Source organism: Cololabis saira, chromosome 15 (assembly GCF_033807715.1).
Source record: "Cololabis saira isolate AMF1-May2022 chromosome 15, fColSai1.1, whole genome shotgun sequence".
NCBI classification, from domain to species: Eukaryota; Metazoa; Chordata; class Actinopteri; order Beloniformes; family Belonidae; genus Cololabis; species Cololabis saira.
Genome location: NC_084601.1, coordinates 26395127 through 26509628, shown reverse-complemented (window position 1 = coordinate 26509628; position 114502 = coordinate 26395127). Strand labels below are relative to the sequence as shown.

Sequence of the window (114502 nt, the reverse complement as noted above, 5' to 3'; positions counted from 1 at the left end):
AAGGGGGATTTCTCGGCAGGTAGCAAGGATTGGCAGAACACCTGCTCCTCAGCACCGCGGACAGCGACCATGACGCGCCTGCGCAGGAAGGCTCTCGTCGCACTTTTCCTCTTCACGCTCTTCATCTTCGGGACCATGATGGGCCTCCGGACGCTGAAGCCCAGCGACGGCTTCTCGGACCTGGCCCCCGGCATGGACCTGACCGGGGGGAGGTCCGAGCGCAGGCGGGCGGATGTGAGGGACGTGCTGGCGTCGCCAGGGCAACCGCCTCACATGGACGCCAGCTACACCAAGGTGGTCTTCACCAAATCCGACAGAGATTTCAGCATCTTCTACGACGTTCACATCTTCTACTATCTGTGGTACGGCTCTCCCAGCGTGGATAACAAGTACATCCACTGGGACCACGTGCTGGTGCCGCACTGGGACCCTAAGATCGCGGCCAGCCATGCCCAGGGCAGGCACACCCCCCCGGAGGACATCGCCTCCAGCTTCTACCCGGAGCTGGGGCCCTACAGCTCCAGGGACCCCAAGGTGCTGGAGTCACACATGGCCCAGATAGAGGCGGCTGGAGCAGGTGAAACATTACACTACACTAACGTTTTAACAAGTTATAAAGGAGAACATTTTCAGATTATGAACCATATCCAAACTTTTAATGTAAAATTGTAAAGTTTGAAAGTATAAAGTTGCGCAACAGTTGATTTTGATTTGATTTGAAGATTTATTTCGAACATGCATGTTAAAAAAAAGAATACAAAATACAAAAAAGTAAAAAAATAAAATACAAATATATATATATATATATATATATATATATATATATATATATATATATATATATATATATATATATATATATATATATATATATTGAATTGAATACTTTATTATTACAGACTCAAAAGGTTCCATATAAAATGCATAAAAATACATAAAAATTACAGGTCACACATTAAAATACATGCAAACATCTGTTCCAATGTTTCCATAGTCCAGATGTGTATACCTTGTATCACTCCGTTTGATGTTAGTGGGTGCAGTTATTAGACAATTTTCTGACTCATGGAGTCAACACATAAATTTAAACATAAAATTCCTCAGCAGAGCATGGAAGGTGGGGACATAAGAATTAACAAATAAAGTGCTTGCACTTGTCCATCTTGGAAGTTTAAGGAGGATCCTGAACGCATCATTATATGCTACCTGCAGCTTCTTTATCTTTGGCGGTGGTATAATTACACCAAAGGTGAGCTGTGTAAAGATGTGTACAATAGGCTCTGAATAGATTTACTTTAACATCAGCTGTGCACATATGGAATCTAAATATATATGTATATACATATATATATATATATATATATATATATATATATATATATATATATATATATATATATATATATATATATATATATATATACGACCTATAGATATGTGGTTAGAAAAACAAACTACAGGTACAACTGAGTAAGATTTAACAACCACCATTTCTTCTCAAAAAAACAGAATACATATATATATATATATATATATATATATATATATATATATATATATATATATATATATATATATATATATATATATATATATATATATATATACTGTATATATGTGTGTGTGTGTGTGTGTGTGTGTGTGTGTGTGTGTGTGTGTGTGTGTGTGTGTCCACATGTTTTTGTTCATTTCACATCAGTGTGGCCTCAGCCCAACAACTGATGCGGACCTTGCTAATCGGGGAGAAGTCCAAGCCTACTATCCTTTTTCGTCTCTTACAACTGCATGATGCTTGCACATCAAAACAATGCATTTAGTTCATAGAACTACAGAAGAAATTATGGCAAGTGCAATTAAGAGACTCAAGAAAGTAATGATAGAAGAAGAAATGAGGGTAACCCAGTAAGAGACCAAATAAGAGTAAACCTTGGTAGTGACACAAAAATGCACCTGAATCTCCTCACCTAGAATTCCACTGAGCTAAAAATGACAAAAGGTCCTTTAAAGTCCAGGACAGCACAGTTAGAAGAAGAGTGAACAAGTACAGTTTGATTGGAAGGGTTTGCTATAATCAACCACCTTATGAACATAAAGGCACAACTGAGGTTCACAAAACTGCATCTGAATATATCAAAAGACTTCTGGAACAATTTCCAGTGGACAGCTGTCTGGCCTTGATGCCCAGTTCCATGTTTGGTCAAACTCAAATACAACACTGCAGTAGAAACCACCTCACACCCACTGTAAAGCTTGGCAGTGGAGGAGTGATGATTTGGGCTTGTTTTGCAGCCGTAGTGCCTGAACAGTTTTTCTGTAGACGATGAGCTCCTGTGGGTACCAGAAAGTTTGAGTCGGCATTGTAAGGCCACCTGTTCAACGGCTAAAACCAGGCAGAAACTGGGTCATGCAACAGGACAGTGATCCGAAGTACACCAGTCTGCAGTTTACCCCTGAACTGATATGCACACGGAGCGAGATGCGCTCTAATGAAACCTGTCACACCCATTCATACTTTCAAACTTCATTGTTGCCTGTAACGGTAACAGTGTCTGGTAATGGTCTCCCTACTGTTGCCCCCCGTGTGGTTCTGTAGGGGTACTGGTGTTGTCATGGTACCCTCCTGGGGTGGCGGATGACCATGGGGAGCCCTCCGAGGATCTGGTTCCTGCTGTCATGGATGCCGCCCACAAGCACAGCATCAAGGTAACTGGTGAGACAGCTGGTATGTTTTTCCCTTTATCCTGATCTGTAGAATGAATGAATAAATGACATAGCAGTGATACGTTAAAGGGGACCTATTATGGCATCTAATACCTATTTTAAACAGGCCTTGAATGTCTTAAAAACAAGCTTTTGATTGTTTTTGCTAAATAAATTAGAAATTCAGCCACTAAACCATATCTTTATCTTCCCAGTCTCTAACCTCATTATCTATGTGGGTTCTGAGTGGGCGGGGCTATGATAATGAGGCTCTGTGCTGATTGGCTGCCTGAATGACACGATACACCGCTACGAAAAAATGGCGGAAGCTCCGGCCGGCGGAGTTAGTTGTGGGCGTGGTTTCATGCATCGGAGGCCAACCGATGTAAATAAGTGTGATGTGGCTTTTACGTTCATCTGAACGTAGAAGTCACATGACACTGGATGGCTCATCCGGGCGGCTGTACAGACACTGCAGAATTTGGTTGCTTTCCTCCTTCTCTGAGTTGGCAGGCTGAGGGGAGACCACTTTATATATGTTAAAGCAAGAGAAAATGTGTTTTTCATAGTAGGTCCCCTTTAAGTAAAAATATGAATCTAAAACTTTTATATAACGTCCTGTGACCCACATTTCATCTGAAAACATACTTCTCTGAATTTATTTTGCCCATCTTAACAAAAAGGTCTGGCATATAATTTGTATTTATGTATAGCCATCTGCAAAGGTTTGTACCTGCTCTTTTACTCTTGCATTTCTTTTTATTAAAACGTCATTAAAAAAATCTGATCATTGTGGGCCTTAGCATTAGACGAAAACAACCTCAGACTACAGTATCACTTTTTTTCTTCTTTTTTTACCATTTCATTATTTATGAAACCAAAATGAAGCCAAAAGGAAAAAATTATAATGTGGGCAGTACAAAGTAAACCTATGAATCCATAGCGTGTACATCCCTCTTTAGCAGCAAGTTATGGCTGCTAAAGAGGGATCACAGAGCACAGCTCACCTAAGGTCCCACCTTAACATGTCAATTGAGTTGAGGTCCGGACTTCTACCTGCTCATTCCAAAACTTTGATTCTGCTCATTTTAGCCATTCTGAGCTAGATACTGTATGCTAGCATCCCTCTGATCTTTGTCCTGTTGCTAGACCCAAGCTTTATCTGTCAGACTAGAATATTCTGGTATACAGAGTTCATCGTCAACTCGGTGACTGCAAAGTGCCCAGGTCTTGCAGCAGCAAAACAAACCCAGATCCAAAACTCCACCAATGTGGTTGACAGTGGGTGTGAGCTGTTTCTGCTAAAATCGTGTTTTTGGTTTTTGTCAAACATGATGCTGGACATTAAACTCATATAACTACCCTTTGGTCTCATCTGTCCATATGACAGTATTTCAGGAGTCTGCTGGTTTGTCAGATGTGTTTTGTGAACTGGTCCGACCATGGGGTAAATTTGTTGGGACGTCCTTTCCTGAGTAATACCGAGAAAAATGCTTCTCACTTGTGAATAATCTTTGTCACTGTAGAACATTAAACTCAAAATTGTATGGAAATAATTTTATAAGTCTTTCAAGATTGATGTGCAGCAAGAAGTGCTTCATGATTCCACTGCGTATGTCTTTCTCTCTTAGCGATGTATGAACACACAACTGAATATCTACCAAAATGCCAAAATGTAATTTTATAAACGTTTGCACATCAACTGATTATCAACTATCAAGAGCCTGAGGTTAGCAGCACCTGGCTACAACTAACCATCGTAAACCCCATGGAAGCAGAAAGGGGGTACTTAATATCAATCCCCAGTGTAGTTTTTTTATTCATGCTACATTCTTTTTTGTTAAATAAATAACAAAAAAAATTAACAGTGAAATAAGGTTGTCTGGGGTTCAGTTAAATTCAGTTCAATGTTATTTATACAGCATCTATCATAATACAAGTTGTCTCAAGGTGGTTTCTAGAGACCCAGAACATGACCTCTGAATAATTATTGAATAAACAAAGACAGGTAAAAAAAAAAAAAAAAGGGTACAAAACAGGTAAAAACTCCCCGAGTGCGAGAAAAACTTTAGGTTGTGATATTGTATTTGTTTAATACAATGGCCCACTGTGATCGGATTATTTTTATTATTTTACTCAAACAAAACCCAATTCTGACTGTTTTTAACTGACTAACTTTCGTAAATGACTGTACACTCTTATAAGCAAAAATCCTGCTCTGAAAATGTCGTCTAACTAAAAATATACAATTTTCTCTCACTCCAGATTGTCTAACAAAATTTTTCCACAATTTTATTTGTTGTGCTGTATGGCGCAAGTCCACTTGTGACTGGTTCTTTTTTTTCTTAGATGTGCTCTTCTGTTATTCAAAAGTCGTCGTTGAATGCAGCTGCATTGCTCTGGCTGGATTTACCAAACCTTCAGCTGTGGTTGTACAGATTTTCCTCTGTAATGCACAACTCCATCTTACAAAGTCACGCTACATCATCAGTGAAAGCTTTCCATACAGCAGTGAGAGCCACAGAACAGGTTGAACTGGGTCGTTCTGTGCCTCAGCCAGTCTTACACAACACTGTGTATCTCACAGCTGACCTTAGGGCTAATGCTGCACTGTTTCAGTGGTGACAAAATACAAGCTGAAGTGCCCTGGTTCGGCAAAACGTCATGAGCTTGTCCACTTTTTGGACATTTAACATGAAATAGGGTTTCGAGCACTACATCAGGTAATCTGTCATTTATTGCAATTGCAGATATGAGGACAGAGGGAATGTAATCCTCTTAAATAAAAAACCCATAGCAAAAAAAAAACTGGAACAATATGAAAAATTAGGGACGGACCAACTGATTGGCCGACCGATAGCATCGTTCCAAATGGAAGTCTGTTTCTTTTTCTTGGCTCAGAGGCATGTTTCACGGTTAGCATTTGTAATTGGTAATCTTTGTAGAAGTCGCATGCTGGTTATGGTTTTTAACCAGGCTTCTTTTGATGCAAATGATGCATCCACACACCTATGGTGTTGAATGTAAATGTGCCGTTTTGTAAGCATCACGTTATACAGACACATCTGAGCAAACAAAGCAATTCTCATCTGTTTATTCAACCAAACAGGAACAGATTGAACAGTGTTTACTTCACTGCCTTTTCATGAGTCCAACCAGCCGAGACTGCTGACAAGCCGGAGCACAGGCAGCCAACGCTGCTGCGTTGCCATGGAAACTGTTTATAAAGACCTTGCAGCCCCTTTTGAAAGATGGAGTGGGCATCAAGTGTTTACTGTATCTGTTCCTCAGTTCTGTCAGTTCTTCCTCATTTGCCACGGAGCTTGAGTCTACCATTTCTGCCCTATACGACTGAAGCAAACAGGCCCCTCATAGTTGGGCCCGTCCGTCAGAATGACAGGCGACATCCATCAGTCAGCATTAAGCTCCAGCAGAAGAATGCAGCAGTGTTTACAGACAGTTTGTGCAAATGCGCTCTAAAGTTTTCATGTTTAATCAGAAGCAAGTATGAAAGGACAGAGTCAGTGGACTGGATGACACACAGACTACGTTTACATGCAGTCAAAATTCGGGTTAAGATCAATATTCCAGTTACTGAAACATTCGGAATAATCTGTTTCCATGCGTGAGCAAACAGGGTTATCCCTGTATACTGTACATGGTAATTGTAATCATTTGGGATATCTGGATCAAACCAGCGACGCATGGAGAACGTCATGACGCAATTCCCCTCATTGCCGCTTCTTCTTCCTGTATCCAAATCCGAAACAATAACAGCAGCACAGCGGATAATGAACAGCCCAGTAGAAGTCGTCTATTTCAGCGTCTTCCAGCGGTGCTTGATCTGGTCTGGCGTTTGTACAAATCCTGCTTCGCGCAACTTTTCGCTCACCTTCTTGTAAATCTGGCTATCCCGGTACTTTCTACCGTCTACAAATGGCAAAATGTTCATGTCTTTCATTACATTTATGAAGTAATTAGTCTCCTCCTGGTCTTGCGTTTTTCCATGTTTATAAGAACTTCTTGGACTCAAAAGACCAAGATTCCTTGAAAAAAGAACATGGGCAGAAAACAAATTCCTGGGGGGGGGGGTCACTGCCGTGCAGCAGCCTCTCTTCTTCCAACATCGGTTCATCTTCTGAGGAGGTCAGCTGCTGGAGATCTGAGAGAACAATGTTGTCCTGTTTCTGTATGATCTGAGGTTGGAGATGCTCCACTGTCCTGGGGCCTCATTTATAAAAGAGTGCGTAGGATTCATACTAAAAGTGTATGTGCGCTCAAAAGCCAAAAATGGTGTGCGCACAAAAAAATGATTTATAAAACCGTGTGCACGCACATCTGCAGGCAATGTTCGCTTTATAAATCACAGTCCAGCTGGAAGGTTGCGCACGTGAATTCGCCTCATATCCCGCCCTCTACAGGCCCACTTCATACCATAAATGGTCAATGCAAAATACTTGATGACTGTATTTGCATATAAATGAGCCTGCTGAGCATGCGCATGAGACATATGTCGAGCCGGTGTTCTGCCGAGGTGTCCTACCTCGGCGAGGTGTCCTACCTCGGCAGAAAATACTACCGTCCGATCCCTGTTTCTTTTATCTCTTTATTTTCAAAGGCTTTTTCATGCAAATAGACGATTTAACAGCAGGAAGTCAGAATGTGCTTCTACATAGATCTATGTGTACGACGCTTCGGCGGAAGAAAAAAAACCCGTCAAATAACGCTTCCACATAGATATTGGCAGGTAGGATGATTTGACAGATGAAAATACCCTGAAAATACCCTGTCAGATCACTCTTCCACATAGATAAATGCAGGTAGGATGATTTGACAGAAGAATGGAGCTCCTCGTCGGAGCTGCACTCTTTAGAAAGGATTTACTGCCACAGTTCTGCAGAACCACCGTCTCCGGCTACCTTGTTTAGGAGTGTTTGGCAGCTGCTTTGGTAAATGTTTGACTCGCCATGTGTTTCAATAAATTTGTATAATAGTACAACATACAGTACATGTTTTGTATCCCTCTTACTTCTCTTTTCTTTTTTTTTTACTGCTATATTATGGTGAAGAGGCTCCGAGGCGTGAGCAATATTTTTGTTTTCCTCGTGAGATTATTTTTTTCCTCTGCAGCTACAAATAAGAGTTAATATTTTTTCCTCAACCAACTAGTTTTATCTGAAGATTTGGGTTAATTGCACCGCAGAGAGCTGGCCAGCAACTGCGTTTAGCTGGCGAAGTGGGGAATAAAACCCGTGTTTTGATCCGACCCGGTCTGTGTGAGTGTTTGTGGTTTAAGGCTGATTTATGGTTCTGCGTTAAATCGACGCAGAGCCTACGGCGTAGGGTACGCGGCGACACGCACCGTACGTTGCACGTCTCCACATACCCTACGCCGTAGGTCTGCGTCGGTTTAACGCAGAACCATAATTCAGGCTTTACTGTGTGAAAGATTTGGTCATTACAGCCGCGATCCAAGCAAGCCGACGACTCTTTCACTCTTTTACTCTGTTATATCAGATACTTGGCCGGCCTCCGTGGTTCTGCCTCCGAGCAGGAAACCGGTGAAAAGTTAAACCATTAGCGATCTTTTCCCCACGTCTGTTGTGTGGAGCTGCTGCAGCCACAACACAGCAACGGGTTACCAGCTTCTGCTGAGCTCTGCGCTCCACGCCCCGCCCATTTTCGTCTCGACTGCGAATCGGGAAGGAGGGGGAAGTGACGTATGCCGTAAAGCAGTCAAAGCCGTAAAGATTTGTAGTTTTTTAGTGTGGCAGGGTTCCTACCATGCTCCTCAAAGTTACATAGTGCCAGTGAAGGCGATACAGACCCCCTCAGACCATGACAGAGGTTCATTAAACCTGTTGGAAGTTGATGTTCCATCACAATGACTCTGGAAATATTAGATTAAGGTGGAAAAGTTACATAGTGTCGCTTTAAGGCCTCCACTGTTCATATAATCACATAATCACTTAGTTCACATCGGACTGTGGCCCAACAAAGGCCTCCCACGTCTGGCTTGTTTGGATCATGGAGCTGTAACCTGCATTTGTGGATGCCACTACCAGTTGCGTTCCTAGACAGTGATTTCAGGAAGGTCCCAGAGTCTATCACGGCTGAAGATCACAAGCATCCCGTGCCGATTTCTGGCCTGTGCTCAGACAAATTGAAATCTAAAATTCTTTTTGGGGACCACTCTGGACTAAAAAGAAGAGCATTTCTTGTTTGCTATGTTCTATCATCAATGCAGTGCAAGATTTTCAAATCATTGTATTCTGGATTTTTTCTCTGATGTTATATTACAACCCATAGACTGTTCCAGAAATTTTGCTGCCAAGTAGGTTGGCAGTTAAACCAAAAAAATACACAGAAATGTTGAACAAAAACAAAGCATCATCCTCCAGGTTTACATTTTTAACCTTGTCCATGTGTCTCTGCACAGGTGGCCTTTCACATTCAGCCATACAGGGGACGGACGGATCAGAACGTGCATGACAACATCAAATATATTATTGACAAGTAAGCTGCTGTGTCTCCTTTCACTGTCCAGACGAGTCCAGCTCTGCCGTCTTTGTCAGCTGCTGACATTACGGCACCGAAGATGTGGTGAAACATGAAGCCTGATGAGGAAAGACGAGGAAGAGCTAGTTAAAAATAGATGTTTCCCCAGGGAGCAGGCTGTAATGGAGCACAAGGTAGCTTTTATTCTTAGTTCAACAGGTCTGATGAAGTGCTAATGAAATCAGCTCATACATTATTTCAAGTGCCACATCTCTTTCCAAGACAAATGAGGGCTGCAGCCAGTTACACAGAAGGTCCTGTGGGTAACTGGAAAGATTTCCTTTTTTTCTGTTAGAAATTGTTACAGGACATAAATAAATAACTACGGTAAATAAATAAATAAAACACAGGAACATGTACAAACATTAGCACCCCCTCTTTTAAGCCGATGTTTTACCTTTTGAGTAAAAATATACTGAAATAGATTTCAGTATTTGGTGAATTCAGCCTCAGATGAACACCATAAAACTGATATCAACATTTTTCACTGTGCCATCATTTATTTGATATAAATGAAGTACAAAAGAAAGACGTCCAGTGGCCAATGGTGCCATGACTCAGTAGCTTGTAGTGAAGCTGGAGGCATTTAACAGCACCAACCCTGTCCTGTACCACTTATTCCATCTCGCGAGTGCTGACAGGAATCAGCAAGAGAGACCACGTCTCTCCAGAGTTATCTTCGCTCCATTGGTCCCCGTAAAATTCAGAACCAAATTCAAAATTTTATTACTTGCGTATAAAGCTCAAAACGGCTTAGCTCCTCAATATCTCCAATACTTGAGTATCCAAATGTAGATTTGGAGGGCGGCATTCTACTATCAGGAACCATTACTATGGAACCAACTTCCAGTCTGGGTTAAGGAGGCTGACACCACCTCCACCTTTAAAACCAAACTTAAAACCTTTCTGTTTAGTAAACCTCTAGTTAGTATTTAGTAAACCTGTAGTTAGTGTTAGTAAACCTCTAGTTAGTATTTAGTAAACCTCTAGTTAGTGTTCAGTAAACCTCTAGTTAGTGTTAGTAAACCTCTAGTTGGTGTTAGTAAACCTCTAGTTAGTGTTAGTAAACCTCTAGTTAGTGTTTAGTAAACCTCTAGTTGGTGTTAGTAAACCTCTAGTTAGTGTTAGTAAACCTCTAGTTAGTGTTAGTAAACCTCTAGTTAGTGTTTAGTAAACCTCTAGTTAGTGTAAACTCTAGTGTTTTAGAGTCAGTAGTCATAGCTGCAGCTGTAGAACAAGACTATAATAGTTAGTCTCAAACATAGCTTCGTGGTAGATATGCTGCTATAGGCCTATGCTGCAGGGGGGCAACGACATGATCCACTGGGCGGTGCCCTTCACCCCTCCTTCTCTTCTTCTCTTTCCTTTTTCATTTATTAATTATAAGTATCTCATAACCATCGTTGTCCATTTCTCTTGTAGTTTAAAAGAACAATATATTTAACCGTTTACTTCCACGTGCATAGCAACAGTAACCAATGACTACACATCTGCGATCGGGGCACTCGTCACGTGATCAGGATCTCTGCTCGTCACTCTATGACGTAGAGGGGACACCCAGAGAATTCCCTGAGGTTGACGAAATGGGAGAATGGTTAAAACAATTAATTTAAATATCGCCTGCCTCCACTTCCTGGTTCAAAAGCAATTAAAAATTATATTTTGTGGCTGGACGACGTTCTGGTTAAGTTCTGGCTAGGTTAATGTACCACTTAATATTGGTTAGAAGTAGGAAACGCTTGTGGTTTTTGCTAAAAATAATAATTTCACATCACTTATGCCACCTCCGTCGTCATGGCGACAGCAAACAACATGGTTAAATACTCGAATTTACGTTAAATACTAGAAAATACAGTTAAATACTCGCCGTCAAAATAGTGTTAAAAATCATCAAAACACCATTAAAACACTGTTAAAACAGCGTTAAAAACATGCTTTTACAAACTGACAGTAACAGACAGTAACTTGCGCGTCAAAAACTCATAACTTAGCCACTATAATAAGAATAATATATACATAATAATAATGTAATAATCCGTGTATTTATCACGACAACGGATCCCAATTGACTTTGCATAGTACAATATCCGTGGTGCTCGCACAGAATTTTATCATTTCCGTGCTGGTGCCACGGAAAATAGTGGTGAGAGGTCGTGGGCATTTCACGGATTTTTGTGAGATCAGCTTGTTGTAACTACTAACTGCTTTTTATTATTTTACCTCTTTTCTTATCATTGTATTTGTTATTTACTGTTTAATTGTGTCTTGATGCTTTTAATGTTGATGTAAAGCACTTTAAATTACCTTGTGTTGAATTGTGCTATACAAATAAACTTGCCTCGCCTTGCCAAATGTTATGACACACCTTCTCTTTCAAACAAATGGGGAAGTGTGTCCAAACTTTTGGTCTGTACTGTATATATATATATATATATATATATATATATATATATATATATATATATATATATATATATATATATATATATATATATTTGAGTAATGGCTTTACAGTTCCATACACACCTTTTTGACTTGAGTTTTTGTTCAGCCTGGTTATTAAATGCTTTTTCTTTTTTGTCAGGTATGGAAAACATGGGGCCTTTTACAGATTCAAAACGAGCACAGGGCAAGTGCTGCCCCTCTTCTACATCTATGACTCCTACCTGACACCACCCGAGTCCTGGGCAGAGCTCCTGACACCTAAAGGCTCCCAGAGTATCCGAGGCACACCGTATGATGGGGTTTTTGTTGCCCTCATTGTTGAGGAGCGCCACAAGCATGACATCCTCGCAAGTGGTTTCGACGGAATCTACACCTACTTCGCCTCCAATGGCTTCTCCTTTGGCTCCTCCCACCAGAACTGGAAAGCCATCAAGGCTTTCTGTGATGCCAGTAATCTGCTGTTCATCCCCAGTGTCGGCCCAGGATACATAGACACTGCTGTACGACCCTGGAACAACCACAACACCAGAAACCGGGTCAACGGACGCTACTACGACACGGCACTGCAGGCAGCTCTGTCCGTCAGACCGGACATCGTCACCATTACATCCTTCAACCAATGGCATGAAGGCACACAAATAGAAAGGGCTGTACCCAAGAAAACAGTGACCCGTTTGTATCTAGACTATCAGCCTAACCAACCAGATCACTTTTTGGACCTTACACACCAGTGGGCAGAGAGCTTCCACAGGGAGAAGGACAAGTGGCTCATGTGAACGTAGCATCAGCCGGGACCTTATTGTAACTGGTGGGAGTATCAATTACAATCAGGCTGTTTGAAAACCACACATTGCACCTACGATGCCCATTTCATTGTGGGACAGACTGTGTGAGGCAGAATGGTCAGCTGGATAAGAGAAACGTTTCCAAAAGTCCCACATTATCCAGGCGTACAGCGTACTACTTTTTGGTGAAATCGAGGCCAACTAGTAGTCGTATGAGGTTTTGAAAAAGGCCTAAAGCAGCTCCCTCTGTTGAAAGAAAGGGCTTTTATGTTCAACATGCTTTCTCTAGCTTTAAGCTCTCTGGATTTCCATAAATCGATGGACTGGTGACCTGTCCAGGGTGGACCCCTGCGTCTCGCCTGAAAGATTAGCTGGGATGGGCTCCAGCAGACCCCCATTACCCTGCAAAGGATAAAGCGGGTATAGATAATGGATGGATGGATGGATGGATTTCCATAAATCTCCACCCTGCCCTTTGTATTTTGGGTCACTGACTTTTTTTTAAAAAAAAAGGTTAATAATTTTATTCACTAGTTGAAGCTACAACATCAGTCATGAACAGCCGAATGCTGTGTCCTTAGTATTCCTTTGTAACTTCCAAAAGTCTGGTTATGAAGAGTAACTTCTTAGAGTTGGTGATTTTTTTCATGATGAAGACTGTTCTTTCCTGTATTTCCTTGTTTACCAATTAAAATGTCTCTGTTTACAGTTAGAGAATGAGATTTAATTTTACTTTTTTTAAATTACTGTATTATGTAGTAAGACACAGAGCACAATTTATTGCAAAACATTTATGGTCATGTAAGTAGTTGCAGAACAGAATAGAATTATTGTGAACAAATCTGAAGGAAAAACGTTGACTGAACTTCAACAGTGAGATTTGAGGGATACTCAATCACACACTTTCCACCGAGGGCTATAGTACTGTAATTGTCCTCTTCTTCTGTATAGTTTCAAGCCATTCCTTTTGTTGAGGTGGTTGCCTTTCGCCCTTTTGCCAGCCATGTCTTCACATAAGGCAGTGGATCCCACTGTCTGCATGGTGGTCCCACACAGCTGATGAAGAGGAGATTGGATGCATTCCAATTTGTGAATTTGCAATGATCCTGTTCATTGAGCTGAACCCTCTTTCACAGTCGGCATTGCTTGGGGTCACTGCCATAAGCAGCTTCTTCATCCGATTAGGAATGCTCCTCGCCTCGTCTCCTTCTTAACCTGAGGAGTGAGCAGGCAGTTTCTTTTCACCAGACAGGGTGGGGTTTCTCCAGCCGGACGTAGTGTGTGAGGATCACGTTATTCCGGCCGGATCCTCCCCACCCCATCTGGTGCCCCGGTTGGCCAGAGGGAGCAGTGTAGAGCCCAGGACTGCAGTATGTTTTTGTGAGGGTAGCTCCCATTAGCTAATAAGGGAACACGGGGAGAACATGCAAACTCCACACAGAAAGGCCCTTTCGCCAACCCCACCAACCCCATGGGGGAACTTAAAACAGTAACACACACTCAGCGCCCACAGCGTCCCCAGGACCTTTTTGCTGTGAGATGGCTGCACTACCAGCTGCTACGCTGCTGCTACCTTCCTCTGCTTGGTTGGCACCAACAGTGTGTTGCCCTGGGTAGGTACGGTGGCTTTCAATGCAGTTCACATACATTGTCATGGTGGTATGGGCCTTTGCAAGTGTCATCTTCCTGTTCTGGAGCATTTCAGACAAGTCTTTGAGTTCATTGAGAACATCTGCCATCACTGTGAGGCTCTTCAGGATTTTGATTGAGCACAACTTGGAGAGCAGACCTTTGAATTTAGCCCTATCTCTGCCATCCCTGGTCACATCCTCTGATGCTTTCCCGAAATGTTGTGCCATGACTGGAAAGGACTGCCAAACTGCAGAGACTGCCCTGTATGAAGAAGCTACCCAGCGGACACTGAACACTTTACCGATCCTTTTGAGGGTGGTGTAGAGGTTGTGAGCACATTCTTGCAGCTCCCTAACATTCTTCGATTGAGGCAGTGCCATAACACTATGCCAGGGAAGTCATCCTGGAGCAGCTTTCCAACACCTGAATGGATGAATGAACAAATGATTGAATTAATGAATGGTTTAATCACACATCATGAAATTATTGCATGACAGTACTTCTGGAAAGTATTCACAGCACTTCTCCGTTTCCACATTTTGCTATGTTAGAGCCTTGCTCCAAATGGATTAAATTCATTTTTTTCCCTCAAAAAAACCTTCACACAATTCACATTCACTGTGCATACTTTTTGGAGACTGTACATGTACAATAAACTTAACTTACCTGACTTTACTCCCAACATTACACTGGCCCCATCACTGCAAAATCCAATGAAGATTTCCTGTAGTACCTCGATAATAAAGCCATTCTGTTCAAGTATTTTTTTCCACAGTGCTGTAAGCAATCTGGTACCGTATGGGGCTATCTTTCCCTCAGCCCATTGAATCGCAACATTGACACCACGGGATGCCATGACATCCAGGTTCTTCACATCACGGCATGAGGTAGAGCCAAGCTTTCCATCTTGAGCATACAGCCATACATTTTTACGCCTGAACTCTTCATATTGCTCTTTCTTCCATACAGAAGGGTATGCTGGCCTAGTATCTCCTGAGCTTGAGAATCCTGCCACTTCAGCTTCATCACTGCCTCCTCCTGCCTCATGTCTCACATCCTCAACTGTTTTAAATGAGAAGAAAAATAAAATTATAACTAAGCATACTAAAACTAATCTCTTTTACCTAATTCAGAGTAAGCCTAACTGTAAAAAGGCTATTCCCAAGGTTTAGACATGTAATGTTCTAGATGAGAGCTGCATAAGTTAAGGTTCATGCTAAATCCAGTGTATTTACACTGCTTTTGGTGGCCATCAATATGCATTGTCCCATCTAAATAAATAAAAAAATATATTTTTTAATAATTTCCAGTGTAATTGTTATATGTGTGTGTTTTGAAACAGTAAAGTTTAACATTTTGAAGCTTTATTTACAAACATTATTTAGCTAGTTTTCTGTCATTAGCCTACCCAATCTTTTTGGTTCTGACTTTTTGGTCTCACTGTCTGAAGTTAAATCAGACTAAACTTCTCCTGTTTCAGGTCAGTCAGGATCACCAAAATCATTTCTTTTTGCTAAATGGAACAAAATAAGATGGAGAGAATTTCTTACATAATTTTATATTACTTTCTTTGAGGTCAAAAGTTTCCATATGTTTCCTTAGTATTTGCATTGCCTTTGAACTACATGACTTGGGTCAAACGCTGTCTGTAACCTTCCACACGCTTGTGACAGTACTCAGAGAAACAGAGAAACTGTATGTTTCTCGTCTGGTCTGGGAACCGCTGGGGAGAGGGACGTCTGGGACCCTGCACAGGCTACCGACCTCCCGACCCAACCCCATATAAGGAGAAGATGGATGGATGGATGGATGGATGGATGGATGGATGGATGGATGGATGGATGGATGGATGGATGGATGGATGGATGGATGGATGGATTGATGGACTGTTTAGCATCCTCTCTTCTTGTAAGAACAGTCAGGGCCACTTTCTGGACCTTTATGACTGGAATGTCCACTCATTGTAGTTTGATAAAGGGTTGGAGCATCTCAACAGCACTGGTTCTACTTTTTTATCTATTTATGTTTCATAATGCACAAAATGTTTTCAGTTTGTGACAGGTCTGGACAGCAGGCAGACCAATTCAAGGTTCTTTTACTATGCTTTTTTAAAGGAATGCTTTGTGTCTTAAGCATTATCTTGTTGAAAGATATAAGATATTTGTAGTCGAGGCCGTAGCGCAGATTTGAGTCCTGGCCTGCCGCCTTACTGCAACGTCTCCCCCTCTCTCTCTACCTGTTTCCTGTCTACCTACTTTCTAAATAAAAGCCACTAGTGCCACAAAAACTTTTTAAAAAAAGAAAGAAATACATTTATGTATTGCACTAAATCGTGTATATCCTCTTCAGTATTGACAATGATTCCTTTTTAGATGTGCCAAGTCTAGAAGAACGAATGCAACCATCTAATGCAAGATCTAATGCATAACATGACAAGTGGTACTGCTCTTCTTCAGTCTCTTTAAATTGAATATCCCCCGTATGGAAGATAGCAAATCCATCCATGATTATTATTCCAAGAAAGATCATCATCCACAGAAAAAAACATCTGTGCAGATTTAAACTTTTCTCTTTCTTTATAGACTGAAGGAGTACTTTAAATAACACAATCATCTTGCTTGCTCTGAAAAGATGACATCTGACTCATATACTGATTATTCTTCCTCCGAAGGGAGTTTTGATTAGATGATTAGAAATTCATCCTGGTTCTACTGAAGGGGTACCAGTTGCAGTAGCATCTCACTGAGGTATAAAACATAAAACATTTTAGTTATACAGCTTCTGCAAGAAATGCTAGTCTCATCTAGGTGTAATGTTGCAGCTACAATGCAAGGCAAACAGTCTGGGCTCACCACTGTTGAAGGATGTTCATTTAATTCCTTTACTTCTTAAAACTTCTTAACTTTATTCAACATACCTCAAATTCTTAATAAGTCGGCTGTAATTAATGACAAGTTGATTAGTTAGGGTATCCAGACATTGAAAAGAAATTGCTCATGAGTAAAATACTATGGAATTATCCCAAATAATGAGAATTAATGCTTGACTGAAGATCCCTTTCATCCAGCCATCTACAGTCCACTCCTTTTTAGCCCACTGGAACCTGTTTCCATCTGTTTAGGTGTTAATGATTGTCTTTGGCTCATATACTGTATCTTACAGTGGTTTCATCTTTGGCTCATAATGTTAATACAGCACAAATACAGTTTTAACAAAACAGAATAACAAAAACTGTCCTGCATTTTGTATGGCTCCCATAGGATGGTGTTTCCTCACCTGGCCTATCGGTGCTCAGCCATACTCCATTTTTATCACAAGGGCGGGGGTGGGGGGTTGCCTGGGGTGTATGCATCTGTATAGTATGCTGTGTGTGTGTGTGTGTGTGTGTGTGTGTGTGTGTGTGTGTGTGTGTGTGTGTGTGTGTGTGTGTGTGTGTGTGTGTGTGTGTGTGTGTGTGTGTGTGTGTGTGTGTGTGTGTGTGTATGAATGAGGGTACGGGGAGTGGGGGGGGGTCAAAGGGGATTGTTTCTTTTCTCTTTTTAATGTAAAGCACTTTGTGTTGCATTTTATCTGCATGAAAGGTGCTATATAAATAAATAAAGTTGAAGTTTAAGTTTGATAAGTAACCCTTTCAACTAAAAGGCTCACCGTATAAAGGGGCACAGTGGTGCTAGAGGACTCACAGCGAGAAGGTCCTGGGTTCAACTCCCACCGGAGGACGCTGTGGGCACTGAATGCGTGTAAAGTTCCCCCATGCACCCTGGGTGTTCCCTCGGGTAGCTAATCTGTGAGCTACCCTCACAAAAACATGCAGCAGTCTGCACACTGCCCCCTCTGGCCTGCCAGGGTGCACTGAGTGAAAAAAATTGGGATAAAAAAAAAAGAAAAAGAAAAAGAAAAGCCCGTCATATATTATACTGTGGTGCCGAAGAACGGGAGTCGGAGGCGGAGTATGAATGTTGAAAGCCGGCGCGAGCCGTTTATTAACATCAGCCATTCAAACCACAACAACACAGAACGGGAAGCGTAACGTCCGTCACTGCGCCCTATCCGGGCGGAACCACATTAACCCGCAGAGGGTTCCTAAGTGAATTATGTAACCCACTACACCAGCCCCCCCAGAATTCACCCATAGTCAAAATCCCCCCGCCGCGGGGGAACGACAGCCCGACCCCTACGGGTGCGAAAAACCGGGGTCGAGGGGGGCGGGGTCGAAGGTGCGGCCGCACCAACCGCAGAGCCGGGGGGCCGACGCGCCAACAGCGGCGCGGGCCTCTCAACCGGGGGCAGGGACGAGGGCCCAGGGGGCCGGCCCCTACGAGGGGCTTGTGCCAACTCCAATGGCCGGGAAATGTCCACGTGGGCCGGCTTAACCCTATCCACAGAGACAGTCTCAGGCCTACCGCCCATGTCCACAACCAAGCTCTTAACCCCGTGCTGCAGGACCCTAAACGGCCCGTCGTAGGGAGGGCGCAGGGGGCCGCGGTGGGCATCATGGCGAACGAACACGAAATCCGTCGAGCGCAGACTGGTGGGCACCTTGAAGGTGGGGGAGCCGTGCTGTGATGTAGGGATGGGCGTGAACGCCCCAGCGGCCTCCAGCAGGGCGGCGCGCTGCGTGGCTGGCGACCAGGGGGCAGTGGCGCTCGGGATGAAATCCCCCGGAACCCGCAGGGTCTGCCCGTAGACCAACTCAGCAGAAGAGGACTGCAGGTCTTCCTTGGGGGCGCACCTCAGGCCCAGGAGGACCCATGGGAGTTTATCCACCCAGTTGCCATCCGTTAAGCTCGCGCGGAGGGCTGCCTTCATCGAACGGTGGAACCTCTCCACCAGGCCGTTCGCCTGGGGGTGGTAGGCCGTGGTGCGGTGTAGTTTGACCCCCAAACCGTCCGCGACCGCGTTCCATAGCTCCGCAGTAAACTGCGGGCCGCGGTCCGAGGAGAGGTCGGAAGGGGTCCCGAAACGCGCAACCCACGTCCCGATGAATGCCCGGGCCACGTCGGAAGAGGTTGTCGAGGCGAGGGGAATGGCCTCGGGCCAGCGCGTCGTTCTGTCGACCACCGTGAGGAGATAGGTGAAGCCCTGCGAAGGGGGCAGCGGACCAACCAGGTCGACGTGAACGTGGTCGAACCTCCGCTCCGGAACAGTGAAGGTTTCAAAGGGGGCCCTGGTGTGACGGTGCACCTTAGCCCGCTGGCAGGCCACACACGCGTCGACCCACGCCCTCACGTCCTTCTTCAGCCCCTGCCACACGAACTTCTGAGAAACCAACCTAACGGTCGGCTTTCTGCCAGGGTGGGAGAGATTGTGCACCGCCTCAAACACGCCCCGCCTCCAGTCAGCAGGAACCAGCGGTCGAGGCTGGCCAGTAGAGAGGTCACACCACAGTCTGACACCCGAGTCACCGACCGCGACCTCCTCCAGGCGCAACCCGGTGTCGGAGGCCCTGAGGGCCTGGATCCCGCGGTCCGAGGCCTGGTCCGCGCCCATGCCGGCGTAGTCGACACCCAACTGGACCGCCCCTACAACCGCCCTGGAGAGGCAGTCCGCGACCACGTTGTCCTTACCGGCGACGTGTCGGACGTCGGTGGTGTACTCCGATATAAACGCCAACTGGCGCTGCTGGCGGGCAGACCACGGTTCAGCCACTTTAGACATGGAGAACGTGAGGGGTTTGTGGTCCACGAAAGCCGTAAAATCCCGACCCTCCAGGAGGAAACGGAAGTGGCGGATTGCCAGGAAGAGGGCCAGGAGTTCCCTGTCGAACGCACTGTATTTGCGCTCTCTGGGGGTCAACTGGCGGCTGAAAAAGGCGAGCGGCTGCCAGGCGCCGCCGACCCACTGCTCATGCACTGCGCCGACGGCGTAATCCGACGCGTCGGTCGTGACTGCCACCGGAGCCCCAGGTGCCGGGTGAGCCAGCAGAGCCGCCTGGCTCAGGGCAGCCTTGGTGGCCTCGAACGCGGCCTCCCTCTCGGCCGTCCAGTCGACGGCCTGGTTGGCAGACTTGCCTTTGAGAGCCTCGTACAGCAGGCGCATGGTGTGGGCTGCCCGGCGGATGAACCGGTGATAGAATGTCACCATCCCGAGAAATTCTCGGAGCGCCCCAGCGGTATCCGGGCGGGGAAAAGCAGCAACGGCCTCCACCTTCGACGGAAGGGGGGCGGCCCCGTCCTTGTTGATGAGGTGCCCAAGGAAGTGGATTGAGGGCAACCCGAACTGGCACTTAGCCGGGTTCACGATGAGGCCGTGCTCGCTGAGCCGTGTGAAGAGGCCCCGGAGGTGCGCCAGGTGCTCCCCCTCCGAGGAGCTGGCGACGAGAATGTCGTCCAGGTAGACGAAAACGTAAGGCATGTCCCTGAGCGCCGAGTCCATCAGCCGTTGGAAGGACTGAGCCGCATTCTTAAGTCCAAACGGCATGCGCAGAAACTCGAATAAGCCAAACGGCGTGACTACGGCCGTCTTAGGGACGTCAGCGGGACGCACGGGGACCTGGTGGTAACCACGCACCAGGTCCACCTTAGAAAAAATCAGCTTACCCGCCAGGTGCACGGAGAAGTCCTGGATGTGCGGGACTGGGTAGCGATCGGGAGTAGTGGCGTCATTCAAACGGCGGTAATCGCCGCACGGCCGCCACCCACCCCCTGGCTTGGGGGCGATGTGGAGCGGCGACGCCCACGGGCTGTCCGAACGCCGAACGATGCCAAGGCGCTCCATGTTGGCGAACTCAGACCTGGCGACCTCGAGCCTCTCGGGGTTGAGCCGCCGGGCCCTAGCATGGACCGGGGGGCCCTCGGTCACGATGTGGTGCTCCACACCATGTTTGGTCGTGGCCGCAGAGAAGGTGGGTTCAGTCAGGCTGGGAAACTCACCGAGGAGGATCTGGTAGTTGTCCCCCTCCGAGAGCGAGCCGGAGAGCCCACTGCAGGTCGCCTCCCCAGAAACACACGCGATCGTGGAGAAGGTCAGCGCGTCAACAAGGCGGCCGTTCTTGACGTCCACCAGCAAACCGTGCGCGCACAAAAAATCAGCGCCGACGAGGGGGAAAGAGATGTCAGCAGTGACAAAGTCCCACGTGAATCGCTGACCCCCAAAACACAAGTCCACGGTCCTCGTGCCGTAGGAGCGGATAGGGGTGTTGTCTGCAGACGTCAGTGGCGGCCCCTGGGAACCACCGGCGGTGTCGTCCGCCGTAGCCGGCAGCACACTCCTCTGTGCGCCGGTGTCGCAGAGGAACTTGAGTCCAGAGATGGCGTCTCGGACAAACAACAGCCGGTTCGTCGTGCCTGCGCTCACGGCTGCTACTGAGCGCAGGCTCTGGCGTTTCCCGCCGCGTAGGTACAGGGGGGACGGCACTTGCTCGCCTTAGCGCCAAAGCGTGCATGGTAATAGCACATACCAGAGCCGGCGCCGCCGTCAGCAGCAGTGAGTCCCTTCTTGGTCGGCGTGTCGCCACCCGCAGGTGTATAGCTGCGTGTCAGGGCCAGCACCTCCGGGGTGCAACGCTGAGCAGCCAGGAAAAAACGATCAGCCTCGTCGGCCAGGGCGCGGGGCTCCGTAATAACAGTGTTGGCCAGAGCTGTCTGAACGCGAGGAGGCATGTGGCGGAGGAACAGCTCAACAAAAAGAAAGTTGGGCTCCTCTGCACCCAGCAGGTTCAACATCACCTCCATCAGCTCGGAAGGTTTGCTGTCCCCAAGTCCCTGGATTGCAAACAGCCGTCTGGCCCGTTCTGCCCGCGACAGCTCAAAAGTCTTGAGGAGGTAAGCTTTAAAAGCCTCATATTTATTCCGGGCTGGAGGGGTGGTGATGAAACTCACCGACCTGGTCGCTGTGGAACTCCCCAGCGCCGAGACAACGTGGTAATAGCGCGCATCGTCGTCTGTGACGTTGCGGAGCGCGAACTGCGCCTCGGTCTGGGCGAACCATGCCGCCGCTGATGTCTCCCAAAACTCCGGCAACTTCAGAAAAGTAGCGTTGTTTGCCATGTTCGGTTCAGTCTCTGAGTCTTCAGCGAGACTGACGTCGGGGTCACCAGTGTGGTGCCGAAGAACGGGAGTCGGAGGCGGAGTATGAATGTTGAAAGCCGGCGCGAGCCGTTTATTAACATCAGCCATTCAAACCACAACAACACAGAACGGGAAGCGTAACGTCCATCACTGCGCCCTATCCGGGCGGAACCACATTAACCCGCAGAGGGTTCCTAAGTGAATTATGTAACCCACTACAATACATGTTATACAATTTATTATACAACATCCCAAGCTGTTGCTCTGATGAATTCTCATCACTCATAGAGTCTCAGAGTAATCAACCACCGTGCAATAATAATGATAACAATAATAATAACACAATCATAGCTGTGACAATGCACCTTTCAATAATAATGTCTACCTCATAGGCTACTGCTGCACCTTTCACTTAAAAAAAAAAAATTAGTGTGGGTGAAAAAATATTCATTCAAAGAGTCAAATTCCATGTCTTGTCTGATCTGACCTGGCCAAATAAACATGGTTCTGATTCTTATGTTCAGTTCAGTATTTAAACACAAATATTACCTGTGAACTAATTGGCTTCGTAGTAATTCAATAAAATTGATGATCTGTGAAGTGAAAAAGCAAAGATGTTTCCGCCCGGTTTCGAACCGGGGACCTTTCGCGTGTGAGGCGAACGTGATAACCACTACACTACGGAAACTGTATGAGCAGCGGCGTACTATTAGCCACATACGGGACCTGTGACTAATATTCCTGTGGTTATCGTACTATGACTGTATCGTTTCTTTCGGAAAAAGTTATTTAAGAAATCTAAAAATGAAAAACATCTTAAGCCTCCAAGAAAAACATATTTTCCCACCTCAGGCATAAAATACTAAAATACCTATTTAATTGAGACCCAAGAGTCCCGTTACGGACGTATTTTTTATCTTCGAGCCTGATGGTTACAGCAGTAAAATGTCTTTTTTTTATGAAACTTACTATTACAAACATGTTATCTAATCATTATTTTTATTTCCATATTCTTCATCTTAAAATATGAATTTGACACATAAAGTGCCTCAAAGAATATAAACCCCTTTCAAATTGACCAAAATATCTTACATTCATCTGCTCAATTTATGAAATAAAAGGATTATTCCCAATTATGTGTGAACCATTTAACTCCTTTTGGAGAATTTTAAAAGAAAATTACCCCATTGTTTCTGAAGATCTATTGGTTTTGCTTTATAAAGCTTTTTTTTTTCTTCCACACACACACACACACACACACACACACACACGCACACACACACAAATCTATACAGGGGTTATTTATGATCTCACACACACACACACACACACACACACACACACACACACACACACACACACACACACACACACACACACACACACACACACACACACACACACACACACACACACACACACACACATCTATATGTAACAGAGTTGGAAAATGCACTTTAATAATTTTTGTTTTCAAATCGTATTTTGGGATTTTATCTATCATGTATTCATTTTGTTGAATATTTGTGAATTTTCTCAATTATTAATTTTATTTTATCGTTATTTTTATTTGTGCCTCCTGAGGAAACGACCTTTTTGGCTGTCACCTCTTTCTGTACCTCCTGGGGTTCCGTAGGTCATTGTCAATTACCAACTGTTTCTTGAATGTGCCCCTCCAGATAAAACACATCCTCAGACCAAGTCTGGATTTTTCGTTTCTGATATAAGGTCTACAATTCCACGCAGAACATGAATGAGGCATCTGCGTGTCTCATATCCATAGTGCTAACTACTAGGGTCTAACAATCTTCCCAGTTTTGTGGAAGAAGTCTCCAGTAATAAACACCAGTACAAGAACGCCATCTGGTGGATTTACAAACCACATAGAGCCACAAAACTGGCTTTTGACCACATCTGTCTCAACACCTCAAGTAAATACAGCCTTTCAATCCTCTGTCAGCTGAACAGCCTCCTATTTCACTGTAGGTTGATTATAATCAACTTTTCAAGCAGATTGCGAAGGACCCATCACTTCCGTTTTTTTTTTTTTCAGATGAGGGACTTTGTGCGAAAAGGTCACCATTCTTTTCCCGAATTCCCCCTAGAGACACCCTTAGATGCTCTTCTGACCACAAGGTTAAATCGTAGAGGCTTCATCTCAAGGATCTATGACACCCTAACCAATATAAATCCTCAGCCCACCATCAACATTAGAACTCTCTCTTCGTACACCTCTCTCTGATGAGTTGTGGAAAGCCGTTTTAGAGCAAGTACACTCATCCTCTTCATGTTCCAGATCTGGCCTCATACAGTTTAAAATGTTTCATCGTATCCACTGTACCAAAGTCAAACTGGCCTAGATTTACCCACATATTGATCCTACATGTGATTGGTGCAAGCTTGCTCCGGCTACTTTAATACACATGTTTTGGACATGTCCCACTCTCCACACATTCTGGCTTGCAATATTTAACTCCTTGAACGATGTTTTCAATACGATCACATCCTCTGATAGCTGTATTTGGAGTAAAACCTGAGGACTGTCACTGGCCATTAAACATGTATAATGTGGTGGCCACATTATACAAACTATTGAACTGGAAGAGTTTAAAACCTCCCTCACATATCAGGTGGATTAGAGACATTATGCAATGCAATACAATGCAAATTATGTTTAAAGCAAAAAATAAAACACTACCACAGTGTGCAGAAGTTTTTCATAGCGTCTGAGAGTAAATATGAGTTAAGAGATGGATGCAGATTTTTGTTACCAAAAGCGATAAAAGAAGTTAAAAGAAGATGGATTTCTTTTAAAGGGGTCCAGCTGTGGAATAGTGTTGGTCTCAAACTTAAGCAATGTACTTCCTTTGTTATGTTCAAATCATTATGTGCATTTATATTTGGGAGTTATGGCTGTAATTGAAAAAAGGGGAAAAGAGATATGTATGTGTATGTATATGCATCTATATGTGTACATGTATGTGTGCAAGTGTATGTACAGTATATGTATATATTATATGTTTGGTTTTTTTTTTCTTCACACTTGACAACATGTATTGTGTAGCTTAAGTTGTATAGTAGGCGGACATTAATAAGCTCTGCTTCTGCCTGAGCCTTTTTCAGTCAAATTGTAAAATGTGTCTCTTCCTTGTTGCCTTGAAAGGTATATGACTGAAATAAACTTAAACTAAACTAAATATTATGTTTCATCTCAAGTTGGAGAAGATCAAATTCCCTCTGAGGGGTGATAAGGACAAATTTAAAAAGGTTTGGTTGCCTTTTCTTATATATTTTGACAATCTCACTACTGTCACAAACGGGGACCCCTCCTGATCAGACCCTGGTACAGCCCAGTTCTCTCACTTCTCTGCAATCATAGGACCAGAGTACCTACATCTGCATTCCAGGTAGTGACTCTGACCATTAGGGTTGCCAACTCCCTGAAAAATAAATAAGGGGCACCTTCACCCTTCCTGCCGTGGTGAATTTTTTTAGCCCCTTTTTTTGTGAGTGAAACGATTCAACTGTTTGACTCGAACCTGAATTGAATTAGATGCATATCTTTGAATGCCATGAACACATGGAAAACACATTATCCAGCAATTGACTTTAATACAAAATAACGAAATTAACTGAATAAAATAAGTATCTTTCCTAAACAGAAACCTTTCCTGCTTAACTTAAATACATTTATAAATTTATATAAAACAATAGAAAGAAAGCAGAACATCCATTCTGTAATAGTGCACATTTTTAGTGCAATAACAAACTTGTAAACATATTTTGCCTCAAAGGCCATGACTGTAGGCTACAGTTGTAGTAAAACAGAAAAAAATAACATATGAACTTAACAGCTCAATGCCATTTTCCATTTGCATTTTAGGACTATTTTTTGACTCTCACAGTAATACCGGACAAAGTGCGTCCCTTTTCAGCTCAAATACGGGACGCAGACTTTAGTTTAGAAATATGGGACGATTCTGTTTTTCTTATTTATTTTTTTTCTTCCTTGTCTGCACACATATTAATGATTGATACCATGACGGTAGAAACCAAAAGCATATATAAGTGCATTATTACTATAATTAATATATATACATATATATACGCATACATATGCGTACACATACATAAATATACACATACAAACCCAGTGATTCTTTTTTTTTTTTTTTTTTTTTTGGGGGGGGGGGAGACGACATCCACTGCCAATCCAGGAAGCAGGAACACACGGAAACACACGTCAAGCACTGGAAATCTGCAACAAAAAACCACAAACAAAACACGAAACCGGCACGGAGCCATCCAAAACAATAACAGCAATCGACCTAAATCTTGAGATCTGATCGCAGTCTGAGCTAAGCTATCGCTACCGCTACCTAACCCCAAAAACTAGAGAGCCAGCATGTAGGTGAACGAGCCAGTGTGTATGTGTGTGTGTGTATATATGTATATGATCATGCGTGTGACGATTCTGTTTTTCAAGGGACGGTTGGCAACCCTACCTGACGATAGCTCTTATATGTTGGTACTATTATTTTTTTCTTCTCTTTTTCTTTCCTTCTTAATTCAGTTATTTACTCATTGAACTATTTATTGTTGTCATTCTCTGTATTATATCTTCCCCTTATTTACTTTGTTGCTTTATGATTTGAAGAACGTATTGTGTACTTTCTTATTTTTCTAATTCCTATTTCCTTTAGAGGATCTGGGAACATGGGGTGGTGAGGGTGGGGGCGGCGGGGATTTAACATGTGAAGTTTTCTAATATGTGACTTGTACACAATGTTTTGAACAAAAATAAACAGATTTAAAAAAAAAAATTTAAAAAAAGTTGAATTGTTAACATAGTGCTCAATATAATTGAGTGGATTGCTCCCGAATAACACGAGGGTCAGATAAGATCATTCACTTTGCTCGGTTCCAGCTATCAGTCTGCGGTTGAAATGTCAATGACACGATCAGCATCTTCGTCCAGGTAGCAGTTGGGTCCATGCCGTAACCATAGCAACATCCTTCCACATCAGGCTACCAGCACAGAAAAACTCAAATATGACAAAGAACTGTGACCAAAGCCCTCAATTTATTTCAGTAATCAATGGCTGCAATATTACAAAGTTGTTGAAGAGCAGAATCAAAGGAAGAACATTTCTACTTACAAAAAAAAAGAGACTAACATATGTTTTTAAAAAAAATTGTGAATTTAAAAGAAAGCTTCACAGAAGATGCAACTGTTTGTCTTCTGTCCCTCGGTCGTGTTGTCCGTCTACAGCAAGCCCTGGCGCTTCAGATCCTCGTAGGTCTTCTTGTTGACCACATTTCCACTCGAGTCCTCGTACTCCTCCTGAAAAAGCCCACAAGCCAACAGTTGAACAGAGGAATTTAGAGAGCGTTTCATTGTCTATAGGTTGATCTGGATGTTGACTTGCCTCGGTGTCTGGCTGCCACCGCTCCGATGCCTTCTGGGACTTTAGCTTCCCCCACACTGGAGTTAAACACAAACAGCTTCTTAAAACACACCCCAAAATCCAATCATCATTAACTAGATTGATAAAATGCTGGAGGCAGGACTTACAAGAGACGGCATCTTCAATCTGTGTCACGTTTGCAAAATGAGCTGTGTTGGGGATACCTAGACAACGCATGCCGTGAGCGTGCCGCCATTCCTTCAAAAATGAAACAAAATATATTTTATTTTAACGTTAAGTAACACTCTGCTACAGTGAGATCACCACGAACACAGACACGTACTGCAAAGTGCCTCTGGAAGGCTTTGGGTCCTCTGTACGTGTAGTTTCCACAAATCTCACAGTTGTAGTTGATGTTCAGACCATGGAGCTTATAGAGCCAGTACGGGATCGGCTGGAAGGAATTAAAAAACAAGTCAGCAAATGCATAGACATTGGTCAAATTAGAAAGATTACATGTGTGCAGCCGGTACAGCGAATGCTTCTAATCCAATAACGAGAGAACGCCACTGCTCTCAGTCCAGCTCAGAGTTCAAAAGCACAAACATCTTTTCCTAAAGATCCCGTTTTCAGGACGCGGTGAACTGCTTCCTGGACTGCAGTCCTTCAGTCTAGAGGGCTGCATGGGGATGGGGACCCAACGCAAATCTGGCGGGAGCGGGCGATTTGAACTTTGCTGCGGGCGGCTAAAAAAAACACTGCGGGATCGGGATGTAGTCTAGCAACAAGATGGAAATCAATGACGTGGAAAAGAACCTCAAACAAGGTCTTTACAAAACAAAAGACAAAGCAAGTCAGAAACTGAGTTTAGTGTCTGTGGAGCATCTTGGAAGAGAGATGCAGGGATTGGGACGCAGTCGGTCAGCAACATTCTCTTCCTCCACAGCAATGTAATGGTCAAGTGATTCATTTGTTAAATTAATTTGTTTCATTCGTTAACTTTGTTTATTTTATGTTCGTGTTATTTGAGCCGCTCACAGCTACTCTCGTTGCTAAAACCTCAATCACATAATTGATGCAGCGTGAAAGGCGAAATAGCTTCTGCGTTGATGACCATGATGGATTTGCATCTAACTTTCGGTCAGGTGACCTATGAACTGTCAATTATCCATCAAGCTCCACAATTATCATGTTAACATTAAATCAAGATAAATTTATCTGGGAGAAGTCTCTTGTGAGACGGGAGAAGACACTAAATCAATGTATCTCAATGTATTCCTATCAGGAATTCTCAGAGTGTTGCGGGAGCAGGTGGGAGTGGGATGAAGAAAACAGTTGTGCGCAGGCCCCGTGGACATTAATTGTTTCATCATTAACAGCTGTATCCATCTTGCTAATCAATAATAGTCATTCACATGTTGGTGACATTAATATGAAGTTTTCAAAATCAGGTTGGGTATAATCCAAAACTGCTGAAAGAGTCACATGATGTTGTCCGACCACATAAGTTAGAGGAGGTTGCTGCGCCTGCACTGGATGGAGCAGCATGTCTGATCTTTGCTCTGCACACATCAGGAGGGAACTGGCTAATGTTTAGCCTCTGTTAGCACGCTCACCGCAGGGGCTGTTTTAAACGTTGGATTAAGTTTGTTTTGAGTGTTGTTCTTTTACGATATATTTTCACATTAAAAGGTTGTACAAACTGCTTTCGTTGCCATTCTGAAATAATACGGTAAAAAGTTTAACAAACTTCTCATTATGTAGTTATGATAGAAAAATATATGAATTCCTCAGTATTTTAGGTTTATGTGCTTCCTGTCTGGGGAAAACTGGTGGCAAGAAGCCACAGGTCTTCAAGTATTTCACTCAGTGCAAATGAGTCTGACTTGTACGGAAGAGTATTAGGACCAGGCAGGAGAAAAAATATTTGAGAGGGGAAGATTTTTTTGTTTATTGCGCACTTTTGTGAATAAAATCAAAATTTCAAGAATAAATTTGAAATACATTGACTTTTTTTCTCAAAGTGCATAATGAAAAAAAAAAAAATCTTCCTCCTCTAAAATATTTTTATTTTTCTCCTGCCTGGCCCTAATATTCTTCTGTAGACTGGTGGTTAGTGTTACTTCACTGGTTTTTAAAAGGTCCTTCTGAAGGATCACATTTTCTATGTTGAAAATTGGTCAATAGTGGATTTAAAGCAGCAGCAGCGACACATAAGTGTTACTAGATTGAGTTGGAGCTGGAGTCCCCCCCCCCCCCCAGCTGAAACAGCGTGCCAGCCTCACCTTTCCATCCCAGCCCAGCGGGAGGTTCTTGGGGTTGTAAATTATCTCATTGTCTTCATCTTCGCTCTCGCTCTCACTGAGCTGCTCTTCCTCCTCCTCCTCACGCTCCTCTCCTGTCCGGGCCTGCTTCCTCTGCACGTTCTCATGAGTCAGCTGCCTCTGCTCCTAAAAACAGCCAGAAGAACCCGGAGCTGTCAGAGCTGAGCCTCACAGTGACACACAGCAATTCTGCCGGCAGCGCTGACACGGCGCTCTACACTCACCCCCAGGATCTCCACGTATTCATACACTTGAGATTCCAGGAAGCCGATTTCTTTGTTGCGTTCAGTGTCTCTGGAGGAGAGATGGAGTCAAACATGTTGTGAATTATATAACGAGGGCTATCTTTGGGCTCGATCCGCACTAGAGTGGGATTTCTTTTCCTGCCACCTACTTCTTGGGGCCTTTGGCTTTGGGATTCTTGGCAAACAGAGACGGGTCCAGGGATTCCAGGGACTTTCCTTTGGTGCTGAAGAGTCTCTGAGCTCTCTCCTCCAGAGTCCTGTCCACACAGACGCAGCAACAGCATCAACAGCTGGCCCGACCAAACACACACTGAACTTTTAAATCAGATAAGTGAGATAAGCACATTATTTCTGCAAAAACATAACACGCCATGCTCTGTTAATGCTAGACTCCAACTGTTCCAGTACAAGGTTGTTCATAGATTATACTTCTCCGAGACAAAACTGTATAGAATTTTTCCAAATGTTTCTCCACTTTGTAATAGGTGCAACACGACGGAAGGTTCTCCAGCCCATCTTTTTGGGCCGATGCAGAAGAGGGATGCAGACTCACTGAGGTGGAAGGACACCGAGGTAAAGGAAAATGCCCTGGAGACTTTACAGTTCATTCAGAGGTTTGTCGGTGTAGACAAGCCACGATCTGACTTTTCCCATCAGAATTTATCTGGCTTCCACTGATACCGAACTCAGTTCAGCAAAGCTACTTCTCTTTGCTTAGATACCAAATGAAATACAGAAAAATAAATCTGATTGACTGAGAGCTCTGAAATGTGAAGACGCCCCGACCAAAGGACGATGGAAACAGAATAATGCAGTGGAAAAGCTCATCGCTGGCAGCACAGGCTGAACAAATACTGGACTGGGAGGAAAAGTCAAGCAGAAACAATGGTGTGACGGTGTTTGTCCTGCGCTCTCACCCCCCACACTTCAGTCCCAGCGCCATCAGAGCAGACTTCAGCCTGTCCAGACCCAGAGAGGCCAGCTCCTGTGTGACGACGAGAGAGGAACACACGGGTCAAGTGGGATACGACCAAACGGGATAAGGATGAGCCCTGAATACGTTTGTCCTTTTACCTCCCAGGAGGAGAAGGCAGAGAGATCCAAGTGAGCTCCGGCGTGGGTCAAGGCGCTGCTCGTCTCTTTCTATAGACAGATCAACACAACACAAACGTCAGGAGAACCCTGGCTGACGAACCAGGGACCATGGGCACATGTTAGTCCCTCCAGAACTCACCGGCCAGCCGGGAAAGTTCCCATTATCCCATTTCTTCTCAAAGTCAGACAGCACTTTGCCATAGAGGTCGTTCTGGTCCAGCAGAGGTTTGACTCTGTCTGTGTAGTCCTGCAGGTACTCCAGCAGCATCTCCAAGTACCTGCACAGCCACAGCCACATGCACAGCATTTACATCCACACTTCGGAATATAAATATAACAATAATAGGGCTGTTCGATTTTGCCCAAAAATAAAATCTCGATTTTTTTCTCTCAAAATCCGATTTTCGATTACGATTATTTTGTGAATTGACAAAAGACAAAGAAATGATTTCAAATATGCTGTTTTTTTATTGAACATTTGCCCCATTGGGCTTTAAGTGCAAACTTTGCTCTTATTAAACCAAAAATGAATGAATAAAGTGCAAAACTCTGTAAAATAAGTTGAAAAAAAGTTTTAAAAAATATAATAAAATATAAAGTTTTATCTCTGAAAAAAAATAAATCAGCACTTGCAAACATACAGTAAGTTATATTTCCAATTAAATAAAACAAGACATTTTTTAATTAAACTAAACTGGGTCTTTGCATGCTAAATAATAATGCAACCCATGAAGGAGGTACAGGTGTGTAATGTCAGTCATTACAACGCCCCCTCCTACACTAAAGAGCCTCTCCGATGGGGCACTTGTCGCAGGTATTGAGAGGTATTTCCATCAATCATTAATATGTGTGCAGACAAGGTAAAAAAAAAAAAAAAAAAAAAGTGAAAAATCGATTTTACGATTTTCACGTTTTAACATCGTTCTAATTACATAATCGCGATTACGATTTAAAATCGATTAATCGACCAGCCCTAAACAGTAATATACCTGACAATTGTTTCAAATGCAATGAGGTTCAGGGAACATTTGTGCACTGTGTCTGTATTTGTGACAAAAAAAATAAAAATCTGGAGGAAGGTAATTAATAAAACCATGCTTATCCTGTATGAATATTCCACTGGACCCTATGTTGTTATTGCTGCATCTATATCCAGCAGATCTCAATTTGAAACCCCAAGAACAAATGTATTGATTTTGCTGTATTGCAGGCAAAAAGGATTATTGCTTTTAATTGGAAGAAAACGGATGCACCTACAATCGGTGCTTGGATCAAAGTTATGGCACAATGTATGTCAATGGAGAGAATAACATATATATTAAAAAACAAACTCGGGGAAACGAGGAAATCTACCTAAATATCAAAGTAGTGGTGAACCTCGGAATGGGAAGGGTCTTGGAGGGAGCAAAAGTGTAATTTTTGTTTATCTTTAATTTGCTAGAGGTATCGTTGGACTGTACTACAATATTGTTGTATGTTATTTTTAGTGATGCACCGAAATGAAAATTTGTGGCCGAAACCGAAACCGAAAATAATAATAAACACTTGCCAATTTTTTCACCATTGCATAAATCAAATAAATTTGATTTAGGCATGCTTTTCAAAGAAAAAAATCTTTTACAAAATTACAAAGGTAGAAAATATTTATTGAACATAAAAAACTGAACATTTTTTAATTTCCCAGCATTATGTTGTTTTGGTTCCACCTCCTGGTGAATGTCAGGTAAAATTCTTATGTGGTTACTTTTTGGTTGGCAAACGATTTATGTTTGTGGTGCGCAATCGTTACGGGAGCGGCCAGTCTATTTCCTTAAATTACAACGCCGTTATTAATTGTTCGTTTTTTTCCCCACTTATTCCACCGAACGTGTTTTTTTGCCATTTTCAGCCGAACAATCGGTGCATCACTAGTTATTTTGTACTAATTTTGGATCTTATAAATAGAGAGATGTAAAGAGAGAATGGATGTGGGTTGGTCGCACCAAATAATGGAGTCCAAAGTGTTTGAAAGTGTGATTTAGAGCTGCTGTGCTGCTCTGAGTTTGCTCTTCATAAGAGGCCTCTGCTGATGTGAACAATGTCCGACGAGAACAACAAAATACAGCAACAAACCCCCGACATCAAGAGCAGCGGACCCTTTACAGAGCAGTGAGAAGCCATCTTTACATCATGTTTACACTTTCAAACTCAGGTTCTAGGTTTTCAGCTGACGTGGGATCAACCAGATGGACCTACTTTTTGTATTCAGCATTTTTCCTGTCCTTGGGGATGTCAAAAAGCTGGTCAAAGGAGGACAGGTACGTGATATAGTCCAGTTTCTGCAAAAACAAGGAGGGTACTTAGAAACATGGCTCCCGCTCATTTATGAGGAGGAATTAAATGGATTTCAATCAATCTTAACCTCAGCTCCTTTCAAGTTGATGTACTTCAGGTAGCAGTCGTGCAGGTCCAGGTAGCGGCCATATCCCTCCTCGTCAGTGAAGTCCACCATGTCTAAGAGAGAAACAGACCAGGGTCATGCAGGTTTGTGCCGCGCGGTACCCGGATCAAACGGATCTCCCCATCGCATTTATTCTGCTCTCGAGTCCAGCTCCAAGTCGTTTGACTTTGAGTGTTGCCCAATACCAACTCCCACTCCGATACTTTGGCCATCCACAAAAAAGAAGACATTATCTTATTAGTACATTAATTACAGATCAATAATGAGTAGGATGCAGGGCTCCAGACTAACCACTAGGAGCACCAGTGCTCCTTACTGAAAATTTTAGGAGCACCAGCACAAAATTTTGGAGCATTTATATCGACACAAAATATTCATAATTTTGTCTATATTAACTGCATTACTGATAGTTTAGCAATAAACACAAACAATTTACAAAAATAGCAACGTACTGCTTTTTCATTGCATTAGCAATAACACCATAGGGTAGGGTAGGTAGGGGCTTAAAACTTTCCTGTTCAGGAAGGCTTTCCCTGGTCTTCCTTAGATGTTTTTTACTATTTTTATGCTTTTTTTTTTTTTACTTCTCGTCTTTTATGTGTCCTGACTTTCCCTTGTTTATGTAATGCACTTTGAGATTATACATGAAAAGTGCTCTACAAATAAAATGTATTATTATTATTATTATTATTACCAATGAACTGCACACATGCTGTCGTTGCAGTAAGTGGGATTTATTTGAACTCTGTTTTTTTAACAGTTTTATCAGGCCCCTGAATTTTGTGAATGGCAACTCCTCCTTGGCGATATGTACGGAAGCGCATTGCATTCAGTTGAGAAAAAAAAAATCTGCTGTTTTTCTGAATTAACGAGATAATTATTTCAGAATTACAAGAAGTTTTAATAAAGAAAAAAAACTGCTCTGTTTTTCTGAATTAACGAGATAATTATCTGAGAATTCTGAGAAAAGGTTTAATAAAAAAAATACATCTGTTCTGTTTTTCTGAATTAACCAGATACCTCACAACTATCAAGACGCTGTCATTCACTCAGAGCTCGATTTCATGGAAGCAAACATGTTCCGCCTGTCCAGTTTAATCCAGTTTTATTTTGCTTTTGGTTTGAAACATTGGGAGATACTCTTGTCTTTAAGTTATATAGATGGGATTGTTATTAGTTTGTCGACTTTGCGCAGGCACCTCCGGACTTTGTGGTTGTTCAGACGGGAAGCAATTTTTTTTGAAGGGTCCCTTCAATATGAAGAAAGTAACAAGTGAATATGGGGTTTCAGGCAGGGCTGGACTCACTCTGAGCCTCCTCGCTGAGGTTCTCTCTGGCCTTCATCAGCTCCTCAAACTCTGCAGACATGGGGATGGAGATCTAGAGGAGATACAAGACAAGGATTTGCTTGAGAACCTGTTTGGTATGCAGACTATGTGCAGTACAATGTGACCATGAAGAGTTGCTACTATACAGAGAACTGGTTCTGAAAAGACTTCGCAACAACGGGCAAGCGAGTGATTATATACATTCACTGAGAGATTATTATGAAAGTAAAATATATATTTCTCGCTAGAAATGTAATCAAAACGCATTTTTATGCAGAAACTAACTCAAAATATTGATTTTATTCACTAAAAAATAAGAAATGTCTGCCATGTTTTTTTGTTTGATTCAGTCTGAAAATGATGACGTAAAGTATTCTGGGAAATTTTTCTGGCCCTGTGTCACAAAGTCAGCATCTGAAATCCCTCGCTCTGAAGGGCTAGATTCCACTACCCCTCGAAAAGTCCACTACCCCTAGATGCAAAGAGGAATTGGGACACCACTACCCTCACGGGAACGCGCAAAATTTAGGGGTAGGGCTGAAAAGTAGGGGGAGGGGGTGTATTGGGACTGGCCCTAATACTAGTATTAACTTAATGTTGCATAACTACAGTCATATAATTAATGCAACAGCTGAAAAAACATTTTTAATAACACTAACCCAAATCAATATCGGAATCGAATCAAATGTTGATAACCGATTCTGAATCAGATCGATTCTTGACATTTGAATCGATCCCCAGCCCTATCGGATGACACATAAGTATACGCCCATATTTTCAGCAGTATTGGTGAGTATTTCTGATATCAATATCAGACAACTGTGTACAAACTGAAAATGGTCGGACTTCATCAAATACCATCTCAATGCAGCGAGATGCATGTGTTATATGTGAGAAAGCCTCACAACAAACAGAATGAGTCATTTCAACAACACTTCTCACGGCGCGACCCCTAACAGGCTCAGACCAGGGCCTCGTGTAACAGAGATACGTAGAGGGAGGATACCCAAAATACAGCAAAGCAAACTCAGCTGGAAACTTGGATGGTGAAAACAGTTCATTTTTCTTGACACCTTCACATATTTACATCTCGTCTATAAATTTGAGCACAGTATTGATAAATGTTGACAGAGATGAGCAGCACTGTATCAACACTGGTAATGGAACAAAGTTTTAACAATAGTAATCACTATAAACGGTAAGGTTAAATACCTCGTTGGGGTGCTTTCTGTGGAACTCCTTTATCTGTTTCAGTCTGTTATAGAACTCTGCAAACTCGTTTGGTCCTGAGATGGCAGCAAGTTCATCCCTCCTCATGCTGACGAGGTGAAAAAACAAGAGATGCTTTAAGGACATCATAAACTAGGACATTTGTCTCTTCAAAACCACCACACACTAAAAGATGACCAGGGTCAACTGGGTATCAGGTTTCTCCTGACACTCTTAGGTAAAATCTGGATCGTCTTGACGGTCTACAGATGAACCCATCACATTCTTTTGTGCTGTCAGGTGTGTTAGGAGCAAAAGAATCTGACAGGATGAACATTGGAGCTGCACCAATTTCAACATGTTTATCCAAGATGTTGAATATTTACAATCACAAATCTTCGGGATTTAAAAGAACAGGTCAAATGTTCACATGTGTGGATTGTTGTGTGGAATGCCAACAACATCCAATAAGACAGAGAGAATATCTTCCCCACAAAAAGAGAAATGAGATTCCACTGAATGTGCTAATCATGTGATACGTGAAACCAATTTCACTCTCCTTCGACTTGCAACGTAAAGTCCCTAATCATATTGTCTCGGAGACTTCATCTAAACTTTCTCTGTTTTTTTTTTATCTTTGGGAATTGTCTGACCAAAAAAATCTTTAAGCTCTATTAAGTCATTTCACAGTTGTAAGTCAGTCACGTAACACTCCAAACAATGAACATATATGAATAAACATGATAAATCTGTGCTTTTTCGTCATTATGTTTGTGTTTGTCTCCCATTTTGAGAATCTTTTAGTGTGGGCCAACCTTAAAAAAAAACAAACAAACATGGAAACATGGGAATTTTTCAAAAGGCATATTTTGTGGAAAATAACAGACACAATGTAATGTATTTAATCAAACACACTTTCAAAAATGACCCCAATCTGGACAAATATCAATCCAACACCTGGATAAGTGAGGGTAACTTTACTTACATTGTAAGTTCAAACAATAAAAATCAACACATACCCATCTTTGTCTTCGTAGGAATCTCTGAGGTTTCCACTCACTTCCATATACCTCTGTCAAAACAAACATGGACCGTCAGACCAAGACATACTCAGTGTTTTATTAAGACTTTTTTTTTCTTACAACAGGACTGAGTCCATCCATCCATCCATCATCTATACCCGCTTTATCCCTTTGCAGGGTCACGGGGGTCTGCTGGAGTCTATCCCAGCTAATTACAGGTGAGAGGCAGGGGTTACACCCTGGACAGGTCCATCGCAGGGCCACATACATACACACAACCAGACAGACATACTCACACTTACACCTACGGGCAATTTAGAATCATCAATTAACCTACTGGGCATGTTTTTGGACTGTGGGAGGAAGCCAGCGTACCCCGAGGGAACCAGGCAAGCCCGGGGAGTCGAACCGGGAACCTTCTTGCTGTGAGGCAACAGTGCTAACCACTAAGCTGCCACAGGACTGAGTCTTCACATGTAAATATAAAATGAGACAACTGGTTGCAGAGTCTGGATGCTGATGATAATATTGTGATTTTGGGCCAAAACCAAGTGCCAGTAAAAGGGTTTTCTTTTAATTGGTAGAGTTAATAAATAAAAACAACTATAGCAACTTCATAAAGTCATAATGTAAATGTAACAAAGCGCAGCTCTGCTGGGGAGAGATATGCCCCTCTCTGTAATATATATATATATGTATGTATAAAAAAAAATCCACCTAAATGCATGCTTTTTCCAAAGACCTTGTTTTTTCTTAATTTTGTTCTTTCTCAATATTAATTTAGAGACTGCAACAAATGTCCATACCAGGAAAAGCTGTTACTGCTGATGTTTAGACTTATCTGTGCATCGGAACTTTGTCGAGCAAGAAACAAAAACCTGCCCAGTACGAATAAAATACTGAGTTATATCAACATTCAGCATTAATAAATGTGATATGTTCTGCTTTTTTCCGGCCACGTCAACCTGCCCTTCATATGCAACAGCCCGGTAATTCAATATTACTGACAACAGATTTGACGCTAAAATAAACCGCGTGCCCAAACTCTTTCCAACAACTTGCTCTTCAAACTCTATAATCAAATCGATTTCCAACCTGTCTGTTGTATGATATCCATTTCAGCTTCACCATTTGCAAATATTCATTGTTTCGCTGGTTGATCAAATGCCAGTGAAGAAAAAGTGAGGTTTGTCCGGCACTGGGACGTTAACACTGACTCTGGAAATGCTCATTAACCAGCCTGGTTAGTGCAAAGACACTTATGGTTTGTTTATACTTCACTTCACTTTATTAATTTGTCCCTTGAAGGGCGATTAGGTTTGCAGCAGATATAAACATTCAGCACACATTCATCATACAGCTACGTTCAGAAATAAAAACATACATGATGCAAGCAGAGAAAAACTACATCAGATGCACCAAGCTCATAGCCCACAGAACACAAGGAGGGAGAAACAATAAAAAGGGAGACTACCTATCAGCATAAATAGTTTTAAATACATTTCAACAACACAGGTGGCAGCATGGACCGAGTTCTCAACCACAGAGCCACAATTACCTCCTCTTCTCTGCAGAGAGGCACAAAGGAAAATGTGTATCTATTTTTTGTAGCTGGCGGAACAGTTATGCGAAGGCCAGAGGGAAGAAGCTTATATTCTTGGTTAAGAGGGTGAGTATCGTCCCTGCGAATGGATTTTGCTTTCTTAAGCACCTGAGAATTTCGTCCAGACTGCTGAACTTCACCCCAGCAACTTTAGAAGCAACACGCACAATTCTCCCCAGGGAGTTTTTCTCCTTGCTGGCAAGATTTCCATACCAACAAATGATACAAAACGAAATAACAGATTCAATAAAAGCACTATAAACATTTTCATCAGGGTTTTGAGCACCTGGAATTTAGCGAGCTTCCTCAGACACAAGAGGCGTTGTTGACCTTTTTTGCAAAGCGTATCACAGTTCACATCAAATTTGAGCATATTATCAATTATAGTGCCGAGATATTTGTAACTGGTCACTAGTTCAACTGGCTGGTTGTGAACAGAGGTGTCAAGTAACAAAGTACAAATACTTTGTTACCTTACTTACCGTAAGTAAAAATTTTGGTTATCTATACTTCACTGGAGTAATTATTTTTCAGACGACTTTTTACTTTTACTCCTTACATTTTTACGCAATTACCTGTACTTTTTACTCCTTACATTTAAAAAACAGCCTCGTTACTCATACGCATTACTTATATCATTTCGGCCTTTAAAAAAATAACTATCCAGTTAAATTGCTCCATCCGGATAGAGTGAATTTGGTTGTGGTTGTTTCAGATGTTCTTGTCCAGTTTTGTTCTTACATCCGTTCCCTCAGATTCCTGCAGCTAAACTTGGATGTACATTCCAATAAAGGTTAGGATAAATGATAACATGCCTCTGAAGTTTGACTTTTTGCACCATTACAATACTTATAGGCAACTAGTCATCATATCTCCTGCTCTCTGAAACACATGTTAATGCTCAATAGTACACATATATGGTTCTTAATATATTTGCATTATACTAAGATGCATTCATTTTCAATGGCTTTTGTCCTTAATGGCTTTTTTCCCCCTTACATTACTTTTACTTTTATACTTTAAGTAGTTTTGAAACCAGTACTTTTATACTTTTGCTTGAGTTGATACTATTTTTAAGTATTTTTAAACTCTAGTATCTATACTTCTACCTGAGTAATGAATGTGAATACTTTTGACACCTCTGGTTGTAAAGAACACTACAATGAGGAACTGGGGATTTACGTCTAAAATCAAGGCAAACCTCTTTTTTTTAGAAACGTTATTTATACTTTTTACATTATTTATATTATCTGTTTGCATCGTCTTGCACTGGAGAGGTGATGCTGCTTTTATTCTCACTGTACCCATGTATAATGACAATAAAAGTATCCTATTCTATTAATTTGAAAGAAGGCTTCATCACACCAAGATATAAAACCTATAGGAAACCAACCCGCTAAATCTAACTTTTGCAACATTTATTCAATTCATTTGTTCAACGAAGGAATGACAAGTCAGTCCGACACATGGGTTTGTATACTTACATCCAACATAGCTCTTATTCGGTGGTCCGAATTAATCTGTTCCCGCAGCTGAATAACAGGTCAAGAAAAAAAAAGAATATTAAGCAAAGATTAGGTGATTTTGTAAGAAGATGAGCGATGGCTTCGTGCTAACGCTAGCCTTACCGTGGACTTCTTGTGTAACATCTCTTTTGTTTTAGCATCCATTAGCCTCTCCTTTTCTTCATGATAACGGCGCTGTTGTTCTAAAATTGTCTCCATGGTATAAAATGTTCCTTACGTTTATTAAAGACCGGCTTTTTTCTTAATTTTGATAGTGTAAACTCAAAGCGCCAACGCTACGTTTGTTTTCAATGGCGCATGCTCGGGATCCGGCGTGCGTCACTATGAATGGTAAAGAAACATCTACCACAGAAACGTTCCGCTTCTAGTACATGCAGGAAACTACAGGGAAATATAATTGAAAATGATACATGAAAATGATATGTACAAATATTTATTATGCTGTATGTGTATGTATGTATGTATGATATGATGGTTGTATGTTCTTGTATACGCTCAAAAAAACATTATTTATATCTGGCTAGCGGTCGCCCTTCAGCAAAAGTACGAGCAAGATGAGAACAACTCTGTTGCTACATTAGGGTTCCGTTGATCTTTAAAAGAAAGACCTGCAAACTTCAATTTATTTAACCAAACAAGGCATTTTTGTAACTATATTCAGAGCCCTTTAAAAAAAACTTCCTTTGTTGGCACTGACATAAACCCTGGCTTCTACGCTTCATTGTATTTTTCCGTTAATTAAATTTTTTTAAGACGCCGGAAGTGGAGAATCTGTAAAAATAAAACATTGATTAAGACATTTTTTGACGAAGAAAGTCAGAACAACGGTTGCCAGTTTGATAATTGAAGTTTCACAAATATCAGAAAATTAGATATTTGATTTAATGTTTAATTTGGCAAGAAAGCTAAAAAAATGTGATGAAAATATGTGAACCTTTTTGAATTCACTATGATCTGAATTTTCATCTGTGGTAATTTCTATTTCCACAACTTGAGATGGAAGGTGTGATTTAGAGCTTATTCATCGATTAATGAAATTCAAACATGTGAAGGGGAAAAAAACATGTGAAGTTTACTGTTCATAAGAAAATACTGTTGATGTGAATTGTGGCTCCAAAAAAAGAAGACAAGAGGAGCTGCTATGCTCTACTCTTTCTAGAAGTTTTCTTCCAGCTGGATAAGAGCAACATGAAGAGCACATCTTCACAACATCAGAACATCACTGCATAACAAAGTGTCACCTCAGGAGTTGACCACTTGCCATCACAGAGGGGAGAATTCCTTTCCAGGTTTACCAAAATGTTCCAGAGGACAATATCAAGGTGGCTATCCATGCAATACCAATTTTACAATGTAAAATGCAAAGTCCTTAATCATGTTGTCTCCAAAACGTAATCTAAACTCACTTTTTCTATGTTTGGGGGGACTTTTCCCTCTATTTATTCTTGTCTGTCACATACAACTAAAACCCCCAAAAAATCAACAGCATATATTTGTGAAAAGTACAGATAGCATGTACTGTGTTTAAACAAAAGCACCTTCAAAAATGTCTCTTGTTTGAGCAAAGATCCATCCAACACCTGGACAAGTGCGGGTGACTAATTTGCATTGTAAATTCAGATAACAAAAGTCAACACATGCCCATCTTCACCTATCCTTTGTCAGGATAACACCAGAGTGGCCATTCATCAGATGAAGCTTAGCTCAACTCAAAGGAATAATATACAAATAACATTTGTGTGTGTGTGTGTGTGTGTGTGTGTGTGTGTGTGTGTGTGTGTGTGTGTGTGTGTGTGTGTGTGTGTGTGTGTGTGTGTGTGTGTGTGTGTGTGTGTGTGTGTGTGTATGTATGTGTTATATATGTATATATAGATATATTTAGTTTTTTGTATAGCAATTAAATCAATTTTTATTATAATGAAAGAGATTAGGGGGTAGGATTTAATAGGTTTTTACTTCTTCATACTCCTTTTCGAGCATGTGAACTATGATGGATGCATATTTTTATTTATATTTTTGTTTATTTTGTTTTCTTATTTACATTTATTTATGATTGATTATTATTGTTTTGTTTTGTATTCACAAAAAAAAAAAAAAAAAAAAGTATTGTAAAAATATTACTGTTTCTTTCTGTAAAATAGATTTATTTTCAGTATTAGTGCCTGGTCTGTGCAAACTCATGCCTCATTAATATAATTTTACCTTTTACCTAAACATATGTCTTCAAAAACTCCATATACTGACCAGCCGTACACAGAGTCTCTAGATAAACACGTTCAATATCAAATTGTCCATGGACAACATCACAGCCATGATTGTTTCCCTCCACTAAGCCTCTCATCTGAAACACCTACGCCCACTTGAAGGTATATGTATATATTATCACCAGGAAATACTCGCTGTAAACTGTGGAGATGTTGGAGGAGGGTTTTAACAACTGGAGAAAGCTGGAAAAAAAGTAACTTAGTGGGGGATTTTTAAGTGTTGGTACTGCATTCTGTTGCATACCAGACCACTTAAAGCACTGAATTAACAGATATTACAGACAGCAGGTCACTGAAATCATTGAAAAACTTTGCATTGTGGGCTGCTGGGTGGCCCAGTGGTTAAAGCAAGCAGCCCATGTACTGAGGTTACAGTCCTCCTGCAGCGGTCGTAGGTTTGAGTCCCGGCCTGTGGCCCATCGCTATCTGTGGTCCTCATTTTGTCCCCCCACCCCCTTCCTGTCTAAACTTTGAATAAGGCCACTAGAGCCACACAATCTTTAAAAAGAAAAACTTTGCATTGTGCTTTAGAGGCCTGTAGACATTCATGACTCAACGAAGGACCCTTTAGCTGAACAGCCGGAGTCAAATGTTCCTAATAACAACTTTTAGATAGCTAGAACAATCTCAGTTAATAGGACAATGAATTAATTTTCCGCTCTGCTTGAACAGAGTAGTTTTTCCACCTCATTTGTGATATATTGATTTAAAACCATAGCTGCGTCCGAAATTGCATAATTCCACCCTAATGAGTAGCAAAAACAGTATGTGAGATTTTTTAGTGTGTCCGAAATATTAGTACGTACAAAATAGTATGCGCTATCCAAACTCATTCCGGAGAAATGTAGGTATTGATGGACACTAGCTAAGCAGAAACTTCCCACAATGCAATGCAGCGGTGTTTGGTTGCTAAGTGCTGCACAGATACTGTACGTACATGTCATAAGTATAATATTAAGTATAATAACATCATTATATAATATTATTATTATAATATTCGTATATAATAATATTATATAATGTCATCTTGTTTGGGCCAGGATAAACGGGAAAGAGCGGAGCGGTGCTGCTACTGCTGCTGTGACAGAAGTTGTTACCATGGCAACAACTCCCCCTCCCAACGGTAGGAAGTGACGTGTGGCTCTGAGTAGTACGTCCCAATTAATGCATACTACTGATATTTACTCAAAAGTGTGCCGAACTTAAGTATATGAATGAATACTTTATTACAGACTCAAAAGGTTCCACATAAAATACATAAAAATACATACAAATTACAGGACACACATTAAAATACATGCAAACATCTGTTCCAATGTTTCCATAGTCCAGATGTGTACCTTGTATCACTCTGTTTGATGTTAGTGAGTGCAGTTATTAGACAATGAGTCGACACATACATTTAAACATAAAATTCCTCAGCAGAGCATGGAGGTTGCGGACAAAACAATTAACAAATAAAGTGCTTGCACTTGTCCATCTTGGAAGTTTAAGGAGGATCCTGAACGCATCATTATATGCTACCTGCAACTTCTTTATATTTGGCGGTGGTATAATTACACCAAAGGTGAGCTGTGTAAAAAGGTGTACAATAGGCTCTGAATAGATTTACTTTTTTTTAATTATTATATTATTCGGCGAACTTGAGTGCCATGAAAGGCACCTAACAAATAAAATGTATAATAATAATAATAATAATAATAATAATAATAATAATAATAATAATAATAATAATAATAATAATAATAATAATAATAATAATAATAATAATAATTATTATTATTATTATTATTATTATTATTATTATTATTATTATTATTATTATTATTATTATGTAGACAGAAGGCAAAACAGCTCTTGGGCAGACCTCACGGATCCACCAACATGTTCCAAACGGAATAGGATTGAAGTAAACACTTATCCAGTCCTACCCCTGAATCTTACATACATTCTTACATATAACAAGACTTTCAATAAGCTTACTTATAAAACACACATAACCAAACACCCCCTACTTTCATAACTATTAAATATAGTGATATAATACTCAATTATATGTATATATAAATATAGTCAAAAACAAAACAAATCAAAGCAAACAAAACAAAACAAACACCCAGCATTTAGTTGTGCTACTATGCATGTATGTAATATAATAGAAGCAGTACTCGAGTTGAGGGGGGATGAGGGTGGATGGCATCCCCCCTGAAATAAAAACGGTCAAAATCATCCCCCCTTTCCATCCCTTATGTCATTTCATCAATGAATGTGGTTTTACTGCTATTTCAACATTTAGAGTCATCACCAGAAAAATAACTTATTTGACAATTTTCATCTGTTTCAAGTAAATTTTCACTTGAAATAAGTAGAAAGATCTACCAGTGGGACAAGATTTATCTTCTCATTACAAGCAAATAAATCTTGTTCCACTGGCAGATTTTTCTACTTATTTTAAGTGAAAATCTACTTGGAACAGGAGAAAATTGTTGTTTTTTTCCAGTGATGAGTCTTGTTTTAAGTGTAATTAGATTTTTTTACTAAAATGAAACATTTTAACTAGAAATAAGACAAATATTCTTGTTAAGATTTTGAGTTTTTGCAGTGATCCATTTTACTTATCCTGTGAAGGACAGAGGCATATTGATAAGTTCAACTGTTTTTATTGTTGTGTTTTGATGTATTTGATGTAAGCCCAGTGGACATTTAAAGCTTACAGAAGGCTGCATTTAACTGCTGCTACTGCAGTATTTCTTCAGGTGTTTTGGTCAGTGCTATTAGTTGTAATATATTATATTATTTGTAATCAGCACAAATTATCTGTCCCCATATGATAAAATCCACCATCCCCCCGATTTTTTTTTACAACTCGAGTACTGAATAGAAGTAATTATAATGCATGGTATTAATTATCATTACTTTACTATAATACTACAATAATAAGAACAATAGACAGCAATGATATAAAAATATACCTAAATAACTATATAAGAGTAGATAAATAAATAAAGTGCTTTCACTTGTCCATCTTGGATACTTAAGAGTACTTTAGTATGGCATTTCGGACGCTATGAATGAATAAATGAATGAAAATATATTTATTTCGGTCAGGTCATTCATAATGTAGACACCAACTGAAAGCATTAGTTCACATTAAAAAAAAAGAGAGACCTAACCGAAAAGGAATAGGCTGTAGCTATTGCTTATTTACGCCTACCCTTCTCACATGATCAACTTTTTCAGATCGCAACATACAAAACATAGTACAAAAAAAAACAATCCCGAACATAATTCCGTAATAGTATCATCTACTGGATCCCTCATATTTTTCAAACACATTAAACTTAAACAAACGTTTGAATGCATGAATCGACTGGCACATCTTCAATTTTTCATCAAGTGCATTCCATATATTTACACCCCTTCAGTAATACATTGATCTTTAATTTTAGTCCTAGACTTTGGTTATTCAATCATATGTTTCCCTCGAAGCTCATATCTACTTACCCTTATTTTAAACATGCTTACAATTTTACTAGGTAACAATCTGTTGAACACTTGTACATTATCAATGCTATTTTGTATTCCACTAAATCCATGAATTTAAATGCCCTTAATTTAATAAATATTTAATTCATTTGATGGTTCTCTATAATTTGATTTTGTGATAATCCTTACCGCTCTTTTTTGAAGAATAAAGATCGGTTTAGTATGGGTAAAATATGCACTCCCCCATATTTCTAAACAGTATGTAATGTAGCAGGGGTGGAAAGTAACAAATTACATTTACTCACGTTACTGTAATTGAGTACTTTTTATGAGTAATTTGTAATTTTCTAAGTAGTTTTTGAAAAATGTCATTTTTACTTTTACTCGAGTACATTTTGACCCAAGTATTTTACTTTGCTACATTTGAACCCCCTCACGTCAAAATCTTATGGGCATTTTATATGGGTTTATTGTGAATAGCAGGATCCTGCGGGCATTGGGCACTTTATTTTGTGTTTGAATACTTGAATACTACTAAAAGGATTATGTTACTGAGCTCAGCTGAGCTTTTACAAGTGTGGATTTGTACTTTAATATGCCTCGAAGTTAATTAAAACAACTTGTGCTGGATTTGATTCGTGACTCATCCTTTTTTTGCATTAAATAATTGAAAGTAACTTTTACTCAAATTACATTTTAAATGAAGTACTTTTGTACTTTTACTCAAGTAAATGTTTAGATGAGTACTTTTACTTTTACTTTGAGTTGGATTTAAGCAAAGTAAAGATACTTTTACTCAATTACAATTTTTCAGTACTTTTTCCACCTCTGTAATGTAGGGAATAATTATTATTTTACGCTCACTATTATTTTGATAGGGGAAAGCGGAAGCTGCGCGTGTATCTGCGCAGCGCGCTTCCCCGGCAGCAGCAGCAGCAGCAGAGGACGGCGGCGGCGACGGCGACGCAGGGAGAACCAGGGACGACCAGGGACGACCAGCGGCTCTACGGACCAGCGGAGGCTCCAGGACGCGATTCTCCTGCGGCTGTGCGGGTCGCTGTTCGAGTTGCCGTGCGGGTTTCCTGCGTAGAGAGGTGAGAGCCCCCGACCCCCCCCCCCCCGATCCAAACACAACACGGTCTGCCAGCAGAATGTAGGTGTATGTGCTCTCCCCCTTGGGGGACGGGGACGGGGACGGGGGGGGTCCATTCTGTGTTTTGTGCTGGAGCAGAACCACGAACGGAACCGGTACTGGACCCACACGACACGGTACCAGTGTGGCGTTCACCTGGACCTGGTTCTGACAGGAAGCTGCCTGGCTGGAGGGCTGGAGGGCTGGCGGACCCGGGGGGCAGAGCTGGGGGGGTTTAAGCTTGATTTATGGTCCCGCGTTACACCAACGCAGAGTACGCTGCGCGTCGCCGCGTAACCTACGCCGTAGGCACTGCGTCGATTAACGCTCCACGTTTAGCTTGGGACGGCTGTTTTAGCCCAGACGGCTGTTTTGGGTTGTGTTTTGGGTTGTTTTGGTTTAACTACGTCGGAACATCTTCCCGAAGTGGACTGAAGTTCGACCAGAACCCCCAGGTTTCCTCCCCAGCCGTGTGTCCAGGAATCCTGCTCCCCACCGGGGAAGCAGCTCGGCCACACGTTAACATGCACGCAGTTTACCTGGAAACGGTAGTAACGGCCCATGTTAACCCCTTTTAATGCGCAACATGGGTCAAACATGACCTGCATTCATATCCCATGGTATCTCATGCAGGCTGAGTTTTTCTTTGCTGTATCTTTTTAGATCAATGTATTTTACTATTCAATAATACACAGATTTTTTTTTATCTTTATTCATCTTGAACAAAACAATAAAAAAAAAGAAAAAAAAAACACCATACATCAACAACAATAATAAAGCACAACCAGTTTTGTTCAAGAAGGGACAGGAAGAAGCAAATGCTTATCTAGTCCGGCCCCTACTTGCAATATAAGAATATCCGATATAAAAAGAATAATAATAGAAATAACAATAATGATAATAATAACAGCAATACTACATATATACAGTATATACCCTTCTTCTTGACATATAAAAGTATGTCAATATAAAAGTAGCTAAAATGAAAGGCATCAAGCACAGTAGAGAAGAAAAAAGTCAATGAAAAAAAACAAAAACAATCACCATAATAAAAGTAGCTAAAAAAGAAGGAAAAGCATCATGCACAGAAGAAAAAAAGACAATGAAAAATTCAGATTCAGATTCTTTTGATAACTTGTTTTTGAGTACCATGTATCATTATGTATATGTTTCCAGACTTATTTTTTGAATATACAGGACTGTCTCAGAAAATTAGAATATTGTGATAAAGTTCTTTATTTTCTGTAATGCAATTAAAAAATAAAAATGTCATACATTCTGGATTCATTACAAATCAACTGAAATATTGCAAGCCTTTTATTATTTTAATATAGCTGATTATGGCTTACAGTTTAAGATTAAGATTCCCAGAATATTTTAATTTTTTGAGATAGGATATTTGAGTTTTCTTAGGCTGTAAGCCATGATCAGCAATATTAAAATAATAAAAAGGCTTGCAATATTTTAGTTGATTTGTAATGAATCCAGAATGTATGACATTTTTGATTTTGTAATTGCATTACAGAAAATCACAATATTCTAATTTTCTGAGACAGTCCTGTACTTCATTTATATCAAGTTTACACACATGGATCAAAAATGACCCGTTTATCCAAGTATGATTTAAAGATAAATGAAGGCATATGATAATAATAATAATATTTTTCTTCAATTAAATATTTTAGTTGTGATTTGGACCAAACATTCATAAAAATAACTTTTGAAACATGTTTATTTCTCATTTTGGAACACACAAATACATCCGACAATAGATAACTGTCAACGCTTCTCCACTCTTTCCCTTTAGCTGCAGCTGCTCTTGTTCATGTTCTGGGTATGGGTCTCTGTAAAGCGTCTAGAGACAACTCTGTTGTATTAGACGCTATATAAATAAAATTGAATTGAATTGCTCTTCTTCCCTCTAAATTGGTGCACTTTATAACTTCCTTAATGATGTTGTCACTGATAAACATATTCCAGGCATCTTTGGGTGAAACAGCTCTTGATCCAAGGGTATAGGTCCTTGGCAGCTTCTCAGCCTCAGAATATTATGGCTTCTTGTTCTGCTGGGAGTAGGGGGATTCTCATTCCAGTAAGTCCCCTTTTTACTCCGTCTATTGGACTGGGTCTGGGTTTCCTCCTCTGAGGCCTCATCAGATGAGTCCTCTGTCTTCTTCATCTAGGAGAGCTGGATTTGAGGAAGCCCTCAAATTAGCAGCCTGATCTTTTGCCACATAGTCTGGATCATCATCATCAGATAATTCAGACTCAGAATCACTTCCAATAGCATCCTCATCTGGCTCTTCATCCAGCATTCTCAGAACCATTTCAGCTGTAAATCTGAAAGCAGCCATAGTCTGGATAAAGTAAATCAAAAGCACAATACTTTCAGTAATGTATATAAACTCAATTCAGTTATCTTTCCGTGTCATCAAGTCATCAAATATTTTCTTAGGTAAAGCAACTTACATGTATCAGATGTGGAGGCAGAGGCAGATGAATATATTCCTAATTTCAAATATGCGCCTATTCCTAATGTGCCTTAACCATGGGCTCTCTTTAGGTGTGGGTTTTATCTATCGGCTTTTGTGAATGAAATACAATTTAGGAAGCCTCTTCAAGGATGATGATGGCAACTGGGGTCAGTGAGGACACTAGAGATGCACCGATCGATCGGCAACCGATGGGTATCAGCCCGATAATGGCCCTATCGGTTTTGATCGGAGATCGGAAAATAATAGTTGAAATCAGGCCGATTTGATGACGTTTACAACAACAAACCGCCGCCAGCGCGTGCGTTCCCACATCTCAGACCCAGGTCTCCTATCGGAGCGTGGCCGGCCTCGCCGGTATGGGAGTTTTACAATGTCAGAAAAGGACAACAAATTTGCAGTTTGCAAGGTATGTCCAAAGGAGATACCCCGAGGAGGAATGTTACAAAAGAATTTCAACACAACGAAGCTGATAAGACATTTGAAAGTTTTTCACACGGAGTATATTGAGCTGCCAAAGTTGGCTGCCGCTAAGGCAGAGAAAGAAAAGGAGCAACGCCGCTAACTCCACTGAATGTAACAGAGACATATAAATGACAGCCAGAAAAATAAAGAACTATATCGTAAGGTAATGAATTCATATACTTAGCTCATCAGCTGCTTTCTGTTGTAGAAGACGTCGGGGGTTAAACACGTCCTTAGCAGTACACGCTGCTGCGTTGTAAATATTTCACTGATGAATGTCTGCCGGAGTTATACCAGACTATACAGTCCTAACCCTCACACAGGACGACAGTCGTGTCAGTCGCTTCACGAGTGACATTTGGAGCTCTAGTGTGAAGAGTTTCACTCACAAGAGTTTCCTCACATGCTGCCGCTAAAGCTTTCACAAAGCTTAATAATTCATTTTTTATTGTAAGATTTATTCCTTTTTCCTCAGTAAAACTAAGGTTTACAACTTGTATCAACTTTTAGAGAGTGACATGTCTGCTGTTGTCTGTGTTGGAGCACATGTTGTACATAATTATTACCACAGGAAAGCTGCAGCTAGTAATCTAAACTTACTCTTTGTAAGCCGAGTCTAAGTCGTCTCTAAGAGTCTCTAGAGGGTGAAATATTGCTCATTGCCTCAGCCTGAAATAAAACGGTCAATTCATGATACTTTCTCATCTCCTAATTTTTATACCTAATAATACAATGTCAGTGTTGTAAATGAGACAACACTATTGAAGAATTTAATGGATTTCCAACTGTGATCGGTGATCGGCAGATACTGATTTTGGAGATCGGTGATCGCCCTCAAAATCCTGATCGGTGCATCTCTAGAGGAAACTACCTGCCCAATCCCTTTTGACATGAGCACAAAGAGGTGCACTGTTTTGTTTTTAGTTTTTTCCCTCTCTTGACAACTGGAAACATTTTCCACCTGATATCAACCTTCCCAAGGGATTCTGTAAGGAAAATCATCTGAAATGATGCCAGTTTGTGTTGCTGTAACCCTTATAACCTCTGGACTTTCTCCACTCTCAGCTCACCTGAGGCTGTTCGCTCAGTGTCAAGGGCCACATTACCTTGTCAACGCCTCTGTCATATGTAATAAATAATCTGGACATCCTTTGTTCCAGTTTCTATCTTATTTTAGGTGGCAGAAAATAAGCTCCCTCTACAATCAGACTGTTGTACTTATTCATGCCAGACCAGGAAATCAAGGCATACCTTGCGCTTCATGCTTTGATGAGATCATGTTGATGAGCATCACCTTGTCGGGGTCTCTCATTATGTCAGAAACTAAGGTGGATTCCAAATGTTTCAAATTAAAAAATGCATAAAAATGAATGAATTCTCTTGCAATTACGTGTAAACGATAAGTCCTCTCTTTTTATCCTGTAGCAGCGGTTTTATCCTGGTTGCCTTATTACACCACCCTCCGAAACAACAGATACATCTTTGGTTTAACGTTTTGGTAGGAAAAAACCAAGATTAGAAAATTAAAATCAATTACATTTTATTTGTATTGCATCTGTTACAATAGGAATTGTCTTTAGGTACTTTCCAGAGACCCAAAGCAGAACCTTCGAATTATTAAATAAACAATGGTTAAATTAACAGGCAAAAAGTGGCCTTGGGTGAGAAAAACCTTAGGCCAAAGGAAAACGGGGTACTAACCCGTGATCAGTAATGTAATTCCTCAGCCACTAAATCAATAGTTTGAGGCATTTATTAAGCAGAAATACATCTTTGCTTCTGGCTTTTCCTCTTATAAGGCAGGTTTAAAAAAATAGAAAGATAAAATATACGTTATGAAGTATATTAGATGTTGTATGTGTATGAGCTGTGTGCTTAACTCTGCATGTGCATATGTGCTCAACAGTATCAGCATGTCGAGTGAGGTGCAGCCGAGGCCGGACGACAGCCCCAACACCAGCGGGGGCAGCTCGGATGCTGAGCAGAGAGAAGCGCCCCCCCCGGAGCAGCCGGGCCCCGAGCAGCGGGACCAGTCCCAGCCCAAGAAGAAAGAGGCCAAAATCTCCAGCAAGACGGCGGCCAAGCTGTCCACCAGTGCCAAGAGGTAGGACCGCTGCCCCCGCTCTGTCGCCGCTGCCTTCTGGCTCTGCTGCTGTTACACAAAACAAATGACTGTTTTAATGTTAGTAGTTGTTGGTTATCCGAGGTTGTGTTGATCTACTAAACAATAGATCCTTTTTAATTTATGGAATTACATAATACCTTAAAATTAAAGAGTGTGTTTTCTTTTTCACATGACTATTTGAGTTTACCTCAAACGGGGGCTGCTATTTAAACATACGACTCATTTAAGTCTAGCAGCCTACTTTATTAGAGCCGTAAAGATTTTATGGCTTCATAGTCAGGATTATAAAATTGCAGCTCGCCATGCGTCCATAGAACTAGATCAGGACAGGAAAGTATGCAGGTGTTGGAGGCAGAGGCTGAACTGGACTAAGATGGCAGGGACTACCCGGCAGTGCCTGTACCAACAGTCCTTTTGGTTGTTTTACACTTTTGTACATATATAAAGTTAAAATGACCTCAGTTTGTCTGCAGGGACGCTATCCACACGCTCACTGTACTGGAATGATGTTCCGTTGTCAAGAGGCTCGGAATAGTAAATTATTTTAACATTGGTCACTTGCCTCAAGGGCTAACATTAATTGCCAGTTTGCAGCGAACACATACACATGTGGACTATTATGTTGTTAACCTTCTATTAAAGATAGAAAAATCCATAGTGGCCACTGGAATATCTTGAAACTGACAAAAGTAATAAATAATGATCATTTACTGAACATTGATTAATGAAACTCACACTTATGAACCTTGACTTGGATTTTTTTTTAATTTTTTTTAAAGATTTTTTTGGCACCCGTGGCATTTATTTGAAAGTAGGACAGTGGGATAGGCTGGGATTTGAACCTGTGCTGCCTGCGAAATCGGACGTTGCATCCCGATCAGGGATCGGATATATATTTAATTGTAGGAGTTTGTGAACAAAAGAGCTGAAGGACACTTGTCCACCTGTAGACAGATGTTCTGGTCCTCATGATCAAACGTCCCCAGCTGTCTCAGGTCTGAAGGGTTCCTTCTCCAGACTGCACATTCCAGATGTTTCCACAGATGTCCAACAGGATGTAGATCAGGACTCATCGATTGACACTTCAGAACAGTCCAGTGTTTGGTTCTGGGCTGGTTTTAGTTGTTTTTTGGGTCATTATCCTGTTGGACGACCCATGACCTGCACCTGGGACCAGTTCTGTAACTGGACAGCACATTTGTCTCCCGAACATCTTGATAGTCTTGAAATGTCCTCGTACCTGCAGCTTCAGAACAGAACCGAGCCTCTCCATGTCTCACAGTATATAGTCTTCCTTTCTTTGAAGTCTTCATTTCTGCAGAGAACGGATGTGACTTGCCAGAGAACTCCCGTTTTGTAATATCTGTTCAAAGGAGATTAGTCACTTTGCATTTTGACAAGTTCCTAGAAAGACTTAGACCTGGCCAACAATGTTTTTTTCTTATTTAAATGAAAGGATACTAAAAAATGTGTCCACAGGTTTTTCAGTCTCATTCATAACTGCATAACTTAATTCATGTTGTTTTTGACCAAAATGAAAGTTTACACTAATAGACCTGGGGGTTGTTTTACCTCTAGAACGTAACCTTTAGGTTCACATGGGAATTAAAATGAGTGTTCTTCTTTCCCATTGTTTTAGGAAGGAGTCTGAGTTGCACTGTGTTCTTAATTCAATCACAATGGTCCGCATGTAAGCCATTCCAGTTTTTTTGTTCCTAATCTGCTGGGACCATGGGACCACCGCTTGAATGAAGCACCAGCATGTTCTCTAGTGGCGCTTTTCCACTAGTACCTACTCAGCCCGACTCGCCTCCCTTTGTTTTGGTTCTTTCCCACTAGGGGTCTAACGTGCTGAGTAGATACTTTTCTGTATCTACTCTGCCGAGGTTCTAAGCGGCTGAGTCAGGCTGTGATGTCATCACACTACAGGCCACCGATTGGTCGGGGGGTTGGAGTCAGACGTCTGAGTCAGGAGGCGGAAATCTGAGAAAAGGCGACTTTGACGGCGGGTTCTTGTTCATTCTATTCGACAGGCAATGGCAGCAAAAGTCTGTTGATCCAACTCTGAGGTGCAGATGTTCATAAACCTGGTGGCTGAGGAGAAAATTAAAAAGCGATCTAGACGGGCGATAAGGAACGACCAGATCTACCAGGAGCTCTGTCACTTCATAGCTGCTCACGACTCCAGCTGACTTTTCAGCAGCGCAGAGACAAACAAACAAAAAAAAAGCGTTGCCGCTTGAAGCTTCTCTCACTCTCATTTTTTAACTTGATATCGAACACAAGTCACAGACCCAGCAGCACATCTATCATCTCCTCCAGGTTCTACATCTTTAGTGTTGTTGTATTCTTCGTTTAGATCACACAATCAGATACGTCACAGCAGCTTCTTTCCAACCCGCCCACTTCTCATCTGGGTGTTGAAACGAGGGCAAGTCGAGTCGGACTCAGTAGGTACTAGTGTAAAAGCGCCATAAGAAATGTCTCGAAACAGAGAACTGTAGCACAAAAGCAGTGATTCAGTCATACTTCACCCACGGCAATGGCTTCATATGAACAACGAGACCTACATCATAAAAAATGATGCGTGTGAAACATACTGCTTTATGAAAACACAGTTAACAGACTGAGTGTTATTTTCGGTGCTGGCTTGTGTCAATAATCTTCTGACACATACACCATGGAACATGTGGAAAAGCAGGTGTTTGGTTAAAGTTGTGCAGAGGTGTGAGGATCTGGCGGTGTAATGATGTTGATTAGCAGCCTGCTCACTGCACCACTCTCCCTAACGAGTCCCCGGCTCCAGCCGTGTAAACAAGCCACCTCAGGAAACACTGCAGATAAAATTACACTGCAGCCACTCAAGCTGAGGAGGACTCCATAACCATGGAAATTGCATCACGCTGCTTGGCAAATATATCTTTCTTCCGTCCTTCATCAGTTTTGCCGTGTGCAGTCATTTCCCCGCTGAGGAAAGTGTAAAGAATCCCTTTTGGATGCTCTTGTGCTTGTTTATATATATCCTGTGCCTGTGTTGTCCTCCCCATTTCCAGTTATTTTAAGATCTTTCTAATGACTTCCTTGTACATAAACACTCTTTAACCTGTCATGCGGGACGGGGTGGGGGGTTGCGGACTAATTTGCCGTCCAGATGCCAACAAGATGAAGGACAAACTTACCAGTGAAGTCTTTTTCTGCCGTTAGTCCAGCAGTAGCAGTTTTTTCGCTTTAGTCAATAATCCCTTGTAAATTGCATTTTATCTGAAATGTTTAAGGATAAAGTAATAATAACGTCACTTAATTTGAAGGGGACCTATTATGAAAAACACGTTTTCTCTTGCTTTAACATATATAAAGTGGTCTCCCCTCGGCCTGACAACTCACTGACAACCTGACAATGATCCATCCAGTGTGATGTGGCTTCTACGAGCCGTTCAGATTCTGCTCTCGTCGTTACGTAACGACGGGAGAGATTTACATAGGTTGGCCTCCGATGCGTGAAACCACGCCCACAACTAACTCCGACGGCCGGAGCTAACGCCATTTTTTCGTAGCGGTGTATCACGTCATTCAGGCAGCCAATCAGCACAGTGCCTCATTATCATAGCCCCGCCCACTCAGAATCCTGCATAAAAAATGAGGTTAGAGAATGGGAAGATAAAGACATGGTTTAGAGACTGAATTTCTAATGTATTAAGCAAAAAAAATCAAAAGCTTGTTTTTTAAGACATTCAAGGCCTGTTTAAAATAGGGATTAGATGCCATAATAGGTCCCCTTTAAAGGTCTCCTTTAAAAGGGAGAAATGTGACCCCACTACAGTGCATTCATTAAATCCTTTCTGTATGTGCACTCTGTGGAAATCCTCCTCTAAGCTTCCTGAAAGTGCGGGGGTTGAGAGAGGAGCAGGATCAATAGCATCATTTATTTACCCTGATATAACAGATATGTTCAACTTCAGATATCATTGTATATATGTATTTATTAATTTTCTTCATAAACCAACATACAAAAGACAGGACCAGACAAAACAGCAATACCATACTACCACGCAAGAACCCAAACAGAACCGTTCTAGGTGAATATGACAGGTACATTATGCAACCTAGAGAGCAACACAGTGGAAGCTACACAAGGGGAAGAAAAAAATAAATAACAGTAATTAATAAAACAAGATATCATTCCAATATTTCTGTATTTTTACATAGGGCCAAAAACAGAGAGTAAGATCACCAATTTCTGTCTTACATTTAAAACAAACTGGAGAGACATCTTTTCTATATTTGGAGAGACGGAGAAAAAAGTCAAGATTTCGTGAATAAAGTTGAAATGTTGAGAAAAAGGCGAAATTTCACCGTTATTCACAAAATTTTGACTTTATTCTTGAAATTATATTTCAACATTAATCTCGACATTTCGACTTTTTTCTCAAAGTGCACAATTTAAAAAAAAAAAAAAAAATCTTCCCCTCTCAAATATTTTTTCTCCTGCATGGCCCTAATAATCCGTAGTGTGTTCAAACCTGATGACTCATGTTATTCCTAAACGGTGTGGCAGCCTTCCAGATATAATCTTCAGCCAAGACAGTGGAGATGTTGTAATCCTCACCAGTCACCTGTGGAGAGCAGCTGCTGGAAAACGAGCTGAAATGTTTCCCCAGTCAGAACTGACTGGACTGACTGGTATGTCCCACCGGCCTTGTGCACCTATGGTTTGGTTGCAGGAGCCTAAAGGGTAGCCAGCTTCTTTTCTTTGTGTTTTCTTCATGTTCTTCGTGTATTTCCAGGGACAAAACCTCCGTTTGCATTTAAAAGATTGTCATACATTTATTTAATAAATATGGACATCCTTTACTTTACTTTACTTTATTCTTTATTTCATTCATTAAAATAAAAACAAAACAGTTCAATATAATTACAACAAATCTCTTTCCTTGAATGAAAGGGAACAGAAAGAACACTAAGCTTATTTTATCTGTCCCTTTTTCCTAAGAAATCAAATTTCAATTAATGTAATAATAAAAAAAACAAAAACAAATTACGCAATTTATAAAAAAAAAAAAAAAAAAAAAAAAAAAAAAAAAAAAAAAAAAAAACTACAACAAAGTTACAAAATAGCTGTCGTCAAATACAGATAGTCGTATTCTTTTTTGATTCAAAGAGAAAAATATGACAATGGTGCTAAAAAGAGAGAGAGAGAGAGAGAAAAGAAAACCCACCTAACTTAACAATTATCATGATATTTCTTCATCAAACTGGCTTTTATTATTCTTTTAAATAATTTAATCCTTTTTTCAATAATTAAAGAATTGAATCACTTCGTACTTAATTTCAAATATAAAGAGTTGTGGAAAATGAACGCTGATATCTTGGCTGGTTTTTTATGTTGGTTCTGCATTTGTCCTCCTCATTCTACAGCATCATCAGTGTGATGGGAACATTAGTTTAACTGGACCCATGAAATGAAAATGTTCCCATGGCAGCTACTTTACAAGCAGACACTTTCAGCAGAGATTCCAGCTGCTGTAACAGAAGCGCGGGCGCAGGCTCGTGTGGAACGACTGTTCTGATCCTACGGTTGGATTAAGGGGCGCTGAGTGGATCAATAGGCTTGTTAGTGAATGTAATAAGACCGTACCAGAGAACAAGTTTATTCTTGAAAACAAATGTTTAGATGTTTCCAAATGAGTAACGGCACGGCCCAGTTTGATCTAAAAGATACCGGTTAACATACAAAGGGTGTGACCTGTAAGCACTCGTTGGATTTTGTGAAAAAGTGAAGGTGTTGGTCTGCTGTAGTAAAAAAAAAAAAAAAAAAAAAAAAAGGTCAAAGGAAGGAAGGACAGATGTTTTGCTGGTAAAGTTGAGTGCATCTGTTCTGTTCCGAGGACTGAAGTTCTGGCCGGGTTTGGCGCTGTAGCTGTGGCTGCATTTGTGTGTAAATATGTGTTACAAAACCTTGTTTTTTCAAATCGTTCACTCCTATTCCAGAAAAGGACATCTTCTTTGTCGATCCCAAAAGTCATTACAGAAATATCATCGTGTAGCTTGATATTTACTATGCATGTATTTAAAATACATATACTATGTGTTTCTGCTGAAATACTTCTGATCCAATACTTTGTGATCAAGACATCTTTTAGCTGACATAACAGAAAAACGCTGCCTGCAGCCTCTGGATGGCTGTTCATAACTTGCCTCTGCAGATCACTGGGAATGATTCCAGTGCGGACGAGTAAAAATAAGAATGCCAGCTTTTTGTTGTTGTTGATTTAACAAGCAGATGCAGAATTTTTTTAGCATTTCACTTAGGTTTTTATGGTCCATGGAACCCCAGTCATCACTCTTGTCTGTATAGATAACATTTAGGCTAATGTGTTGCTTTATACTTTCAGCCTAACATCAGCAGTGAGGGTATATATGGAAAATATATGGAGTTCCATTACATCGTTTTAATGTGCCATGAGATGGTTTACTGTGTAAAACAAACAAAATAAATGTGAGAAATCATGTATCCTACACCACTGACTTGGTTGTGTAATAAGAGCCCCTTTCACACAGCCAGTTCGAGGCGGGAACGTTGCGCCTTTAAGCCGCCTCGCTGTTCTGTGTGAAAGTCACGGAGGCGGAATGGGGGGGCCAAGTGGCCCCACCAATAAGCCGGCAGCGGAGGTAGTCACAGAGCCGAAACGGGGTCTGTGTGAATGACACAGCCGGCATGCCGGCATGCCACTAGACGCTGACGCTGTCGTCACGCCTCTGATTGCGGAACGCCGGCATGCTGTGTGAATTTACAGACGGGAGCGGCGTTATGCCGGCGTTGTATGGTTCTGTGTGAACCAACAAAGGCGGCGTATTGGCAGGACTTCTTTACACCAATATTGCGGAATCTCTGTGTGAAAGGGGCTATAGTTTCTCTCCAAGTCACTCCCAAGTCAGCTGCCTCACATACTCTCTCCCACGGCTAATTTAGAACCTCCAATCAGCACAAAGAGAACATGCAAATGTAGCTGTGAGACAGTAGTGCCAAGTTAAAAAACCCAATGTTGAACTCCTGACTAGAAAATGAGCCTTCATAACCTCGGTGTATGTTTTTGTGTGTGTTATGGTTCCACATCATGAGTTCAGCCACACAAGTCTTCTGTTGGTACCTGAACTGCATGATTGGTAGACATTAAAGCTTGAAAAGGATTAAGTAAACAGTCTATCTTGACAATATTCCTGACACTGTCTTGGCTTTTGATGAGCTCAGTTGGTGTTCCTTTCTCACATCAGTGTAAGATTTGGCACAAAAAGCTTTTGGTGTTTTCTTTCTTTCTATATTTGTGGCCATTTAGTATACATTTATGCTGATTTTACACTATCAAAATGAGCCTCCTTTTCTAGAAAAAGCAGAGTTTATATGTAAGAGTTACACTATCAGATGCCTATTTGTCTTTTATTTAGTCTATCTATTAGGTCCACAAGTGTTGAGAGATGATTTAATCTTATAAATAAAATTGGATTTCACAAAAATAAAAAGCTCAGCTGATTGGAAATGCATTGTTTTCCTTCCCTTTTACATCATAATGGATTAAAGACGATCTTATAAACTCAATTTAGTTTTTTTCAGATGAGTTTGATCTTTTTTGAATCACCATGTCCAAACGGATTCCGACTGAGGCCATACTGAGGTCACTACTTAGAAATATACATGCTATTCCCGCTGCTTGATATTTCTGGGGGATTGAACAACAACCCATGAATGTTATTACACCACGGAAACCTGCAAATGTAGATGCACCAAGGACATGGTGGGAACACAGTTGTACAGCTTCATCAGTAATGAGGAACGGATGTTTTTCTGCTGGAGAGGGAGATAGCAGACGTTTGTAAAGCAGCACCGTCCTTCATCCGTGCAGGGAAATCACTGGCGTGGAATGAATACTTAATCTGGGAGAAATGTGACCCCACTACGGTGCATTCATTAAATCCTTTCTGTATGTGCACTCTGTGGAAATCCTCCTCTAAGCTTCCTGAAAGTGCGGGGGTTGAGACAGGAGCAGGATCAATAGCAGCATTTATTTACCCTGATCTAACAGTTATGTTCAACTTCAGTTATCATTGTATCCATTTTTTTTTATGTGTTTTATTACTTAACAACGACAACCTCAGTTCTGGGTGAATATGACACATTGTGCAACCTAGAGAGCAACACAGTGGAAGCTACACAAGGGGAAGAAAAAAATAAATAAAAGTAATTAATAAAACAAGATATCCTTCCAATATTTCTGTATTTTTACATAGGGCCAATAAAAGTGAGTAAGATCACCAATTTCTGTCTTACATTTAAGACAAACTGGAGAGACATCTTTTCCATATTTGGAGAGACGGTTGGGGCAAATATGGGCTCTATGCAGAATCTTTAGTTGCATCGCTCTTGTCCTGTTAGAGTTATTTTCTTTGCGTTATCCCAGATGTCGTCCCACATTTCCTCTGTTATCTCAACACCCAGTTCCCTCTCCCAGACTTCCAAAGTTCCAAAACTTGAGCAGTCTCCCAGACTGGCATAAAAGGTTTGAATGGCAGCCTTGCCCTGAGAGAGAAGTACTTGTTTCTCATTGTATCCATTTTTACAAGCACAAAAACCTTCTAGACGAAAGGAAACATTGTAAACACTGCTGTGCGTGCCTGTGTTGATCTGGCGTGGCAGGACGTATCCCTGTGTTCCATCACACTGCTCTGGAGCTCATGAGAAAACCAACGAGGTGTTCATTGTGTACACTTCCAGATTGATTTCACAGTCAGGACTTACAACTGTGTGCCAGGGTGATTATAACGCTCATCCTGCTCTCTTTTCAGGATCCAGAAGGAGCTAGCAGAGATAACCTTGGACCCACCGCCAAACTGCAGGTAGGAGCCTGCCGTCTGCTCTGGTTGCTCTGACACCTGAGGCTCTTTTGTGTGTGTGAGCGATGTGAGTGCCAGCTCAGAGAGTCACACCAGAAACGTATTCATATTCAGGGGGATGTAGACTGCTGGACTGTATTTTTTCTGGCTGTTTGCTTTGGTTGAAGCTGAATGAATGAACTTTGAGTGGAATCTGAGGCCTGAACCTGACTCGAGGTTAAAAGGTGAAATGCGTAAATATTAGAAGGATTGAGTGCCTGTTTAGCACCCTTGTAGCAACAGAGTTGTTTGCTTCCACTCCCTCTGGGTGGGAAAGGCTCGCTGCTGCAGCTCCGCTGGTTTCCACAATTCCCTTTTCTCCCAAGCCAGAGAGAAATGCTTTGAACTCACGCCAGTTATTATCTGAATAAGAGCATTCACTTGGCCCTTTCTGTCTTGATTAGGCACTAATTCTTCTTCTCAAACATGTGATTTTTGAGGGTGAGTTCAGAGAGTCAGGGGAAGGTGGATGTGTGGTTGATGCATGGATGCTGTCAAGACTGTGCGTCCACCAGCTGGGCTCACTCACTACAAACCTCCAAACACAGGACTGCCACCGGGTAAATTTGGGCCCATATAAACATTTAGGTAGCCAGGAAATCTGGACTTACCGAGAGCAAATTTGAATCTGCTTTGCAGATACGTCTAGTTACAACCCGCTGGAGTCATGGGTAACCAATCAAATCAATCTATCCTTGTAGAGAGAGTCTAGGTTTTAACACAATGACAACAGAGGCTGCAATGAAGATGTCTGCAGCTGAGGAACAGCGCTCATTTGAATTGGCTTTGGCATCAACAGTTGACCTGTTCCCCCCTGACAGACCCGGTACCGGGTGTAGCAGCTGGATGCACCAGTTCATGTGTGGAAAAGTTACTCAAGTGCCATCAGGGTATTTTCTTTCAACTGTTTCTCCAACAAGAAGCTTTAAGCTATTGCTTTAAGCTATGCTTGAAGCTATTCTCATGTAACTCGGTACAGTTGTAGTCAAGGAGTTGCTGAATCCAGGCAGTGATATCTTTATAATTATATGCATTGCTACCATGGTGTTTTCCACTGTGCAAACTAAAAACAATTAGACGAGGATAAAAATGTCATCTTTCTTTCTTTGGTTTATCACAATTTGCATATTGTCCTTATAATTGTGGAGATATTGTTGATTTAATTTGGATAGGTCTGTTTAGGTGAAATTCGCCTCCAAAATCTGTGAACAGGTTAAAGACTTGGATTTTGTGTTTTCTTTGAAGATTGAGCAAAGACGGCAGTCGGATGACTCCTTTGCAAGGAAGACATATTTGCTGTTTTACCGACAGGCCATGTTTACTATTGACTGCTGGCTTGTAAACGATTCCAAGGAATTGAAACACTAGGAACCGGTTCCGAACAAGAACCAGTTCTCGATTCCCATCCTTATACAAGAGTGTTCAGCCACTATTGTCACCACGTGGGTTTTTCAGCAGAGTGAGGCATCTCCTGAGAGCTGAGAGTTGCACATGCACAATTGAGTACAGCGCCAGGTAAACAATATGGCGGTGAACGATTCAACACAAGGGGACTGGCAGTAAAGTTCATTCAAAGATGTGTTTTTGAATGAAGTGTCCATCTTTAATGTCTTTAATTCATAATCACATCATTCAAACAACCTAATGTAAAATGTTTAATCTGAGAGCTTAATAAGAACCATTTAATAATTTTGAGTCATAATCTGATTAGTGGACTAATCGTTTCACTAGTGGATGATTAATCGACGATCAGAATAGTGGTTAGTTTCCGCCCTAGGAGAAAGACTCTTGCATAGACAACATCTTTTCCTCTGGCAGATGGCGTCTTGCGGCTGTTTTTGTTCTAAAGGGTCTGTTCTGAATTTTTTTCTATGCTGTCTTCTACAAGTAGACTGTGAGCGATTATTGAACATGTTGCAGTTACATAAATAATACTTTGGTCGACTTGATGTTCTAATCTGTCAAAATGATGAACAGCTTTTGGAGTTTTTATTGCATTGTAAAGGTAAAAATGATATCGATGGGAAAAAATTATATTTATGTGCAATGACTTTGTCCAACACAAGTCCTTGGTGTAGATCCTCTGACATTTGTGTGCCATTTAAGGGAAAATGACAACAAATGGGATGTCATTCACTGCTTTGTTGGCCTTTGTGTCTCAGCTGTGTGCCAGACAGTTTTCAAACTCATCAGGTCGTGCTGATGTGTTTGCTTCGAATGTTTCTGTGAAAATCCTCTTGCAGCACGATGTGCACACTCTCATACATGAAGTCACTTCAGGGATGTAATGTTGCCAGGCAACATGTTCAAGACGGTGGGTGGAGTGCAATTGGCTTAGTACTGATTGAAAGGTAAGAAGGCTTTGGAGTTGTACCATGCTTGACCTTCCTCCCATCAGCCCTCCTGTTTCCTGCTGTTGTTCCTCCTGCTCCCAGTGAACCCCTGCTTTGTGAGCACATCGCCCAACCAAACAAAGACAGACAAAGGCTTGTTCAGGCCAACACTTTTTTTTTTTGCCTAAAGGAATAAAGGAATCTAAAGAGCTTTTATCTACCATCAGTGTACATATTACAGATCCTTCTGTAGCCTTTTTACGATGAGTTATTTGCAGAGACCTTGAGAGTACCCTTCATTAAAACAACTGAAACAACCACGCTGGTTAGTGTTTGCTAATGAGGCTTTAAAATCATTCTTAGAAAGGGGAGCAGCCTCCAGGGATCAATGGCTTGATATCATCGACTGTAACGAGAATAGCTGTCAGTCAATACTGAACCCAAATGAGTTTTCTCTAATGACATGCATTCTTCCAGCCATAAGAGAATAAATGAGTGTGATTGTAATATGCGGAAGCATGTTTGCTCATTATGGTATCAAATCCTTTGCCCAGTGGTAGTTTAAGGGTGAGTCATGACAAATGGAGGGTGAAAGTGAAAGCAAGATTAAAACTACATACTTTCAACTTTGCTTCAGCTATTGATGCTCTAGTCTAGATAGACTCTTATGGCGCTTTTGCACCAGCACCTACTCGGCTCAACTCAACTTGGCCTGGTTTCTTTTCCATAACAATGCAGCACCTGGAGCAGAAGTAGGAGGTTGGAGAAGCGAGCAGCTATGAAGTGACAGAGCTCCTGGTAGATCTGGTCGTTCCTTATCGTCCGTCTAGATCCCTTTTTAATTCTCTCCTCAGCCACCAGGTTTATGAACATCTGCACCTCAGAGTTGGATCACCAAACAGACTTTTGCGCTTCCATTGCCTGTCGTATAAAATGAACAAGAAGACGCTGTCAGAGTCTCTCTTTCTCTGATTTCCACCTCCTGACTCAGGCCACGTTTACACGTAGCCGGGTATTTACAAAAACGGATATTTTCCCCTCTACGTTTTCAAAAAAATCCTCGTTTACACGGACCCGCATGAAAACGCTCTTAACGTCATGCAAGCCAATCAGAATCCTGGAAAAACATCAACAAATGACACGTGTGTAACTTCCAGTTAAGGCTGATTTATGGTTCCGCGTTACATTAACGCAGAGCCTACGGCGTAGGGTACGCGGCGACGCGCACGTACCTTGCGCGTCGCCGCGTACCCTACGCCGTCGATTTAACGCGGAACCATAATTCAGGCTTCATGCTGCTGGCTGACGCGCTCACAGGCTTGAATGAGCAGGAGGCTGGACGGGGGGGGGGAGTTACTTTTAAGTGTGACTTTAGAATATTAAACAGGTAAAATACAAGAAAATATTGACGGTGGCCAAACTAATTGTAAACACAGGTCGCACACATGACGCTGGTGAGTTTCTGGTGCATAATGTGACGTTCTGAAGCTTAAATCTCCGTTTTCCTCCGTTTTCCTCCGTTTAGACGCAAACGGGAAAACGGAGTTTTTGAAAATCTCCACTTTGGCCGGAGTTTTCAGAAATGATCGTTTTTGGGGGCTTTGACCTCCGTTTCCGTGTAAACGAACGGCCAAAACGCATGAAAACGCCTCCGTTTTTGTAAATACCCGGCTACGTGTAAACGGGGCCTTAGACGTCTGACTCCAACCCCCGACTAATCGGTGGCCTGTAGTGTGATGATGTCAGATGCAGCCGACTCAGCCGCTTAGAACCTCGGCAGAATAGTTACAGAAAAAGTATCTACTCAGCACGTTAGACCCCTAGTGGGAAAAAACCAAACCGAGGCTAGTCGAGTCGGGCTGAGTAGGTACTAGTGGAAAAGCACCATTATATCCTGCTCCAAACGCTCCTTCTACCATTGCACCCTCCACAGTCCAAGTCCGTAGCTTCTCAAATATGCTGTTGGTTTAGAGGGGTTTGAAAAGTGCCTAGTGAAGTGTTTAATTTGGCACTTTTTAAAGTTAACTTTTGTTTGATAGTACTACGTCCAAATAAAGTGTCACCCTCTAAGGGAACACGCACAATATCTAAGGTTATTGAGTGTTGTCACTCCAGATTAATGTTTATTTCCACCATTCCTGCCAGTTATAATGGCCATTTCTTTACCGGCTTCCATGGTGTAAGCAGTTTTTCTTCAGCTCCTTGTTTGCAGTAGATTTGGCCAGTATGGTATGCCCTTGATCACAGAAATAAAGTGGATGTTTGTGTACATTAATACAGTGATAATGTCACACAAACACCATAACCAGAAATTGTTGAAATTACCTTGTTTCATAATTAATCTTAGTTAATAATCTTTGAATTGCATGCTTCTCAGGTGTATTTGAATTGTTTCAGGGCTTTCTCACCTGTCTCTAGAATGTAATGCACTTGATGGGGTTGGTGGTCCAGATTGCAGCGTAGAGTTGGAAGATTGTCTGATCTCGGTCGCGTTTTGTCCTCTGCTGTCCTCTCTTCTTTGGTCTTCTCATTTACAAACAGGAGTTTATTTTAAATCTGAATGTGCATTCATTTTCTCAGCTTGCATCTTATCTGCCCTGATTTTGAAAGGTTTTTAAACGGTCATCAAGTAATCAAAGTTGTTTTATTTTTTGAGGAGTGCTTCAGTTTGAAGTAATGGGTAATCATGTGTTATCAGTAGCGCAAGCACTGGCTTAGACTATTTAAAACAGTTTTATTTAGATTAATGTGAAACAGCTTTCACTACGGCTGTCCCAAACAAGTTTTTGTGCTCCCTAGTCTGGGTCCAAGTCATCTGATTTTTAGTATCTGCTGATACCGAGTCCCAGTGCAGTACTTTGGCAATCTAAAAAAAAAAAAAAAAAATTAAAGAAAGAAAAGAAGAACCAGTATCGCTGTCCTTTCCCTCCAACCACTTCCCAAATTTCAAACAGTAGAAGCTGCTGCAGCACTGCATTCACCGTCCAATTAGAAATATTTGCCAAGAAGCCCACATCAAGTTTGTTTACATCAGCCAGTGTTGCTACCTTCTCAGTCAGGAAAGTAGCTATTGGCGTTACAATTTGTATATAATTGTAATGGTTGCTGACTGTAGGAGAGATGAATGCAGTCATGCGAGTAAAAAACATTCTTAATATGTTAAGAACTACAAATGAACTTTTTTTTAAAGGTATTGTGACATGAAAAACACATTTTTCTTGATTTTTTTTTGTGTTTTGTTGGGAGTCTTGACATCAATTACACCCAAAAAAAACGAACTTTTAACATTCAGTGTATTGTGTGCTTTCTGGGATTTTCCGCCTAATTATGCAAAAACGGCGCATCTGGTTTGGTGGCGGGCCGTGACGTGCGGTTTGGGAGGAGGAGCGGGGCAATGATTGACAGGAAAGGGGGAAAAGGACGTGTTTTTCACAGGCAAAAAACACCGTCATAAAAGAAGCCAGGCATGGAGTACTGGAGTGAAGTTTTTCTTGTTACACCCTTTTAGACACATTTGAGGGATATTGGCCAAGACTTTTAATAGTGTTAAAAGCATGTTAAAAATTATGTCACAATACCTTTAATGTCGTAATTCCAACCCCACTTCTTTGTCGTAAGTGCACCATCATCAAATATTCATTCTCGCAGTTTGGATAGGACCGCCATTTGCAGAGTTTCCACGTGGAAACGTGTTTAAAAGACAGGCTGGGCCCGCACCTACATACACAAATACACATGGATCAATAGTGGAAATAAGCATATGATGAAGAGGGTGGATTTCCAGATTCATCTGTAAGCCCATCCTTAAAGGTTGTGCAGTGTGACCAGCTTAAGCATTGGTATGGTGCTGAATGGACTATCTGTCATTCAGCCTCATTATCTAAACTGCTCAGCTCACACACTCGTTGATGCCCTGTAGGGCAACATGATGAATGAGCTGGGATTCTGCTGCGCTCAGCTGCAGTCAAGCACCTCCACTTTCAGCTCATTTCCTCAAGATGTGTATTTAATTCCCAGATGATACACACTTCTGCTTTGAATCATGCATTAGTGGCTTATTTAAAATGTTACAATAAATAAATGGCTTCATCTGGAGGGAAAAAAAATTGTAAAGTAAAACAGTTATTTAAAGGGGACCTATTATGGCATCTAATAGCTATTTTAAACAAGCTTTGAATGTCTTAAAAACAAGCTTTTGATTGTTTTTGCTAAATAAATTAGAAATCCAGCCTCAGAGCCATGTCTTTATCATCCCATTCTCTAACCTCTTTATCTATGCGGGATTCTGAGTGGGTGGGGAGGCTATGATGCTATGTTTTTCATAATAGGTCCCCTTTTAAGGAATTCATCAGTATTAAAACTAGTAGGGCAGAAGAAAAGTACCAAATCTATTTTGCCAATACATTTGTGTAATTTTAGAGCACTAAAATCAGTGATTATAAGAAGAGAATGGGTTTTGTAACAGGAAACGTGGGATTCTCAGTGATACTTATAGGCTGTTAAATCATTCTGTACATCACATCCACACTCCCGTCCTGATTGAAAGCTTCTTATGCGTGTCAGAGGATTGACGACGGGGATGAGGAAGCGCACCAGTTTGTCCTTTGGCTCAGTTTATTTGACCGTTCTGTTTAAAGAGCAAACTGTCTTGTTTAGTGGAGAAAGCATATCTGTCTCCGTTGCTCTGTGTGTTCATGAAATGTGGCTTCATTGGTTTTAATGCAGCACAGTGCTTGTGAGACGGTTTATTATTGTGCCTTCACAGAGCTGGAGTCGGTCCCAGAGGTCTAGGTGTAATCAGGTCCGGTGTGGCCCACAGCCTTCCCTCTCTGCCTGTCTTAGTTTAGCTGTGTGTAACAGCTATTTTCAATTCAATTGTATTTATATAGCATCTATTACAACAGAAGTTGTCTCTAGGATATTTCCAGAGACCCAGAACATGACCCCCGAGCAATTATTACATAAACATAACATAAACAATGGCAGGTAAAAAACTCCTCTAGTGGGAGAAAAACCTTAAGCCAAACAGTGGCAAGAAAAACTCCCCTTTAGGAGGAAGAAACCTGGACCATCAAGCGAAGTATCTTAGTCTAGCCTTTAATAACAGGAAAGTGTAGATTCAAGGTTATTTGGTGTTAAGTTCCATTTTATTGCTATTTGACCATTTGCAAATTGTAATACATCAATGCTCACTGCAGTGTTGTCTTTGTGACCTTATTAGTGTGTGTACAACAACTGTGTGAAGAGATCAGTCGAGTGGGAGCTAAAGGATCTAGAGAGAGCCTCATCTTAATTACACCACAGGTGCTGTCATTTTGCTCTCGACTCATTTTAAATGGTTGAAATTGTGGAAATTAACATCATGGGAAATGGCTTGGTCCTTCTTTGGCTTCATTCTGACCAGGATTGTCTTCCTCCAACTGGAAACCTGGATGTTATGTGCATGCATGTATGTTATTGTAGCTTTAATGGTTATTTTTTTGACACATGATTCCTGAAGGCTTATTAAAAGCTTCAAATTTATTTATATCGCATCTATTACAAAAAAAAAACAACATTCTAGGTGCTTTCCAGACACGCAGAACATGACCCTGAACACGTACTACATAAACATAAGTATAAACAATGGCAGGTAAAAAAAACTCTCCTTTTAGGAGTGCACTTTATATTACGATAAGATTTATTATTATTTATTCAGGCGCTTCACAGAAACAAGTGTTTGTTTACTGTGATCACAAAAGTCTGTTTGGGGTGGACTAATAGGTGCTGTGGGTCAGGCTTTTGTTTCTGGTAAAGCAAATGAACACTTAAATGTTTGAATATATTCTGGTTCAGTGAAAGTTCAAGGGATGCGAAAAGTGTGTGTGTGTGTGTGGAGACACTTTTTTTTGTTTGTTTGTCTCGGCGCTGCTGGGAGCCGCGAGCAACTATGAAGTGACAGAGCTCTTGGTAGATCTGGCCGTTCCTTATCGCCCGTCTAGATCTTTACTCGGCACGTTAGACCCCTAGTGAAAAAGAACCAAACCGAGGCGTGTCAAATCGGGCTGAGTAGGTACTGGAAAGTGGATGTTTCACTGCCATTTGGCACAGACACATCACCACTTTTTCAGTCATGAGATTACGGAAAATCCTCCTCACAAGGCAAATACTCCCCTTCAGAATCAAAGTCGGCATGGACGTGACAACGTGCTTCTTCAAAACAGAACACACGTCTGGATATTACGCGTGCTCTCTCCATCACACCCTCACTATCAGCAACCCCAAACTCTCTGGTGTCAGGCTGAGAGGGCTGTTCATATAGACGCAGCACTGGTCCTCTAGTGGGGAACGTTTCCCAGCGATGTAGCTCTATCTGGAGCTATGGTCTGCCTGCAATTTGGCTAGTTTGCTGCTTAAAGGGTTAAAGAAGTAAATAAAAGAACCTCAGTACCGTGACTGCAGCAAACTAGTCCCGCACTAGACAGACGCAACTGCCTATGAACAAGTTTAAACGCCAACTATAACGTACGTAGGCTACATGTGGAGTTGCTGTGTAGAAACCTAAAACACGTACTTCTCTAACAAGTCACACCAAGCCATCGTCTCATCCGACTGGAGCCATTTATTGGCTGACTCGTCCCCTGCCAACCCCGGCAAAACAGAGCAGGCCGGACTGCTTTTCCCTTCAGGAAAACATATTGGCATCCTTTTTCCAGACCACTTCAATAATTCCTCTCTGTGTCCAAACACACGCTGACAAGAGAGAGGTCTCCAGTAGCCTGGTGCTTTACAGCAGGCCTCCCACTCAGGCTCTCATCTTCCATTTCTGTGCCTCACACACTCTCTGCCTCCTTCTCCCGGCGCTTCCTGGTGTGTAAATGATGAAAGTGAAGGTAATACAAGAAACCGACGGGAGCATCTGGCCTCATTCCAATAGAGGATGGGATTGGATTAGGCCTTTCTTCTCACAGCTGTGTGTGTAAGCATGCGTGTGTGTGTGTGTGTGTGTAAGGCAAGACAAGTTTTATTTGTATAGCACAATTCAACACAATGTAATTCAAAGTGCTTTACATCAAAATTAAAAGCGGCAAGACACAATTAAACAGTAAATAACAAATAAAATTATACGAAAAGAGGTAAAATAATAAAAAGCACAAGTTGTTAAAGTAAGGGCAGTAGAGTACAGCAGGTAAACATCTCATTCTTACAATGGCAAGAATTACGTTTCTATACGGTCAAAACGTACAAAGACTGGGTCAAATACAGTATTACTAAAGTAATCTGTGCCGATTCGTGCGGTGTATCAAACCAATTTGACATCACAATGCCTGCATTCAGGGCTTATCCATAACTTTGCGTGGTTTTCAAAAGTCTTAAGTATTTAATGTAAGAGTATGCTTAAATAACAAATGAAATAAAATTGTAAGAAAAGAGGTATAATAAAAAGCACAAGTTGTTTTATATTTATATATATATATATATATATATATATATATATATATATATAAATAAAATAAGGGCAGTAGAGTACAGCAGGTAAGTATTTAATTTAAGAGTACGCTTCAGTAAACAGTAATGTTTTTAGGCCTGATTTGAAGGAGCTGACTGTTGGAGCAGACCTCACCTTGCTTGGTTCTGGTTCTTGGGAGCCACAACAAACCAGATCCAGTTGAACCTCAGGGGTCTGGGAGCTTCATAGGAACTAACAGATCAAGCATGTATTTTGGTCCAAGACCATTCAGTGCTTTGTAGACCAGCAGTAAGATTTTAAACTCTATCCTTTGACTCACTGGAAGCCAGTGGAGCGATTTCATGAGCGGTGTAATATGTTCCAGTTTCCTGGTGTGTGTGAGCGTGTGTGTGAGCGTGTGTGTGAGCGTGTGTTTGTGTTTATAAGCATGCGAGCGAGCTGGAGTTGAGCAGCCAGCTGCCCAGCAGCGTAAAGCTGATGAACAGTGAGGAAGCGAGTCGAGCTGCTGCTCAACACCTTCCTGTTGGATTGTGTTTGTGGGTGTGGGTGTGTGTATGTAGCTGGGGGATTCATGGTTGTGCAGACACATCAGTCAACCACATGACCCTGATCATACTCCTCATTCTTCCTGTCCTGCAGATACACCTTCTCTTTCTGGTTCCCTTCATTTTCTAAAGGCTTGAGTGTAACAGCAGCTTTATGAATAATAATTGCACTTTTTCTTTGTTCACAGACTTAGTGTTGCAAGAAGAGTAAAGCTGGCATCTTTCTGGTGTATTGAATTCAAGCCTTTTTTGGTGTGTGTGTGTGTTGTAATTGCAGTGCCGGTCCTAAAGGAGACAACATCTATGAGTGGAGGTCGACCATCCTGGGCCCTCCGGGTTCTGTGTACGAGGGAGGAGTGTTCTTCCTGGACATCGCCTTCACTCCAGACTACCCCTTCAAACCACCCAAGGTGAGAGATGCTCTGCACAATAGGACGTGTGCTGGACCGGGTTAGGGTCCAAAAAAACAAGACTAATAATAATCAATTTTATTTATATAGCGTTTTTTAAATATCTCAAAGACACACTACAGTATTTGTGCGAGGAAAACCTAAATGTTTGGTTACAAGGGTGTTGATTGTCTACAGTTTTTTTGACCACGTTATTTAAAGGGGACCTATTATGAAAAACACGTTTTCTCTTGCTTTAACATATATAAAGTGGTCTCCCCTCAGCCTGCCAACTCAGAGAAGGAGGAAAGCAACCAAATTCTGCAGTGTCTGTACAGCCGCCCGGATGAGCCACCCATTGTGATGTGGCTTCTACGAGCTGTTCAGATTCTGCTCCCGTCGTTACGTAACGTCAGGAGCAATGCGTGAAACCACGCCCACAACTAACTCCGCCGGCCGGAGCTTCCGCCATTTTTTCGTAGCGGTGTATCGCATCATTCAGGCAGCCAATCAGCACAGAGCCTCATTATCATAGCCCCGCCCACTCAGAATCCCGCATAGATAATGAGGTTAGAGAATGGGAAGATAAAGACATGGCTCAGAGGCTGAATTTCTAATTTATTTAGAAAAAACAATCAAAAGCTTGTTCTTAAGACATTCAAGGCCTGTTTAAAATAGGTATTAGATGCTATAATAGGTCCCCTTTAAGTTTTTTTTGCCATTAAAGACTTTTTCGTTTGCTTTTGGATGTCGTAATCATTTATAAAATACTTTGGAACAAGTTGGAACGTAAAAATAAAAGTTATGTTATATTTTTTTTTAAAAGCTTGGCGACAAAGTTTTATTAACGTTTATTAAGTGAAGCGGACCACCTCCTTCTACACCACGGCTTTTAAAAAGAAAAGGCAGATACAGTATTTGTTGGTGAAACTGAGGATGATGGTGGCGAGTGTAACGTGGGTGTCTGTTTGTTCAGCGGAGTTATCTGACAGTAACTGAGGGAGAAAACATCATCAGACTTCTCTGTGAGCTGTCCTGTTTTATTGCCTTGCACTGATAGTCACTGCAGCATTCAGCCGCATTAGTCCTCCTCCCCGCGATCAGCCAGGGAGTCGGGGAGGGAGTGGGTCTGCCGCCTCTTTTACTTAGAGTTGTTCTTCCTGTTTTGCTGGGATTTTGCTTTCAAGCTGTCAACAAACACTTGCTGTGTTTAGAGCATCAGCCCTGGCGAAAATATCCACTCTGTCTCTTCAGAATAGTATTTCACGGTAATTCAAAATTCTGCACTTTGCACTTTTCCTCCGTTCAGTGTGAGGAAAAGCAGAGAAAGGAAACTGCACAGCCATCAAACAAAAGAACAGTTGTTGTGTTTGTTTTACTGCTCTTTGTTGAGGCAAATGTGTTCCAACCCCCCCAGACATGAGCACCATGTCCTGCCTGGGCTTCACCCACCTGTGCTGCTCACGCTCTAACTTGATTTTTTTTTTTTCTTTTGAGTATTTTGAGTGTATATTTTACATTTATTAATGAGTATTTTGACCATTTCAGGCTATTTTGAGTTGCCTTATGTGAAGGTCAATGAACACCCTACGATTTTATGAATTAATCCGACATTTTATTCCGAGCTAAGTTGAACACTGTAGCAGTGCGAGTGCTACGGGGGCCCGACCGACAGGATAGAGGACGACACAGAGTTTTGTGCAGAACCCTTTTTATTTAGCAGAGACACCAACACACGTGCTCCTGCACCTTCTCCCACAGCATCAGGCTCAGTCTGACCCAGCTGCAGTCTCCCAGTCCTCCTTATCAAGGCTGGCAGGGTGGAGAGGCTGATGGGACACACCTGTGTCCCGTCAGCCTGAGTGGCTGCAGCTCCTCCACCCTGCCACACACCCCCAACGCCAACCTCGAGTCGGGGTCCGTCCGGCCGAGCCTACTCCCCCCCCGGCCCCCTCGGAGTGGGAGAGGAAGCCCGGAACCCCCCGGGCTTTCCTGGTCGGGGGGTCGTCCCCGGCGTCGGCCTGACCTGCGTGGAAGCCGCTCTCGGGGCCGGGCCCATTGTGGCCTCGGGCCAGACGGTGCGTACAGGACCACCTCCTCCTCCGTGCTGCGGCCCCGCGCCAGCTGCTGGTCCGCCTCCGGGACCGCCTCCTCCATGGCGCAGCCCTGCTGGTCCGCCTCTGACTCCGCCTCTGACTCCGCCTCCGCAGCCGCCTCTGACTCCGTCCCAGGAGCCGTCGCCTGGCGACCTGCAGCCACTGCCTCCCGGCCGGTCGGCTGCAGCGCCACCAGCTCTGCCGCGGCGAACCTCAGGCGTGGAGCCGGGGTGGGCCGCTCCGGGGTCCCCACCGCCTCGGGAGCCGTCGCTCGGCGGCCCGCAGCTTCTGCCTCCCGGCCTCTCAGCTGCGGCGCCGCCAGCTCCTCCCGTGCTGCTGCGACGAACCTCGAGCGCGGCGCAGGGGTGGGTCGCTCCGCGGCCACCAGCGCTTCTAGCACTGCGAGCTGCCGCTCCCCCTGGCTCTGAAGCACGGCGGTCAGGTCCGCCATGGCCTGGGCGAGCACCTCCAGGGCCCACTCCGTGCCCCCCTTACCCATCCTATCGGGCCCCACGTTGGGCGCCAGTGTAGCAGTGCGAGTGCTACGGGGGCCCGACCGACAGGATAGAGGAGGACACAGAGTTTTGTGCAGAACCCTTTTTATTTAGCAGAGACACCAACACACGTGCTCCTGCACCTTCTCCCACAGCATCAGGCTCAGTCTGACCCAGCTGCAGTCTCCCAGTCCTCCTTATCAAGGCTGGCAGGGTGGAGAGGCTGATGGGACACACCTGTGTCCCGTCAGCCTGAGTGGCTGCAGCTACTCCACCCTGCCACACAAACACCGATACCAGTATTGGAAATACTTGCCATTACTGCTGAAAAAAATCTGTATCCATAGAGTATTTTCTGATGCCATGTCATTTTTATCAACAGAATCCCAATTCTTTTTCTCTAAACATTATGAAATAATGGCTTATAACTTCCTGGTTTTAATCACCAGGTGGAGAAGTGGTTGAATGTAGGGCTGCAGCTATCGAATATTTTAGTAATCGAGTATTCTACTGAAAATTCCATCGAGTAATCGGATAAAACATATTTTTGTTTAGTTAAAGAGCAATTATAAATAAGATGTTAGATGTTAATTGACATTACTAAGACTAAATTATATAATCCAGTAGGTTCATGGCTGTGCATTTAAAAACCCTGAACTTACACCAGTTGACCAAATTCACTGCCTTCACTCAAAAAACTAAGGATCTTACCAAGAAATGTTCTTATTTCTAACCTAAAAATGCCATTACACCTGATAACACACATCACTTAAAAGGTTAGGTGTTTTTCCCACGTGTTTCAATTGAACTTTCATTTGTGGTCAAGCTAATTTTAAGTTCTAGTTAAATTTTAAGTTAAAGTCTTTATAAGATTTTGAGTTTTGGCAGTGTTCAATAAAATGATGAGACCTGCTGTATTGGAGCACATGTCTCCTTTAAATTCCTTCTCAGCTCTTGCACTTCCTGCTCTCAGTGGGAATAAACGGTTGCTGGTGTTGTGAGCTGGGTAATCTGGATGTGGATCCTAACGCCTGCAGTGAGGCAGCGTCTCCTCCTGATCAGCCCTGGGTTTGTCCTTCCTGGCCGTCCACACCGGGGGACACTGAGCTCCTGTTAGCCGTTGACCTCCCGCCGTCCAGCAGCTCCCCGACCGCCAGCCACCCGTCTGACAGCTGCAGCTGCTCCCCGCGCCGCCTCGCACACTAATGTTGCTCTGATAAGAGCAGCTAAGAGCAATAATGGTGCTCTTGAGGCTGCAAGGACACGGCCTCGGTGTTAGTATTTCAGCAGCGGCCTGTTTCAGAGCTGCTCAAGGACCGTCCAAGTGATGAGACTCCTAACAAGCATTCAGCCCCTGCATCCACTCTTATTTCCTCGTGTCTTTGAATGAAATTCCAGGGTTTAATTTATCTTCCCCAGTGTGACACAAGTGAAAGTGAAATAGACCCCATGGAGCACTGAAGCATCGGGCTTAAAAACCTTCATCTCCCCTTAAAACAAACGCTTCTATTATGTCTCATTAAAGATGTCAGTGAGCGGTGGTAACTCCTCTGGATCCTATAAAACCTTTGTGACTCACCTGAATCCCCCAGCGGCTCAGTGATGAGGCAAAACCGGATTCACTGAGAGGTGATGGATGTTTCTAGAACTAACATCATTTCTGGTTTGATTACACACTTTTTGATTAAACTGTATGATACGCCTTGTTTTTAACCATTTTTGTACGATGTTTGACTCGCTGAATAAGCAATCGATCAGTCTAATAGCTGAATATGGATATGTTCTCTCCGTTGATGAATGGGAATATCATTTAAAAGTCAGTGCCAACTCATTCCAAATAAATGGAGAGGTGAGGTGTGCCTGTTTGGAGGTAGAGGTTAATGTTTTAATTCAAATTTGATTGAATTTGAATCGTTTTGGTTTCAGATTCTGCTGCTCACAGTTCTACAGTATAAAACCGTGCGTGCGTGCCTGCGCGTGTTTAGCGGCTGGTCCTCACCACAGGCTCACATAGCAGCGCTGCAACAATGCTCAAGCTCTGATTCCCTCTCAGATGAAAATTATATATATATATATATATATATATATATATATATATATATATATATATATATAAATATATAAACAGATCTTCATCTGAGAGGGCATCAGAGCTTGTTTCCTTCACCCATTGATTGATTGATACATACATAGATTGTATTCAAGGAACCAAATACAATGAGTGTTAATGACCATGAAGTGTGCAATAGATATTTGTAACGACTCTTAGTTTGGAATTAAAATGCTTCAATTTTTCAGAATCAGTTGAAGACAAAAACAAGGAGGCTGTTGACAGGCTTGAGTGATGAATCCATAATACAAATGGGGATGTTGGATCAGATATGAAGCTTTTGTTGCATGGAGAGCGGCATCCTGATCTATTAGCATCAGCCATGATGGGATTACAGCCTGTTAATGAGACGACACAAGCGAGCCAGGGATCTGTTTACCCCTTTCATGGCTGCTCAGCTGCCAGAATTAGCATTTCACGGCTAAACCGCCTTAGCAGACGTGCAGGAACAGATGAGCAGTTATTGAGACATCACACAAGCGCCAGTCATGTCGTGTTCCTCGCCTGCTTTCCCATGTCACATCCCTTCATGACCAGGACATGATGGTCCTGGTTATTGTTCTGGCTGGCTGCCATCAGTCAGTGTCCACTCTCCGTTGACTGTAAAGCAGGGAAGCCAGTCATTTGTTTATAAAAAGGAGAACTAGAGTGTTAATGACAAGTGAAAACAGAGAAAATAGAGAGAGGGCAGGAAGGAGCGTGCCCGAGCTGCTCCTCCAGGTCAGCAGGAGTAGAGCTGGGTATCGATTCCGATTCTTAAGATTCAGAATCGATTATCACCATTGATTTGGGTTAGTGTTGCCTGGATTATATGACTGTAAAATAACTATTGAAATAATAATTTCACAATTATTGTGAAATAATTAAGAAATAAATAACTCAAATAGGCATTTCAATATCCATTTAAAGTGCAAAAAAAGAAAGAAATTGCAACAGCTCAAGCAGTGAACAAATTATTTTAGCTTGTCTTATTTATTCTGTCACCAGACACACAGCTTGCCATGAAGCACCGGCATTTTTCAGGTATTTCATGACAAACAAATAACTGACATGATAAATGACAAATATGAACTTCAGGAGTTTTCAAAACTACTGGGACTACTGGGATTAAGGTTCACCAGGCAAAAATGTAATGATGAAAAAAAAATAAAAATTAATCAAAAACAAAGTTAAAAAAAATCGATCTTTAGACATACAAATCGATTTGTAGGAATTAATATGAGAATCGATTTAGAATCAGAAAATCGATTTTTTTTCAACACAGGCCTAAGCAGGAGATAAGAAAGTCAAAGGTCTCTCTGTAATGATGCTCCGCTCCTTGTGCTGCTCGGGCTCTGCTCTGCTCAACATCAGCGTTGGTTTCCTACGTTGGCTTCACCTTCAAGCTGTGTACTTCAAGTTCCCTTCCCTTCTGTCATCAACCTTTCCTGGAGATCTTCTCCCAGGGAACTACCGTGCATGGCTGAGCCTCAGAGGCTGTTGGCATGACGCTCATGCATGTTGACAGTCGTCGTGTTCCAACTGGAACAGAATCCATGTGATTTTAGACAACTTATTGTTTTTGCAGGAACAGCTTGAAGAGTTAGATACATTTCTGGGTTGAGAAGTTTTAACAATGTTATTATTGTGTTGTAACTCCAAGATATGCAACTTAAAATCCACAGTTTGCACGGCACATACTGAGTCTTAGATAGGAATTGGTATTATAATAAGTATATAGATGGATTGATCTCTAAATCTGTGGTCCTCAATCCTGGTCCTCTGGACCCCTGTCCCTGTCCTGCTTCAGCACACGCTGATACAAAGGACTGTGTCATCAAAAGACCTCTGCAGACCTTGATGACATGCTGACGACAACCATAAATTAGAAAAGCAAACTGGTAAGAGCTTGGCGTTGATCCGAGCCTCTCTCTGTGTCGTCCATCCCAGGTGACGTTCCGGACCAGGATCTACCACTGCAACATCAACAGTCAGGGGGTGATCTGTCTGGACATCCTCAAGGACAACTGGAGTCCTGCTCTCACCATCTCCAAGGTCCTGCTGTCCATCTGCTCCCTGCTGACCGACTGCAACCCCGGTGAGTAGAGCAGCACGCCCCACTCTTTGGTTTGACTGGGTGACTGACATCAGTAATGGTCACTGATGTCCCTCATGGCCTGAACTGAGGGTTGAGGCCGACGGGCTCTTCACCATAGACCAGGGGTCACCAACTATATTTGTCAGAGGGCCAGAATTTTACCGGACAGTCACCTTGGGGGCCGGACCCTAAAATATAAATAAAATTTTTGCATAACATTATTATTTGATGTTTATTGTTTATATTTTTTTTCCATTTCATTACAAAACTGAAGGCATTTTTAGCCTTTATGAGTCAGTCTCCTATCACCTAGACCAGTGTCTCCCAACCTGGGGTCCGGGCGCCAGAGATCTCTGGGGGGGCGCAAAACTTTGTCTGCTTTGAGGATATGCAGTTGTAAAAATTATATTTGCACATGTTAAATAAATAAAAAATCATAATAACAAACCTAATGGAATACTGTAATCAAAGTCTGTATAAACCCACGTAGTATTTTAAAATGACCAAAATATATTTCTAAGTGATTTAGCAGGATAAAAACTTAATAAATTATTATATCATTATTCAACATTTAATCATACTACTACTCCGACAGGTTGTTAAAGGAAAAATGTTAAAAAGTTTTGCTCTCATATTAAAAGAGACATTTTTCAGTAATTATTTTATGTCCTTGCAATTATTTTATGTGCGTATTTTATACATTGGTGACACAAAATGAAGGTGAGAAAGACAAAGTCATATGTATACAGGGTAAACTAAAGATAAATGTATCACAAAAACATAATTAATGTTAATTTTTTTTAAATTAAAGATTTTTAAAGAATCACTTTACTCTTTTGGTGCCAGTACGTACGGGTCGGGGGGCCCGGCTGGTCTTAGACACAAGTAGGGGGGGACCAAGGAAAAAAGGTTGGGAACCACTGACCTAGACCACAGTCATCCACCAGGAGTGATAGAGATATTTTGCCTCAACTCAATTAAGTCAACTTTATTTATAGAGCCCTTGAAAAACGAAGACCACGGAAGTGATAGGAAAAGGCCTCTTAACAGGTAAAATGGGCTCTCAAAGGCCATGAAACGAAAAGTTGATGTGGAAAACAGATCCTTTAACGATGACTGGACTGAAAAGTACCCATTTATCATGCCAACCTTCAGAAATGCGTCACCTGTTTGTCTCATTTGCAACAAAACTGTTGCTGCAAAATAATATAATCTGCACCGTCACCACAACACTAAACATAGAAATTTCAAGGATTGATATCCTGAGCTGTCAGAAGAATCCAGTCATGGGCCGGATTGGACGGTTCAGCGGGCTGGATTCGGCCCGCGGGCCTTCAGTTGATGATCACGGCCATAGACTATAGTTGCTCCACAATGTCACAGTTTCCAGGGATGAGAAATCCAGCCATGGATGCCAAACTATTTTTTGAACCAGGCTATAAATATGTTTGTTTATTCTGCAAAGTTGCAGAATAAGAGCCTGATCCGATTTCACACAATTAACTCATTTTTAAATTTTTAATTTTCACTACCAGGTAGACTTCAATCCAAAAGGTGTAATATTGGGACTTCTGTTCATACAAATGGAGCTGCACAGATAGATTCCTTTATTGTACAGTTTTAAATTAAATTATTAAAATCCAATTACTAATTTTAACTGGCGCCTAATATCCCCTTGGATACACCCCAGATGGTGTTGAAAAAAATCAATTTTTCTTGTTGCTCTTTCTGACTTGCTTGCTGGGTCTTACCTTTTGTTACCGTGGCGACCGATCTGATCCCTACTATGTAATCCATTCCAAGCAGAGGTCCCTGACTGTCCTGGGTGAACGGTTGGAGTCCATATCACGTGTACACGTGTTTCCTTTCCCCTTTCCATCGTATTTATGAGGTGCAAGGATGGAATAGAGGGGTCTCTGTCTGATCCAGCAGCAGAAATAGGACAAGTTTGGACACTAAAATAGCTTTACAAAGGTGTTTACGGTAAAGGTTTACGAGCAAAGTGCTGAGAATCTGCACCAAACTGTCAGAGAAGCTGCAGTCAAAGACATCTAGTAAAGTCATCATTGCTCACATGCCCCTACTCATCTTATGTCTATTTATTGCCTAACCTAAGCTATTGATTATTTAATTTCATTGTTTCAAATTTCAAAACTTGATTACAAGTCAAACTGTTACAGAGATATCCATATCACGATAAATTAGGCAGATTTACCTCGATAACGATAAATGTACGATAACACTTAGCCAGCAACAAAAAAATGTTTCTTTTCAGATTGGCTAGGGCTGGGGATTGATTCAAATGTCAAGAATCGATTCGATTCCGATTCTTAAGATTCAGAATCGATTATCAAGATTTGATTCGATCCGATTCGATTCTGATATTGATTTGGGTTAGTGTTATTAAAACAGTTTTTTGAGTTGTTGCATGAATTATATGACTGTAGTTATGCAAAATATTACTACTAGTATTATATTGAGATTAAACAGCAAGTATTGGCAGCTAATGATGCTGAAAGGACCAATCACCTCCCAGAATGCTGATAGAACTGCTTTCAGAAACATTGTGTGGGTCAGAATTACCAAACAGATCCAGGGCAGCAAACGGAGACGTATGAAATCGCTTTTATTTTTTCCCACATTCCGTTTTTATTTCTTCCTTTTTCGGTCTATTTTGGTTTTTAAGCATTTTGAGCATTTGGTTTTTGGCATTTTTTGCAAATGTAACCCCAAGACAGTATATAAAGTAATGAAATAGACAATTTATGCAATTATAACACTTTAATGTTTTCACCTTTAAACATATTTAAAGGCAAAAACATGGCACCAGTTATTCTCGTGTCCAACAAAACATTCCTTTTTTGGGGATAAACAAAAACATAACTAAAAGTTGTAATTTAATGATGAAAAAAAAATACATAAATAAATAAAAAAAATTAAAAATAAAAAAAATCGATCTTTAGACATATGAAAAGGAGAGGCCAGGTCCAAGAGGTCAGAAGTTTAGCTGAGGAGGATCACAGCTGATCTGAAACGCTGATCCAAACCCCCAGTACCAGAGAGGGGGCTGAGATGTGCTAGCAGCAGCATCACTTTGGCCGCGTTCAGACTGCAGGCAAATCTGATTCATATCTGATTCCTTCTCATACCTGATTTTCAGGGCTGACTGTCCACACTGTTTTTAGCAAATGTCCATATCGGATCTGGCTCTGTTCAGACTGGGCCACATCATTGACTGATCTGACGGGTTGCCGTAGCAACGACGTCGGAGCGGAGGCGTCACCCAGCGGGTGTATTGTGTGACGTCATGTAATTGCGACAACAAAAACAATAACAAGATGGAGCCAGCTCACCACAGATTAATGAGGCATTTAGTTTCTTCCTCTGTCCAAGGACTGCTGTTTTCGGCGACTTCCGACTGCTCCATACCTGTAACGTAGCTCCACAACTCGAAATGGGCGGGTGGTTTGGCACATGGGTCTGGTCTGGCGTCGCGTAGAGTGACGTCACGGACAGTCAAAACCGATCTGAGTGTTTGGAGCTGTTCAGACTGAGACGCATCTGCCCAAATGCGATGTGAAACTACCTCCCGGAGGTGGTTTCCATCTGGTTTGCAAAAATCGGATCTCATGCGGTTTGGGACTGTTCAGACTTCAAAAGAGTCATCCAGTTTCAATCTGGATGGGCTAAAAATCGGATATCGGCTGGCAGTCTGAACGCGGCCTTTGACGCAGCCAACGTCAGTCAAGTCAGGGAAATATAAACGTCACTTTGGCGCTAACCTAATAGCTCTATTTGGATCTTTTCACCTGAAATCAAATCAACTGTAGTTCTGTCCATCTCCGGTTTCAGGTTCTGGCTCGGATCTTCAGAACAGAGTGAACCCTTGGAAATGGATGGTTTTTTTCGGACCTAATTGTGTGTGAATCCACTGCACTGCAATAATAATATCGTCTCGTACCGACACTGGTTGAGAAGCAGAGAAAGCCGTAGCATTGATACCATCATCCTCTTCCAATATTGTTATAGAACTGTCATTCTAACTTGTATTTCATAGTAATTCACTCAGTATTTAACCAGGAAGGGCTGGCTGAATGCAGTCCTGTTAACAGCTCACAGCGCACACTTGGAAAACGTCAACATTTGTGAGGAAAATAAGTGCCATCATGGCCCATTTTACCTGCGCTGCAAAAACAAACCTGGAATGAAATTAGCTAAGGACCAGTAAAACCAGTTTGTACCGGCCCTCAGCTACCATTACAGTTTATGTCTGTTGGTATTAAAGTGTTAAACTGGGCAAACGGGTCGTAAAAGCAGCTGCTGTAAAAACCTGCTGCAGAAACAGGGAAGTGAGAGGAATGGGCGAGTTCGTGAGAGGTAGTTAAGGACTGGAGAATGAAAGCCATTTAAGAGGTGAATAGTGGGGAATGAGACGCTACAAGGAAGAGAGAGGGATGTGAGGGGGTGTGAGAAGAGCTGCTGCTGATTGTAAAGACTTTCTGATGAGTGATTTTGCCTTTGCGGTGAGAACTGTGGCGTCTCTTCCCCCTGAGGAGGTGAAAATAGGTGTCTTTTCTTCTCCTCTTTCTTCACATGTCCCAATACTGGTGAGGTGGAATGAGACGTTAGCTTTAAAGTAGGACTGTACATAGACTTTAGGTAGGTCGGCCACGTCTCCGTTGTTTTATATGCCGTCTAAACACAGTTATGTGTGAAAGCTCCGAGCCCATATTCTAATCCTGAAAGCCCTTGTGTACAATAATGATACAATCCTGATTGCAATGGCTCTCCCTTAGAGGCAAATGCAACCCCACAAACAATAAGCACACAGCATAAAAGGTTCCATGTTGTTATGTGGGCGACGGGAGTCTGAGGCACTAATACCACGACTCGGTAATTATGGACCTTTTCCACTAGCACAGGGGTCAGCAACCCGCGGCTCTTTAGCGCCGCCCTAGTGGCTCCCTGGAGCTTTTTCAAAAATGTTTGACCTTTTTTTTCCTTTTTTTCTTCTTTTTTTCTTTTTTCTTTTTTTTCTATTTTTCCTCTTTTTTTTCTTTTTTCTTCCTTTTTCCTTTCCTTTTTAATCTCGACATTTCGACTTTTTTCTCGACATTTCGACTTTTTTCTCAACATTTCCACTTTTTTCTCGAGATTGTACTTCAACATTAATCTCGACATTTCGAATGTTTTCTCGACATTTTGACTTTTTTCTCAACTTTTCGACCTTTTTCTCGACATTTTGACTTTTTTCTCAACATTTCGACTTTTTTCTCAAAATTTCGACTTTTTTCTCAAAATCTTTACTTTTTTCTCGACATTTCGACTTTCTTCTCCACATTTCGCCATTTGCCTTCATTCTAAGGCTTATACAAGACTTCATTTTTTGCGGCTCCAGACATATTTGTTTTTTGTGTTTGTGGTCCAATATGGCTCTTTCAACATGTTGGGTTGCCGACCCCTGCACTAGTACCTACTCAGCCCGACTCGCCTCGGTTTTGCGCTTTTCCACTAGGGGTCTAACGTGCCGAGTAGATACTTTTCTGTAACTACTCTGCCGAGGTTCTAAGCGGCTGAGTCGGCTGTATCTGACATCATCACACTACAGGCCATCGATTGGTCGGGGGGTTGGAGTCAGACGTCTGAGTCAGGAGGCGGAAATCAGTGAAAGAGCGACTCTGACGGCTTCTTGTTCATTTTATTCAACAGACAATGGCAGCAGAAGTCTGTTTGGTGATCCAACTCTGAGGTGCAGATGTTCATAAACCTGGTGGCTGAGGAAAGAATTAAAAAGGGATCTAGACGGGCGATAAGGAACGACCAGATCTACCAGGAGCTCTGTCACTTCATAGCTGCTCGCGGCTCCAGCTGACTTTTCAGCAGCGACGAGACAAACTTAAAAAAGAAAAGCGCCGCCGCTTGAAGCTTCTCTCTCTACATCTTTAGTGTTGTTGACTTCTCGTATAGATCACACAATCAAATACGTCACAGCAGCTTCACTCCAATCCTCCTACTTCTGATCTGAGTATTGAAAAGAAACGAGGGCAAGACGAGTCGAGACGAGTAGGTACTAGTGTAAAAGCGTCAATAGTAGATTCACCTTCAGCAGCAGTATGAGTTTGTCAGCTTCTCTCGTGGTTCTGGATGAACTCAGTCTCCTTTCGACGTTGCTTCACGGGTTTTCGCTTGTGTGCAGCTCTCGGCAGCATTTCAGAGGGTTTGAGCTCTGGACTCTGACAAAGTCAATTCAAACATTTATTCCTTTAATTTCCTGCCATTCTGATGTGCCGTTACTGCTGCGTGGCTCAGCTTCACAGCTGGAACTGTACACAGTACACACAGTCACTGCAGAACAGCCAAATCATCACACCTACACCTCTGTGCTTCCCAGTGCTCCTCGGTGTTTCCGCTACAATGCAGGGTTTGATATCTATCCACCCCTGGGTTTGGACCGCTCTCTGGTCTCCTCTCCCCAGGATATTGATCCACCAGTCTCTGGGTTCGTTCAGATCTGGGGCCGGATTCACCAATATGTTCTTAAGAACGATCTTAAGAAATGTCTTAAGATCTAAAATTAAGAAGTTCATAAGAAAGTTCTTAAGTGCAATTCCTCAATATTTTGTTAAGAACTGTCATTTCTTATGAATTTCTTATTTTTCCTACTTAAGAACTTCTTAAAATATGTCATTGCATTGCACGCGCCAACAAACAACATTTATACAGTTAGTTTGGGTCTTAACCGTTAGTCACTCACTAAACATGGAGAAGGAGAAAAAGAGATGCAGGAACTTTTCAAGGTTATGGTGGATGAGATTAATGTGCGAAAAAAAATACTATTTGGGAAAATTAATAATAATTAACTACCACGCTAACTAACAGTTAACATGCTTTTTGTGTAATTAATTACAAAGTATATCCTCAAACTATGACCTACTAGTCTAAACTTGTCTAAAATGTTTAAAAAGCTGATATTAGAGGCTTACCTTTTCACAGAAGAAATTTTAAGACAGGTCAAGGTTGTCAAAGGTCAAATTTGAGAACTTTTATTTCAAGAATACCATTTATTCTTAAGTTTTTTCTTAAGAAGAAAATTGAGAAAATACTTAAGACCTTTTTTGGAGAATATGACTTCTTCTCTTTTTTCTTCTTAAGACTGAACTTAAGAAAAAAATGACACTTAAGAAGATTTTCTTTCTTAAGAATGTTTTGTGAATCAGGCCCCAGTTCTGTGTTTCCAGAGAGATCCTGTCTGTTCAGACGTGGCGTGGTTGTGTCACAGACTCGGACATGAAACGCGACAGTGAGGGTTTGTATTTCTCCGAGCACAGTCTGACCCTGGGATTTGCTGGGATGTCCATTACAAACGACTGATGTAGCACAACAGTTGCTTCTGCAGGAGCGTTTATTATGGCCTGGAATTGTGTGACTGCACACCTGAACGACTCAGACCAGCCAGCCAAAACATTAGCTGCTAGAGAGACGAGCTGATGCTGTTTTACAGGCAGCACTGGCCACGTCTGGCTCTGATCTGCTGGAGATGTTCTTTCTACCTGCTCACAGAAGCCACAAGAGATTTTAACTGACATGTGGGGAACAGTAATATTATTTTGTATAATAAGTAAAGAGACAATTATTCTTGGTTTCTGTTAAGTTGGTTTACACAACTTTAGCAAAAGTGTAAATGTGGCTCTCATTTTTAAATTATGTACATTTCTGTTCTGTTCTGTTTCCTGAGGCTGTTAGAATATTTGCTGTAACCATAAGCTTCATTTATCACTACAACTTAAAGAAGAAACATGAAAGTGTCGTACCTGTGTGAATCAGTTCAGATATGTATGAATCTAGCTCTGTATGACAGAACTTGAGGATGCGTTAGTGCGCTAACCTGCACTAACCCCTCCATCCCCCCTTTTTGCACCTTGACACTGTGTATTTATACAGTGTGAAGATGCCTTTTTTCCCTCCTCCATCCCAGTGTCACCTTCTTTTGGAAAAATGGCACCTTATAACAACTATAGTGCCAACGGTGTTAACCGAAGTCAAATCCCCTGTTTGATATGTTCAAACGTTGTCATTAAAGCTGATTCTGATCACGTGGTTCTGTCAGGAACCCATGAACGACAGTATCGATCCGATTCTGTCGGAGAAGCAGCAGATCAAGCGTTTGTAAACGTCCTGCAGAAAGTACTAGGGTTGTCCCGATCAGGATTTTTTAGCTCCCGATCACTTGAGTTTGAGTATCTGCCGATCCCAATTTTTCCCGATCCGATCACTTTTTTTGGCTCCCGATACATTTCCTATACTTTTTCCCGATCAGATACATTTTGTCAATGAATTAAAAAAAATGTAAAAAAAGAGGACTAAAACTAAATTATCCCAAGTTTCTTCTATTGTCCATTGGAGAACAACATGGACATTTATTTCAACAAAGCTTATCAGCACTGGTGCCACAAAATATAAAAACATGAAATTGGTCTCACTTAATGCTTTTAAATCGCTCCTGACAGATCTTGAGATGTCCAATTCTGCCTGCAAATGCTATGAGTAATGTCAACAGTGTTTTGTTTTGTTATGTGTCGTGTCATATGTCATGTTACTGTGTTGCTGCCTGTCTTGGCCAGGACCCTCTTGTAAAAGAGATTTTTAATCTCAACGAGTTTTTGTTTCCTGGTGAAATAAAGGTTAAATAAAATAAATAAAAAATAAATTGTAAACTAAAACAAAAAGTGCAGAATAGTGCAATAACAAAAATAAATACATTTGACTTCAAAAGAGGTAGTTGAATGACATCCAGTCAAACTCACAAACACAAGAAAATGAAAATACTTTTTGGCTTAACCTTAGTGCAACATTCTGAATGGCATGGAATGAATAGCAGCAGCTTAATGCAACATGAACATATATAAAATGTCACAATTCAAACATGTAAACCATGTTAGCTTACTTCGTCACTTCCGGCTGGATTTTATATATATTAAAAACATTAATAACTAGGTATGTCCTGATACTTTTTTTGGCCGATACCGATGTTTTGAAAATGCCGTGATCGGGCGATCGATCGGGACAACATTAGAAAGTACATGACACAATATGTCTGCAATGCTACAAAGGTGTCAGTAAATGTTGTTGGTCGTGTCGTGTCTCCTCCTGAGTGGGGGTTGTAACATTCATCCAGCCATAACCGTGTGTTTGTGTGTCTGACTGTCCCGGTTCTTGTGTTGCAGCGGACCCTCTGGTGGGGAGCATCGCCACACAGTACCTGACCAACAGAGCCGAGCACGACAGGATAGCCAAACAGTGGACCAAGCGCTACGCCACATAGAAGCAGGACCTGCAGGACCTCCGGCCGACGCACACACACGCACACACACACACACACACACGCACACACACCCTCAGCACGTCCCTTCCTCTGGAACCGATGGAAGCACACCCGTCCGTCATCCGCCCCGGCCCCGCCCCCTGTTATATGAACTGTTATTTGTTCCATGCTGACTTGAAAAGCTTCTTTTTATACAAAGAGTCTATTGGGATTGTATTTTCCAATATACTGAATGTGTTATGGTCATGAAAAGCTTTAATACTGTTATGTTTTTGTCTATGTTGTTCTTAATGCCTTGTTTATAACTTTCTGGCCACCCGTGTCATCTTCTTCATCTAAATGCGTGAGTGTATTATTCCTGTTTGATGTGATGTAAAGGTGTTCCTGCTGAGTGAGTGTGTTTAGTTTTCTTTATTCATCTGGTTTGGTTCCCAGCTCATGCATGGTATCCAGAGATGTGTTCCTGCAGACTCGTGGCCTGGAGTGAGCTGTTCATGTCTGACTAGTGGCTAGTTTGCTGTACAGAGACATGCTCATTGAATCCCCGATTAAACACTGGCTGTAATGTGTGGGCCTCGTCTCAGACTGGTGCTTCGGTACGACTGCTGTTCCAGCGCGTCTCTCTGACCACGTCCCGTCAGAGATGAGACGAGCTGCTGTCGGCTCACCGCAGGGAGCAGGAGGATTCAGAGGTTCTTTTTGTGATATTTTTATTATCCATTGAAGTGAAGTGGCTACGTCAAACACCCTGAACCTGCTTCTGAGTGATAATTGTGGTAACGGAACTCACACTCGGTTCTGTTGTCAACCAGTGTTTCCTGTTTCTTCTCCAGGATGTCGGATGAACACAAGCTCTGAGAAAATAAAGACAACAAAGACTTGTGGAGGTGGGATGTCTCGTTTCAGTTTCAGGAAAGTTGTGCTTCCGTGGTAGAGATTAGGGCTGCACGATTCTGGACAAAATGAGAATCACGATTTTTTTGCTTAGAATTGAGATCACGATTCTCTCAAGATTTTTTTCCAATATAAAATTTATTGCACTTATTACTTTAACTTTGCAACAGCTGAACAAAAATATAATAACAATAAACATCTCTTGTCTTCTTTACACAAACCTTTGAATAATTTAAACAATAATAACAATTTTATTATATTTATTATATAATAACAATTTGTTCCTCCCTGAGTTGAACACCCTTTCAGAAAGGGGACTTGTAACAGATCCTGTAGTTCTGAGGCAACAAATTATTCCTCTGGCTGGGATGAACTCCCCATTGCCTTTTGCTGCTATTAAGAAGCTGCCGATACAAAAGGTAAACGTTACAAAAAATATGATGGTGCCTGATAAAAGACTGGCATCAACTTTGTAACAGCTGACATTGAACATAAAAAAAAAAAAAAAATTAAATCGTCGTCATTTGGAAATGAGATTGTGTTCAAGCATGAATCGAGATCGCGATTTTTTTAACGATTAATCGTGCAGCCCTACGGTAGATGATGTTTTAATAATAATAATGGCTTGGATTTATATAGCGCCCTTCTAGGCACCCAGAGCGCTTCACAGAGACCATTATTCATTCATACACATTCTCACCGGTGGTGGTAGCTACGTTTGTAACCACAGCTGCCCTGGGACAGACTGACAGAAGCGCGTCTGCCATATCGCGCCAAACGGCCCCTCCGACCACCACCAAACATTCATACACATTCACACGGGGCAAGGTGGGTCCGATCATTGGACGACCCGCTCTACCACCTGAGCTACTGCCGCCCCTAATTGTTCCTTTACTGCAAAGACTTGTGCACTTCAGTGCCTTAACTTTGATTTTCTGTCCACTAGCGTTTACTTTGACTTCACTCTGTGATTTATCTTTTTTGTTTGAGTCATAGAGGAGAAAGAGGAGCTTGTTCAGCCATGATTATTATCTGCAGGATGGTTGTCATCTGGACGATCGTGTCCTCCTTCTAGTTCTAGTTCCACCTAAACAAAGAGCTTTTTCAAGTTGTACTCACTTTGAGCCGGTATATCCATTTAAATATTTTAGAGAGGCAAGTTTGAAATATGTGTTGAGATGTTTGTAACCTAGCAACATCTAAGTTGCATCACATGCAGCATTTTCAGGTAACAGACTGAGGCCAATTTCAAAACCAAATAATGCATACACATAATGCAGTGTAATAGGTTGTGTATATACTTCATACTTAGTGTAGAACGCAGTATATACTGCATACTTAGTGTAGAACGCAGTATATACTGCATACTTGCAGTGTAGTACGCAGTATTGCATACTTGCAGTGTAGTACGCAGTATATAATGCATACTTGCAGTGTAGTACGCAGTATTGCATACTTGCAGTGTAGTATGCAGTATATACTGCATACTTGCAGTGTAGTACGCAGTATTGCATACTTGCAGTGTAGTACGCAGTATATAATGCATACTTGCAGTGTAGTATCCAGTATATACTGCATACTTTATATACCAACATAGTAGCAACTATGCTACCTAAAAACACCAGGTCATGTGACCATTGGGAGCGGCTCCCAGTTCAGTGGTGCATTATGGGATATAGCAAGATAGACTGATCAGATCACACTGGACATAGTAGCACATCATCCAGGTAGTTGTTGCATACTGCAGGTGTTTAAAGCTGCGCCAGGCTGGTAAGACATGACCTGACAAGATCAGATGCTGCATACTGTCTTTACGTTTGGGCAAATGCAAACAGTTTTGAAATTAGTCTGGGGCCCCGGACAGCTCGGTTGGCTGAGTGGGCGCCACATCCAGAGGCTGCTGCCCTTGTGCAGGCCATGCAGGTTGGAACTCTAGCCTGTAGCTCTTTACTGTGCATCTCCCCCCTCTCTCTACCCCAGTTTCCTGTCTAGCCAATTTCAAAATAAAGGCCACTAGTGATACCACAAATCTTTAAAAAAAAAAATAAAAAAATTGGTCTATGTCTCCAGGTAGAAAATCCTGATATTCTGTGGTGCATAGATGCTACTTCACAGTAATAACCCAGGACTGCATCATTTGTTCATCACAAGCGCTGCAGACATTCTTCCAGCACCTGTCTTGAATCAACGCTGCTCAGCGAGCTGCAGCCTGGAGCCTGTTTCACAAGGAGGCTTTACAAACTCCCAGTCCACAAACTCTGACTTTTGGGTTTTAGGAAAGGTGTTGGTTCAGTCAAATCTGAGTTTGTTGTAAATGTGACTAAAAAGCCATCATCAATGGAGCTCTGATACCGTGATTCACCACGGTAACCGAACATGAATGCAACCATATAATGCATCCAAGCACATATTCAGATAAAAATGAGACACGGCTGTTGCAGCGAAGGAAAGTAGAAACGTAGAGTGAGTGAGCGAACACTTGGGCATCGAAATATCACCAGTTTGTGAGGGTCAACCAAAGTTCTGGGGACGTGAACGTGCACAACATTAATAGAGGGGTAACTATTCATGGATTTCAGTCACGTGACATTTTTTGTTGTCAGCGCCATCTTGAGGACCGACCGAGGACCTTTCCGTCGCGCAGCCAATATGACGTCTCACCTAATAACTCACTTAACTCCCGAAGAACAGCAACGGTATCTACAGAAAATTGAGGTTCTTTTTTAGGTTTCGATCCGTATCTAATATCTAATCAATTACTGACTCCACTCCAGTCTGCCAAAAACCTGCCAGATTTGTCGTTTGCGGACATATATACAGTTAGGTCCATAAATATTTGGACACTGACACAATTTTCAGTATTCCAGCTCTGTACAACACCACAATGGATTTGACATGAAACAATCAAGATGTGCTTCAAGTGCAGACTTTCAGCTTTAATTTGAAGGTATTTACATCCAAATCAGGTGAACGGTGTAGGAATTACAACACATTTTATATGTGACTTCCACTTTTTAAGGGACCAAAAGTAATTGGACAACTAACATAATCATACATCAAATTGTCAATTTTTAATATTTTGTTGCAAATCCTTTGCAGTCGATGACAGCCTGAAGTCTGGAACCCATAGACATCACCAGACGCTGGGTTTCGTCCCTGGTGATGCTCTGCCAGGCCTCTGCTGCAGCCGTCTTCAGTTCCTGCTTGTTCTTTGGGCATTTTCCCTTCAGTTTTGTCTTCAGCAAGTGAAATGCATGCTCAATCGGATTCAGGTCAGGTGATTGACTTGGCCATTGCAGAACATTTGACTTCTTTGCCTCTTTGGTTGCTTTCGCAGTATGCTTCGGGTCATTGTCCATCTGCATTGTGAAGCGCCGACCAATGAATTTTGAAGCATTTGGCTGAATATGAGCAGATAATATTGCCCGAAACACTTCAGAATTCATTCTGCTGCTTTTGTCAGCTGCCACATCATCAATAAATATAAGAGAAGACTTCACCAGAGGAAATACAGAGGAAATACAGATGGGTTACACAAGGTAAACCGTTGGTGAGCCTCAAAAACAGGAAAGCCAGATTAAAGTGAACAGTTCCTTCCCTTCTCCATACTCTTCTCTTTCCATCATTGTGGTACAAGTTGATCTTTGTCTCATCTGTCCATAAGATGTTGTTCCAGAACTGCATTGGCTCTTTTAGACGTTTCTTAGCTAACTTTAATCTGGCCTTCCTGTTTTTGAGGCTCACCAACGGTTTACCTTGTGTAACCCATCTGTATTTCCTCTGTATTTCCTCTGGTGAAGTCTTCTCTTATATTTATTGATGATGTGGCAGCTGACAAAAGCAGCAGAATGAATTCTGAAGTGTTTCGGGCAATATTATCTGCTCATATTCAGCCAAATGCTTCAAAATTCATTGGTCGGCGCTTCACAATGCAGATGGACAATGACCCGAAGCATACTGCGAAAGCAACCAAAGAGGCAAAGAAGTCAAATGTTCTGCAATGGCCAAGTCAATCACCTGACCTGAATCCGATTGAGCATGCATTTCACTTGCTGAAGGCAAAACTGAAGGGAAAATGCCCAAAGAACAAGCAGGAAGTGAAGACAACTGCAGCAGAGGCCTGGCAGAGCATCACCAGGGACGAAACCCAGCGTCTGGTGATGTCTATGGGTTCCAGACTTCAGGCTGTCATCGACTGCAAAGGATTTGCAACAAAATATTAAAAATTGACAATTTGATGTATGATTATGTTAGTTGTCCAATTACTTTTGATCCCTTAAAAAGTGGAAGGTACATATAAAATGTGTTGTAATTCCTACACCGTTCACCTGATTTGGATGTAAATACCTTCAAATTAAAGCTGAAAGTCTGCACTTGAAGCACATCTTGATTGTTTCATTTCAAATCCATTGTGGTGTTGTACAGAGCTGGAATACTGAAAATTGTGTCAGTGTCCAAATATTTATGGACCTAACTGTATCTACCTGGTCCACAATCCTTCTCCATACACCGGCGAAGCTCTCAAAGCTTTTAAAGTGCCAAAGCTTACTGCTACTTCACATCAGGATGGGTTAAAGATGCCAAACTTCATCATGTGGAGGCCAAAAAAATGTTTGTGGTAACAGGAAAGGTAAGTGACAGTCTGTTGGTGAATAGCATCAGCATTGAATTGCCTGCACAGGATACGTTTATGTAATGAAAAGTAAGAAGGCAGTTCACTTTTTCAGTAACGTTACTACTCTAGAAAGTAAAAGCATATCATCATGTCACCATAAAACTTTATTAAAACATAAAATATAAAATATGATTTATTATATTATTAATGCAAATGTTCATCTTGCGCTCCCGATCTCCTGCGCGGTGCGTCCCGTGACGTCTCCATCACCAAGCGGCTCTCCCAAATCCAACTCAGCCTGGATCATTTCTCGTGTCCTCTGCTTTTTCCCCACATCTCAGTAATGATCTGACATGCTGACATGCTGGCTGCATTTAACACCACGAACACGCCGCTCATTCCACGCTGTTCGCTGTTTGATTGCGTCACCACACGCAGTTATTAATTGTCGCTGCGAGTACTGTGTGACGTCACATGAAATCGATGAATTGAGTGACTTGTGGCGCTTTTGCACTAGTCCCGCCTCCGCCCGGTTCGGTGCGGCTCGTCGCGGCTCCACCCGTTTTGTCCTCGTTTGTTTTCCCACAGCCAGGGGAGAAGTGGGCAGGTTGTGGTGAAGCTGCTGTGACGTACTTGATTGCGCAACACCTTTGTTTGTGTCGGCGCTGATCAGAAATCAGTTGGAGCCGCGAGCAGCTGAGAGTAAAACAGCCCGTCTACATCCCTTTTTTAATTTTCTCGACAGCCACCAGGTTTATGAACATCTGCACCTCAGAGTTGGATCACCAAACAGATGTTTGTGCTGTATAATAAAATCGCTGCGAGTCGCGAGTCGCGAGTCGCCTCGCGCTGACTCCCGCTTCCTGATTAAAACGTCTGCCGGCCCCGCCCCCCGACCAATCAGTGGCGAGGAGGGTGGTGACCTCAGAAATAGTCCCGGCTCAGCCCGGATAGAGCCAGAATGGTTACAGAAAATGTATCGGCTTGGAGCGGCTCTACCCGCCTCAGCCCCTAGTGCAAAAGCGCAAAACGGGGACTAGACAGCGAGACTAGTGCAAAAGGGCCATTAGTAACCAGCGGGGGGTTTTGGTGGCTGGTCCCGCGCCACGAGTGTTTAAAACAATAAACTGCTGAACAAACCAACACTTTTCTAAGTCCTCTTCCCAGCAGCTGCTCCGTTCTGGGCAGGAGACGCGCTCTGCTGGGGTTTTAGCCTCTGACTGCCTCAGGAAGTTAGCAGAGTGGAGTAATGGTGCCAGACTTAATTATGGTTGACGCAGGGGGAGGGGAGTCCTTCTCACCTCCCTTCCTCCTTCACTGCTGCAGCAGGAAGAGTCTCGTGCATGGATGCTAATGCAACGCTTGCTGGTAGAGGGAGCTGATCCTACAGGGGAAGGGATGGCTGAGAACAAACCCGTCCTGGTGGCAGAATATTCCAGGGTTTCCTGTTGGACTGGAGGCCCAATGTTGAGCCATGAAAACCTCATCCAGGCTTCAGGTTTAAGCAACCTGCTTAAAAATAAGTACCTAGCCGAGACATGTTTTTAAAGGTTTGAAGACGTAGGGATGGGCGGTATGGACTAAAAAATGTATCACGATAATTTCTGGCATTTATCCCGATAACGATAAAAATGACGATAAAAAAATACCAATTCAACTCCACCTTTGTAACTATAAATCTATCTCGCTCTCAGATCCGCCATGTTTGTTACACAAAAACATCATCAACGGGAATTTTTCTTTCTTTCTTTCTTTCTTTCTTTCTTTCTTTCTGGCTCCTTTCTTTCTTTCTTTCTTTCTTTCTGGCTCCTTTCTTTCTTTCTGGCTCCTTTCTTTCTTTCTTTCTTTCTTTCTGGCTCATTTCTTTCTTTCTTTCTTTCTTTCTTTCTTTCAGGCTCATTTCTTTCTTTCTTTCTTTCTTTCTTTCTTTCTGGCTCCTTTCTTTCTTTCTTTCTGGCTCCTTTCTTTCTTTCTTTCTTTCTTTCTTTCAGGCTCATTTCTTTCTTTCTTTCTTTCTTTCTTTCTTTCTGGCTCCTTTCTTTCTTTCTTTCTTTCTTTCTTGCTCCTTTCTTTCTTTCTTTCAGGCTCATTTCTTTCTTTCTTTCTTTCTGGCTCCTTTCTTTCTTTCTTTCAGGCTCATTTCTTTCTTTCTTTCTTTCTTTCTTTCTTTCTTTCTTTCTTTCTTTCTTTCTTTCTTTCTTTCTTTCTTTCTTTCTGGCTCCTTTCTTTCTTTCTTTCTTTCTTTCTTTCTTTCTGGCTCCTTTCTTTCTTTCTTTCTTTCTTTCAGGCTCATTTCTTTCTTTCTTTCTTTCTTTCTGGCTCCTTTCTTTCTTTCTTTCTTTCTTTCTTTCTGGCTCCTTTCTTTCTTTCTTTCTTTCTTTCTTTCTTTCAGGCTCATTTCTTTCTTTCTTTCTTTCTTTCTTTCTTTCTTTCTTTCTTTCTTTCTTTCTTTCTTTCTGGCTCCTTTCTTTCTTTCTTTCTTTCTTTCTGGCTCCTTTCTTTCTTTCTTTCTTTCTGGCTCCTTTCTTTCTTTCTTTCTTTCTTTCAGGCTCATTTCTTTCTTTCTTTCTGGCTCCTTTCTTTCTTTCTTTCTTTCTTTCTGGCTCCTTTCTTTCTTTCTTTCTTTCTTTCAGGCTCATTTCTTTCTTTCTTTCTTTCTTTCTGGCTCCTTTCTTTCTTTCTTTCTTTCTTTCTTTCTGGCTCCTTTCTTTCTTTCTTTCTTTCTTTCTTTCAGGCTCATTTCTTTCTTTCTTTCTTTCTTTCTTTCTGGCTCATTTCTTTCTTTCTTTCTGGCTCATTCCTTCCTTCCTTCCGTCCTTCCTTCACGTACGTAACGCAGAACCATAAATTCGACTTTACACAAAAACATCATCAACGGGAATTTATCGTTTTTACCGTGAGATGACAAATTCTTACCGTGGGGAATTTTTTTGACGGTTTATCGTGAACGGTAAAATATCGCCCATTCCTAACAAGACGGCCAGATGTCCATTTCTTGGGTCTTGAAGATGTTTAGTCAGCTTCTGAAGTGCAGCTGCATCTGAAGGGTAAAGGGTGAGGCTCTGGAGGACAAAAGAGATGGCAGGTGGTTCAAAGAGAGGCAACAACGTCTCTGCTGCCGGGTTTCTACCGCCAGGTTTTCAGGTACATTTCAACGTCCTTATACATGCACACACTTTCAGGAGTTTCTGCAGGAGCCAAAACAACAGTCCTTTCAATGCAGCCCCCAAAAACTGCTGGGTGTCAACTTGACACCCCCTTAAAGTTGGACTCCTCTTTACTTTCTCATCACCATCATTCTTGTACATGCAAACAGAGACCCCAAACACCTGGCAGCCATCTCGGCTGATGACACGTTGATCATATTGTTCCATTCGGCTTTTTGTGTTTGTGTTGTGTCAACCGTGGCAGAACAGCTGCGTCTGAATGAAAGTACTGAAGAGTGTTGCTAGCAAAGGCTGGGGAATCCCTGCAGGGTGTGTTGCTGCCATGGAGACACGACTGAGGAGGTCCGTCCTGTTCCTGCCTGCAGGGTTTTACCCCGGACAGAAGAACCAGGTCAACGACTTTAAGTGGACCGAAGACTCCAACGACCCACAGGAACAGAACTTACATACCCAATTCAAACCTGCTGCATCGCGGATCACACATTGCTGCATGAAGCCGGGCATACACTGTGCGATTGTCGGCTCGTTTTGAGCCGATTTTTTGGATCGGGCCGGATTTCGACCCAATCGTTGCTCGTGCCTCGTGCAGTAAACGTGGGGTAACGACGAGAGATTAACACCTCACGACGAGCTCCCGATCACAAATCGTGAGGTCGCAAGAAAATCAAACGTGTTTGAAATCCTGGTCGCTCCTCGTGAAGGAATCGCACAGTTGAAGCAGCTGCGACCCGATTGGACTCATCCTTTCACAAAGAGCATGCACAATCACTGATGTCACGTCAAAAACTATTATTTGTAGTTTAAAGTGTTACAAAGTCACATTACAAATCATGTTTTAATAGCAGAAAAAAAAGACTGCATTTCCCACGTCTGCCCAGCCAATTCCTTGTCCAATCACGGCGTTGTCTAATCTTTTTTCATTTATCGCCACACAGAATGGCACAAATTGCTAAAGGCTGATTTATGGTTCCACGTTACACCAACGTAGAGCCTACGGCGTAGGGTACGGCGGCGATTTAACGCAGAACCATAATTCAGGCTTAAGGCAGCGTGTTTGTTTTTGCTGAGCATCTTCGGTGTCTCCCACTTCAGGGTTCCTCCTTTTCCACTTCTTTTTGACGTTGCAGTTCCAGTAACAGAGGTCCGACGGGAGGATTATGATCGTATAGTGTGAGCAGATGGGTCGCATCAGAGCATCGCCTCGTATAGTGTGAGACCATAAATCGTGGGCTGTGAACTTTTGAACTCAGCGATCTAGTCGTGCAGTGTGAGATGTGGCTGAATCAAACCATTTAAAATATCACACAGTGTATGCCCAGCTTTAGACATGACATTTTAAACATGAAGATTTCTGCAGATTGTTTTTCTTTGAATCTGAAGAGAATAAAAATTCTGAAATGATTTTCAAGTTCATTGATCACATCAATCCTAGATATTAAAGACTTGAAAGAAGAATTGAAAATAAAACAAATGGAGCTTCAGTGGAGATGGTGATGGACAGGCTGACAGACGAGGTTAGACAGGAATCACCATGGACTAGGATGTTTGCAGATGACATTGTGATCTGTAGTGAGAGCAGGGAACAGGTGGAGGAGAAGCTAGAGCGGTGGAGGTTTGCCCTGGAAAGGAGAGGAATGAAGGTTAGCCGCAGCAAGACGGAGTATATGTGTGTGAATGAGAAGAACCCAAGTGGAAGAGTGAGGTTACAGGGAGAAGAGATAGAGAAGGTGGAGGATTTTAAGTACAACAGTTCAGAGCAATGGAGAGTGTGGAAAAGAGGTGAAGAAACGTGTGCAGGCGGGATGGAGCAGGTGGAGAAAAGTGTCAGGTGTGATAAAAGAGTTTCAACTAAAATGAAAGAAAAGATGTACAAAACTGTGGTGAGACCAGCGATGTTGTTTGGTCTAGGGCAGGGGTCGGCAACCCAAAATTTTGAAAGAGCCATATTGGACCAAAAACACAAAAAATAAATATGTCTGGAGCCGCAAAAAATTAAAAGTCTTGTATCAGCCTTAGAATGAAGGCAACACATGCTGCATGTATCTATATTAGTTATAACTGGGGGAAGATTTTTTATTATTATTATGCACTTCGAGAAAAAAGTCGAAATGTTGAGGAAATAGTCAAAATTTCGAGAAAAAAGTCGAAATGTCAAGATTAATGTTGAAGTACAATCTTGAGAAAAAAGTCGAAATGTCGAGAAAAAAGTCGAAATGTTGAGAAAAAACTAAAAATTTTGAGAAAAAAGTCGAAATGTTGAGAAAAAAGTCGAAATGTCGAGGAAATAGTCAAAATTTCATGAAAAAAGTCAAAATGTAAAGAAAAAGTCGAAATGTTGAGAAAAAAGTCGAAATGTCAAGATTAAAAAGGAAAGGAAAAGGGAAGAAAAAAAGAGGAAAAAAGGAAAAAAAGATGAAAAAAGAAAAAAAATTTAAAAAAGAAAAAGAGAGAAAAAAAGGAAAGAAGAAAAAAAGGTAAAAGAAAAAAAAAAGAAGAAAGGAAAAAAAAGGTCAAGCATTTTTGAAAAAGCTCCAGGAGCCACTAGGGCGGCGCTAAAGAGCCGCATGCGGCTCTGGAGCCGCGGGTTGCTGATCCCTGGTCTAGGGACAGTGTCACTGAGGAAAAGACAGGAGGCAGAGCTGGAGGTAGCAGAGATGAAGATGCTGAGGTTCTCTATGGGAGGGACCAGACTGGATAGGATCAGGAATGAGAACATCAGAGGGACAGCACATGTTAGAGGCTTTGGAGATAAAGTCAGGGAGGCCAGACTGAGATGGTTCAGACATGTCCAGAGGAGAGACAGTGAATATATTGGTAGAAGGATGCTGAGTTTTGAACTGCCAGGCAGGAGGCCCAGAGGAACCAAAGAGGAGGTTTATAGATGTAGTGAAAGAGGACACGAAGATAGTTGGGTTAAGAAGATCTGGATGCAGAAGACAGGCTCAGATGGAGGAAACTGATTCTCTGTGGCGACCCCTGAAGGGAAAAGCCCAAAGGAGAAGAAGTGTCAGTGGAGAAGCTGCTCCTGACGGAGACTGGCCAAGAAAACTCAAAGTGCCAACTCATAATTACCCCCACTTTCACATCAGCCACTTCGTTCAATGTTGAAGCTGCAGTAAATCACACGTGAAGGAATTTATCAAACAGCATAATAGCCTTTTAAAAGTGCCGTTCTGCCGGAGGATGGACCGCTTTTAGTGGCACGCAGTACCTGGGGCCAGCAGCTGTCAGATATCTGTCTTTTTACTTCCCAGCTGTTAACGGCCTGTGTTTACTTGTCCAATCACGTCGAACATATAGAAATAGTTCCCATTCGCAGTGTGTTTAATAAACAAGGATCCTAATGCAGCTGGTGGGAAACTTTTGAGTGCAGTACACTGATACAAATATTGTGCTTGATGTACTTAAAAAAAATAAGTCAACTTTTTGCATGAGATTTTTATGTAGATCAAGAAAGACTAGTCTTTGTATAAACTACTTAATTTTTTGTATGTAAAATAATACATTTTGCAAGTACAGTCAACTTAATTGTGTTAAGTTTACTTTTTCAAAATTAAACTTTACTTGCAAAAATTAAGTAGATTTTACTTGCAAATGAATTTTGTACATACTAAAAATTAAGTAGTTTATACAAAGACTAGTCTTTCTTGATCTACATAAAAATCTCATGCGAAAAAGTTGCCTTAATTGTTTTAAAGTAGATCAAGCAAGATATTTTTTACTGTGGTGTTCTACTTAAACAAATAAAGCATGTTTCATCTAAACGTTGGTCAATCTGCCCAATAGGTTAAAATTGTTAAAGGAAAAGTAAATACAACAAGATCATTGCTTGTTGTTTGTGTGTAAATGAAAAGATTGCCTGGGATTACATAAATACTGCTTGTTAAGGAAAAAATGCACTTGTATTTTGAACAAATGCAGATTAAGTTCAAAACTAGATGTATTCATGTAAAGCAACAAACTTCATTTTGAATTGTTAATATCACAGATACACATGCGCTTAGATTTGTTTTTTTCAGTGTAACAGGGTCATGTGCAAATGTTTGGGTTGGTTCTGTACTGCTGGGCCAGTCCAAAGTCCTGATGAGCCATCACCATTATTCCACTATGGTTTATCTTTAATGCTCCCACCGTGACCCTGTCTCAGTGTTTGGTGTTGCATCCAGTCTGCTGGACAGAGGTTCTGATCAGATTCTTCCCACCTCTCCACCTAGACCAGGGGTCGGCAACCCGCGGCTCTAGAGCCGCATGCGGCTCTTTAACGCTGCCCTGGTGGCTCCTGAAGCTTTTTCAGAAATGTTTGACCTTTTTTTTCCCTTTTTTTCTTCTTTTTTTTATTTTTTTTACCTTTTTTTCCCCTTTTTTCTCTTTTTTTCCTTTTTTCTTTATCTTCTTCTTTTTCTTTCTCGAAATTTTGACTTTTTTCTCGAAATTTCGCCTTTTTTTCGTCATTTCGACTTTTTTCTCGAGATTGTACTTCAACATTAATCTCGACATTTCAACTTTTTTCTCCAAATTTCGACTATTTCCTTGACATTTCGACTTTTTTCTCCAAATTTCGACTATTTCCTTGACATTTCGACTTTTTTCTCGAAATTTTGACTTTTTTCTCGAAATTTCGACTTTTTTCTCAACATTTCGACTTTTTTCTCGACATTTCACCTTTCGCCATTTGCCTTCATTCTAAGGCTTATACAAGACTTTTCATTTTCATTCATTTGCGGCTTTGCATGCCTTGTTTTCACGCGTTTGTCTTCACTCGTCACAATTCTTCACTGAAGTGGGAAAATGCTGAAATAAAAGAACCTTCTCTTGGAGCAGGAGATGAAATGAGGAGTTCCATGACTGACAGTCAAAGACAGACCATAACTGTTCCGGCCTCCCTGGCACTCAGCGTTCATCAGAGTCTGTGATGTTGACACTCACTGAACTCTGGTGTCCAGAGGGCCGTTTCACCAAACCAGGACAGCGGATTAGACCGGGATTTTCTGGTTATCCTGGCTGAATTAAGCCTGAATTCGGTAGCACAGTAGCACATAAGTTACCATGGCGATATATCCTGTGCAGCGGGCCTGCTTCAGACCAGGCTAACTGGTTAACCCTGAACGTTACAAGGTGATCCATGTAGAGCGGAGCCACGCCCCCACCGTTACACACTGTGTTGGGCTCAGATATTTCACTAGTGGTTTGTTCCTACATGCAGTCGGAGATGCCGACAATCTTAGCAAGGCCACTATTTGCCGCACCGTCTGAAGACTGTATTTGGCATTAAAACAATATATCCACATCTTCCACAATGATGAATTATTTCAGTCATTCCACCATTCATTCAACCAAACTCATTTTAACCTGTGTGGAAAGTAGGGATGGGCGGTATGGACTAAAAAATGTATCACAATCATTTCTGGCATTTATCCTGATAACGATAAAAATTATGATAAAAAAAATACCAATTCAACTCCACCTTTTTAACTATAAATCTATCTCGCTCTCAGATCCGCCATGTTTGTTACACAAAAACGTCATCAACGGGAATTTATCTTCCTTTCTTTCTTTCTGGCTCATTTCTTTCTTTCTTTCTGGCTACTTTCTTTCTTTCTTTCTTTCTTTCTTTCTTTCTTTCTTTCTTTCTTTCTTTCTTTCTTTCTTTCTTTCTTTCTTTCTTTCTTTCTTTCTTTCTTTCTTTCTTTCTTTCTTTCTTTCTTTCTTTCTTTCAGGCTCATTTCCTTCCTTCCTTCCTTCCTTCTTTCCTCCTGCTCTCCTTCCTTCCTCTTTTCCTTGTTTTCTCCTTTCCTTTCTCCTTTCCTTGTTTTCTCCCTTCCTTCTCCCCCTTCCTTCCTTCCTTCCTTCTTCCCTTCCTCTTTTCTCCCTTCCTTCCTTCTTTCCTTGTTTCCTTCCTTCCTTCCTTCCTTCCTTCCTTCCTTCCTTCCTTCCTTCCTTCCTTCCTTCCTTCCTTCCTTCCTTCCTTCCTTCCTTCCTTCACATACGTTGTGCGTGGATTTAACACAGAACCATAAATCAGCTTTACACAAAAACGTCATCAACGGGAATGTATCGTTTTTACCACGAGATGACAAATTCTTACCGTGGGGAATTTTTTTGACGGTTTATCGTGAACGGTAAAATATCACCCATTCCTAGTGGAAAGGTGCCAATAGTCTATAAGGGAATGCCTCAATACTGCCTACCTCATTTTTAAAATTTAAGCATTAATACTAAGAACCACTGCGGTCAGATGGTTTTTGTTGTTTTTACACACAGTAACACACACACACACACACACACAATGTAGTTTTAAACCATGTGGTAAAACCTGTTCCAGGATTTCCCTTTTCACCACCTGGTGAGAACAAGGATGGTTTGTTTGTTTTTATTTAGGATCCCCATTAGCATTAGCCACAGCATTAGCTTTTCTTCCTGGGGTCCAACATACACATAACACACAAATTAACACTTACTACATACAGACATACATTACACATGACAAAACAAAACAATAATAGACACAACTCCCTTAATCACAATCTATACAGAGGATAACCACATCACCATCATTCTCAGACATACATACATAGAAATACAATCCAATAAAACACCTTTATAACAAATACTAGCCTGGAATGACCTTATCTAGAATTATTTGACCACTTTTCACCTTATTACGATAGGGTTTACACTACCTATAATTATATTTCAACCTTCACTTTGTTCCCTCTAAATGACAAATCATCATTCATAAAATTTTAAAAGATATTGTTTTAACTTAAACTTAAACCAATCTTTGCTACCTGCATGTGAAATATAAACTGGTATAGAGTTCCAGCCGACCAAGACTGTAAAAAAAAGTTCTCTGAATCCATTGTCTGATGGTGTCTAAGAGTTGGAAAATGCTCTAATGCACGAGCCCTTTTGTCCCTGACTGGCTCCATTTGGGTCATCGGTTTAGTAACGGGGATGTTATTGTTGCACATCGTTCACGCTGAAGAGGGGTTTAAATATAAAAATCAATGTGACGACGTTGTCGGTCTGCTGTCGCGACATTTCCGGTGAGAGCGTGCGCTCTTCTATTGCTAGCGTCAAATACCGGAAAAGAAACGGCCTGACCACCTCCTCCACCTCCTCCTAGGGTTGCCACCAGTCCCGTAAAATACGGAATTGTCCTTTATTTGAGAAAAAAATGTTGCGTCCCGTATTGAACTAATATGGGACGCGATTTGTCCCGTATTTTCATACATTTTTACACCATATTCTAGTTGAATTATTGAAATAAGTTAACTTTTACACCATATTCTAGTTGAATTATTGAAATAAATTAACTTTTACACCATATTCTAGTTGAATTATTGAAATAAATTAACTTTTACACCATATTCTAGTTGAATTATTGAAATAAATGAACTTTTACACCATTTTCCTTACCTGTATGTATATTATACATCTGGGCTGATGTGGACATACGTAGCATAGGAGGCTATTTCAGTTGCTATGTGGTTGTCTGTCTCTACAGTCATGAAAGTTCAATGCTATTAAAGCATTTTAAACTTTAAATCAAAGCATTTTGTTTTTCATATAAAATAAACACATTTTTATTCAGTTTAGAAGTTTTAGGGCTTTTTCTTTTGGCTCCTGCGCTGCTGAAATCAGGGCGTCCCTTATTTCTATTTCTGAAAGGTGGCAACCCTACCTCCACCTCCTCCACCTGGTGGTGGCTTGTAATTCCCTGAATTCTGCTTGTATTCACATTTTTTAGAGTTGGAGTTATAACTTAATTTTTTCCTCCATCTGTCTTCTGTCAGGACTTGAATTCAGTTTCTGAATCCATTGTCTGATCTTGTTGAATTTGATGGTGCTTGATGTGCAGAATCCAGAAGGAGTTGGCTGACATCACGCTGGATCCACCTCTGGACTGCAGGTGCGTCAGTCATTTCATTCAAGAACGGAGTTTTTGATATTTGACATGTTTCAGCTGTGTACTGTGAGTGGTTTCGTTGATGTAGATATCTGAGAAGACTATTTGACCTCTGCTCTCGGTGTCTCGTCCATCAAAAGACAGGAATGGATGTGATGAGATGCTGAACTGTGTGCGTCCTCCCGGTGCCTGCAGGGTGCCGGTGACCGCCAGGCCTGATGTCCCCCGGCAGATGTTTTACAGCAGCTTCAGTAATAACGGATATCTCCGGACTACCGGCAGTGATGTACACATGAAAATGTGATTGAAATGCTTGGAAGCAGCCCCGTGGCCCGAGGGGAAACTGTTCCACGACACCCCCCGTCTGTGAGAGACGTAAACCTCCACTGCAGCTGCACGCTCAGCCCCCCGCCGTGTTCTGGGTTACTGCACCACAACACAGCTGGTGGCTCCTCTCAGTCGCAGCCATTTCTCTTCAGTGTGAGAATGAAACCATGCTTCTGAGCGCTGGTGTGGAAACTGTTTGTGTGTGGGGGGGGCAAACAAGCAGTCTGCCAGACAGCAGATGGGACTCGTGTGAAGCTGTTTATGAGTCTGTGCTAGCAGCTACGTCAGCCATCGTCTCCCTGCGTCCTTCACGGCCCGAGTGCTGGGGATGACACTTGCGTGATAAACAGCCGTGGTTTCACCGCAGCATCGTGGAGAGGCACGTTTAGGAACAAGCAACACAGAAACGTGGAGAAGTCATGTTTTACCATGGTGACCAGCTCCAGGAAAACCCTTGTCCTAATACGTTTGAGACAGATTTTGGACACAAGTGGACCACCTTTGTAAGGAAACATTCAAATTAGATGCCATGGAGGGATGTGTACAACATCTAAAAATAGATTGGGTTGGTAATGGACGCAGCAGCGCCCCCTGCAGGATATAGCGTCCTAGGCGACCACCTATATGGTCTATGGTCCCAAAATGTTGAAAGACCCATATTTGACCAAAAACACAAAACACAAATATGTCTGGAGCTGCAAAAAATGAAAAGTCTTGTATAAACCTTAGAATGAAGGCGACACATGCTGCATGTTTCTATATTAGTTAGAACTGGGGAAGATTTTCTTTCATTATGCACTTCGAGAAAAAAGTTGAAATGTCAAGAAAAAAGTCGAAATATAAAGAAAAAGTCGAAATATCGAGATTAAAAAGGAAAGGAAAAAGGAAGAAAAAATGAGAAAAAAAAAGAAAAAAGGAAAAAAGAAGAAAAAAAGGAAAAAAAGAGAAAAAAAGAAGAAAAAAAAACAAAAAACAAATATGTCTGGAGCCACAAAAAATGAAGTCTTGTATCAGCCTTAGAATGAAGGCAACACATGCTGCATGTATCTATATACCGGTAAGTTAGAACTGGGGAAGATTTTCTTTCATTATGCACTTCGAGAAAAAAGTTGAAATGTCGAGAAAAAAGTCGAAATATCAAGAAAAAAGTCGAAATATCAAGAAAAAAGTCGAAATATCGAGATTAAAAAGGAAAGGAAAAGGGAAGAAAAAATGAGGAAAAAAAGTAAAAAAGAAGAAAAAAAAGGAAAAAAAAGAGAAAAAAAAGAAGAAAAAAGGGAAAAAAGAAAAAAAAAGAAAAAAAGAAAGAAAAGAAAAGAAAAGAAAAGAAAAAAAGGAAAAAAAGGTCAAACATTTTTGAAAAAGCTCCAGGAGCCACTAGGGCGGCGCTAAAGAGCCGCATGCGGCTCTAGAGCCGCGGGTTGCCGACCCCTGGTCTATGGCCAGAGGCGCTCTGAACTCATGCGTTCATCTTCTCCGGGTACCTGGGGTTGCTTTAACAAGTGCAGGTATTTGACATGAGTTTCGGGGCCTCTGACAGTCCGGGCCCTTGAAATCGTTCTCCGGCCCTGGCTGCCAGAGACGTGGAACTGTGCAAAAGTGTTTTTGTTACACTTTGGCACTAAACTGGATTATTTACACATCTGACTTTTTTCTGTGGATTGGTCAGGTCTCGTTAAAACCAAAAACCTCCCCTCTGCTCCCTTCTGCCTCGCTCTGACACCGGCCCCACTCCAAAACCTGTCTCACTCCAAAGTCTGCCTCGCTCCGGCACCGATTTGGTGTTGATTGAGTCCCTGGTGACATCAGGTTCAGGGGTCACCTAAAAAGCTGTTTCACAGTTTGAATGAAAGCTTTCAAATGTACATGTGTGGCTGCTCTGTGTCAGATGTCAGTTCTCCAGTCAGGCCCGGGTCTACGAGGGTGCAAAAGCATGCATTGCACCCTCAGTTTATGTGTTTGCATGCTCAGTTGAAAAGACGAAAAGAAAACTGACAAATGCGCGCACGTCAGCCTGATTAAATCGACGGCGTAGCCTACGGCGTAGGATATGCGGCGACGCGCACCATACGTTCGCGTCACCGCGTATCCTACGCCGTAAGCTCTGCGTTGGTGCAACGCGGAACCATAAATCAGCCAGTGCTGCTCTCTGCTGCTCCGTTAACACAAAGTAACCATGGATATTCGGAAGTGGTTCAAACACAACGACGCAAGCAAGTTTACAGGACTGTCTCAGAAAATTAGAATATTGTGATAAAGTCCTTTATTTTTCTGTAATGCAGAATAATGCAATTAAAAAAAAAAAGGTCATACATTCTGGATTCATTACAAATCAACTGAAATATTGCAAGCCTTTTATTATTTTAATATTGCTGATTATGGCTTACAGTTTAAGATTGAGATTCCCAGAATATTCAAATTTTTTGAGATAGGATATTGAGTTTTCTTAAGCTGTAAACCATGATCAGCAATATTAAAATAATAAAAGGCTTGCAATATTTCAGTTGATTTTTAATGAATCCAGAATGTATGACATTTTTGCATTACAGAATCTTTAGGACTTTATCAAAATATTCTAATTTTCTGAGACAGTCCTGTATATTTATGGTTAAATTTTCTTTGTTGCTATGTTATATTTTCTGTTGCTAGATTGTCTGATGGGTGAGGTAGTCCAAACTAAATGTAGCATTTTCTTTGTTCTGCAGCGATATTGCTGCAAAAATGCACTTGAAATTCACTTCAAATATTCTTGTTTTGCTATTATTATTCCGCTTGAAATTATGGGAAGATGCATAATTTAGTGTTGAATAAAGTGCCAGGCACCCCCTCTGATCTGAAATGCACCCCTAGTCATCATTTTCTAGAACCGGCCCTGTCTCCAGTAGAGCTTCATCTCTCAACTCTGTGTAGAGAACACCTTCAATTAGATTCTGCATGCAGAAAAGAGATATTAGAGGCTTTTAACGAGGACCCTGCTCATTACACTATGAAAGGAGTTGGCCAGCTCCGCCATGCAGATCCGTTTCATGACTTGGTTGTTTTAAAGCTGCTCAGGGAATCCCAGTCCCGGGAACCCTGAGGAAGTCTTCTTACTGGTTTTCATTCTACGAGCTCAGATCAGAGAATCGCTCAGCCCAGCATTTCCTTCTCCACAGAAACCAAAACCTCCCCGTTACTCCATGGACCAGTGGAGAAGATGGTGTTGACGGTTGAGGGCAGGGGCGTCAATTGGGTATGAAGGTACGGCAGCCGCCACACCTTGGCTTCAAGGGAAAATGTAAATGTTTGTTTTTTAAATACATTTATGGAATTACTCTGTCTATTTGTATTGATTATTCTATTATTTAATACATATAAAATAACTACAAATGCAAATCAGAACAACATGATCGATTTCACTAGTTATTACGCTGCAAAAACTCAAAATCTTAACAAGAATATTTGTCTTATTTCTAGTTAAAATGTCTAATTTTTAGTCAAAAAAATCTCATTACATTTAAGACAAGACTCAAAAACTCAAAAAACAACAATTTTCACCTGTTTCAAGTAGATTTTCACTTAAAATAAGTAGAACATTTTTTTGCTTGTAATGAGAAGATAAATCTTGTCCCACTGGCAGATTTTTCTACTTATTTCAATTGAAAATGTACTTGAAACAGGTGAAAATGGTCAAATAAGTTATTTTTCTGGCGATGATCTTGTTTTAAGTGTAATGAGACTAAAAATGACTAAAAATGAGACATTTTAACCAGAAATAAGACAAATATTCCTGGTAAGATTTTGAGTTTTTGCAGTGAGCGAGACTGCATTTGAAAAAGTTCCAATTTTCTTGACCACACAGATAAGCTACATAGCAGACTTCTGTGATGAGTATTTGCTGGACGTGTTGATTGATACTCTAGTTAAGTTCTGTGACTCGTAACCTTGCCATACCTTAGCTTCCACTGAATTGACGCCACTGGTTGAGGGTCCAGATCAGTTTGAATCAGAGGACTTGTGAGATGTCCAGCATTTTCTTATTCTAGTTTGTAAACAAGTTCCTCAATACACACTCTGTTAGATGGATGGACATGCTTTAATTCTCTTGTCCTGTCCACTATGATGCTGGAGTTTTATGTCTGGCTGCACCACCTTGCTTTCTGTCTTTGTGCGTTGTCAGCCATATTCACTCCGAGAGTTACAGGCTGGAGCTTCACGGCGGCTTTATCAGAAGTAAAACAAACTTTTTTTTAGCATTGTTTGACAGTTGATTATTTATTTTTTTTATTTTATTTTTTTTCAATAGAGTAGTCCTCTTGTCTCAAAGTGTAAAAAAAACATCACAATTGATATTGTTATGCAATGATGTATTTCAAATAAACTTGAACTCAGAGATGAGTGCGACCGGTCTTAGCTGCAAAATGTGGAAGTCAAGTAATTTTGTATCTTCCCGTGTCCGTGCTCTCTTTCAGCGGTGGATGTCCAGTGCTTTGTGGGAGGCAGCTGAGCTGCAGATGATGTGTCCTCACACAGCCCCCCCCTCTCTGCAGTGTTACGGAGGTTCTCTCAGCAGCTATAAAAAGCCCCGTCCCTGGAGAGGAAGTGGCTGGCCTGCATGCTGCCGTTACCTCAGAAAGCTCTGCTGATTGCTGAGCTGCTGCACAGATAGAAGTGTAAAGAAGTCCCGTTTCCTTTCTGAGTGGCAGGCTTTGGTCCTGCAGCAGTGCTGCTGCTGCTGCTGCTGTTACCTTTGAGAAGTTGAAATGTGACCCAGGGCTGACCCCAGGGCTGCTGGGAGGGCTGCTGCTGCGCTCTCTTTACAGGGTGGTCTGCTGCTGTATTTAACCCGTCACAAACACGCTGTTCAAGCTCAACACCACCACGTTGGTCCATATCCAAGTGGTGGACATTTCTCTCTGATCAGAGATTAAATATAAAACCAAAAAGCCAATCCTGTGAGTGTAAAGTTTGGTGGATTCGTTTTCGTTGAATAACAATAATCACTTTCCTGTTATCTGGTAGCAATGGTAGTTGATTTAAAGCTGTGCACAGCATTGAGCATCCTCCCAGCCAGTATTCGAGTTGTAAAATAAAATCAAGGGGAATGGTGGATTTTATCATATGGGGACAGATAATTTGTGCTGATTACAAATAATATATTACAAATAATAGCAGTGACCAAAACACCTGCAGAAATACTGCAGGAATGACATAGCAGCAGTTAAATGCAGCCTTCTGTAAGCTTTAAATATCCACTGGGCTTACATCAAATACATCAAAACACAACAATAAAAAACACTTTTCTGAACTTATCAATATGATTCTGTCCTTCACAAGATAAGTAAAATGGATCACTGCAAAAACTCAAAATCTTAACAAGAATATTTGTCCTATTTCTAGTTAAAATGTCTCATTTTAGTAAAAAAAATTATCTTATTACACTTAAAACAAGACTCATCACTGGAAAAAACAACAATTTTCACCTCTTTCAAGTAGATTTTCACTTGAAATAAGTAGAAAAATCTGCCAGTGGAACAAGATTTTTTTGCTTGTAATAAGAAGATAAATCTTGTCCCACTGGCAGATTTTCCTACTTATTTCAAGTGAAAATTTACTTGAAACAGGTGAAAATTGTCAAATAAGTTATTTTTCTGGTGATGACTCTAAAATGTTGAAAAAGCAGTAAAACCACATTCATTGATGAAATGACATAAGGAAAGGAAAGGGGGGGTGATTTTAACCGTTTTTATTTCAGGGGTGATGCCATCCCCCCTCATCCCCCCTCAACTCCAGTACTGCTCCCTGCACCTCCACCAGCCAGGCCGAGGCCCCCAGGGTTCCTGTAGCAGATCACCCAGTTGTTGCTCCGTATGAACCATGGATGAGACACTACTCAGAGTTTACAAGGTTGATCACATGGTTCACACTCTCGTTGCTTCATACGCACAGATTATTGGACGAATACAGGTGAGACGCTTCAAAGTCTCCAGACGTCAAACAGTCAGTTTGCCGCTACCTGTTAATTTAAAATACATTTCTGTGGAAACTGGACTGAAGCAGCAAAAGCAACAAAAAAAAAAGATTTCACTGAAAAGTCTTAGAAATGTGCCGGTCCTAAATGTGACATCTATGAGTGGAGGTCGACCATCCTGGGCCCTCCGGGTTCTGTGTACGAGGGAGGAGTGTTCTTCCTGGACATCGCCAGTAGGGATGTGCGCTATGGACTAAAAAATGTATCACGATAATTTCTGGCATTTATCCCGATAAAAAAAAAATGCCAATTCAACTCCACCTTTTTAACTATAAATCTATCTCGCTCTCAGATCCGCCATGTTTGTTACACAACAATTTATCTTCCTTTCTGGCTCATTTCTTTCTTTCCTTTCAGGCTCCCTCCCTCCCTCCCTCCCTCCCTCCCTCCCTCCCTCCCTCCCTCCCTCCCTCCCTCCCTCCCTCCCTCCCTCCCTCCCTCCCTCCCTCCCTCCCTCCCTCCCTCCCTCCCTCCCTCCCTCCCTTCCTTCCTTCCTTCCTTCCTTCCTTCCTTCCTTCCTTCCTTCCTTCCTTCCTTCCTTCCTTCCTTCCTTCCTTCCTTCCTTCCTTCCTTCCTTCCTTCCTTCCTTCCTTCCTTCCTTCCTTCCTTCCTTCCTTCCTTCCTTCCTTCCTTCCTTCCTTCCTTCCTTCCTTCCTTCCTTCCTTCCTTCCTTCCTTCCTTCCTTCCTTCCTTCCTTCCTTCCTTCCTTCCTTCCTTCCTTCCTTCCTTCCTTCCTTCCTTCCTTCCTTCCTTCCTTCCTTCCTTCCTTCCTTCCTTCCTTCCTTCCTTCCTTCCTTCCTTCCTTCCTTCCTTCCTTCCTTCCTTCCTTCCTTCCTTCCTTCCTTCCTTCCTTCCTTCCTTCCTTCCTTCCTTCCTTCCTTCCTTCCTTCCTTCCTTCCTTCCTTCCTTCCTTCCTTCCTTCCTTCCTTCCTTCCTTCCTTCCTTCCTTCCTTCCTTCCTTCCTTCCTTCCTTCCTTCCTTCCTTCCTTCCTTCCTTCCTTCCTTCCTTCCTTCCTTCCTTCCTTCCTTCCTTCCTTCCTTCCTTCCTTCCTTCCTTCCTTCCTTCCTTCCTTCCTTCCTTCCTTCCTTCCTTCCTTCCTTCCTTCCTTCCTTCCTTCCTTCCTTCCTTCCTTCCTTCCTTCCTTCCTTCCTTCTTCCTTCCTTCCTTCCTTCCTTCCTTCCTTCCTTCCTTCCTTCCTTCCTTCCTTCCTTCCTTCCTTCCTTCCTTCCTTCCTTCCTTCCTTCCTTCCTTCCTTCCTTCCTTCCTTCCTTCCTTCCTTCCTTCCTTCCTTCCTTCCTTCCTTCCTTCCTTCCTTCCTTCCTTCCTTCCGATTTAACACAGAACCATAAATCAGCTTTACACAAAAACGTCATCAACCCATTCCTAATCGCCAGACTAACCCTTCAAACCACCCAAGGTGAGAGTGATTTCAGTGCAACACAGCCTCCCCCGTAGACAAAGGTGCCATTTGATAAGATCCACTAGAGGGCACCCTTCACTCATCTAGAGCACCTGCTGGAAACAGCTCCTGCCACCCAACTCCCCGCTCCTGCATTTCATTGAGTCTGACATTTGTTTTAAATGAACAAATCAAAGGATTTCTAGAGACATACATAATCTATAACCTTTATGAAAGAGTGTATCCACCGAGTTGAGCAGACAAGAGCAGAATAGGGGTGAAGCTGAAGATGGATGTGGCTGCTGTCTGCGTTGTGTCCAGGTGACGTTCCGGACAAGGATCTACCACTGCAACATCAACAGTCAGGGGGTGATCTGTCTGGACATCCTCAAGGACAACTGGAGTCCTGCTCTCACCATCTCCAAGGTCCTGCTGTCCATCTGCTCCCTGCTGACCGACTGCAACCCCGCTGAGAATAGAAAAGCTTTCCTTGAATATAAATAAATCAAATTATATTCTTTTTATAAACAAAAACAATTTTTTTCCTGAGCAGGATTTAACGCTCCAAATTAATAATATTGAAATCCAACAAGTTTCATGTGTAAAATGTCTTGGTGTACTAGTGGATGAAAGATTGTCCTGGGGAAAACATATTGAGTTTGTATGCAAAAATATTATGAAATCCTATGGTATTATTAGAAGAGTTTCTTTCTTAGTTAATCAGTCCTGTCTCATGACATTATATTATAGTCTAATTTATCCATACTTGACGTATTGCAACATTGTTTGGGGCGCTTCTTATTCCTCGTACCTAAACCAATTATTTCTAATTCAGAAAAGATTCTTGAGAATGATTTCATTTTCTTCTCATCAAGCACCTTCTGCACCCTTATTTAGCAAATTTAAATTATTATCAATTTTTTCTATTAACAAGTTTCAGACATGCCTGTTTATGTTTAAGTTCATTCATTTCAAACAAGACATTCCAGGCACTTTTCATAATTTATTTCTGTTATCATCAGATATTCATTCTTATTCAGTTAGAGGTTGGAAGAACTTTCATTTACCTCTTTGTCGTACCTGCAGTCACCAATCCTTTATCAAATTCCATGGCCCTCAACTCTGGAACTGTTTAGATAGATCTCTTAAGTTAGTGTCATCCTTAAAAATGTTTAGGACCAGCTTAATGGGGTATCTTTTATATAGACAAAATTAACAGGCTATTCGTACTAAAATGAAATTGCCATTTCATGGATATTTTGGTTTGGGTGTTTATTGTATTTTTCTTTGTTTCTTTTACCTTTTCTTTTCCTTTCTATTCTTTTTCTATTGATTGATTTGTTTTGGTGATTTTGTATTGAGGGGGAGGATTTTTTAATAAGCCCTTCGGGCTTCTTTTCCTCTCCTGCACAAATTATTTGTCCTTGTATGATAAAAAATGTACTGTTGTCGTTGTGCAAATAAATAAATAAATAAAATAAAAAAATAAGAGCAAAACGATTACTCACTACTTTTGTATATTTGTTTTAATTAATTTGTATAACTTGTTTTAATCTTAGTTTTATAGTGTTTATTCTGCTTATGATTTTGCTAAGAATGTTTATATTATAGTTTTTTATTGTTTATGTCTCCGGAGGGCGTGTTGTGTGTGTCAGGAGGATATATGGGTCAGGTGATTGCTCTGCGTGGCGTGGAAAACCTAAATGTTTGGTTACGAGGGCGGTGGTTGTCTACAGTTTTTTGACTACGTTATTTAAGTTTTTGTTGCCATGAAATACTTTTTCGTTTGCCTTTGGATGTCATAATAATTTAGAAAATACATTGGAACAAGTAAGGAAAGTAAAAATAAAAGTTATGATTTTTTTAAAACCTTGGTGACCTAAAGTTTTATTAACGTGAGTGAAGTGGACCACCCCCTTCTACACCACGGCTTTAAAAAAGAAAAGGCCGATACAATGACGTTGATGTAAACTCACAGGTTTTTCAAAGTTCCGGCTGGTGTTTGCTTCCTCTCCCAGCTCTGCCTTGAAGGAGCTGCTCCCCCACGTTTAGATATCTTTAGTTGTGCATGGATGTGGGTTGGGATTCGTCTTCTGTAAAGCTGTCCCGTTTCTCTCTCAAGAATCAAACACGACCAAGTGATGCG

At 41.6% G+C, this 114502-nt stretch overlaps 4 protein-coding genes and 1 non-coding gene across 5 annotated transcripts in view; 3 read left to right on the top strand and 2 right to left on the bottom strand.

Moving 5' to 3' along the window:
• Nucleotides 1–13755, top strand: part of maneal (mannosidase endo-alpha like) — a 14140-nt gene extending 385 nt beyond the window's left edge. Inside the window, exons 1-4 of the mRNA XM_061742105.1 lie at nucleotides 1–577; nucleotides 2594–2703; nucleotides 9140–9216; nucleotides 11843–13755. The exon at nucleotides 1–577 is cut by the window's left edge and continues 385 nt beyond it. Coding sequence (XP_061598089.1) covers nucleotides 70–577; nucleotides 2594–2703; nucleotides 9140–9216; nucleotides 11843–12479 — 1332 coding nt within the window. The 5' untranslated portion in view covers nucleotides 1–69 and the 3' untranslated portion in view covers nucleotides 12480–13755. The remainder of the gene's footprint in view (nucleotides 578–2593; nucleotides 2704–9139; nucleotides 9217–11842) is intronic.
• An 8989-nt stretch (nucleotides 13756–22744) lies between these two features.
• trnav-cac (transfer RNA valine (anticodon CAC)) lies at nucleotides 22745–22817 on the bottom strand. Its single transcript has one exon. It is a non-coding gene; the product is annotated as a tRNA-Val (tRNA).
• A 4376-nt stretch (nucleotides 22818–27193) lies between these two features.
• sf3a3 (splicing factor 3a, subunit 3) lies at nucleotides 27194–40664 on the bottom strand. The gene is made up of 17 exons (XM_061742104.1): nucleotides 40432–40664; nucleotides 40288–40335; nucleotides 37198–37250; nucleotides 36182–36287; nucleotides 34949–35021; nucleotides 33603–33694; nucleotides 33437–33519; nucleotides 31341–31479; nucleotides 31181–31249; nucleotides 31024–31091; nucleotides 30256–30363; nucleotides 30086–30155; nucleotides 29823–29987; nucleotides 27881–27991; nucleotides 27705–27795; nucleotides 27559–27614; nucleotides 27194–27473 (listed from the first exon to the last, which is right to left on the bottom strand). Exons 1-17 carry the CDS (start codon nucleotides 40525–40527, stop codon nucleotides 27396–27398), a joined length of 1506 nt encoding a protein of 501 aa, XP_061598088.1. The 5' UTR covers nucleotides 40528–40664; the 3' UTR covers nucleotides 27194–27395.
• Nucleotides 40665–47037: 6373 nt separating this feature from the next.
• On the top strand, nucleotides 47038–88916 carry LOC133460556 (ubiquitin-conjugating enzyme E2 E2-like). Its single transcript, XM_061741185.1, has 6 exons — nucleotides 47038–47173; nucleotides 52075–52272; nucleotides 61132–61182; nucleotides 71824–71956; nucleotides 78565–78712; nucleotides 87937–88916. Exons 2-6 carry the CDS (start codon nucleotides 52082–52084, stop codon nucleotides 88032–88034), a joined length of 621 nt encoding a protein of 206 aa, XP_061597169.1. The 5' UTR covers nucleotides 47038–47173; nucleotides 52075–52081; the 3' UTR covers nucleotides 88035–88916.
• Nucleotides 88917–98251: 9335 nt separating this feature from the next.
• Nucleotides 98252–112860, top strand: ube2e1 (ubiquitin-conjugating enzyme E2E 1). Its single transcript, XM_061741578.1, is given in 5 exon segments — nucleotides 98252–98538; nucleotides 104572–104626; nucleotides 111027–111129; nucleotides 112352–112374; nucleotides 112678–112860. Coding segments are annotated over 5 exon segments (651 nt in total).
• The last annotated feature ends 1642 nt before the right edge of the window (nucleotides 112861–114502 follow it).

Coding starts and splice junctions, on each gene's coding strand:
- sf3a3 (XM_061742104.1), bottom strand. CDS start 40,527: ATGGAGACAATTTTAGAACAACAGCGCCGTTATCATGAAGAAAAGGAG. Junction 27,992..29,822: donor CGCTGGGCTGGGATGGAAAG/GTGAGGCTGGCA, acceptor AATTCCTTCCAG/CCGATCCCGTACTGGCTCTA. Junction 27,796..27,880: donor CCTTCCAGAGGCACTTTGCA/GTACGTGTCTGT, acceptor TCATTTTTGAAG/GAATGGCGGCACGCTCACGG.
- LOC133460556 (XM_061741185.1), top strand. CDS start 52,082: ATGTCGAGTGAGGTGCAGCCGAGGCCGGACGACAGCCCCAACACCAGC. Junction 61,183..71,823: donor GACCCACCGCCAAACTGCAG/GTAGGAGCCTGC, acceptor TTGTAATTGCAG/TGCCGGTCCTAAAGGAGACA. Junction 78,713..87,936: donor GCTGACCGACTGCAACCCCG/GTGAGTAGAGCA, acceptor CTTGTGTTGCAG/CGGACCCTCTGGTGGGGAGC.